General features: G+C 43.5%; 2 protein-coding genes and 1 long non-coding RNA gene across 3 annotated transcripts; 2 read left to right on the forward strand and 1 right to left on the reverse strand.

The window, feature by feature from the left end:
• The first annotated feature begins 31861 nt into the window (after positions 1-31861).
• On the forward strand, positions 31862-67769 carry LOC106612322 (cyclic nucleotide-gated cation channel). The gene is made up of 11 exons (XM_014213371.3): positions 31862-31968; positions 36256-36366; positions 36795-36974; positions 37143-37250; positions 56115-56221; positions 56425-56684; positions 58461-58670; positions 65098-65376; positions 66044-66258; positions 66390-66621; positions 66933-67769. Exons 1-11 carry the CDS (start codon positions 31862-31864, stop codon positions 67152-67154), a joined length of 2031 nt encoding a protein of 676 aa, XP_014068846.1. The 3' UTR covers positions 67155-67769.
• An 8073-nt stretch (positions 67770-75842) lies between these two features.
• LOC106612323 (calnexin) lies at positions 75843-91070 on the forward strand. The gene is made up of 12 exons (XM_014213373.3): positions 75843-75962; positions 76259-76320; positions 76918-76991; positions 79187-79245; positions 86201-86342; positions 86479-86560; positions 86804-86996; positions 89262-89527; positions 89786-89905; positions 90008-90173; positions 90257-90330; positions 90418-91070. Exons 2-12 carry the CDS (start codon positions 76261-76263, stop codon positions 90460-90462), a joined length of 1281 nt encoding a protein of 426 aa, XP_014068848.3. The 5' UTR covers positions 75843-75962; positions 76259-76260; the 3' UTR covers positions 90463-91070.
• Positions 91071-96343: 5273 nt separating this feature from the next.
• On the reverse strand, positions 96344-98316 carry LOC106586861 (uncharacterized). Its single transcript, XR_014378844.1, has 4 exons — positions 97589-98316; positions 97385-97452; positions 97186-97278; positions 96344-97049 (listed from the first exon to the last, which is right to left on the reverse strand). It is a non-coding gene; the product is annotated as an uncharacterized LOC106586861 (long non-coding RNA).
• Between the last annotated feature and the right edge of the window lie 45863 nt (positions 98317-144179).

The following is a 144179-nucleotide window of genomic DNA, read 5'->3' on the forward strand; positions in this document are numbered from 1 at the left end:
TCTGTAGATCTGTATATAGATCTCCTCCTGACTCTCTGTAGATCTGTATATAGATATCCTCTTGACTCTGTAGATCTGTATATATATCTCCTCCTGACTCTCTGAAGATCTGTATATAGATCTCCTCCTGACTCTCTGTAGATCTGTATATAGATCTCCTGATTCTCTGTAGATCTGTATATAGATCTCCTCTTGACTCTCTGTAGATCTGTATATAGATCTCCTCTTGACTCTCTGTAGATCTGTATATAGATCTCCTCTTGACTCTCTGTAGATCTGTATATAGATCTCCTCCTGACTCTCTGTTGATCTGTATATAGATCTCCTCCTGACTCTCTGTTGATCTGTATATAGATCTCCTCCTGACTCTCTGTTGATCTGTATATAGATCTCCTCCTGACTCTCTGTAGATCTGTATATAGATCTCCTCCTGACTCTCTGTAGATCTGTATATAGATCTCCTCCTGACTCTCTGTAGATCTGTATATAGATCTCCTCCTGACTCTCTGTAGATCTGTATATAGATCTCCTCCTGACTCTCTGTAGATCTGTAAATAGATCTCATGACTCTCTATAGATGTGTATATAGATCTCCTCCTGACTCTCTGTTGATCTGTATATAGATCTCCTTCTGTCTCTCTGTTGATATTTATATAGATCTTCTGACTCTCTGTAGATCTGTATATAGATCTATTCCTCACTCTCTGTAGATCTGTATATAGATCTCCTCTTGACTCTCTGTAGATCTGTATATAGATCTCCTCCTGACTCTCTGTTGATCTGTTTAAAGATCTATTCCTCACTCTCTGTAGATCTGTATATAGACCTCCTCCTGACTCTCTGTAGATCTGTATTTAGATCTCCTCTAGACTCTCTGTAGGTCTGTATATAGATCTCCTCTTGACTCTGTAGATCTGTATATAGATCTCCTCCTGACTCTCTGTAGATCTTTATATAGATCTCCTCCTGACTCTCTGTAGATCTGTATATAGATCTCCTCTTGACTCTCTGTAGATCTGTATATAGATCTCCTCCTGACTCTCTGTAGATCTGTAAATAGATCTCATGACTCTCTGTAGATGTGTATATAGATCTCCTCCTGACTCTCTGTAGATCTGTATATAGATATCCTCCTGACTCTCTGTAGATCTGTATATATATCTCCTCCTGACTCTCTGTAGATCTGTATATAGATCTCCTCCTGACTCTCTGTAGATCTGTATATAGATCTCCTCCTGACTCTCTGTAGATCTGTATATAGATCTCCTCCTGACTCTCTGTAGATCTGTATATAGATCTCCTCCTGACTCTCTGTAGATCTGTAAATAGATCTCATGACTCTCTGTAGATGTGTATATAGATCTCCTCCTGACTCTCTGTTGATCTGTATATAGATCTCCTTCTGTCTCTCTGTTGATATTTATATAGATCTCCTGACTCTCTGTAGATCTGTATATAGATCTCCTCCTGACTCTCTGTAGATCTGTATATAGATCTCCTCCTGACTCTCTGTATATAGATCTCCTCCTGACTCTGTATATCCCTATATAGATCTCCTGCTGTCTCTCTGTTCATCTGTATATAGATCTCCTCCTGACTCTCTGTACATCTGTATATAGATCTCCTCCTGTGTCTCTGTAGATCTGTATATAGATATCCTCCTGACTCTGTCGATCTGTAAATCGATCTCATGACTCTCTGTAGATCTGTATATAGATCTCCTCCTGACTCTCTGTAGATCTGTATATAGATCTATTCCTCACTCTCTGTAGATCTGTATATAGATCTCCTCCTGACTCTCTAGATCTGTATTTAGATCTCCTCTAGACTCTCTGTAGATCTGTATATAGATCTCCTCTTGACTCTGTAGATCTGTATATAGATCTCCTCTTGACTCTCTGTAGATCTGTATATAGATCTCCTCCTGACTCTCTGTTGATCTGTTTAAAGATCTATTCCTCACTCTCTGTAGATCTGTATATAGACCTCCTCCTGACTCTCTGTAGATCTGTATTTAGATCTCCTCTAGACTCTCTGTAGGTCTGTATATAGATCTCCTCTTGACTCTGTAGATCTGTATATAGATCTCCTCCTGACTCTCTGTAGATCTGTATATAGATCTCCTCCTGACTCTCTGTAGATCTGTATATAGATCTCCTCTTGACTCTCTGTAGATCTGTATATAGATCTCCTCCTGACTCTCTGTAGATCTGTAAATAGATCTCATGACTCTCTGTAGATGTGTATATAGATCTCCTCCTGACTCTCTGTAGATCTGTATATAGATATCCTCCTGACTCTCTGTAGATCTGTATATATATCTCCTCCTGACTCTCTGTAGATCTGTATATAGATCTCCTCCTGACTCTCTGTAGATCTGTATATAGATCTCCTGATTCTCTGTAGATCTGTATATAGATCTCCTCTTGACTCTCTGTAGATCTGTATATAGATCTCCTCTTGACTCTCTGTAGATCTGTATATAGATCTCCTCCTGACTCTCTGTTGATCTGTATATAGATCTCCTCCTGACTCTCTGTTGATCTGTATATAGATCTCCTCCTGACTCTCTGTTGATCTGTATATAGATCTCCTCCTGACTCTCTGTTGATCTGTATATAGATCTCCTCCTGACTCTCTGTAGATCTGTATATAGATCTCCTCCTGACTCTCTGTATATAGATCTCCTCCTGACTCTCTGTATATCCCTATATAGATCTCCTGCTGTCTCTCTGTTCATCTGTATATAGATCTCCTCCTGACTCTCTGTACATCTGTATATAGATCTCCTCCTGTGTCTCTGTAGATCTGTATATAGATATCCTCCTGACTCTGTCGATCTGTAAATCGATCTCATTACTCTCTGTAGATCTGTATATAGATCTCCTCCTGACTCTCTGTAGATCTGTATATAGATCTATTCCTCACTCTCTGTAGATCTGTATATAGATCTCTTCCTGACTCTCTAGATCTGTATTTAGATCTCCTCTAGACTCTCTGTAGATCTGTATATAGATCTCCTCTTGACTCTGTAGATCTGTATATAGATCTCCTCTTGACTCTCTGTAGATCTGTATATAGATCTCCTCCTGACTCTCTGTTGATCTGTTTAAAGATCTATTCCTCACTCTCTGTAGATCTGTATATAGACCTCCTCCTGACTCTCTGTAGATCTGTATTTAGATCTCCTCTAGACTCTCTGTAGGTCTGTATATAGATCTCCTCTTGACTCTGTAGATCTGTATATAGATCTCCTCCTGACTCTCTGTAGATCTTTATATAGATCTCCTCCTGACTCTCTGTAGATCTGTATATAGATCTCCTCTTGACTCTCTGTAGATCTGTATATAGATCTCCTCTTGACTCTCTGTAGATCTGTATATAGATCTCCTCCTGACTCTCTGTTGATCTGTTTAAAGATCTATTCCTCACTCTCTGTAGATCTGTATATAGACCTCCTCCTGACTCTCTGTAGATCTGTATTTAGATCTCCTCTAGACTCTCTGTAGGTCTGTATATAGATCTCCTCTTGACTCTGTAGATCTGTATATAGATCTCCTCCTGACTCTCTGTAGATCTTTATATAGATCTCCTCCTGACTCTCTGTAGATCTGTATATAGATCTCCTCTTGACTCTCTGTAGATCTGTATATAGATCTCCTCCTGACTCTCTGTAGATCTGTAAATAGATCTCATGACTCTCTGTAGATGTGTATATAGATCTCCTCCTGACTCTCTGTAGATCTGTATATAGATATCCTCCTGACTCTCTGTAGATCTGTATATATATCTCCTCCTGACTCTCTGTAGATCTGTATATAGATCTCCTCCTGACTCTCTGTAGATCTGTATATAGATCTCCTGATTCTCTGTAGATCTGTATATAGATCTCCTCTTGACTCTCTGTAGATCTGTATATAGATCTCCTCTTGACTCTCTGTAGATCTGTATATAGATCTCCTCTTGACTCTCTGTAGATCTGTATATAGATCTCCTCCTGACTCTCTGTTGATCTGTATGTAGCTCTCCTCCTGACTCTCTGTTGATCTGTATATAGATCTCCTCCTGACTCTCTGTAGATCTGTATATAGATCTCCTCCTGACTCTCTGTAGATCTGTATATAGATCTCCTCCTGACTCTCTGTAGATCTGTATATAGATCTCCTCCTGACTCTCTGTAGATCTGTAAATAGATCTCATGACTCTCTGTAGATGTGTATATAGATCTCCTCCTGACTCTCTGTTGATCTGTATATAGATCTCCTTCTGTCTCTCTGTTGATATTTATATAGATCTCCTGACTCTCTGTAGATCTGTATATAGATCTCCTCCTGACTCTCTGTAGATCTGTATATAGATCTCCTCCTGACTCTCTGTATATAGATCTCCTCCTGACTCTCTGTATATCCCTATATAGATCTCCTGCTGTCTCTCTGTTCATCTGTATATAGATCTCCTCCTGACTCTCTAGATCTGTATTTAGATCTCCTCTAGACTCTCTGTAGATCTGTATATAGATCTCCTCTTGACTCTGTAGATCTGTATATAGATCTCCTCTTGACTCTCTGTAGATCTGTATATAGATCTCCTCCTGACTCTCTGTTGATCTGTTTAAAGATCTATTCCTCACTCTCTGTAGATCTGTATATAGACCTCCTCCTGACTCTCTGTAGATCTGTATTTAGATCTCCTCCTGACTCTCTGTATATAGATCTCCTCCTGACTCTCTGTATATCCCTATATAGATCTCCTGCTGTCTCTCTGTTCATCTGTATATAGATCTCCTCCTGACTCTCTGTACATCTGTATATAGATCTCCTCCTGTGTCTCTGTAGATCTGTATATAGATATCCTCCTGACTCTGTCGATCTGTAAATCGATCTCATGACTCTCTGTAGATCTGTATATAGATCTCCTCCTGACTCTCTGTAGATCTGTATATAGATCTATTCCTCACTCTCTGTAGATCTGTATATAGATCTCCTCCTGACTCTCTAGATCTGTATTTAGATCTCCTCTAGACTCTCTGTAGATCTGTATATAGATCTCCTCTTGACTCTGTAGATCTGTATATAGATCTCCTCTTGACTCTCTGTAGATCTGTATATAGATCTCCTCCTGACTCTCTGTTGATCTGTTTAAAGATCTATTCCTCACTCTCTGTAGATCTGTATATAGACCTCCTCCTGACTCTCTGTAGATCTGTATTTAGATCTCCTCTAGACTCTCTGTAGGTCTGTATATAGATCTCCTCTTGACTCTGTAGATCTGTATATAGATCTCCTCCTGACTCTCTGTAGATCTTTATATAGATCTCCTCCTGACTCTCTGTAGATCTGTATATAGATCTCCTCTTGACTCTCTGTAGATCTGTATATAGATCTCCTCCTGACTCGCTGTAGATCTGTAAATAGATCTCATGACTCTCTGTAGATGTGTATATAGATCTCCTCCTGACTCTCTGTAGATCTGTATATAGATATCCTCCTGACTCTCTGTAGATCTGTATATATATCTCCTCCTGACTCTCTGTAGATCTGTATATAGATCTCCTCCTGACTCTCTGTAGATCTGTATATAGATCTCCTGATTCTCTGTAGATCTGTATATAGATCTCCTCTTGACTCTCTGTAGATCTGTATATAGATCTCCTCTTGACTCTCTGTAGATCTGTATATAGATCTCCTCCTGACTCTCTGTTGATCTGTATATAGATCTCCTCCTGACTCTCTGTTGATCTGTATATAGATCTCCTCCTGACTCTCTGTTGATCTGTATATAGATCTCCTCCTGACTCTCTGTAGATCTGTATATAGATCTCCTCCTGACTCTCTGTATATAGATCTCCTCCTGACTCTCTGTATATCCCTATATAGATCTCCTGCTGTCTCTCTGTTCATCTGTATATAGATCTCCTCCTGACTCTCTGTACATCTGTATATAGATCTCTTCCTGTGTCTCTGTAGATCTGTATATAGATATCCTCCTGACTCTGTCGATCTGTAAATCGATCTCATGACTCTCTGTAGATCTGTATATAGATCTCCTCCTGACTCTCTGTAGATCTGTATATAGATCTATTCCTCACTCTCTGTAGATCTGTATATAGATCTCCTCCTGACTCTCTAGATCTGTATTTAGATCTCCTCTAGACTCTCTGTAGATCTGTATATAGATCTCCTCTTGACTCTGTAGATCTGTATATAGATCTCCTCTTGACTCTCTGTAGATCTGTATATAGATCTCCTCCTGACTCTCTGTTGATCTGTTTAAAGATCTATTCCTCACTCTCTGTAGATCTGTATATAGACCTCCTCCTGACTCTCTGTAGATCTGTATTTAGATCTCCTCTAGACTCTCTGTAGGTCTGTATATAGATCTCCTCTTGACTCTGTAGATCTGTATATAGATCTCCTCCTGACTCTCTGTAGATCTTTATATAGATCTCCTCCTGACTCTCTGTAGATCTGTATATAGATCTCCTCTTGACTCTCTGTAGATCTGTATATAGATCTCCTCCTGACTCTCTGTAGATCTGTAAATAGATCTCATGACTCTCTGTAGATGTGTATATAGATCTCCTCCTGACTCTCTGTAGATCTGTATATAGATATCCTCCTGACTCTCTGTAGATCTGTATATATATCTCCTCCTGACTCTCTGTAGATCTGTATATAGATCTCCTCCTGACTCTCTGTAGATCTGTATATAGATCTCCTGATTCTCTGTAGATCTGTATATAGATCTCCTCTTGACTCTCTGTAGATCTGTATATAGATCTCCTCTTGACTCTCTGTAGATCTGTATATAGATCTCCTCTTGACTCTCTGTAGATCTGTATATAGATCTCCTCCTGACTCTCTGTTGATCTGTATGTAGCTCTCCTCCTGACTCTCTGTTGATCTGTATATAGATCTCCTCCTGACTCTCTGTAGATCTGTATATAGATCTCCTCCTGACTCGCTGTAGATCTGTAAATAGATCTCATGACTCTCTGTAGATGTGTATATAGATCTCCTCCTGACTCTCTGTAGATCTGTATATAGATATCCTCCTGACTCTCTGTAGATCTGTATATATATCTCCTCCTGACTCTCTGTAGATCTGTATATAGATCTCCTCCTGACTCTCTGTAGATCTGTATATAGATCTCCTGATTCTCTGTAGATCTGTATATAGATCTCCTCTTGACTCTCTGTAGATCTGTATATAGATCTCCTCTTGACTCTCTGTAGATCTGTATATAGATCTCCTCCTGACTCTCTGTTGATCTGTATATAGATCTCCTCCTGACTCTCTGTTGATCTGTATATAGATCTCCTCCTGACTCTCTGTAGATCTGTATATAGATCTCCTCCTGACTCTCTGTAGATCTGTATATAGATCTCCTCCTGACTCTCTGTATATAGATCTCCTCCTGACTCTCTGTATATCCCTATATAGATCTCCTGCTGTCTCTCTGTTCATCTGTATATAGATCTCCTCCTGACTCTCTGTACATCTGTATATAGATCTCCTCCTGTGTCTCTGTAGATCTGTATATAGATATCCTCCTGACTCTGTCGATCTGTAAATCGATCTCATGACTCTCTGTAGATCTGTATATAGATCTCCTCCTGACTCTCTGTAGATCTGTATATAGATCTATTCCTCACTCTCTGTAGATCTGTATATAGATCTCCTCCTGACTCTCTAGATCTGTATTTAGATCTCCTCTAGACTCTCTGTAGATCTGTATATAGATCTCCTCTTGACTCTGTAGATCTGTATATAGATCTCCTCTTGACTCTCTGTAGATCTGTATATAGATCTCCTCCTGACTCTCTGTTGATCTGTTTAAAGATCTATTCCTCACTCTCTGTAGATCTGTATATAGACCTCCTCCTGACTCTCTGTAGATCTGTATTTAGATCTCCTCTAGACTCTCTGTAGGTCTGTATATAGATCTCCTCTTGACTCTGTAGATCTGTATATAGATCTCCTCCTGACTCTCTGTAGATCTTTATATAGATCTCCTCCTGACTCTCTGTAGATCTGTATATAGATCTCCTCCTGACTCTCTGTATATAGATCTCCTCCTGACTCTCTGTATATCCCTATATAGATCTCCTGCTGTCTCTCTGTTCATCTGTATATAGATCTCCTCCTGACTCTCTGTACATCTGTATATAGATCTCTTCCTGTGTCTCTGTAGATCTGTATATAGATATCCTCCTGACTCTGTCGATCTGTAAATCGATCTCATGACTCTCTGTAGATCTGTATATAGATCTCCTCCTGACTCTCTGTAGATCTGTATATAGATCTATTCCTCACTCTCTGTAGATCTGTATATAGATCTCCTCCTGACTCTCTAGATCTGTATTTAGATCTCCTCTAGACTCTCTGTAGATCTGTATATAGATCTCCTCTTGACTCTGTAGATCTGTATATAGATCTCCTCTTGACTCTCTGTAGATCTGTATATAGATCTCCTCCTGACTCTCTGTTGATCTGTTTAAAGATCTATTCCTCACTCTCTGTAGATCTGTATATAGACCTCCTCCTGACTCTCTGTAGATCTGTATTTAGATCTCCTCTAGACTCTCTGTAGGTCTGTATATAGATCTCCTCTTGACTCTGTAGATCTGTATATAGATCTCCTCCTGACTCTCTGTAGATCTTTATATAGATCTCCTCCTGACTCTCTGTAGATCTGTATATAGATCTCCTCTTGACTCTCTGTAGATCTGTATATAGATCTCCTCCTGACTCTCTGTAGATCTGTAAATAGATCTCATGACTCTCTGTAGATGTGTATATAGATCTCCTCCTGACTCTCTGTAGATCTGTATATAGATATCCTCCTGACTCTCTGTAGATCTGTATATATATCTCCTCCTGACTCTCTGTAGATCTGTATATAGATCTCCTCCTGACTCTCTGTAGATCTGTATATAGATCTCCTGATTCTCTGTAGATCTGTATATAGATCTCCTCTTGACTCTCTGTAGATCTGTATATAGATCTCCTCTTGACTCTCTGTAGATCTGTATATAGATCTCCTCTTGACTCTCTGTAGATCTGTATATAGATCTCCTCCTGACTCTCTGTTGATCTGTATGTAGCTCTCCTCCTGACTCTCTGTTGATCTGTATATAGATCTCCTCCTGACTCTCTGTTGATCTGTATATAGATCTCCTCCTGACTCTCTGTAGATCTGTATATAGATCTCCTCCTGACTCTCTGTAGATCTGTATATAGATCTCCTCCTGACTCTCTGTAGATCTGTAAATAGATTTCATGACTCTCTGTAGATGTGTATATAGATCTCCTCCTGACTCTCTGTTGATCTGTATATAGATCTCCTTCTGTCTCTCTGTTGATATTTATATAGATCTCCTGACTCTCTGTAGATCTGTATATAGATCTCCTCCTGACTCTCTGTAGATCTGTATATAGATCTCCTCCTGACTCTCTGTATATAGATCTCCTCCTGACTCTCTGTATATCCCTATATAGATCTCCTGCTGTCTCTCTGTTCATCTGTATATAGATCTCCTCCTGACTCTCTGTACATCTGTATATAGATCTCCTCCTGTGTCTCTGTAGATCTGTATATAGATATCCTCCTGACTCTCTGTAGATCTGTATATAGATCTCCTCCTGACTCTGTCGATCTGTAAATCGATCTCATGACTCTCTGTAGATCTGTATATAGATCTCCTCCTGACACTCTGTAGATCTGTATATAGATATATTCCTCACTCTCTGTAGATCTGTATATAGATCTCCTCCTGACTCTCTAGATCTGTATTTAGATCTCCTCTAGACTCTCTGTAGATCTGTATATAGATCTCCTCTTGACTCTGTAGATCTGTATATAGATCTCCTCCTGACTCTCTGTAGATCTGTATATAGATCTCCTCCTGACTCTCTGTAGATCGGTATATAGATCTCCTCCTGACTCTCTGTAGATCTGTATATATATCTCCTCCTGACTCTCTGTAGATCTGTATATAGATCTCCTCTTGACTCTCTGTAGATCTGTATATAGATCTCCTCCTGACTCTCTGTTGATCTGTATATAGATCTCCTCCTGACTCTGTAGATCTGTATATAGATCTCCTCCTGACTCTGTAGATCTGTAAATAGATCTCATGACTCGCTGTAGATGTGTATATAGATCTCCTCCTGACTCTCTGTTGATCTGTATATAGATCTCCTTCTGTCTCTCTGTTGATATTTATATAGATCTCCTGACTCTCTGTAGATCTGTATATAGATCTCCTCCTGACTCTCTGTAGATCTGTATATAGATCTCCTCCTGACTCTCTGTAGATCTGTATATAGATCTCCTCCTTGACTCTCTGTATATAGATCTCCTCCTGACTCTCTGTACATCTGTATATAGATCTCCTCCTGTGTCTCTGTAGATCTGTATATAGATATCCTCCTGACTCTCTATAGATCTGTATATAGATCTCCTCCTGACTCTGTCGATCTGTAAATCAATCTCATGAATCTCTGAAAATCTGTATATAGATCTCCTCCTGACTCTCTGTAGATCTGTATATAGATCTCCTTTTGACTCTCTGTACATCTGTATATAGATCTCCTCCTGACTCTCTGTAGATCTGTATATAGATATATTCCTCACTCTCTGTAGATCTGTATATAGATCTCCTCCTGACTCTCTAGATCTGTATTTAGATCTCCTCTAGACTCTCTGTAGATCTGTATATAGATCTCCTCTTGACTCTGTAGATCTGTATATAGATCTCCTCCTGACTCTCTGTAGATCGGTATATAGATCTCCTCCTGACTCTCTGTAGATCGGTATATAGATCTCCTCCTGACTCTCTGTAGATCGGTATATAGATCTCCTCCTGACTCTCTGTAGATCTGTATATAGATATATTCCTCACTCTCTGTAGATCTGTATATAGATCTCCTCCTGACTCTCTAGATCTGTATTTAGATCTCCTCTAGACTCTCTGTAGATCTGTATATAGATCTCCTCTTGACTCTGTAGATCTGTATATAGATCTCCTCCTGACTCTCTGTAGATCGGTATATAGATCTCCTCCTGACTCTCTGTAGATCGGTATATAGATCTCCTCCTGACTCTCTGTAGATCTGTATATAGATCTCCTCCTGACTCTCTGTAGATCTGTAAATAGATCTCATGACTCTCTGTAGATGTGTATATAGATCTCCTCCTGACTCTCTGTATATCTGTATATAGATCTCCTCCTGTCTCTCTGTTCATCTGTATATAGATCTCCTCCTGACTCTCTGTACATCTGTATATAGATCTCCTCCTGTGTCTCTGTAGATCTGTATATAGATATCCTCCTGACTCTCTGTAGATCTGTATATAGATCTCCTCCTGACTCTGTCGATCTGTAAATCAATCTCATGACTCTCTGTAGATCTGTATATAGATCTCCTCCTGACTCTCTGTAGATCTGTATATAGATATATTCCTCACTCTCTGTAGATCTGTATATAGATCTCCTCCTGACTCTCTAGATCTGTATTTAGATCAACTCTAGACTCTCTGTAGATCTGTATATAGATCTCCTCTTGACTCTGTAGATCTGTATATAGATCTCCTCCTGACTCTCTGTAGATCTGTATATAGATCTCCTCCTGACTCTCTGTAGATCTGTATATAGATCTCCTCCTGACTCTCTGTAGATCGGTATATAGATCTCATCCTGACTCTCTGTAGATCTGTATATAGATCTCCTCCTGACTCTCTGTAGATCTGTAAATAGATCTCATGACTCTCTGTAGATGTGTATATAGATCTCCTCCTGACTCTCTGTATATCTGTATATAGATCTCCTCCTGTCTCTCTGTTCATCTGTATATAGATCTCCTCCTGACTCTCTGTACATCTGTACATAGATCTCCTCCTGTGTCTCTATAGATCTGTATATAGATATCCTCCTGACTCTCTGTAGATCTGTATATAGATCTCCTCCTGACTCTCTGTAGATCTGTATATAGATCTCTTCCTGACTCTCTGTATGTAGATCTCCTCCTGACTCTCTGTAGATCTGTATATAGATCTCCTCCTGTCTCTCTGTTCATCTGTATATAGATCTCCTCCTGACTCTCTGTACATCTGTATATAGATCTCCTCCTGTGTCTCTGTAGATCTGTATATAGATATCCTCCTGACTCTCTGTAGATCTGTATATAGATCTCCTCCTGACTCTGTCGATCTGTAAATCAGATCTCATGACTCTCTGTAGATCTGTATATAGATCTCCTCCTGACTCTCTGTAGATCTGTATATAGATCTCCTTTTGACTCTCTGTACATCTGTATATAGATCTCCTCCTGACTCTCTGTAGATCTGTATATAGATCTATTCCTCACTCTCTGTAGATCTGTATATAGATCTCCTCCTGACTCTCTAGATCTGTATTTAGATCTCCTCTAGACTCTCTGTAGATCTGTATATAGATCTCCTCTTGACTCTGTAGATCTGTATATAGATCTCCTCCTGACTCTGTCGATCTGTAAATCAATCTCATGACTCTCTGTAGATCTGTATATAGATCTCCTCCTGACTCTCTGTAGATCTGTATATAGATATATTCCTCACTCTCTGTAGATCTGTATATAGATCTCCTCCTGACTCTCTAGATCTGTATTTAGATCAACTCTAGACTCTCTGTAGATCTGTATATAGATCTCCTCTTGACTCTGTAGATCTGTATATAGATCTCCTCCTGACTCTCTGTAGATCTGTATATAGATCTCCTCCTGACTCTCTGTAGATCTGTATATAGATCTCCTCCTGACTCTCTGTAGATCGGTATATAGATCTCCTCCTGACTCTCTGTAGATCTGTATATATATCTCCTCCTGACTCTCTGTAGATCTGTATATAGATCTCCTCTTGACTCTCTGTTGATCTGTATATAGATCTCCTTCTGTCTCTCTGTTGATATTTTTATAGATCTCCTGACTCTCTGTAGATCTGTATATAGATCTCCTCCTGACTCTCTGTAGATCTGTATATAGATCTCCTCCTGACTCTCTGTAGATCTGTATATAGATCTCTTCCTGACTCTCTGTATATAGATCTCCTCCTGACTCTCTGTAGATCTGTATATAGATCTCCTCCGGTCTCTCTGTTCATCTGTATATAGATCTCCTCCTGACTCTCTGTACATCTGTATATAGATCTCCTCCTGTGTCTCTGTAGATCTGTATATAGATATCCTCCTGACTCTCTGTAGATCTGTATATAGATCTCCTCCTGACTCTCTGTACATCTGTACATAGATCTCCTCCTGTGTCTCTATAGATCTGTATATAGATATCCTCCTGACTCTCTGTAGATCTGTATATAGATCTCCTCCTGACTCTCTGTAGATCTGTATATAGATCTCTTCCTGACTCTCTGTATGTAGATCTCCTCCTGACTCTCTGTAGATCTGTATATAGATCTCCTCCGGTCTCTCTGTTCATCTGTATATAGATCTCCTCCTGACTCTCTGTACATCTGTATATAGATCTCCTCCTGTGTCTCTGTAGATCTGTATATAGATATCCTCCTGACTCTCTGTAGATCTGTATATAGATCTCCTCCTGACTCTGTCGATCTGTAAATCAATCTCATGAATCTCTGAAAATCTGTATATAGATCTCCTCCTGACTCTCTGTAGATCTGTATATAGATCTCCTTTTGACTCTGTACATCTGTATATAGATCTCCTCCTGACTCTCTGTAGATCTGTATATAGATATATTCCTCACTCTCTGTAGATCTGTATATAGATCTCCTCCTGACTCTCTAGATCTGTATTTAGATCTCCTCTAGACTCTCTGTAGATCTGTATATAGATCTCCTCTTGACTCTGTAGATCTGTATATAGATCTCCTCCTGACTCTGTCGATCTGTAAATCAATCTCATGACTCTCTGTAGATCTGTATATAGATCTCCTCCTGACTCTCTGTAGATCTGTATATAGATATATTCCTCACTCTCTGTAGATCTGTATATAGATCTCCTCCTGACTCTCTAGATCTGTATTTAGATCAACTCTAGACTCTCTGTAGATCTGTATATAGATCTCCTCTTGACTCTGTAGATCTGTATATAGATCTCCTCCTGACTCTCTGTAGATCTGTATATAGATCTCCTCCTGACTCTCTGTAGATCGGTATATAGATCTCCTCCTGACTCTCTGTAGATCGGTATATAGATCTCCTCCTGACTCTCTGTAGATCTGTATATATATCTCCTCCTGACTCTCTGTAGATCTGTATATAGATCTCCTCTTGACTCTCTGTTGATCTGTATATAGATCTCCTTCTGTCTCTCTGTTGATATTTTTATAGATCTCCTGACTCTCTGTAGATCTGTATATAGATCTCCTCCTGACTCTCTGTAGATCTGTATATAGATCTCCTCCTGACTCTCTGTAGATCTGTATATAGATCTCTTCCTGACTCTCTGTATATAGATCTCCTCCTGACTCTCTGTAGATCTGTATATAGATCTCCTCCGGTCTCTCTGTTCATCTGTATATAGATCTCCTCCTGACTCTCTGTACATCTGTATATAGATCTCCTCCTGTGTCTCTGTAGATCTGTATATAGATATCCTCCTGACTCTCTGTAGATCTGTATATAGATCTCCTCCTGACTCTGTCGATCTGTAAATCAATCTCATGAATCTCTGAAAATCTGTATATAGATCTCCTCCTGACTCTCTGTAGATCTGTATATAGATCTCCTTTTGACTCTCTGTACATCTGTATATAGATCTCCTCCTGACTCTCTGTAGATCTGTATATAGATATATTCCTCACTCTCTGTAGATCTGTATATAGATCTCCTCCTGACTCTCTAGATCTGTATTTAGATCTCCTCTAGACTCTCTGTAGATCTATATATAGATCTCCTCTTGACTCTGTAGATCTGTATATAGATCTCCTCCTGACTCTCTGTAGATCGGTATATAGATCTCCTCCTGACTCTCTGTAGATCGGTATATAGATCTCCTCCTGACTCTCTGTAGATATGTATATAGATCTCCTCCTGACTCTCTGTAGATCTGTAAATAGATCTCATGACTCTCTGTAGATGTGTATATAGATCTCCTCCTGACTCTCTGTATATCTGTATATAGATCTCCTCCTGACTCTCTGTATATCTGTATATAGATCTCCTCCTGACTCTCTGTAGATCTGTATATAGATCTCCTCTTGACTCTCTGTAGATCTGTATATAGATCTCCTCCTGACTCTCTGTAGATATGTATATAGATCTCCTCCTGACTCTCTGTAGATCTGTATATAGATCTCCTCCTGACTCTCTGTAGATCTGTATATAGATCTCCTCCTGACTCTCTGTAGATCTGTATATAGATCTCCTCCTAACTCTCTGTAGATCTGTAAATAGATCTCCTCCTAACTCTCTGTAGATCTGTAAATAGATCTCATGACTCTCTGTAGATCTGTATATAGATCTCCTCCTGACTCTGTAGATCTGTATATAGATCTCCTCCTGACTCTCTGTAGATCTGTAAATAGACCTCATGACTCGCTGTAGATCTGTAAATAGATCTCCTCCTGACTCTCTGTAGATCTGTATATAGATCTCCTCATGACTCTCTGTAGATCTGTAAATAGATCTCATGACTCTCTGAAAATCTGTATATAGATCTCCTCCTAACTCTCTGTAGATCTGTATATAGATCTCCTCCTGACTCTGTAGATCTGTATATAGATCTCCTCCTGACTCTGTAGATCTGTATATAGATCTCCTCCTGACTCTCTGTAGATCTGTATATAGATCTCGTCATGACTCTCTGTAGATCTGTAAATAGATCTCATGACTCTCTGAAAATCTGTATATAGATCTCCTCCTGACTCTCTGTAGATCTGTATATAGATCTCCTTTTGACTCTCTGTACATCTGTATATAGATCTCCTCCTGACTCTCTCTAGATCTGTAAATAGATCTCATGACTCTCTGTAGATCTGTATATAGATCTCCTCCTGTGTCTCTGTAGATCTTTAAATAGATCTCCTCCTGACTCTCTGTAGATCTGTAAATAGATCTCATGATTCTCTGTAGATCTGTATATAGATCTCCTCCTGACTCTCTGTAGATCTGTATATAGATCTCCTCCTGACTCTCTGTCGGTATCTATATAGATCTCCTCCTGACTCTCTATAGATATGCATATAGATCTCCTCCTGACTCTCTGTAGATCTGTATATAGATCTCCTCCTGTCTCTCTGTAGATCTGTATATAGATCTCCTCCTGACTCTCTGTTAATCTGTATATAGATCTCCTCCTGTCTCTGTAGATCTGTATATAGATCTCCTCCTGACTCTCTGTAGATCTGTATATAGATCTCCTCCTGACTCTCTGTAGATCTGTATATAGATCTCCTCCTGACTCTCTGTAGATCTGTATATAGATCTCCTTCTGACTCTTTGTAGATCTCTATATAGATCTCCTCCCGACTCTCTGTAGATCTCTATATAGATCTCCTCCTGACTCTCTGTAGATCTGTAAATAGATATCATGAGTCTCTGTAGATCTGTATATAGATCTCCTCCTGACTCTGTAGATCTGTATATAGATCTCCTCCTGACTCTGTAGATCTGTATATAGATCTCCTCCTGACTCACCCCCACCTGCTCCTCTATCAGGCCTGGCTAATAGATCACTTCCTCTTGCTCCTCTATCAGGCCTGTCTAATAGATCACCCCCTCCTGCGCCTCTATGAGACCTGACTAATAGATCACTCCCTCTTGCTCCTCTATTAGGTCTGAAAAATCAGATCACCCCCTCCTGCCCCTCTATCAGGCCTGTCTAATAGATTTTCCCTACTGCTCTTCTATCAGGCCTGACTAATAGATCAGCACCTCCTGCTCTTCTATCAGGCCTGACTAATAGATCCCCCCCTTCCTGCTCCTCTATCATGCCTGTCTAATAGATCTCCCCTGCTGCTCTTCTATCAGGCCTGACTAATAGATCACCCCCACCTGCTCCTCTATCAGGCCTGACTAATAGATCACCACCTCCTGCTCTTCTATCAGGCCTAACTAATAGATCCCCCCTTCCTGCTCCTCTATCATGCCTGTCTAATAGATCTCCCCTGCTGCTCTTCTATCAGGCCTGACTAATAGATCACCCCCACCTGCTCCTCTATCAGGCCTGACTAATAGATCACTTCCTCCTGCTCCTCTATCAGGCCTGACCATTAGATTCCTCCTTCCTGCTCCTCTGTCAGACCTGACTAATATATCCCCCTTCCTGCTCCTCTATCATGCCTGTCTAATAGATCTCCCCTACTGCTCTTCTATCAGGCCTGACTAATAGATCACCCCCACCTGCTCCTCTATCAGGCCTGACTAATAGATCACTTCCTCCTGCTCCTCTATCAGGCCTGGATAATAGATCACCTCCTCCTGCTCCTATCAGGCCTGACTAATAGATCACCCCTCCTGCTCCTCTAGCAGGCCTGACTAATAGATCACCTCCTCCTGCTCCTTAGTCAGACCTGACTAATAGATCACCCCCTCCTGCTCCTCTATCAGGCCTGTCTAATAGATCACACCTTCCTGCTCCTCTATCAGGCCTCACTAATGGATCACCCCCTCCTGCTCCTCTATCAGGCCTGACTAATAGATCACCCCCTCCTGCTCCTCTATCAGGCCTGACTAATAGATCACCCCCTCCTGCTCCTCTATCAGGCCTGGATAATAGATCACCTCCTCCTGCTCCTTAGTCAGACCTGACTAATAGATCACCCCTCCTGCTCTTCTGTCAGACCTGACTAATAGATCACCCCCTCCTGCTCCTCTATCAGACCTGACTAATAGATCACTCCCTCCTGCTCCTCTATCAGACCTGACTAATTGATCACCCCCTCCTGCTCCTCTATCAGGCCTGTCTAACAGATCACCCCCTCCTGCTCCTCTGTCAGGCCTGACTAATAGATCACCCCCTCCTGCTCCTCTGTCAGACCTGACTAATAGATCACCCCCTCCTGCTCCTCTATCAGGCCTGACTAATTGATCACCCCCTCCTGCTCCTCTAGTCAGGCCTGTCTAACAGATCACCCCCTCCTGCTCCTCTGTCAGGCCTGACTAATAGGTCACCCCCTCCTGCTCCTCTGTCAGACCTGACTAATAGATCACCCCCTCCTGCTCCTCTATCAGGCCTGACTAATAGATCACCTCCTACTGCTCCTCAGTCAGACCTGACTAATAGATCACCTCCTCCTGCTCCTCTGTCAGACCTGACTAATAGGTCACCCCCTCCTAATCCTCTGTCAGACCTTACTAATAGATCACCCCCTCCTGCTCCTCTATCAGGCCTGACTAATAGATCAGCCACCTCCTGCACCTCTATCAGACCTGACTAATAGATCACCCCCTCCTGCTCCTCTATCAGACCTGACTAATAGATCACCTCAGATACACTCTGAATATTCTGGAGGACCTTGAGATGGAGAGGCTGCTAACGATGACCTCATCATCAACTGGGTCAACAGAACCCTGACTGGAGCCAGGAAGAGCTCCAATATCTCCTGCTTCAAGGTGACAAGACAGATGGAACGGAGTGGCTTTATAGTGTCTGTTCTACTGTGTGATCTGTGATTCACTAGGAACTCTCAGTTAATAAACCGTAAACACAGTGTTTCTCTGTAGCTCCAAAGCCAGTGGTTCTCTATAGCTCCAAAGCCAGTGCTTCTCTGTAGCTCCAAAGCCAGTGGTTCCCTATAGCTCCAAAGCCAGTGTTTCTCTATAGCTCCAAAGCCAGTGCTTCTCTATAGCTCCAAAGCCAGTGCTTCTCTATAGCTCTAAACACAGTGGTTCTCTATAACTCCAAAGCCAGTGGTTCTCTGTTGCTCCAAAGCCAGTGGTTCTCTGTTGCTCCAAAGCCAGTGGTTCTCTGTTGCTCCAAAGCCAGTGGTTCTCTGTTGCTCCAAAGCCAGTGGTTCTCTGTAGCTCCAAAGCCAGTGGTTCTCTATAGCTCCAAAGCCAGTGGTTCTCTGTAGCTCCAAAGCCAGTGGTTCTCTGTAGCTCCAAAGCCAGTGGTTCTCTATAGCTCTAAACACAGTGGTTCTCTATAGCTCCAAAGCCAGTGGTTCTCTGTAGCTCCAAAGCCAGTGGTTCTCTGTAAGCCAGTGGTTCTCTGTAGCTCCAAAGCCAGTGGTTCTCTATAGCTCCAAAGCCAGTGGTTCTCTGTAGCTCTAAAGCCAGTGGTTCCCTATAGCTCCAAAGCCAGTGGTTCCCTATAGCTCCAAAGCCAGTGGTTCTCTGTAGCTCCAAAGCCAGTGGTTCTCTGTAGCTCTAAACACAGGGGTTCTCTGTAGCTACCTAGCCAGTGGTTCTCTGTAGCTCCAAAGCCAGTGGTTCTCTGTAGCTCCAAAGCCAGTGGTTCTCTGTAGCTCCAAAGCCAGTGGTTCCCTATAGCTCCAAAGCCAGTGGTTCTCTGTAGCTCCAAATCCAGTGCTTCTCTATTGCTCTAAACACAGTGGTTCTCTATAGCTCCAAAGCCAGTGGTTCTCTATAGAGTGTGAGTCAGGTACAGAACGGCAGGGAGGCTCAGGTACAGAACGGCAGGCAGGCTCAGGTACAGAACGGCAGGCAGGCTCAGGTACAGAACGGCAGGCAGGGTAAGGGCAGACAGAAAACTCTGGTAGATTTCACAAAACGAACTGGCAACATACAAACAGAACACAGGTATAAATACACTGAGGATAATGGGGTAGATGCGTGACATCTGGAGGGGGGTGGAGACAAGCACAAAGACAGGTGAAACAGATCAGGGTGTGAGATGTCAGGGTGTGAGTCAGGAAAGCAAAGGCTAGCTTCTTCAAGCAGAAATGTGCATCCTGTAGCTCTAACTCCAAAAAGTTTTGGGACACTGTAAAGTCCATGGAGAACAAGAGCACCTCCTCCCACCTGCCCACTGCACTGAAGCTAGGTAACACGGTCACCACCGATAAATCCATGACAATCGAAAATTTCAACAAGCATTTCTCAACGGCTGGCCATGCCTTCCTCCTGGCTACTCCAAACCCGGCCAACAGCCCCCCCCCCCACCCCCCGCAGCTACTCGCGCAAGCCTCCCCAGTGTCTCCTTCACCCAAATCCAGATAGCAGATGTTCTGAAAGAGCTGCAAAACCTGGACCAGTACAAATCAGCTGGGCTAGACAATCTCTAACCTCTCTTTCTAAAACTATCCGGCGCCATTGTTGCAACCCCTATTACCAGCCTGTTCAACCTCTCTTTTGTATTGTCGAGATCCCTAAAGATTGGAAAGCTGCCGCGGTCATCCCCCTCTTCGAAGGGGGTGACACCCTACACCCAAACTGTTACAGACCTATTTCCATCCTGCCCTGCCTATCTAAAGTCTTTGAAAGCCAAGTTAACCTGTTGGGTCTAGGGGGCAGCATTTGCACGTCTGGATAAAAAAAATGTACCCGATTTAATCTGGTTACTAATCCTACCCAGTAACTAGAATATGCATATACTTATTATATATGGATAGAAAACACTCTAAAGTTTCCAAAACTGTTTGAATGGTGTCTGTGAGTATAACAGAACTCATTTGGCAGGCAAAACCCTGAGACATTTTCTGACAGGAAGTGGATACCTGATGTGTTGTATTGACTTTAAACCTATCCCATTGAAAAACACAGGGGTTTAGGAATATTTTGGCACTTCCTATTGCTTCCACTAGATGTCACCAGCCTTTACAAAGTGTTTTGAGTCTTCTGGAGGGAGATCTGACCGAACAAGAGCCATGGAACGGTGATGTCCCATTAGACACCTGGCGCGCTACTTCATGTTGGGTACCCTCGTTCCAATACGTTATAAAAGAGTATGCATTCGTCCACCTTGAATATTATTCATGTTCTGGTTAAAAAAGGCCCTAATGATTTATGCTATACAACGTTTGACATGTTTGAACGAACGGAAATATATTTTTTCCCCTCGTTCATGACGAGAAGTCCGGCTGGCTTACATCATGTGCTAACGAGACGGAGATTTTTGGACATAAATGATGAGCTTTTTTGAACAAAACTACATTCGTTATGGACCTGTGATACCTGGAAGTGACATCTGATGAAGAGAATCAAAGGTAATGGATTATTTACATAGTATTTTCGATTTTAGATCTCCCCAACATGACGTCTAGTCTGTATCGCAACGCGTATTTTTCTGGGCGCAGTGCTCAGATTATTGCAAAGTGTGATTTCCCAGTAAGGTTATTTTTAAATCTGGCAAGTTGATTGCGTTCAAGAGATGTAAATCTATAATTCTTTAAATGACAATATAATATTTTAACAATGTTTTCTAATTTTAATTATTTAATTTGTGACGCTGACTTGACTGCCGGTTATTGGAGGGAAACGATTTCCTCAACATCAATGCCATAGTAAAACGCTGTTTTTGGATATAAAAATGAACTTGATAGAACTAAAAATGCATGCATTGTCTAACATAATGTCCTAGGAGTGTCATCTGATGGAGATTGTAAAAGGTTAGTGCATCATTTTAGCTGGTTTTATGGTTTTGGTGACCCTGTCTTTGACTTGACAAAACATTACACACAACTCTTGTAAATGTACTGTCCTAACATACTCTAAATTTATGCTTTCGCCGTAAAACCTTTTTGAAATCGTAAAACGTGGTTAGATTAAGGAGATGTTTATCTTTCAAATGGTGTAACATAGTTGTATTTTTGAAAAATTTGAATTTTGACATTTATTTGGATTCAAATTTGCCGCTCTTGAAATGCACCTGCTGTTGATGGAGTGCACCACGGGTGGCACGCTAGCGTCCCACCTAGCCCCAAGAGGTTAATAAACAGATCACTGAGCATTTTGAATCCCACAGTTCTCCGCTGTGCAATCCGGTTTCCGAGCCGGTCACGGGTGCACCTCAGCCATGCTCAAGGTACTAAATGATATCATAACCGCCATCAATAAAAGACAGTGCTGTGCAGCCGTCTTCATTGACCTGGCCAAGGCTTTCGACTCTGTCAATCACCGTATTCTTATCGGCAGACTCAATAGCCTTGGTTTTTCTAATGACTGCCTCGCCTGGTTCACCAACTACTTTGCAGACAGAGTTCAGTGTGTCAAATCGGAGGGTATGTTGTCCGGACCTCTGGCCGTCTCTATGGGGGTACCACAGGGTTCAATTCTTGGGCCGACTCTTTTCTCTGTATATATCAATGATGTCGCTCTTGCTGTGGGCGATTCCCTGACTAATACCCTGACTAATACACCTCTACGCAGACAACACCATTCTGTATCCTTCTGGCCCTTCTTTGGACCTCTTACATCTAGACGTTCCGCTAGCGGAACACCTGCTCCAATATCCAATGATAGGCGTGGCGCGAATTACAAATTCCTCAAAAATACAAAAACTTCAATTTTTCAAACATATGACTATTTCACAGCATTTTAAAGATGACTCTCCTTTATCTAACCACACTGTCCGATTTCAAAAAGGCTTTACAACGAAAGCAAAACATTAGATTATGTCAGCAGAGTACCAAGCCAGAAATAATCAGACACCCATTTTTCAAGCTAGCATATAATGTCACAAAAACCCAGAAGACAGCTAAATGCAGCACTAACCTTTGATGATCTTCATCAGATGACAAACCTAGGACATTATGTTATACAATACATGCATGTTTTGTTCAATCAAGTTCATATTTATATCAAAAACCAGCTTTTTACATTAGCATGTGACGTTCAGAACTAGCATACCCCCCGCAAACTTCCGGCGAATTCACTAAGAATTTACTAAATTACACACGATAAACGTTCACAAAAAGCATAACAATTATTTTAAGAATTATAGATACAGAACTCCTCTATGCACTCGATATGTCCGATTTTAAAATAGCTTTTTGGTGAAAGCACATTTTGCAATATTCTAAGTACATAGCCCAGGCATCACGGGCTAGCTATTTAGACACCCGGCAAGTTACGAATTGTGCCATGCTCGTGACCCTTATTTACACTTCGGATAGTGTCTTGAACACACGAACAAAACGCCGCTATTTGGATATAACGATGGATTATTTTGGACCAAACCAACATTTGTTATTGAAGTAGCAGTCCTGGGAGTGCATTCTGACGAAGAACATCAAAGGTAATCAAACTTTTGTAATAGTAAATGGGAGTTTGGTCAGGGCTAAACTTGGTGGGTGTCTAAATAGCTAGCCGTGATGGCTGGGCTATGTACTCAGAATATTGCAAAATGTGCTTTCACCGAAAAGCTATTTTAAAATCGGACACCTCGATTGCACAAAGGAGTTCTATATCTATAATTCTTAAAATAATTGTTATGCTTTTTGTGAACTTTTTCTGTAAACTCTCCTTCCAGACTCATATTAAACATCTCCAATCCAAAATCAAATCTAGAATCGGCTTTCTATTTCGCAACAAAGCCTCCTTCACTCACTCCGCCAAACTTACCCTAGTAAAACTGACTATCCTACCGATCGTCGACTTCGGCGATGTCATCTACAAAATAGCTTCAATTACTCTACTCTGCAAACTGGATGCAGTCTATCACAGTGCCATCCGTTTTGTTACCAAATCACCTTATACCACCCACCACTGCGACCTGTACAGTGGGGAGAACAAGTATTTGATACACTGCCGATTTTGCAGGTTTTCCTACTTACAAAGCATGTAGAGGTCTGTAATTGTTATCATAGGTACACTTCAACTGTGAGAGACAGAATCTAAAACAAAAATCCAGAAAAATCACATTGTATGATTTTTAAGTAATTAATTTGCATTTTATTGCATGACATAAGTATTTGATCACCTACCAACCAGTAAGAATTCCGGCTCTCACAGACCTGTTAGTTTTTCTTTAAGAAGCCCTCCTGTACTCCACTCATTACCTGTATTAACTGCACCTGTTTGAACTCGTTACCTGTATAAAAGACACCTGTCCACACACTCAATCAAACAGACTCCAACCGCTCCACAATGGCCAAGACCAGAGAGCTGTGTAAGGACATCAGGGATAAAATTGTAGACCTGCACAAGGCTGGGATGGGCTACAGGACAATAGGCAAGCAGCTTGGTGAGAAGGCAACAACTGTTGGCGCAATTATTAGAAAATGGAAGAAGTTCAAGATGACGGTCAATCACCCTCGGTCTGGGGCTCCATGCAAGATCTCACCTCGTGGGGCATCATTGATCATGAGGAAGGTGAGGGATCAGCCCAGAACTACACGGCAAGACCTGATTAAAGATAACCTTGTTGTTAATCCCACCAGTGTCCGATTTAAAAAATGCATTACTATGAAAGCACACCAAATGATTATGTTAGGTCAGCAACTAGTCACAGAAAAACACAGCCATTTTTCCAGCCAAAGAGAGGAGTCACAAAAAGCAGAAATAGAGATAAAATGAATCACTAACCTTTGATGATCTTCATCAGATGACACTCATAGGACTTCATGTTACACAATACATGTATGTTTTGTTCGATAAGTTCATATTTATATTCAAAACTCTCAGTTTACAGTGGTGCGTTATGTTCAGTAATGTTTTGCCTCCAAAACATCCAGTGATTTTGCAGAGTGCCACATCAATTTACAGAAATACTCATCATAAATGTGGATGAAAATACAAGTGTTATGCATGGAACTTTAGATAAACTTCTCCTTAATGCAACCGCTGTGTCAGATTTCAAAAAAGCACACCATGCAATAATCTGAGTGCGGCGCTCAGACACAAAAATAAGCCATGTTGGAGTCAACAAAGTCAGAAATACCATTATAAATATTCACTTACCTTTGATCTTCATCAGAATGATCAATCTTTAGGATGTTTTTATCATAAATATTCAATAAGGTTTCAACCGGAGAATTCCTTTGTCTTTAGAAATGCAATGGAACTCAGCTACCTCTCACAGGTGCGCGCATGACTGAAGCTCATGCCCTTCTTAGCAGACCTCTCAATCAGATCTTATTCTCCCCCACTTCACAGAAGAAGCCTCAAACAAGGTTCTAAAGACTGTTGACATCTAGTGGAAGCCTTAGGAAGTGCAATATGACCCCACAGACACTGTATATTGGATAAGCCAATACTTCAAAAACTACAAACCTCAGATTTCCCACTTCCTGGTTGGATTTTTTCTCAGGTTTTTGCCTGCCATTTGAGTTTTGTTATACTCACAGACATCAAACAGTTTTAGAAACTTCAGAGTGTTTTCTATCCAAATCTACTAATAATTTGCATATTGTAGCTTCTGGGCCTGAGTAGCAGGAAGTTTACTCTGGGCACCTTATTCATCCAAGCTACTCAATACTGCCACCCAGCCCAATCCTTCCAGTTCTCTGCTGCCAGTGACTGGAATGAATTGCAAAAATCGCTTAAGTTGGAGACTTTTATTTCCCTCACCAACTTTAAACATCAACTACCTGAGTTGCTAACCGATCGCTGCAGCTGTACATAGTCCATCTGTAAATTGCCTACCCAATCTACCTACCTCATCCCCATACTGTTATTTTATTTACTTTTCTGCTCTTTTGCACACCAGTATTTCTACTTGCACATCATCATATGCTCATTTATCACTCCAGTGTTAATCTGCTAAATTGTAATTATTCGCTCCTATGGCCTATTTATTGCCTACCTCCTCATGCCTTTTGCACACACTGTATATAGACTTTTTTTTTCTTCTACCGTGTCATTGACTTGTTTATTGTTTACTCCATGTGTAACTCTGTGTTGTTGACTGTGTCACACAGAGGAAAAGCAGTGCTCAGCATTTGTTGGAACTCCTTCAAGACAGTTGGAAAATCATTCCAGGTGAAGCTGGTTGAGAGAATGCTAAGAGTGTGCAAAGCTGTCATCAAGGCAAAGGGTGGCTACTTTGAAGAATATCAAAAATAAAATATATTTTGATTTGTTTTTGATATGATTCCATATGTGTTATTTCATAGTTTTGATGTGTTCACTATTATTCTTCAATGTAGAAAAAGTAAAAATAAAGAAAAACCCTGGAATGAATAGGTGTTCTAAAACTTTTGACTGGTACTGTATGTATATAACTACTACTATCTTCATATACACTACATACAGTTGAAGTCGGAAGTTTACATACACCTTAGCCAAGTACATTTAAACTCAGTTTTTCACAATTCCTGACATTTAATCCCAGTAAAAATGCTCTGTTTTAGGTCAGTTAGAATCACCACTTTATTTTAAGAATGTGAAATGTCAGAATAATACTAGAGAGAATTATTTTTTTTCAGCTTTTATTTCTTTCAACACATTCCCAGTGGGTTCAGAAGTTTACATACATTCAATTAGTATTTGGTTGCATTGCCTTTAAATTGTGTCAAATGTTTTGTGTAGCCATCCACAAGCTTCCCACAATAAGTTGGGTGAATTTTGGCCCATTCCTCCTGACAGTGTAACTGAGTCAGGTTTGTCGGCCTCCTTGCTCACACATGCTTTTTCAGTTCTGCCCACAAATATTCTATGGGATTGAGGTCAGGGCTTTGTGATGGCCACTCCAATACCTTTACTGTGTTGTCCTTAAGCCATTTTGCCACAACTTTGGAAGTATGCTTGGGGTCATTGTCCATTTGGAAGACCCATTTGCGACCAAGATTTAACTTTCTGACTGATGTCTTGAGATGTTGCTTTAATATATCCACATCATTTTCCGTCCTCATGATGCCATCTATTTTGTGAAGTGCACCAGTCCCTCCTGCAGCAAAGCACCCCACAACATGATGCTGCCACCACCATGCTTCACGGTTGGAATGGTGTTCTTTGGCTTGCAAGCCTCCCCCTTTTTCCTCCAAACATAACGATGGTCATTATTGCCAAACAGTTCTATTTTTGTTTCATCAGACCAGAGGGCATTTATCCAAAAAAGTACGATCTTTCTCCCCATGTGCAGTTGCGAACCGTAGTCTGGCTTTTTTATGTCGGTTTTGGAGCAGAGGCTTCTTCCTTGCTGAGCGGCCTTTCAGGTTATGTTGATATAGGACTCGTTTTACTGTGGATATAGATACTTTTGTACCTGTTTCCTCCAGCATCTTCACAAGGTCCTCTGCTGTTGTTCTGGGATTGATTTGCACTTTTCACACCAAAGTACATTCATCTCCAGGAGACAGAACGTGTCCCCTTCCTGAGCGGTATGACAGCTGTGTGGTCCCATGGTGTTTATACTTGCATACTATTGTTTGTATAGAGGAACGTGGTACCTTCAGGCATTTGGAAATTGCTCCCAAGGATGAACCAGACTTGTGGAGGTCATGGCTGATTTCTTTTGATTTTCCCATGATGTCAAGCAAAGATGCGCTGAGTTTGAAGGTAGGCCTTGAAATACATCCACAGGTACACCTCCAATTGACTCAAACGATGTCAATTAGCTTATCAGAAGCTTCTAAAGACATGACAACATTTTCTGGAATTTTCCAAGCTGTTTAAAGGCACAGTCAACTTAGTGTATTTAAACTTCTGACCCACTGGAATTGTGATACAATGAATTATAAGTGAAATAATCTGTCTGTAAACAATTGTTGGGAAGATTACTTGTGTCATGCACAAAGTAGATGTCCTATCCGACTTGCCTAAACTATAGTTTGTTAACAAGAAATGTGTGGTATGGTTGAAAAACAAGTTTTAATGACTCCAACCTAAGCGTATGTAAACTTCCAACTTCAACTGTATATAACTACTACTATAGTCATATACACCACATATATACACACTACTACTATATTCATATATACGCTACTACCATATTCATATATATAACAAATATAACAACTACTATATTCATATATACACTACTACTATATTCATATATACAGCATTTATAACTACTACTATATTCATATATACTACATATATAACTACTACTATATTCATATACACTACATATAAACACTACTACTATATTCATATACACTACATATATAACTACAACTATATGCATATACACTACATATCTAACTTCAACTATATTCACATACACTACATATTGTGGCATACAACAGGTCAGCCACCAGGGGGAGACTCGTCGAGGCCTGGTGACAGATGGAGTATACATCACGAGGCGATCTGCTGGACGTGCCAGGTCTCGACAGGCTCTCCGGCCAGGACAAATTGGGGCTGATTGGGAGTTGGTGAGTAATCAAGGGCTGATTGCTCACCAGCTGTGCAAGGCCCATAAAGCTGCCAGAAGGGCAGCACACAAGGGAGGGTGGGGGAAGAATGGACTCCCGTATAGTTGGGGGCAGTTGCAGAGGTATGAGGAGGGAGTTCAGTTTTTGTTCCCGACAGGATACAGCAAGACCCAGAGCCCAGAAGACAGTATCCCGAAGAGGGTCTCATGGGGGAGACCTATTCTTTTCTTTTTGATTTATTATTTAAATAAACACCCTTGAAACCGAACTAATCCTACTCTGTCTGTGTCTGATCTGTGTAAACGTCTTGACCAAACCCCCTGGTCTGCCACAATATATAACTACTACTATATTCATATATACTACATATATAACTACTACTATATTCATATACACTACCATTCAAAAGTTTGGGGTCACTTAGAATAGTCCTTGTTTTTGAACCATGTATTAATCAGTTACCTGTATCTCTAATATAACCATGTAATCATCATCTTCCTGTATCTCTCTTAGAACCATGTATTAATCAGTTACCTGTATCTCTAATATAACCATGTAATAATCAGCTACCTGTATCTCTCTTAGAACCATGTCATAATCAGTTACCTGTATCTCTAATATAACCATGTAATCAGCAACCTGTATCTCTAATATAACCATGTATTAATCAGCTACCTGTATCTCTCTTAGAACCATGTAATAATTAGTTACCTGTATCTCTCGTAGAACCATGTATTACTCAGTTACCTGTATCTCTCTTAGAACCATGTAATAATCAGCTTCCTGTATCTCTCTTAGAACCATGTAATAATCAGTTACCTGTATCTCTAATATAACCATGTAATCAGCTACCTGTATCTCTAATATAACCATGCATTAATCAACTACCTGTATCTCTCTTAGAACAATGTAATAATCAGTTACCTGTATCTCTCTTAGAACCATGTATTAATCAGCTACCTGTATCTCTCTTAGAACCATGTATTTATCAGTTACCTGTATCTCTAATATAACCATGCATTAATCAACTACCTGTATCTCTCTTAGAACAATGTAATAATCAGTTACCTGTATCTCTCTTAGAACCATGTATTAATCAGCTACCTGTATCTCTCTTAGAACCATGTAATAATCAGTTACCTAAATACTCTTGCCCAGAAACGAGAATATGCATATAATTAGTAGATTTGGATAGAAACCATTCAAACAGTTTTAGAAACTTTAGAGTGTTGTCTGTGAGTATAACAGAACTCATATGGAAGGCCAAAACATGAGAAGATTCCATACAGGAAGTGTCCTGTCTGACAATTTGTTGTCCTTCAGTTGCATCTCTATCAAAAATACAGCATCTCTGCTGTAACGTGACATTTTCTAAGGCTTCCATTGGCTCTCAGAATGCGCCAGAAAGTGTAATGGGGTGTCTGCAGTCTCTGGGCGAAGTACAGCAGCTCTGTTTGTGAGTGGTCAGCCTGGGAACAGTGAGACTGAGAAGTGCATTCATGAGAATTCTCAATTTTTATAGTAAATCTGAGTTTGGTGAGGGCCAAACTTGGTGGGTGTCAAATTAGCTAGCCGTGATGGCCGGGCTATCTACTCAGAATATTGCAAAATGTGCTTTCGCCGAAAAGCTATTTTAAAATCTGACACAGCGATTGCATAAAGGAGTTCTGTATCTATAATTCTTAAAGTAATTGTTATGTATTTTGTGAATGTTAATCATGAGTAATTTAGTAAATTCACCGGAAGTTTGCGGTGGGTATGCTAGTTCTGAACATCACATGCTAATGTAAAAAGCTGGTTTTTGATATAAATATGAACTTTATTGAACAAAACATGCATGTATTGTATAGCATAATGTCCTAGGAGTGTCATCTGATGAAGATCATCAAAGGTTAGTGCTGCATTTAGCTGTGGTTTTGTTTTTTGTGACATATATACTTGATTTGAAAATGGCTGTGTGATTATTTTTGGCAGGGTACTCTCCTGACATAATCTAATGTTTTGCTTTCGCTGTAAAGCCTTTTTGAAATCGGACAATGTGGTTATATTAACAAGAGTCTTGTCTTTAAAATGGTGTAAAATAGTAATATGTTTGAGAAATTGAAGTTATAGAATTTGAGGTATTTGTATTTCGCGCCACGCGATTCCACTGGCTGTTGACTAGGTGGGACGCAAGCGTCCCACCTAGCCCAAGGAAGTTAATCAGCTACCTGTATCTCTCTTAGAACCATGTAATAATGAGCTTCCTGTATCTCTCTTAGAACCATGTATTAATCAGCAGATCTGAACATGAAACAGAACACTCACACACATTACCAAACGTTCTGTGCACTTCACACACTTCAAACACGCTTCCTGAATAATGATGAGCTCATGGTACAATAGGAAAGGAGCTGGCAGGGGGTTGAACACACAGACAGAACGTTGGAAGACCACCACTCAAAGGACATGGGGCGATGGAGAGAGAGGGATGAAGAGAGAGGGATGGGGAGAGAGAAAGCATTTGTCTAAGTTGAACTGAGATGAAGGGAGGCGTGTGGTGTGTTTCTGTTTGGAGTGGCATATGATTACCCTCTCATTTGCTCTCAGCTCTTCCCACTCGCTACATCTCTCCGTCTCTCCATCCTTCCATCTCTCCCCTCCTCCCTCTACATCTCTCCATCCTTCCATCTCTCCCCTCCTCCCTCTCATCTCTCCCCTCCTCCCTCCATCTGTCTGTGTTTGGATTTCACAGTAATAACCTGTTGCATTCAGGGGCAGACTGACACATAGGCAGACCTCTATAGCATCTAAACAACTGACACTTTTTCAACACAACACACATTCACACAGCTTTGGAGAGACAGATGATTTAGTCTGTGGTTTACTACTCAATGTTAGTACACAGTGAGTTGGTTTTGAGGTTGTGTGGCTGGTTGACTGGCTGGGATGGGACGATGTAGTGTCTAGCATTCTACACAGACAGAAGGAAGACAACATAAAGGTGAGTGCCTGAAAAATACCAAATTTTAGTTAAGGTATTTGTCTAGGGTTCCTCATTTCATCCCGCTAGTCCTTTCATCTTTACCTCTGTCTCTCTCCATCTCCCTTTCTCTCCCTCACGCTCTCTTTCCTCTCTCATTCTCACCCTCTCATTTTCTCCTCTCTCCCTTTCCCCCTCTCTCTCTCGTTCTCTCCCTCTCCTCTCTCCTTCTCCCCCTCTCTCTCCCTCTTTCCCCCTCTCTCCTTCTCTCCCTTTCCCCCCCTCCTTCTCTCCCTTTCCCCCCCTCCTTCTCTCCCTTTCCCCCCCTCCTTCTCTCCCTTTCCCCCCCCTTCTCTCCCTTTCCCCCCCCCCTCTCCCTCCCACCCTCCTCTCCCCCCCCTCTCACCCTTTCCCCCCCTCTCACCCTTTCCCCCTTCTCACCCTTTCCCCCCTCTCTCCCCTCTCCCTTTCCCCCCCCTCTCTCCTCTCCCTTCCCCCCCCTCTCTCCTCTCTCCCTTCCCCCCCTCTCTCTCCCCCTTCCCCCCCTCTCTCTCCCCCCTCTCCCTTTCGCTCTTTCGTTACTCATCCTATTCTTTGTGTCTGTGACCAGGCGGTTGCTATGGTTTCCAAGGTTGTCTCCATGGTGATGGCAGCTTGTTGGTTACAATTGGTTATGTTTCTGGATAATCCATGTCCTGGCTGACCTTCAACCTGTGTGTCTAGATGACGGGGCAGGTGTTGGGTGAGGGCACTGAGCTGGCGTCTCAGAGGCTGTCAGTGAAGACATGGCTGGACGAGGAATGTGAGAGAGCAGACAGCAACCTGAGTCGGTATGAACACACACACACTTATTTACCAGCAGCACACCACCCTGCATTCCACCGCTGACTTGGCTCAAATAAAATAAAATAAAACCACATTTTATTGGTCACATACACATATTTAGCAGATGTTATTTTGAGTGCAGTGAAATGCTGGTGTTCCTAGCTCCAACAGTGTAATGTTGGTGTTCCTAGCTCCAACAGTGTAATGCTGGTGTTCCTAGCTCCAACAGTGTAATGCTGGTGTTCCTAGCTCCAACAGTGAAATGGCAGTGTTCCTAGCTCCAACAGTGAACTGCTGGTGTTCCTAGCTCCAACAGTGAAATGCTGGTGTTCCTAACTCCAACAGTGAAATGCTGGTGTTCCTAGCTCCAACAGTGAAATGCTGGTGTTCCTAGCTCCAACAGTGAAATGCTGGTGTTCCTAGCTCCAACAGTGAAATGCTGGTGTTCCTACCTCCAACAATACAGTAATATCTAACAATTCACAACAATACTGTGACGTAGAAGTCCGTCACTGGCCGCAGGCAGCATTTGGTACTTTAACCCACGTACACATTCATCACTCCTCCCTGCTCCGTTATCAGATAAGTTAACAATATGGGTCGACACACAAGTTAACTTTTCTATCTTAGTACATACATTTCACACTTACATCAGTAACCGGTTATGGTATAAAGAAATAAACAGACAAGTGTACATATTTAATATAAGAAATATTTATTATACTTAGATGTTATGGATGAGCACGTTGTTTGTTTGTTCTGTTCCTCTCTCTCTCCATCTCTGTAGCTTCCGGGTATGCTGGATAAGGACCCGAGCTAAGGGAATGGGCTGACTTTGTAGTGCCTGTCCCGAATGGCTCATTAATGTAAATTGAGAGTATTGAAAGACACTATGTCAGCAGTGATGTAATTTTGTAAATGTTATATTGGGATATTGTTTCATAAAAAATGTGTTCCAATGTATATACTTTAGTATGTTTAGTTAAATGGAAAATGTAGATTTGAATAAGTAATTGCTTAATTAATTAGTGTTAATTGTTCTGAGGGGAGGGGCTACCCCTACAAAAGGAGCCTCTCTTTCAGTTCATGAGAAGTCATTTTGGATTGAACTGCGGATGGGGCAGCATTGTTTTTAGCTGTCCCATAAGGTATACGGTTGATGGCAGTACTGTTGTTTTTGTTTCTGGAATCACTATGTAAATAAACACCCAGAAGCACAGAAGAACTTTTGCGGCGCCGCCATCTTTTTATTTTCATAGAGGTTAGGTTTTCCAGTTTAGCCTTCTGGCCTACTCTGTTACAAATACACATCTAAAATAATGCCATTAAGAAATCTATAAATATTAGGACGAGCCATGTACACTACTGGTCGAGTTTTAGAACACCTACTCATTCAAGAGTTATTATATGTTTACTATTTTCTACATCAAAGCTATGAAATAACACATAAGCATCATGTAGTAACCAAAAAAGTGTTAAACAAATCAAAATAGATTTGAGATTCTTCAACTAGCCACCCTTTGCCTTGATAACAAATAGACACCCTTTGCACACTCTTGGCATTCTCTCAACCAGCTTCATGAGGTAGTCACCTGGAATGCATTTCAATTAACAGGTGTGCCTTAAGTTAATTTGTGGAATTTCTTTCCTTAATGTGTGTGAGCCAATCAGTTGTGTTGTGACAAGGTATGAGTGGTATACAGACGATAGCCCTATTTGGTAAAATACCAAGTCCATATTATGGCAAGAACAGCTCAAATAATCAAAGAGAAATGACAGTCCATTACTTTAGGACATGAAGGTCAGTCAATATGGAACATTTTAAGAACTTTGAAAGTTAAGTGCAGTTGCAAAAAAACATCAAGCGCTATGATGAAACTGGCTCTGAGGACCACCACAGGAATGGAAGACCCAGAGTTACCTCTGCTGCAGAGGATAAATTCAATAGTTACCAGCCTCAGAAATTGCAAAGTTCAAGTAACAGACACATCTCAACATCAATTGTTCAGATGAGACTGTGTGAATCAGGCCTTCATGGTCAAATTGCTGCAAAGAAACGACTAAAGGACACCAATATGAAGAACACATTTGCTTGGGCCAAGGAACATGAGTAATGGACATTAGACCGGTGGAAATTTGTCCTTTGGTCTGGAGTCCAAATTTGAGATTTTTAGTTCCAACTGCCGTGTCTTTGTGAGATGTGGTGTGGCTGAACGGATGATGTCTGCATGTGTATTTCCCACCGTAAAGCATGGAGGAGGTGTGATTGTGTGGGGGTGCTTTGCTTGCGACACTGTCTGTGATTTTTTTTATTTTTTTTTATAGAATTCAAGGTGCACTTAAGCATGGCTACTACAGCATTCAGCAGCGATACGCCATCCCATCTGGTTTGGGCTTAGTGGTACTATCATTTGTTTTTCAACAGGACAAGAACCTTTGACTTTTACCACATTTTTCTACGTTACAGCCTTATTCTAAAATGGATCACACAGTACCCCATAATGACAAAGCGAAAACAGGTTTTAAGAAATGTTAGAAAATTTATAAAGAATAAAAAACAGATACCTTATTTACATGAATATTCAGACCCTTTGCTATGAGACTCGAAATTGAGCTCAGGTGCATCCTGTTTCCATTGATCATCGGTGAGATGTTTCCACAACTTGATTAGAGTCCACCTGTGGTAAATTCAATTGATTGAAAATTATTTGGAAAAGCACAAACTCTGACAGACCTCCAGAGTTCCTCTGTGGAAATGAAAGAAACTTCCAGAAGGACAACAATCTCTGCAGCACTCCACCAATCAAGCCTTTATGGTAGAGTGGCCAGACGGAAGCCACTCCTAAGTAAAAGGCACATGACAGCCCACTTGGAGTTTGCCAAGACCATGAGAAACAAGATTCTCTGGTCTGATGACACCAAGATTGAACTCTTTGGCAAAACAATTAGCAAAAAAATCCAAAAAACAGTTTTTGCATTGTCATTTTTGGCTATTGTGTGTAGATTGATGAGGGGGGGAAAAAAAACATTTTAATTTTAGGCTCTAACATGACAAAATGTGGCAAAGTGCACTATATCCTGCAGTAGTTGAAGAGGATGGCCTTGGCTAGAGTAATGTTATATGAAATGAGTAAAATAATATGAAACATTATTCAAGTGACCAATGGATGTCTATCAGGTGTTTAACATAGCTACTAACAGGATGTCTATCAGGTGTTTAACATAGCTACTAACAGGATGTCTCTCAGGTCAGGTGTTTAACATAGCTACTAACAGGATGTCTATCAGGTGTTTAACATAGCTACTAACAGGATGTCTATCAGGTGCTTAACATAGCTACTAGCAGGATGTCTAGTAGGGGGGCGGGTTCAATGTACAATTTCCCAGTGGACATTTGATTAATTGTTCAGCAGCCACATGGCTTGGGGGTGGAAGCTGTTCAGCAGTCTGATGGCTTGGGGTTAGAAGCTGTTCAGCAGCCACATGGCTTGGGGATAGAAGCTGTTCAGCAGCCTCATGGCTTGGGGGTAGAAGCTGTTCAGCAGTCTGATGGCTTGGCGGTAGAAGCTGTTCAGCAGTCTGATGGCTTGGGGGTAGAAGCTGTTCAGCAGTCTGATGGCTTGGGGGTAGAAGCTGTTCAGCAGTCTGATGGCTTGGGGGGAGAAGCTGTTCAGCAGTCTGATGGCTTGGGGGGAGAAGCTGTTCAGCAGTCTGATGGCTTGGGGGGAGAAGCTGTTCAGCAGTCTGATGGCTTGGGGGGAGAAGCTGTTCAGCAGTCTGATGGCTTGGGGGTAGAAGTTGTTCAGCAGTATGATGGCTTGGGGGTAGAAGCTGTTCAGCAGTCTCATGGCTTGGGGGTGGAAGCTGTTCAGCAGTCTCATAGCTTGGGAGTAGAAGTTAAGGAGCCTTTTGGACGTAGACTTTGCGCTCCTTTATGGCTTGCCATGTCGTAGCAGAGAGAACAGTCTATGACTTGTGTCTTTGAACATTTTGGGAGCCTTCCTCTGAGTGTGCAAAGCTGTCATCAAGGCAAAAGGTGGCTACTTTGAAGAACCTAAAATCTAAAATATATTTTGATTAACACTTCTTTTGGTTACAACATGATTCCATATGTGTTCTTAGTTTTTATGTCTTCACTATTATTCTATAATATAGAAATTGTAAAAATAAAGAAAAACCCTGGAATGAGTAGGTGTGTCCAAACGTTTGACTGGTACTGTCACACACACACACACACACACACACACACACACACACATACTTATTTCTTTATCCTTCATGTATGCGTGTAGAGCCCAGTCTATGTGTGATGACACGTCGTCAGAACTACAACGGATGGCTGTCATTGACCGGAGAGGACTCACCTCCCAAAACTCCTTCAGAGGGAGAGGAGCCATGTCCAGGTGACACAGAAAACACTGCCATGTTGTCTGTTATATTCATATATAATGTTTATACACTGAACAAAAATAGAGATGCAACATGTAAAGTGTTGGTCCCATGTTTCATGAGCTGAATTAAAAAATCCTGAGGAGTATTTCTGTCTGTAGTAAAGCCCTTTTTGGAGGAAAAACTCATTCTGATTGGCTGAGCCTGGCTCCCCAGTGGGTGAGCCTATGCTCTCCAATGCCCACCAATGGCTGCGCCCCTTCCCAGTCATGAAATCCGTAGAGTCGGGCCTAATGAAATTATTTCAATTGACTGATTTCCTTATATGAACTGCGTTTATATAATTTTTGTTTCAGTATAAATAATATGTCAATATTTTCTAACATAGTAAAATACAATGTTATATCACAATATCCTAATATACACGTGTGTGTGTTTCCAGGTTGGTCAGCATGGTGGTGACTTTGAGAGAGTGGGCTCATAAGAGTTTGGTTGAGGAGCAAGAGAGACCTGATTCGTTCCTGGAAAGGTTCCGAGGCCCCGATCTGCAGGCTCCGCCCAGCAGGATCAGCCAATCACGACCGGATGCTGAGCCCACGGACCACAACGATCACATACACACGTATGACACTCCGTATAATTACCCAATTTCTGATTTACTAGAAATAGTGACATTTCATACCACTGTCAGCTGACAAACACAGCCAAGCAATTCCACTCTTCCCCTCTTGCTCTCTCTCTCTCCCTACACCTCTCTGTCACTCACTTCCTCTCACCCCCCTTCCTGCAGTAAGAGTCCAGGTATGTTGATATTATCTCCAGCTGATGATATCTATTACCACTGGCTCCTCATCATCTCGACTGCTGTGCTCTACAACTGGTGTCTCCTGGTGGCCAGGTATGGCAGCACACTTCTCTCCTTTTATACAACATTATTGTTGTGAACGTTGTAAGACTTCTGAGTCGTTTTACGTAGGTCAGGATTTAATCCAAGGCATTTTTCAGAGCAGCGCGCTAGACAGCTGACAATCAAGGCATTTTTCAGAGCAACGCGCTAGACAGCTAACAATCAAGGCATTTTGCTCCACCTTTAAAAGTCTGTTAGGGACTGTATGTTATTTATACTGAACAAAAATATAAAAGCAACATGCAACAATTTCAAGTACTTTGCTGAGTTACAGTTCATATAAGGAAATCAGTCAATTTATATAAATTCATTAGGCCCTAATCTATGGATTTCACATGACTGGCAGTGGTGTAGCCATGGGTGGGCCTGGGAGGTAGCCAGACCCACCCACTGGGTAGCCAGGCCCAGCCAATCAGAATTAGTTTTTCCCCACAAATGGGATATATTTCAGCATTCATCCCCCCCGACGATCCCGCGGGTGCAGCTGTGTAATGATCATGATGTTTAATCATCTTGATATGCCAAGTGGCTGGGTTATCTTGACAAAGGATAAAATGTTCACTAACAGGAATGTAATCAAATTTGTGCACAACATTTTAGACAAATAATCTTTGTGCATATGGAATATTTCTGGGATTTTTTCATTTCAGCTCATAAAACATGGGACCAGCACTTTACATTGTAGCAAGATCAAGGGTGTGGGGTTTCCACATCACCAAGTTCAATGACAAAACAGGCACCAGTAGCACAAATAGAATGCAAAGGGGAAGTTTATTAGGGATGTTGGTACTGCGCTCACCTGGTTTAGATGTGCCTCCCACTCACTCTCATGGATCACAAAATCACCGTTGTACACCACCGCGTACTTCCGATAGGGTCAGAGAACCCGGTCCATCAACCTCTGGAAGGTGGCCAGGGCCTTTTGCAGTCCAAAGGGCAGCTTCTTATAATGGAACAGACCATCCGGGGTGGCAAAAGCAGTTTTATACCATGCCTTGGGAGCTAAGGGCACCTGTCAATAATCCTTTGTCAGGTCAAGCACGCTGATAAATCGGGCGGTCCCTAGCCGTTCTATTAGTTCATCAAGTCGGGGCATGAGGTAGGTGTCGAACTTTGAGATTTAATTTACCTTCCTAAAATCCTTACAGAATTGAATGGTGCCGTCTGGTTTCGGCACCAACACTATGGGGCTGCCCCACTCACTACTTAGCTCTTCGATTATATCAGCTTCCAACATCGTTTAAACCTCAGTCCTGACAGCCTCTCTCCTTGCTTCCGGTATGTGGTAGGGTCTCAACTCCACCTTTTTCCCGGGTTTGGTGATGATGCGGTGCAGTACCAGATCGGTGTGTCCTGGTTCACTGGAGAACACATCCAGGTTTCGGCCGACCAACTCCCTCAGTTCCTGCTTCTGAGCTTGGCTCAGCTGCTCCCCCATTGGCACCTCCGCCGGCTCGGTCTCTATGGTAGCCTTCTTCTGGGAAATAGAGTAGAGCACGTCACAGGCATTCCATTTCTTTAGCAGATTCACATGCTAAATCTGGGCCAAAAACTGGGCCAAAAACTTACATTCTGAGGTGGGCACCAACACCAACACTTTGTCTCCGGGCTAAAAGTTCCTCTGTTGTACACCCTCGCTTGGGCCTCTTGGGCCTCCAGCATGTGTTCCTGTACCAGGGGCCACAGGGTTGCCATCCTCTCTCTCTCATGTCTACTACCTGTTCCACCAAGTTTATCCCTTCTTCTGGTGTCTCTCCCACCTCTCTGACTTCCTCCTCCCTTCTGGTTACCTCGGTTCCACACATCTCCGGACATACTGGTCCACAGTTGGCGGTACGTCGGGAAATCCCGTCTGATCAGGACCGGCACAGGCAGGTTTGGGACGACTCCCACTGGTCCCGTGTGTTGTCCCTTTGTGGTCTGTAGGTGGAGGAGTATGGTAGGGTAGTCCTTGGTCTCACAGTTTATGCACGTAATGGCCACAGTGTCAGTCAGGTTCAGGGACCGGGCAAAGTCAGGTCGGATCAAGGTCATCATACTCCCGGAGTCCAAAAGTGCCGTGGTGTCCTTTCCGTTGGCTCTTACCCGGGTGACAGGGGAAGAACCACTCTCCTCAGCCCAGCATGCCCTCAGTAGGCCACAGGGATGCCCGGTGGCTACCTCACTGGCTGAGGCCGAAGGCATCGGGACATCGCAGACTGCACAGTTCCAGGCGATGTGTCCCAGCTCACCACACCGTAGCACTTCCTGCTGTCCAGGTTCAGGAAGAGGCGTCGTCTCAGGGAGCTGGCTGTCGGTTGGTTCATCCCCCACCCTGGGGTTCCGGCCTTGTCCGCCTTCCTTTTCCGCTCCTTTGAGCGAGTGGAGGGGTCCGCCTTCCGCTCCTTGGAGCGAGTGGAGGGGTCCGCCTTCCGCTCCTTTGGGCGAGTGGAGGGGTCCGCCTTCCTTTTCCGCTCCTTTGGGCGAGTGGAGGGGTCCGCCTTCCTTTTCCGCTCCTTTGGGCGAGTGGAGGGGTCTGCCTTCCTTTTCTGCTCCTTTGAGCGAGTGTAGGGTTCTACCTTCCTTTTCCGCTCCTTTAGGCGAGTGGAGGGTTCTTGCCTTCCTTTTTCGCTCCTTTGGGCGAGTGGAGGTTTCTGCCTTCTGTGGTTGTCCACTGCGCAGGACCTCCTTCAACCGGTTCCACCAGCTTATCTGCACTCTGCGGGTTAGCTTGGCTGGCTAACTGTTTAGCTTCGAATGGGAGAGAGCATATACATTTATCTATGACCACTTTCTCAATGGTCATGAGTGTCAGGGGTTCAGCAATTAGCCAGCTCTTGGCCAGCCTAATTAGATCATGCATTTGTGATCAGGGGATGTTGTAAGATCATATGGCCAATCATGGAATCTTTGTGTGCTGCTAATCAGGGTGTAGCCATACCTGCACATGATTTCCTTTTTCAGCACCTCGTAATGCATCGACTGGTCAACCGTCAGATTGTGTTGCAAAATCAACCCTCCCTGAACGCTTGGAAATCCCTAAATAATAATTAAATCAAAGTGGATAGCAGAGAACATGCCTAACCTGCTGTTCTTTGGTTTGCAAGCATTACATGCCAAAGTAGGCAGAAGGTTGTAGATTTGCAGATCACCGCTGACAAGGGTTGGGGTGAAAAGATAGCCACTATAAAGCACTGCTTGAATCTTTCAACTTATTTGCGTCCGAGAAAAAAATTGCCTTTTATAAATGTATTTCATGCAATTCTACATGACTGGGGAGAAGCAGAATCTATTTTAATATCACAACAGAGCATGACAATGAGTGAGCACATGCTGCAGCACCGGAAATGTTTTGATTTCTATACATGCTATTGTTAAAAAGAGTCTAAGTTTGGAACAGTGATGAAGTTATCTGATGTCTAAATCCTGGCTTAGGAAGGCCACCAACAATTCTGAAATTTCCATCCCCAACTACAACATTTTCCGTTAAGATAGAACTGCCAAAGGGGGAGGAGTTGCAATCTACTGCAGAGATAGCCAGCAGAGTTCTGTCATACTATCCAGGTCTGTGCCGAGCTTCTACTTTTAAAAATCCTCCTTTCCAGAAATAAGTCTCTCACTGTTGCCAATTGTTATAAACCCCCCTCAGCCCCCAGCTGTGCCATGGACACCATATGTGAATTGATTGCCCCCCCATCTATCTTCAGAGTTTGTACTGTTAGGTGAACTAAACTGGGATATGCTTAGCACCCCGGCCATCCTACAATCTAAGATATATGCCCTCAATCTCACACAAATTATCAAGGAACCTACCAGGTTCAACCCTATCCTGGAAGGATATTGACCTCATCCCATCAGTAGAGGATGGCTGGTTGTTCTTTAAAAGTGCTTTCCTCACCATCTTAAATAAGCATGCCCCATTCAAAAAAATTAGAACTAAGAACAGATACAATTGAAGTCAGAAGTTTACATACACCTTAGCCAAATACATTTAACCTCAGTTTTTCACAATTCCTGACATTTAATCATAGTAACAATTCCCTGTCTTAGGTGAGTTAGGATCACCACTTTATTTTAAGAATGTGAAATGTCAGAATAATAGTACAGAAAATGATTTATTTCAGCTTTTATTTCTTTCATCACATTCCCAGTGAGTCAGAAGTTTACATACACTCAATTAGTATTTGGTAGCATTGCCTTTAAATTGTTTAACTTGGGTCAAACTTTTCAGGTAGGCTTCCACAAGCTTCCCACAATAAGTTGGGTGAATTTTGGCCCATTCCTCCTGACAGAGCTGGTGTAACTGAGTCAGGTTTTTAGGCCTCCTTGCTCGCACACACTTTTTCAGTTCTACCCACACATTTTCTATAGGGTTGATGTCAGGGTTTTCTGATGGCCAATACCAATACCTTTACTTTGTTGTCCTTAAGCCACAACTTTGGAAGTATGCTTGGGGTCATTGTCCATTTGGAAGACCATTTGCGACCAAGCTTTAACTTCCTGTCTGGTGTCTTGAGATGCAGCTTCAATATATCCACATAATTTTCCTGCCTCATGATACCATCTATTTTGTGAAGTGCACCAGTCCCTCCTGCAGCAAAGCACCCCCACAACATGATGCTTCACGGTTGGGATGGTGTTCTTCAGCTTGCAAGTGTCCCCCTTTTCCCTCCAAACATAATGATGGTCATTATGGCCAAACAGTTCTATTTTTGTTTCATCAGACCAGAGGATATTTCTCCAAAAAGTACGATCTTTGTCCCCATGTGCAGTTGCACATCATAGTCTGGCTTTTTTATGGCGGTTTTGGAGCATTGGATCTTCCTTGCTGAGCTGTCTTTCAGGTTATGTCGATATAGGACTCATTTTACTGTGGATATAGATACTTTTGTACCTGTTTCCTCCAGCATCTTCACAAGGTCCTTTGCTGCTGTTCTGGGATTGATTTGCACTTTTCGCACCAAAGTACGTTCATCTCTAGGAGACAGAACGCGTCTCCTTCCTGAGCGATATGACAGCTGTGTGGTCCCATGGTGTTTATACTTGCATATTATTGTTTGTACAGATGAATGTGGTACCTTCAGCCATTTGGAAATTGCTCCCAAGGACAAACCAGACTTGTGGAGGTCTACATTTTTTTTGTCTGAGGTCTTGTCTGATTTCTTTAGATTTTTCATTATGTCAAGCAAAGAGGCACTGAGTTTGAAGGTAGGCCTTAAAATACTACATCCACAGGTGCACACCTCCAATTGACTCAAATTATGTCAATTATCCTATCAGAAGCTTCTAAAGCCATGACATAATTTTCTGGAATTTTCCAAGCTGTTTAACAGCACAGTCAACTTAGTGTATGTAAACTTTTGACCCACTGGAATTGTGATACAGTGAATTATAAGTGAAATAATCTGTCTGTAAACAATTGTTGGGAAAATGACTTGTGTCATGCTCAAAGTAGATGTCCTAACCGACTTGCCAAAACTATAGTTTATTAACAAGACATTTTTGAAGCGGTTGAAAAATGAGTTTTAATGACTCCAACCTAAGTGTATGGAAACTTCTGACTTCAACTGTATAAAGAGCCGTTGTGTTGAACACTGTGCGATGTTTAGCAGTGAGAATGGCAGAATGGTGAGCTTACTAAATGACTGAGAGTTTTACTGTGTGATATTAGGTTGCTTCTTGTGTAAATATTTTCCGTCTGGATTTTAACGATTTGTATATGTAATTTTATATGTAATTTACTCAAATGTGATAATTTACCAGGGTCCTGTTCACCAGGGCACACCATAACTAAATGTTAAATCATTTTGCTACCCAAAAAAAGTAAATGAGCGTTTCTTATTGGACAAGTTAAAGAGTGTTTTCAGCCGTTTTCTTCTGTTATGTGCCTGCTGAACACAATCCCGATTTCTAATGTATTTAAGAAGTCATTTGTAAATCATGTTGAAGAAACTTGATGTTCACCCCAGACCTCACTGCCCTTGACCAGCACAAAAACATAATGTGTTGTATTGCATTAGCATCGAATTACCCCCGCGATATGCAACTTTTCAGGGAAGTCAGGAACCAAAATACAAAGTTAGTTAGGAAAGCAAAGGCTAGCTTTTTACACAAAAGTTTGCATCCTTTAGCACTAATTTCAAAAAGTTTTGGGACAATATAAAGTCCACGGAGGATAAGAGCACCTCCTCCCAGCTGCCCACTGCACTGAGGCTAGGAAACACTGTCACCACCAAAAAATCTACGATAATCGAACATTTCAAAAAGCATTTTTCCACAGCTGGCCATGCTTTCCACCTGGCTACCCCTACCCCGGCCAACAGCTCTGCACGCCCCACAGCAACTTGCCCAAGCCCCCCCCCTGCTTTTCCTTCACCCAAATCCAGATAGCGGATGTTCTGAAAGAGCTACAAAATCTGGATCCCTACAAAATAGCTGGGCTTGACAATCTGGACTCTCTCTTTCTAAAATTATACGCCAACAATTTTGCAACCCCTATTACTAGCCTGTTCAACCTCTCTTTCGTATCGTCTGAGATCCCTAAAGATTGGAAAGCTGCCGCAGTCATCCCCCTCTTGAAAGGGCAAGACACTCTAGACCCAAACTGTTATAGACCTATATCCATCCTGCCCTGCCTTTCTAAAGTCTTCAAAAGCCAAGTTAACAAACAGATCACCGACCATTTTGAATCCCACCGTCCCTTCTCCACTATGCAATCTGGTTTCCGAGCTGGTCATGGGTGCACCTCAGCCACGCTCAAGGTCCTAAACAATATCATAACTGCCATCGATAAAACACAGTACTGTGCAGCCGTCTTCATTGACCTGGCCAAGGCTTTCGACTCTGTCAATCACCACATTCTTATCGGCAGACTCAATAGCCTTGGCTTCTCAAATGACTGCCTCGCCTGGTTCACTAACTACTTCTCAGATAGAGTTCAGTGTGTCAAATCGGAGGGCCTGATGTCCGGACCTCTGGCAGTCTCTATGGGGGTGCCACAGGGTTCAAATCTCGGGCCAACTCTTTTCTCTGTATACATCAATGATATCGCTCTTGCTGCTGCTGACTCTTTGATCCACCTCTACGCAGACGACACCATTCTGTATATGTCTTGCCCTTCTTTGGACACTGTGTTAACCTGTTAGGGCTAGGGGGCAGTATTTGCACGGCTGGATAAAAAGATGTACCCGATTTAATCTGGTTACTAATCCTACCCAGTAACGAGAATATGCATATACTTATTATATATGGATAGAAAACACTCTAAAGTTTCTAAAACTGTTTGAATGGTGTCTGTGAGTATAACAGAACTCATTTGGCAGGCAAAACCCTGAGACATTTTCTGACAGGAAGTGGATACCTGATGTGTTGTATTACCTTTAAACCTATGCCATTGAAAAACACAGGGGCTGAGGAATATTTTGGCACTTCCTATTGCTTCCACTAGATGTCACCAGCCTTTACAAAGTATTTTGAGTCTTCTGGAGGGAGATCTGACCGAACAAGAGCCATGGAACGATGATGGCCCATTAGACACCTGGCGCGCGAGTTCATGTTGGGTACCCTCGTTCCAATACGTTATAAAAGAGAATGCATTCGTCCACCTTGAATATTATTCATGTTCTGGTTAAAAAAGGCCCTAATGATTTATGCTATACAACGTTTGACATGTTTGAACGAACGGAAATATATTTTTTCCCCTCGTTCATGAAGTGAAGTCCGGCGGGCTTAGATCATGTGCTAACAAGACGGAGATTTTTGGACATAAATGATGAGCTTTTTTGAACAAAACTACATTCGTTATGGACCTGTGATACCTGGAAGTGACATCTGATGAAGAGAATCAAAGGTAATGGATTATTTACATAGTATTTTCGATTTTAGATCTCCCCAACATGACGGCTTGTCTGTATCGCAACGCGTATTTTTCTGGGCGCAGTGCTCAGATTATTGCAAAGTGTGATTTCCCAGTAAGGTTATTTTTAAATCTGGCAAGTTGATTGCGTTCAAGAGATGTAAATCTATAATTCTTGCATCCCACCTAGCCCATAGAGGTTAACCTCTATGGGCTAGGTGGGACGCAAGCGTCCCACCCGTGGTGCACTCCATCAACAGCAGGTGCATTTCAAGAGCGGCAAATTTGAATCCAAATAAATGTCCAAATTCAAATTTTTCAAACATACAACTATTTTACACCCTTTGAAAGATAAACATCTCCTTAATCTAACCACGTTTTACGATTTCAAAAAGGTTTTACGGCGAAAGCATACATTTAGAGTATGTTAGGACAGTACATTTACAAGAGTTGTGTGTAATGTTGTGCCATTTCAAAGACAGGCGTCACCAAAACCATAAAATCAGCTAAAATTATGCACTAACCTTTTACAATCTCCAACAGATGACACTCCTAGGACATTGTGTTAGACAATGCATGCATTTTTAGTTCTATCAAGTTCATATTTATATCCAAAAACAGCGTTTTACTGTGGCGTTGATGTTCAGGAAATCGTTTCCCTCCAATAACCGGCATTCAAGTCAGCACCACAAATTAACCTCTATGGGCTAGGTGGGACGCCTGCGTCCCCCCCGTGGTGCACTCCATCAACAGCAGGTGCATTTCAAGAGCGGCAAATTTGAATCCAAATAAATGTCAAAATTCTAATTTTTCAAACATACAACTATTTTACACCCTTTGAAAGATAAACATCTCCTTAATCTAACCACGTTTTACGATTTCAAAAAGGTTTTACGGCGAAAGCATAAATTTAGAGTATGTTAGGACAGTACATTTACAAGAGTTGTGTGTAATGTTTTGTGAATTCAAAGACAGGGTCACCAAAACCATAAAACCAGCTAAAATGATGCACTAACCTTTTACAATCTCCATCAGATGACACTCCTAGGACATTGTGTTAGACAATGCATGCATTTTTAGTTCTATCAAGTTCATATTTATATCCAAAAACAGCGTTTTACTGTGGCGTTGATGTTCAGGAAATCGTTTCCCTCCAATAACCGGCATTCAAGTCAGCACCACAAATTAACCTCTATGGGCTAGGTGGGACGCCTGCGTCCCCCCCGTGGTGCACTCCATCAACAGCAGGTGCATTTCAAGAGCGGCAAATTTGAATCCAAATAAATGTCAAAATTCTAATTTTTCAAACATACAACTATTTTACACCCTTTGAAAGATAAACATCTCCTTAATCTAACCACGTTTTACGATTTCAAAAAGGTTTTACGGCGAAAGCATAAATTTAGAGTATGTTAGGACAGTACATTTACAAGAGTTGTGTGTAATGTTTTGTGAATTCAAAGACAGGGTCACCAAAACCATAAAACCAGCTAAAATGATGCACTAACCTTTTACAATCTCCATCAGATGACACTCCTAGGACATTATGTTAGACAATGCATGCATTTTTAGTTCTATCAAGTTCATATTTATATCCAAAAACAGCGTTTTACTATGGCATTGATGTTGAGGAAATCGTTTCCCTCCAATAACCGGCAGTCAAGTCAGCATCACAAATTAAATAATTAAAATTAGAAAACATTGGTAAAATATTATATTGTCATTTAAAGAATTATAGATTTACATCTCTTGAACGCAATCAACTTGCCAGATTTAAAAATAACCTTACTGGGAAATCACACTTTGCAATAATCTGAGCACTGCGCCCAGAAAAATACGCGTTGCGATACAGACTAGTCGTCATGTTGGGGAGATCTAAAATCGAAAATACTATGTAAATAATCCATTACCTTTGATTCTCTTCATCAGATGTCACTTCCAGGTATCACAGGTCCATAACGAATGTAGTTTTGTTCAAAAAAGCTCATCATTTATGTCCAAAAATCTCCGTCTTGTTAGCACATGATATAAGCCCGCCGGACTTCACTTCATGAACGAGGGGAAAAAATATATTTACGTTCGTTCAAACATGTCAAACGTTGTATAGCATAAATCATTAGGGCCTTTTTTAACCAGAACATGAATAATATTCAAGGTGGACGAATGCATACTCTTTTATAACGTATTGGAACGAGGGTACCCAACATGAACTCGCGCGCCAGGTGTCTAATGGGCCATCATCGTTCCATGGCTCTTGTTCGGTCAGATCTCCCTCCAGAAGACTCAAAACACTTTGTAAAGGCTGGTGACATCTAGTGGAAGCAATAGGAAGTGCCAAAATATTCCTCAGCCCCTGTGTTTTTCAATGGCATAGGTTTAAAGGTAATACAACACATCAGGTATCCACTTCCTGTAAGAAAATGTCTCAAGGTTTTGCCTGCCAAATGAGTTCTGTTATACTCACAGACACCATTCAAACAGTTTTAGAAACTTTAGAGTGTTTTCTATCCATATATAATAAGTATATGCATATTCTAGTTACTGGGTAGGATTAGTAACCAGATTAAATCGGGTACATTTTTTTATCCAGCCGTGCAAATACTGCCCCCTAGCCCTAACAGGTTAACAAACCTCCAAACAAGCTTCAATGACATACAATACTCGTTCTGTGGCCTCCAACTTCTCTTAAATGCTAGTAAAACTAAATGCATACTCTTCAACCGATCGCTGCCCGCACCTGCCCGCCCGTCCAGCATCACTACTCTGGACAGTTTTGACTTAGAATATATGGACAACTACAAATACCTAGGTGTCTGTTTAGACTGTAAACTCTCCTTCCAGAATCACATTAAGCATCTCCACCCAAAATTAAATCTAGAATCGGCTTCCTATTTTGCAACAAAGGCTCCTTCACTCATGTTGCCAAATATACCCTCGTAAAACTGACTATCCTACCGATCCTTGACTTCGGCGATGTCATTTACAAAATAGCCTCCAACACCCTACTCAGCAAATTGGATGTAGTCTATCACAGTGCCATCCGTTTTGTCACCAAAGCCCCATATACTACCCACTGCTGCAACTTGTATGCTCTCGTTGGCTTTCCCTCGCTACATATTTGTCACCAAACCCACTGGCTCCAGGTCATCTATAAGTCTTTGCTAGGTAAAGCCCCGCCTTATCTCAGCTCACAGGTCACCATAGCATCACTCACCCGTAGCATGCGCTCCAGCAGGTATATTTCACTGGTCATCCCCAAAGTCAAAACCTACTTTGGCCGCCTTTCCTTCCAGTTCTCTGCTGCCAATGACTGGAACAAATTGCAAAAACTGCTGAAGCTGGAGACTTACAGTGAGGGAAAAAAGTATTTGATCCCCTGCTGATTTTGTACGTTTGCCCACTGACAAAGAAATGATCAGTCTATAATTTTAATGGTAGGTTTATTTGAACAGTGAGAGACAGAATAACAACAAAAAAATCCATAAAAACGCATTGCAAAAATGTTATAAATTGATTAGCATTTTAATGAGGGAAATAAGTATTTGACCCCCTCTCAATCAGAAAGATTTCTGGCTCCCAGGTGTCTTTTATACAGGTAATGAGCTGAGATTAGGAGCAAACTCTTAAAGGGAGTGCTCCTAATCTCCGTTTGTTAACTGTCCACAGAAGCAATCAATCAATCAGATTCCAAACTCTCCACCATGGCCAAGACCAAAGAGCTCTCCAAGGATGTCAGGGACAAGATTGTAGACCTACACGAGGCTGGAATGGGCTACAAGACAATCGCCAAGCAGCTTGGTGAGAAGGTGACAACAGTTGGTGCGATTATTCACAAATGGAAGAAACACAAAATAACTGTCAATATCCCTCGGCCTGGGGCTCCATGCAAGATCTCACCTCGTGGAGTTGCAATGATCATGAGAACGGTGAGGAATCAGCCCAGAACTACACGGGAGGATCTTGTCAATGATGTCAAGGCAGCTGGGACCATAGTCACCAAGAAAACAATTGGTAACACACTACGCCGTGAAGGACTGAAATCCTGCAGCGCCCGCAAGGTCCCCCTGCTCAAGAAAGCACATATACATGCCCATCTGAAGTTTGCCATGAACATCTGAATGATTCAGAGGACAACTGGGTGAAAGTGTTGTGGTCAGATGAGACCAAAATGGAGCTCTTTGGCATCAAATCAACTCGCCGTGTTTGGAGGAGGAGGAATGCTGCCTATGACCCCAAGAACACCATTCCCATCGTCAAACATGGAGGTGGAAACATTATGCTTTGGGGGTGTTTTTCTGCTAAGGGGACAGGACAACTTCACCGCATCAAAGGCACGATGGACGGGGCCATGTACCGTCAAATCTTGGGTGAGAACCTCCTTCCCTCAGCCAGGGCATTGAAAATGGGGCGTGGATGTGTATTCCAGCATGACAATGACCCAAAACACATGGCCAAAACAACAAAGGAGTGGCTTAAGAAGAAGCACATTAAGGTCCTGGATTGGCCTAGCCAGTCTCCAGACCTTAATCCCATAGAAAATCTGTGGAGGGAGCTGAAGGTTCGAGATGCCAAATGTCAGCCTCGAAACCTTGACTTGGAGAAGATCTGCAAAGAGGAGTGGGACAAAATCCCTCCTGAGATGTGTGCAAACCTGGTGGCCAACTACAAGAAATGTCTGACCTCTGTGATTGCCAACAAGGGTTTTGCCACCAAGTACTTAGTCATGTTTTGCAGAGGGGTCAAATTTCCCTCATTAAAATACAAATAATTTTCTAACATTTTTGACATCCGTTTTTCTGGATTTTTGTTGTTGTTATTCTGTCTCTCACTGTTCAAATAAACCTACCATTAAAATTATAGACTGATCATTTCTTTGTCATTGGGCAACCGTACAAAATCAGCAGGGGATCAAATACTTTTTTCCCTCACTGTATATCTCCCTTACTAATTTGAAGCATCAGCTGTCAAAGCAGCTTACGGATCACTGTACCTGTACACAGCCCATCTGTAAATTCCATACCTCATCCCCATAATGTTATTTATTTTCTTGCTCTTTTGCACCCCAGTATCTCTACTTGCACATCATCTTCTGCACATCTATTCACTCCAGTGTTAATGCTGAATTGTAATTATTTCGCCTATTTATTGCTTTACCTTTCTAATCTTACTACATTTGCACACACTGTATATAGATTTTTCTGTTGTGTTATTAACTGTACATGTGTTTATTTCATGTGAAACTCTGTGTTGTTGTTTTAGTCGCGCTGCTTTGCTTTATCTTGGCCTGGTCACAGTTGTAAATGAGAACTTGTTCTCAACTGGCCTACCTGGTTAAATAAAGGTGAAATACATATATATATTTTTCTAAATCTACCAACTTTAAAAATGTAGCTCAGCAGTTACAACTGAAGTATCTGATGATCAATGAATTAGAGGGAAAGCCATTTGTTTCTTAACACATTAGTTAGGCCTGTATGCACATTTTATATAAGCACATTTTCTAATTCATTCCTCTATATTGTTGTTGCAAAATATATGTCTGGTGACTGATCAGGGCATGGGAATGGAAGAGCATCTGATAGGCTAAATTAACAAGGCATGCACAAATCACCACATGATTCTCTATCCAAAGACTGGCCAAACCTGTGTTCCTAAAAGTTCATTCAAATGCAACTATAGTTAGATCAACCAATACATCACTAGTAGTCTAGTTATAGTTAGATCAACCAATACATCACCACTAGTAGTCTAGTTATAGTTAGATCAACCAATACATCATCACTAGTAGTCTAGTTATAGTTAGATCAACCAATACATCATCACTAGTAGTCTAGTTATAGTTAGATCAACCAATACATCATCACTAGTAGTCTAGTTATAGTTAGATCAACCAATACATCATCACTAGTAGTCTAGTTATAGTTAGAAAAACCAATACATCATCACTAGTAGTCTAGTTATAGTTAGATCAACCAATACATCATGAGTAGTCTGGTTATAGTTACGTTTCTCATGATGATGTATTGCTTGGTTGCTTTTGAAGCGCTTTGAGATTGTTATGAAAAACGCTATAGAATCAAATCAAAGTTTATTTGTCACGTGCGCTGAATACAACAGGTGTAGACCTCACAGTGAAATGCTTACTTACAGGCTCTAACCAGTAGTGTGAAAAAAAGGTGTGTGTGTGTAAGTAAAGAAATAAAACGACAGTAAAAATACATTTGAAAATAAGAGTAGCAAGGCTATATACAGACACCGGTTAGTCAGGCTGATTGAGTTAGTATGTACATGTAGATATGGTTAAAGTCATTATGCATATATGATGAACAGAGAGTAGCAGTAGCATAAATAGGGGGGTTGGTGGGTGGTGGGACACAATGCAGATATTATTATTATTATTATTATTATTATTATGAATATATTATAACATGTCCAACAGGTAGGCCTACCTCTTATTTCTGAATAGGAAGAAATTGTCTCCAACACAAAACCCTTGTGTTGTTAGTAGCCTGAAGTCAATTTAAAAGACTGTTTAATTTAATTAGGCCTTCTCGAATTAGCCTACTTTCAGCACCCAGGCGCTGTCAATCTCTGCAGCTTCCACTTCATAGTAATGTAAATTATAGGAATTTTTTGAATATATGGCTTATTGTGTGGTCAATACTTTTTGTTCAATAGCTTCATTATGGGCAACAAAACGTATTGTTTTTATTCAAAAAAAACTATAGCAGTACCAAGCCTACCTCCAGCCCTCGTTCTCATCTTCGCTTTCTCCCTCATAGTTATTGCATTTTTTAAACAAATGAAGAAGAAAATAATCAGAGGAAGCCTTTGATTCACTTCCTGAGTGCCACTGTACACAGCACAGCCATTGTTTAGGCAACACAAAAGGGTTTACATCAGCAAGAGCAGGGCAGGCCAGGGCTTATGATTGGGATAGCCTATCCATTGCAGTGGGTAATGCAGGGTAGCCTAGTTTTTTATACACCATTCCAGCAGTGCAAATACTCAGGAAGGAAGGTAATTTCTTAGATATATAACTTTGCCCTGTGCTTCTCTGAGCATGCTCTTCATATACAGTGCCTTGCATAAGTATTCATCCCCTTAGTGTTGTCACGCCCTGACCTGAGAGAGACGGTTTATTTCTCTATTTTCTTAGGTCAGGATGTGGGGTGGGCATTCTATGTCATAATATTTCTATGTTTTGGCCAGGTATGGTTTCCAATCAGAGCTGTCTATCGTTGTCTCTGATTGGGAACCATACTTAGGCAGCCTTTTCCCACCTGTGTTTGTGGGTAGTTGTTTTCTGTTTTGTGCTTCAGTACCTGACAGAACTGTACGCTTTCTTTTGCCTTTGTTAGTTTTGTTCGAGTGTTTGTTTGATTCAAATAAATAATCATGAACACGTGCCACGCTGCATCTTGGTCCCCTCTCTACAACGATCGTTACAGATGTTTTTACTATTTTGTTGCATTACAACCTGTAATTTAAATTGATTTTTATTTGGATTTCATGTAATGGACATACACAAAATAGTCCAAATTGGTGAAGTGAAATGAAAAAAATTACTTGTCATAAAATTCAAAAAAATTCAAAAACTGAAAAGTGGTGCGTGCATATGTATTCACCCCCTTTGCTATGAAGCCCCTAAATAAGATGTGGTGCAACCAATTACGTTCAAAAGTCAGAATTAGTTTTAAAAAAGTCACAGGTGGTGTGCAATCCAAGTGTCACATGATCTGTCACATGATCTCAGTATAGAGTGGAAGTCGGACATTAACATACAGTTAGGTTGGAGTCATTAAAACTAGTTTTTCAACCACTCCACAAATTTCTTGTTAACAAACTATAGTTTTGGCAAGTCGGTTAGGATATCTATTTTGTGCATGACACAAGTAATTTTTCCAACAATTGTTTACAGACAGATTATTTCACTTATAATTCACTGTATCACAATTCCAGTGGGTCAGAAGTTTACATACACTAAGTTGACTGTGCTTGACATCATGGGAAAATCAAAAGAAATCAGACAAGACCTCAGAAAAAAATGTAGACCTCCACAAGTCTGGTACATCCTTGGGAGCAATTTCCAAACGCCTGAAGGTGCCACATTCATCTGTACAAACAATAGTAAGCAAGTATAAACATCATGGGACCACGCAGCCATCATACCGCTCAGGAAGGAGACACGTTCTGTCTCCTAGAGATGAACTTACTTTGCTACGAAAAGTGTAAATCAATCCCAGAACAGCAGCAAAGGACCTTGTGAAGATGCTGGAGGAAACAGGTACAAAAGTATCTATATCCACAGTAAAACGAGTCCTATATCGACATAACCTGAAAGGCCGCTCAGCAAGGAAGAAGCCACTGCTCCAAAACCGCCATAAAAAAGCCAGACTACGGTTTGCAAATGCACAAGGGGACAAAGATCGTACTTTTTGGAGAAATGTCCTCTGGTGTGATGAAAGAAAAAGAGAACTGTTTGGCCATAATGACCATCGTTATGTTTGGAGGAAAAAGGGGGAGGCTTGCAAGCCGAAGAACACCATCCCAACCGTGAAGCACGGGGGTGGCAGCATCATGTCGTGGGGCTGCTTTGCTGTAGAAGGGACTGGTTTACCCCAGAAAATAAATGACATCATGAGGTAGGAAAATTATGTGGATTTATCAAAGCAACATCTCAAGGCATCAGTCAGGAAGTTAAAGCTTGGTCGCAAATGGGTCTTCCAAATGGACAATGACCCCAAGCATACTTCCAAAGTTGTGGCAAAATGGCTTAAGGACAACAAAGTCAAGGTATTGGAGTGGCCATCACAAAGCCCTGACCTCAATCCTATAGAAAATGTGTGGGCAGAACTGAAAAAGTGGGTGTGAGCAAAGAGGCCTACCAACTTGACTCACTTACACCAGCTCTGTCAGGAGGAATGGGCCCAAGTTCACCCAGCTTATTTTGGGAAGCTTGTGGAAGGCTACCCGAAATGTTTGACCTAAGTTAAATAATTTAAAGCCAATGCTACCAAATACTAATTGAGTGTATGTAAACTTCTGACCCACTGGGAATGGGATGAAAGAAATAAAAGCTGAAATAAATCATTCTCTCTACTATTATTCTGACATTTCACATTCTTAAAATAAAGTGGTGATCCTTACTGACCTAAAACAGGAATATTTTACTAGGATTAAATGTCAGGATTTGAGAAAACTGAGTTTAAATGTATTTGGCTGAGGTATATTTAAACTTCCGACTTCAATTGTATATATACACCTGATCTGAAAGGCCCCAGAGTCTGCAACACCACTAAGCAAGAGGCACCACCAAGCAAGCGGCACCATGAAGACCAAAGAGCTTTCCAAACAGGTCAGGGACAAAGTTGTGGAGAAGTACAGATCATTGTTGGGTTATAAAAAAACGTTCAACATCCCACGGAGGACCATTAAATCCATTATTAAAAAATTGAAAGAATATGGCATTCCAACAAACCTGCCAAGAGAGTGCCGCCCACCAAAACCCACAGACCAGTCAAGGAAGGCATTAATCAAAGAGGCAACAAAGAGACCAAAGATAACCCTGAAGGAGCTGCAAAGCTCTACAGCGGAGATTAGAGTATATGTCCATAGGATCACTTTCAGCCGTACACTCCACAGAGCTGGGCTTTACGGAAGAGTGGCCAGAAAAAAGTAATTGCTTAAAGAAAAAAATAAGCAAAAACATTTGGTTTTCGCCAAAAGGCATGTGGGAGACACCCCAAACATATGGAAGAAGGTACTCTGGTACTCTGGCGCAAACCCAACACCTCTCATCACCCCGAGAACTCCATCTCCACAGTGAAGCACGGTGGTGGCAGCATCATGCTGGGGACATGTTTTTCATCAGCATGGACTGGGAAACTGGTCAGAATTGAAGGAATGATGGACGGCGCTAAATACAGGGAGTTTCTTGAGGGAAACCTGTTTCAGTCTTCCAGAGATTTGTGACTGGGACGTAGGTTCACCTTCCAGCAGGACAATGACCCTAAGCATACTGCTAAAGCAACACTTGAGTGGTTTAAGGGGAAACATTTAAATGTCTTGGAATGGCCTAGTCAAAGCCCAGACCTCAATCCAATTGAGAATCTGTGGTATGACTTAAAGATTGCTGTACACCAGCGGATCCCATCCAACTTGAAAGAGCTGGAGCAGTTTTGCCTTGAAGAATGGGAAAACATCCCAGTGGCTAGATGTGCCAAGCTTATAGAGACATACCCCACAACACTTGCAGCTGTAATTGTTCGAAAGGTGGCTCTAAAAAGTATTGACTTTGGGGGGGATGACCAGTTATGCACGCTCAAGTCTTATTTCTTGTTTGTTACACAATAAAACATATTTGGCATCTTCAAAGTGGTAGGCATGTTGTGTAAATCAAAGGATATTAACCGCCAAAAAAATCTACGTTAATTCCATGTTGTAAGGCATCAAAATAGGAAAAATGCCAAGGGGGCGGTGAATACTTTCGCAAGCCACTGTAGCCTAGGCCTATGGCCTATAGTAATCAAGACCACACTAACATAACTTGATACTGAGCGCCCAGCAGAGCATCAGGGATGAGGGGCATCATCGGGCACACATGAGATACTATAACAAGCAACTCATTATCAACCCCTGAGCGATAAGACATTTAATACTAGTAACAATTCCCTGTCTTAGGATCACCACTTTATTTCAAGAATGTGAAACCCCTGATGAGATACTATAACAAGCAGCTCATTATCAACCCCTGAGCGATATGACATTTAATCTAAATTCAAATTTTAAACAGATGACCCTCCCCCATTTTCCTCAAGGGAAATTGTGTACATTTCGACCACTCCCTTTTAGTCAACAATGTGTCTTGATTTGAAGCTACCCCACCTAGCATCAGACTGGCTGGTTCATTCTTTGCTCACCTTAAAGATATGTAGTGACAGTAATGTAGTGACAGTAAGGTAGTGACAGTATTGTAGTGACAGTAATGTAGTGACAGAATTGTTGTGTGTTCTGTGCAGGGCATGTTTTGATGAGCTTCAGACGAGTGGTGCCATCGTGTGGCTGGTGTTGGACTACCTGTGTGACGGTCTCTACATCTTGGACACAGCCGTCAGGCTACGCACAGGTCAGAGGTCAATTTCTCACAATGTGTTTCTGTCGTGTTTCTGTTCTCTTTCCTTGAATCCTCACGTCCCCTGTTCTCACCTCCTCAAAGAGCATTGGAGGACAATATCCACCCTGAGTCTGTCTGCCTACCCTGAGTCTGTCTGCCTACCCTGAGCCTGTGCCCTAACACTGATTGTGTAACTCTACCTGTTTGTTTATCAGGTTTCCTGGAGCAGGGTCTGTTGGTGAAGGACCTCTCTAAGCTGAGAGACAGTTATCTGAAGACGGTTCAGTTTAAACTAGACCTGTTGTCTATCCTGCCTACTGACCTGTTCTACCTATCTCTGGGAATACACACTCCTCTCCTCCGCTTCAACAGACTGCTGCGGTTCAACCGCATGTTCGAGTTCTTCGACCGCACAGAGACCAGGACCAGTTACCCCAATGCCTTCCGCATCACTAACCTGGTCCTTTACATACTGGTACGTGCCCCCCCCACACACACACACACACACACACACACACACACACACACACACACACACACACACACACACACACACACACACACACACACACACACACACACACACACCACTGGTGAGAGATATGTGGTACACACACAAACTAACACATTTACACACACAAGCATGCATGTGTAACCAAGTTGAATTAGTTAAACTTACAGCTCAGCTAAAAATGCCACCACCTGCACCATCCAGTGGCGAGTTGTTTGGTGGCGCAGCTGTCTAAAGTGTTTCAAACAGGGTGGTCACATGGGTATGCGAGGCTGAGGATTCAACATCGAATACCAGTTTGGGCTCATCAGCAAGGAAGCTATACTAATAAGCAAACAGAATTAAGCCAGTATATAAACACACACACACTCTAACATTAAAAAAGAGCTGATCGCGAACTACAGGAAACGGAGGAGCGAGCACACCCATATCCACATCAATGGGGTTGTATTAGTTTCTTGGCGTCCACATTACTAAGGAATTATCAAGGTCCACCCACACAGTTGTGAAGAGGGCACAACCTCGTCCCTCTCACGAGGCTGAAAAGATTGGCATGGGCCCTCAGATCTTCAAAAGGTTCTACAGCTGCACCATTGAGAGCATCTTGACTGGCTGCGCGACTGCTTGGTATGGCAACTGCAATGCACTGACTTCAAAGGGTGGTGTGAACGGCCCAGTACATCACTGCTAAGGGTGGTGTGAACGGCCCAGTACATCACTGGGAAGGGTGGTGTGAACGGCCCAGTTCATCACTGGGGCCGAGTTCCCTTCCATCCAGTACCTCTATATCAGGAGGAGAGTCCAGCCACCCAACAGGACCCTGAACAGCTTCTACCCCCAAGCCATAGACTGTTTTCTCTGCTACCGCACAGCAAGCAGTACCAGAGCACCAAGTCTGGAACCAACAGGACCCTGAACAGCTTCTACCCCCAAGCCATAGACTGCTAAATAGCTCATCAAATGGCTACCACGGACTACCTGCATTGACCCTTTTTCCAGCTAACTCTTTTGCACTGAATCTACCCACACACTCACACATACATACACACATACACACATACATATACTGACACCCCACACACACACACACACACACACACTTGAGTAATTTAGCAGACCCTCTTATTCAGAGTGACTTACAGGAGCAATTAGGGTTAAGTGCCTTGCTCATGGGCACATCGGCAGATTTTTTTACCTAGTCAGCTTGGGGATTCAAACGACAAACCTTTCGGTTACTGGCCCAACACTCCTAACCGCTAGGCTACCTATCATTGGATTAAAGGTAAAAGTTGGGTGAAAAAAATACTAAATGCCCTTACGTTGATGACTTTTAGCAAATCCAATGAGTCTGTCTAATACCCTCAGTCTGTCTAATACCCTGAGTCTGTCTACTACCCTGAGTCTGTCTAATACCCTGAGTCTGTCTAATACCCTGAGTCTGTCTAATACCCTGAGTCTGTCTGCTATCCTGAGTCTGTCTGCTATCCTGAGTCTGTCTACTACCCTGAGTCTGTCTACTACCCTGAGTCTGTCTACTACCCTGAGTCTGTCTGCTACTGATTCAACGTTATTGCATAGATTTGAGGGGTTGAAATGACTAGGAAACAATCTTGATTCAACCAGTTTTTGCCCAGTGGGTTGTTGGAAAAGGACCCATAAGTAAGCTTTTCCTGTTAGTCTACACCTGTTGACAAATAAATGTTAATTTGATTTAACCCTAACCTGCTGTTTCTCCTCCAGGTGATCATCCACTGGAATGCCTGTATGTACTACTCCTTCTCCAAGGCCCTGGGACTGGGGTCTGACTCCTGGGTGTATCCCAACCAGACCACTCTGTCGCGGGGTTACATCTACTGCCTCTACTGGTCCACCCTCACCCTCACCACCATAGGAGAGACACCGCCACCCGTACGAGATGAGGAGTTCCTCTTCGTGGTCTTTGACTTCCTGGTGAGTGTATAATGTAACCCTATACCATAAACCCTATTCCCTAGATAGTGGACTACTTTATGTCTGACATAGAACACTATTCCCTAGATAGTGCAGTACCAAGGCTATTGAGTCTGCCAATAAGAATGCAGTGATTGACAGAGTCGAAAGCCTTGGTCGGGTCGATGAAGACAGCTGCACAGTATTGTCTTTTATCGATTTCGGTTATGATATCGTTTAGGACCTTGAGCGTGGCTGAGGTGCACCCATGACCAGCTCGGAAACCAGATTGCATAGTGGAGAAGGTACAGTGGGATTCGAAATGGTCGGTGATCTGTTTGTTAACTTGGCTTTTGAAGATTTTAGAAAGGCAGGGCAGGATGGATATAGGTCTATAAGAGTTTGGGCCTAGAGTGTCTCCCCCTTTGAAGAGGGGGATGACCGCGGCAGCTTTCCAATCTTTGGGGATCTCAGACGATACGAAACAGAGGTTGAACAGGCTAGTAATAGGGGTTGCAACAATTTCGGTGGATAATTTTAGAAAGAGAGGGACCAGATTGTCTAGCCCAGCTGATTGGTAGGGATCCAGATTTTGTAACTCTTTCAGAACATCAGCTGTCTGGATTTGGGTGAAGGAGAAATGGGGAGGCTTGGGCAAGTTGCTGCGGGGGGTGCTGAAATGTTGGCCGGGTTTGGGGTAGCCAGGTGGAAGCATGGCCAGCGGTAGAAAAATGCTTATTGAAATGATCGATTATCGTAGATTTATCGGTGGTGACAATGTTTCCTATCCTCAGTGCAGTGGGCAGCTGGGAGGAGGTGCTCTTATTCTCCATGGACTGTATCGTATCCCAAAGAGGTAGAGACCTCTTATCTTGGTGCTAGGTGCAGTAGAATCCTCTTATCTTGATGTACACAGGAAACTCTGCAGCGCAGCTGAGACCGGTGTTAACCCTAACAAGCTGCTTTTTACTTTCAGTCTGCTACTCTGTGGTGATGTACACCCCTGTCCTGGCCCAAACACCACAAAGCAAGCTAAACAACTATGCCCAAACTGCGGTAAGACCGTAAGGAAGAATTCCAATGCGGTGGCTAATGACATTTGTGATTTGTTTGATCACATAAAGTGTGGAGATATCCAACACTTGTCATATGATGAATCTGTAAAGTCTCAAAGTAACATTTCGCTTGTTTGCAATGTATGCTGTGTAAATGTGGTTCCAAACATTGGGATGCTGGGCACAAGCAGGGATGATGAGTGAAATCTAGATGAGATAGTTGATGTATCAGCAGTGGGCACAGAAGATGACATGTTTGACTGTTTCAATCAGAGAGGTCTTCACTTTATCCATGTGAACGCACGGAGCCTGCTGCCGAAATTAGAGGACTTAAAACTCCTGGCTTCTAACACCCAGGCTTCAGTAGTTGCTGTGACTGAGACATGACTCGATGGGTCTACTGAGGACGATGAGGTTGAGCTACCAGGTTTAAGCATTTATAGAATAATCTGAAACTGAAATGGTGGCAGTGTGTTTTTACTAGGAAGGATGTGCATTTTATCCCTTGTTCAGATCTGAAAATGGATGGTCTTGAGGTTGCATGGGTAGAAACACTTCTTCCTGAATGTCGTCCTGTACTGGTTGGTCTGTGTTATCGGCCTCCTAAGCAGAAGAATGTCTATGATTGAACTGAATTGCTGTGATCACAATGTATTGGCTGATAGAGAATGTATTCTGATTGGTGGTTTTAATACAAATGTACAGTTACCATCCCAGAGAAATACACTAGTAAATGCCCTGGATAACTTTAATCAGTTATTTGGACTGAAACAACTGATTGTTGAGCCAACCCGGGTGTGTATTGACAGTAAATCAACTTTGGATTTGATTATTGTATCAGACCAAGAGAACGTCTGTCAGTCAGGAGTCTTAAATATTGGTTTTAGTGATCATATGGTAACCTGCTGTACCCGTAAGACATCCAAACTGCTACTAGAGACAGGTAATAACTACATGAAGGTACAATCTATAAAACAAAACTCAAAGGAACGTTTTGCAGAAGGACTTGGACATTTGGATTGGTCTCATGTACTAAACTGTGATGTCACTTCACCCCTACCTACATGTACAATTTACCTCAACAAACCTGTACCCCCGCACACTGACTCGGTACCGGTACCCTCTGTATATAGACTCGTTATTGTTATTTTATTGTGTTACTTTCTATTATTTTTTATTTTATTTTATTTGGTAAATATTTTCTTAACTCTTCTTGAACTGCACTGTTGGTTAAGGGCTTGTAAGTAAATATTTCACGGTAATGTCTGCACTTGTTGTATTCGGCGCATGTGACAAATTAAAGTTTGATTTGATCAAGCTTGGTATCTTTTTAACAATCTGTTTCTGTCTGCGCTCAACTCTCTGACTCCAATGAAACAAATTAGAATCAAACTAGCGGTCAGGGAAATGGATCACTTCTGAGATCTTAGAAAAGGAAAAGGGATCGCTACCTGGCCAGATTCAGAAGGACAAATCTACAATACGATTATGATGGTTATATTAACTGTAGAAACCAGGCAAGATACAAAATGGATAAGGCCAAATCCTAACATTACATAGACACTGTTAATGACAACTTACATCAGCCTCGTAAACTGTGGAACATTTTAAAGGACAATGGCTCAAAAGCTCTACATAAGGGAAAATCCTGTAGTATTAACCTGGATATTGATGATGTTTCATGTTATGACCAGGCAAAGGTTGCTAATTATTTTAACCCAGTTTTAACAACTATAGCCTCATATCTGGTTAATAAGTTACCCACCTACTCTGGACACCATGGCCAGTCTTTATTAACAACTTTTACCATAGCAAAGGATCACTAATGATTTGTTTGAGCTGTGCATGGTAACAGAGGACAAAGTTTCCAATCTACTATGCTTAATGAGCACCAACAAAGCAACTGGGCTGGATAACCTTCCAGCAAGATTCATAAAGGATAGTGCTTGTGTCACTGCTAAAATGATAACTCATATTGTAAACCTTTCTATTACTAGTGGTACGTTTCCCAATGATCTCAAAACAGCCCTGGATGGTTCCACTCCACAAGAAGAGCAGTAAAACAAATGTAGGAAACTACAGGCCTGTGTCAATCCTCAGAACCTCATCCAAAGTTGTTGAGAGATTAGTTTCTAATCAACTTGAAGGATACCTTCTGGAGAACAATCCTCTTTCTGAACTCCAGTCTGGCTTTAGAACAGCTCATTCCACTACTTGCCTTATCCACCTTTTTGACCACATTAAGCAGGAAAGTGAGAAGTGGAACTATACAGCTATGGTCATGTTAGACTTGTAGAAAGCTTTTGACACTGTGGACCAATGATATTCTCCTGATGAAACTGAAATGCAGGGGTCTAAATGATGTAGCAGTGGTTTAGGTCTTATCTGACCAACACAACACAAGTATGTAATGTTGGTGATGTCAGAGGCCAAAGAAATATCCTGTGGAGTACCACAGGGATCCATTTTAGGGCCTCTCTAATTTCTAATAATATGTTCATGTATTTATTTATTATTATTTATAATTTATAATTTACATGTAGTGTGTGTATCTATCAGTTACACATTTATTTGTATTTATTTATTTAACCTTTTATTTAACTAGGCAAGTCAGTTAAGAACATGTTCTTATTTACAATGACATCCTACCAAAAGGCAAAAGGCCTCCTGTTGGGACGGAGATGAAAACAATATATATATATATATATATATATATATATATATATATATATATATTGGTCAACACACATCACTACAAGAGAGAGACAACACTACAAGAGAGAGACACCACACCACTACAAGAGAGAGACAACACAACACTACATAAAGAGAGACCTAAGATAACATAGCAAGGCAGCAACACATCACTACAAGAGAGACAACACAACACTACATAAAGAGACAACACAACACTACATAAAGAGCGACCTAAGACAACATAGCAAGGCAGCAACACATCACTACAAGAGAGACAACACAACACTACATAAAGAGAGACCTAAGACAACAGCATGGTAGCAACATGACATGGTAGCAGCACAAAACATGGTACAAACATTATTGGGCAAAGTCAACAGCACAAAGGTCAAGAAGGTAGAGACAACAATACATCACGCAAAGCAGCCACAACTGTCAATAAGCGTGTCCATGATTGAGTCTTTGCATGAAGAGATTGAGATAAAACTGTCCAGTTTGAGTGTTTGTTGCAGCTCGTTCCAGCCGCTACCTGCAGCGAACTGTAAACTGTACCCAGGGATGTGTGAGCTTTGGGGACTTTTAACAGAATGTGACTGGCAGAACGGGTGGAGGATGAGGGCTGCAGTAAATATCTCAGATAGGGGGGAGTGAGGCCTAATGATATGCCAGATACAGTAAAGTGCAAAATCCTGCTTTATGCTGATGACTCAACCATGCTGGTATCAGGGAAGGATACAGATTACATAGAGAAGACCCTGAGTAAGGAATTGCATTTTGTTACAGAGATTGGTTGATGGACAACAAATTGTCACTACATTTGGGAAAAACTGAATTGATTTTGTTTTTAACAAAACGTAGATTGCTTAGGGCTGACAAGATAAAGGTAAACTGTGGAGATTGAATCTAAAACAAGTGTAACGTATCGTAGTTTGTCTCTAGATCAATCCCTTTCTGAAGACTTCGAAAATTCTTTCTAAAATTGCGAACAAATTGACGTTTTGATATCGTAACACTAAATATTTTAACATCAAAGGTAAGAAACTGCTTGTCTCAAACTTGATTCAGTGTCATCTGATTATGCCTGCTCTGCTTGGTATAGTGGGCTATCAAAAACAGCTGAACAAGTTAACTCAGGTCAAGCAAAATAATGTTACCAGGTATATGCTGAATGTCCCCCCCCAGGACCCACATAATTTTCAGGTATATGCTGAATGCCCCCCCCCCAGGACCCACATAATGTTATCAGGTTTGTGCTGAATGTCCCCACCCCCCCCAGGACCCACATAATGTTATCAGGTATATGCTGAATATCCCCCCCCCCCAGGACCCACATAATGTTATCAGGTATATGCTGAATATCCCCCCCCCCCAGGACCCACAATGTTATCAGGTATATGCTGAATGCCCCCTCCCCCCCAGGACCCACATAATGTTACCAGGTATATGCTGAATGCCCCCCCCCCCCCCCAGGACCAACATAATGTTACCAGGTTTATGTTGAAAGTCCCCCCTCCCCCCCTTAGGACCCACATGGGGCTACAGGAGTCCTGGGAGGTTGCCTTTGGTGTCCAGATTGGACCAACTTAATTATATGTATGATTTCTTAAATGATCGTGCCCCAGGTTATATGAAAAACCACATTGATATGGTCTATAACCAACACAGTCACAATACCAGAGCTTGTGTTGTCTTGTAAAATCCCAAGAGTAAACACTACAACGAGGAGCAGGTTTTTCTATACAGGCATTTGTCTATGGAATAGCTTCCCCTTGGAGATCAAGCAGGGAAAAAGTAGAAATAGCTTTAAAAAGCAGGCAAAGGTTTTCATTTGTCAAGGTTGTCTCAGTAAGGGAAACCACTCACTGCCCCTTGTGCCCCCTGCTGTTGGTCAGGTGTATTTATCTGAATGATAGGTATGATGTGCAATTATAGATTGTTTTAATGTAAAATGTTTATTGATATTGAAGGTTAGGGAAAATTGCAGTGAATAGTGCCACTTTTAACTTGTCAATATAAATGAATGTATTTATGTTAATTTGTAATTTAGTCTTGCCTTTTAATCATTATATGTATTGTTTTTACCATCGACGACCACTTTGGAAACAACCGTTTTAATTAATACTTTCAAATATTATCCTCTGGATCCACATTCTATATTTTGTTGTATGTCTGTTTCTCAAAATTAATTATATTAAAATCAATATCCTAGATAGTGCTCCCTATTCCCTAGATAGTGCACCTTATTCCCCAGATCAGATACACTCTTAGGAAAAAGGGTTCTTAAATGGTTCTTCAGCTGTCCCCATAGGAGAACCCTTTTCGGTTCCAGGTAGAACCCTTTTTGGTTCCAGGGAGAACCCTTTTTGGTTTCCATGTAGAACCCTCTGTGGAAACCTTCACATACTGTGTGTCTTAGCAACATTGGCATATTGGGTGTCTTAATCCTAGAATATTAGCATATTGGGTGTCTTAATCCTAGAATATTAACATATTGGGTGTCTTAATCCTAGAATATTAACATATTGGGTGTCTTAATCGTAGAATATTAACATATTGGGTGTCTTAATCCTAGAACAATAGCATATTGGGTGTCTTAATCCTAGAATATTAACATATTGGGTGTCTTAATCCTAGAATATTAACATATTGGGTGTCTTAATCCTAGAATATTAACATATTGGGTATGTTCATTTTAGGTGGGCGTGTTGATCTTCGCCAGCATCGTGGGGAATGTGGGAGCCATGATCTCCAACATGAACGCTACGCGGGCAGAGTTCCAGAGCCGCATCGACCAGGTAAAACACTACATGCAGTTCAGACACGTCAGCCGTGACCTGGAGCACCGTGTCATTCGCTGGTTTGACTACCTCTGGACCAATCAGAAGGCGGTAGACGAACAGGAAGTTCTGAAGAGCCTGCCCAATAAACTGAGGGCTGAGATCGCTATCAATGTGCACCTGGAGACTTTGAAGAAGGTAGAACCCACACCCACAAACACATACTCTCACACACTTGCTGTCCAATCTCTTCACCTCCCTCTCTTTCTCTCTCCCCCTCTCTCGAGGTGTGTAACTTCCAGGACTGTGAGGAAGTAGAGTTGGTATTGAAGTAGAGTTGGTATTGAAGCTGTTTCTACTTCTCCCTCTCGGCCTCTCTCTCGGCCTGCCTTCTCCCTCTCGGCCTCTCTCTCGGCCTGCCCTCTCCCTCTCGGCCTGCCTCTCTCTCTCTCGGCCTGCCTCTCTCTCTCTCGGCCTGCCTCTCTCTCTCTCGGCCTGCCTTCTCCCTCTCGGCCTCTCTCTCGGCCTGCCTTCTCCCTCTCGGCCTGCCTCTCTCTCTCTCGGCCTGCCTCTCTCTCTCTCTCGGCCTGCCTCTCTCTCTCTCTCGGCCTGCCTCTCTCTCTCTCTCGGCCTGCCTCTCTCTCTCTCTCTCTCGGCCTGCCCCTCTCTCTCTCTCTCTCTCTCTCTCTCGGCCTGCCCCTCTCTCTCTCTCTCTCTCTCTCGGCCTGTCTCTCTCGCTCTCTCTCTCTCTCGGCCTGTCTCTCTCGCTCTCTCTCTCGGCCTGCCTCTCTCTCTCCTCCTCTCTCGGCCTGCCTCTCTCTCTCCTCCTCTCTCTTCTCCTCCTCTCTGTCCCCCACTCTTCTAGGTGCGTATCTTCCAGGACTGTGAAGCAGGCCTGCTAGTAGAGTTGGTATTGAAGCTGCGTCCCCAGGTCTTCTCTCCAGGAGACTATATCTGTCGTAAAGGAGACATTGGGAAGGAGATGTACATTATTAAAGATGGCCGCCTGGCGGTGGTGGGAGATGATGGAGCTACTCAGCTGGCCATGCTCACTTCAGGAAGCTGCTTCGGGGAGATCAGGTAGGAGGGGGTGGGGGTGTGTGGGCGTGGGAGTGTGTGTTAGTGTGTGTGTGTGATTGCACGACTGTGCGTGTTTTTGTCTAATTGTTGTTACATAAATACTATAATGTTTGTGTGTTTCCCTCTGTCAGCATCCTGAACATCCGGGGCAGTAAGATGGGAAACAGGAGAACAGCTAACATCCGTAGCCTTGGTTACTCTGACCTGTTCTGTCTGTCTAAGAGAGATCTGACCGAGGCACTCAGCGACTTCCCTCATGCTAGAACCCAGTTGGAGCAGAGGGGGCGGGACATCCTCAGGAAGGAGGGGCTACTGGATGAAGTGGGAGGAGATAGCCTGGGAGTGGAGGAAATGGAGGAGAAGGTGTGTGTTTGTTTGTTTGTAAGGAAGCACAACATGCATAGCAAGATGATTGAGGTGGACACATTAAAGACCTATGTGTTTCCTGAATGGCCCCCATAGAGGACTCTAGCCTCAAGGACTGCCCCCATAGGACTCTAGCCTCAAGGAGTGCCCCCCGTAGGACTCTAGCCTTAAAGACTGCCCCACTAAGAGTATACGGAAGACTCATTTTCCTCATGGGCCTCACATAGGAGACAAACTGGAAGTGTGTGTGAACCGGTTACAGAATTATAATACTCATCATCATCATCTTAACTACTGTCCTCTTATAGGTGGAGAAGTTGGAGGCGTGTGTGGATCGTCTCCAGACGCGGTTGGCACGTTTACAAATGGAGTATGCCACCGCGCAGCAACGTCTAAAGCAGCGAATCACGGCTCTGGAACACAGCGTCGGCACCACGGTTACCGTCGGAAGCGGTTTGCTGTCCGACGCCGACGGCAACGAGAGTGGCGGTGATGACGGAGCACGCAGTGAGATCAACATCAGACTGTGACAACAACGCTGTATCGCCATTGAGACAGCTGGAAGAGCGTTTATCTTATATACTCTCTGTTTTATTTAGTTAGATTTATATTTTTGTGGCAGATTTGTGGCAGATTTGATATCTGTTGTTCTTGTTGTTTATGTCTGTAAGCAGGGTGTCGCTGTATTTAATGATGGTGTAACGCTGAATCTACCTGTAAGCTACTGTATGTTCAACAATGTAAAAACAAAACTGTCTCCTGAAAAACATGTTGAAGAAATTATTTCACTTTAAATTCCTGTTAATGACAACCCAAATAATAACTTCCAATAGTTTTTTTTTTACTTGATGGTTATTTTGGAAATAACAGAGCTCTCTCTACCAGGCGGTTGAGAAGTCAACAGGAAATAACAGAGCTCTCTCTACCAGGCAGTTGAGAAGTCAACAGGAAATAACAGAGCTCTCTCTACCAGGCAGTTGAGAAGTCAAAAGGAAATAACAGAGCTCTCTCTACCAGGCGGTTGAGAAGTCTGAGGGTCATACCAGCAATGCCATATTAGAATGTCAATTTCCATACAATTTTACTAATTTCAACAATATTTAAAAAAAATACTTTAGATCTGCTTCAATGGCAACTATAGGTCAAATAAGGACTAATGTCAAATGTTAATAAAATATGGTAATCTTATATGTCCAAGCATGAATATTCAATTACTTGAAAACACATACATTTTAATGTGGTGTATAGTGCAATGTCTCTCAAAATGGTTTTCTTAAATTTGAAATGATCCAGGTTTCCCAGGTGATTTGATTTATTAGGATCCCCATTAGCCAATGCCAATGGTGACAGCTAGTCTGACACATAATGAAAAAGACAGTACAGACAAAATAATGTATAATTGACATATAGTGTATGCATCTATCAGTTACACATTTATTTGTATTTAACTAGGCAAGTCAGTTGACAGCCTACCCCAGCCAAACCAGGATGACGCTGGGCCAATTGTGCGCTGCCCTATGGGACTCCTAATCACGGCCGGATGTGATACAGCCTGGATTTGAACCAGGGACTGTAGTGATCCAGTGAGATGCAGTGCCTTAGACCGCTGCGCCACTCGGGAGCCACATACATATCAGTACATACACACAACAAGTAGGTCACATGGAGGAGAGGCGTTGTGCCATGAGGGAAAGGGGGATACCTTGTCAGTTGTACAACTGAATGCATTCAACTGAAATTAGGTGTTGCTTTATTCGTTTTTGAAACCAGGTATGCTGTTCACTGTATAAGATGGAAGGGAGTCCCATGCACTCATGGCTCTGTATAATACTGTATGTTTCCTTGAATTTGTTCTGGACCTGGGGTCTGTGAAAAGACCCCTGGTGGCATGTTTGCTGGGGTAAGTGTGTGTGTCAGTGCTGTGTGGAAGTTGACAGTGCAAACAATTATGAATTTCCTACACGTTAATATTTCTTATAAAAACAAGAAGTGACGCAGTCAGTCTTCCTCGACTCTTAGCCAAGAGAGACTGGTGGGCACGGTGTTGATACAGTATAGCCCTCTGATTACGATGAAGAGCAAGACGTGCCACTCTGTTCTGGGCCAGCTGCAGCTTAACTAGGTCTTTCATTGCAGCACTTGACCATATGACTGGACAATAATCAAGATAAGACAAAACTAGAGCCTGCAGGACTTGCTTTGTGGAGTGTGGTGTCAAAAAAGCAAAGCATATCTTTATTACGGACAGACCTCTCCCCATCTTTACAACCATTGAATCTATATGTTTTGACCATGCCGGTTTACAATCTAAGGTATTATCAAGTCATTTAGTCTCCTCAACTTGTTCAACAGCCACACCATTCATTACCAGATTCAGCTGAGGTCTAGAACTTAGGGAGTTATTTGTACCAAATACAATACTCTTAGTTTTAGAGATGTTCAGGACCAGTTTATTACTGGCCACCCATTCCAAAACAGACTAACTCTTTGTTAAGGGTTTCAGTGACTTCATCTGCGGTTGCTGATGTGTATATGGTTGAATCATCAGTATACATGGACACACATGCTTTGTTTAATGCCAGGTCATTGGTAAAAATAGAGAAGAGTAGAGGGCCTAGAGAGCTGCCCTGCGGTACACCCCACTTTACATCAAATCAAATGTATTTATATAGCCCTTCTGTAACAGCTGTCTATGGAAGTAGACCAAGGTGCAGCAGAGGATGTGTTCATCATTAGAATTTTAATAGAACAACGTGAACACTATACAAGAAAACTGACAGCCAAAACAGTCCTGTCAGGTGCAAACACTAACAGAAACAATTACCCACAAAACCGAAAGGAAAAACATGCTCCTTATGTGTGACTCCCAATCAGCAACAACGAGCTTCAGCTGTGCCTGATTGGGAGCCACACACACGGCCCAAAACAAAGAAATACAAAAACATAGACAAAGGAACATAGAACGCCCACCCAATGTAACACCCTGGCCTAACCAAAATAAAGAACAAAAAAACCCTCTCTATGGCCAGGGAGTTACACCTTCTTACATCAGCTGATATCTCAAAGTGCTGTACAGAAACCCAGCCTAAAACCCCAAACAGCAAGCAATGCAGGTGTAGAAGTCATTTACATGTTTGACATTAGAGAAGCTTCCATTAAAGAAAACCCTCTGTTCTATTAGATAGCTCTCAATCCACGATATGGAGGTTGAAAACCCATAACACACGTTTTCTCAACAATAGATTATGGTCAATAATAACAAAGGTTGCAATGAAATCTAACAGTACAGCTCCTACAACCTTCCTATTATCAATTTATTTTAACCACAATGGCTAACCGTTTTGTGGGCTGCATTTAAGCTCTGAAGAAAACCCTGCTAGCTTGATAGGCAGCTAGCTGGCAGCTAGTTTAGCTACTACGCCAAGCAGCTCCTCAGACCTGGCCTTGGTCAGCAGGATCACTGGACAGATAGTAGCTTTCCCAGCAACTGATGCCAACCGCATCACTGGAACCAAAATCAAAAAGGTAGCTAGCTAGTAACCAAACTTTTTCAAAAGACTTTCAAAACTTTCCAAAACAACAAACTTTCCAAAACAACAAACCGAGCTCTCCCTCATTACACATTCCGTGTACAACAGCATTAACTTTTGAGATAATATAAAGTTCCATCTTTTATTACAATTATAGTCATTATTGTATAGGTGACCTTAAGTCATTATTGTATAGGTGACAAGTCATTATTGTATAGGTGACCTTAAGTCATTATTGTATAGGTGACCTTAAGTCATTATTGTGTAGGTGACCTTAAGTCATTATTGTATAAGTGACCTTAAGTCATTATTGTGGAGGTGACCTTAAGTCTGAAAATTTACTCATTTACCCCATTGGTCAGGAAATGTGGTTTAACCAATTCATGTGTTCTAATATAGTATGTTGTCAACAATTCAATAATACTTTTCACCAAAATAAGTATATAAAAAAAATAAAAGTACCTTATTCTTAGTCTACCTTTTATTGACATATCAACCACTTGTTTGAGCACAGATTATTTTTTATCTAGCTTTTTAGCCTTTTAAATTGTAACTATTTATATTAATATTCCTACAGTTCAAGGTCTCTATTAACAGGAATGGTTTTGCTAGCACAGACTGGAATATGTTCCGGGATTCTTCAAATGGCATTGAGGAGTACATCACATCAAACATTTGCTTCATCAATAAGTGCATCGATTACTTTGCAAACACAGTGACTGTACGTACATACCCCAACCAGAAGTCATGGATTACAGGCAACATTCGCACTGAGCTAAAGAGTAGAGCTGCCGCTTTCAAGGAGCGGGACTCTAACCCGGAAGATTATAAGAAATCCCACTATGCCCTCGGACAAACCATCAAACAGACAAAGCATCAATACAGAACAAAGATCGAATCAGCTACACCGGCTCCTACTCTCGTCGGATGTGGCAGGGCTTGCAAAGTATAACCAACTACAAAGGGAAGCACAGACGAGAGCTGCCCAGTGACACGAGCATATCAGATGAGCTAAATAACTTCTATGCTCGCTCCAAGGCAAGTAACACTGAAACATGCATGAGACCATCAGCTGTTCCGGACGACTGTGTGATCCTGCTCACCGCAGCCGATGTGAGTAAAACCTTTAAACGGGTTAACATTCACACAGCCGCAGGGCCAGATGGACTACCAGGACGTGTAGTCCGAGCATGCGTTGACCAAATGGCAAGTGTCTTCACTGACATTTTCAACCTCTCCCTGACTGAGTCTGTAATACCAACATGCTTCAAGTAGACCACCATAGTATTCTTGGGCACAGGGACTAAGGTAACCTGCCTAAATGACTACCGACCCATAGCCATGAAATGCTTTGAAAGGCTGGTCATGGCTCACAACAACACCATTATCCCAGAAACCCTAGACTCGCCCCAACAGATCCACAGATGATGCATTCTCTATTGCACTCCACACTGCCCTTTCACACCTGAGAACGCTATTAATTGACTACAGCTCAGCGTTCAACACCATAGTGCCCTCAAAGCTCATCACTAAGCTAAGGACCCTGGGACTAAACACCTCCCTCTGCAACTGGATCCTGGACTTCCTGACGGGCCGTCCCCCAGGTGGTAAGGGTAGGTAACAACACATCCGCCATGCTGATCCTCAACACAGGGGCCCCTCAGGGGTGCGTGTTCAGTCCCCTCCTGTACTCCCTGTTCACTCATGACTGCACGGCCAGGCACGACTCCAACACCATCATTAAGTTTGCCAATGACACAATAGTGGTAGGACTGATCACTGACAACGATGAGACAGCTGTAGGGAGGAGGTCAGAGACCTGACCGTGTGGTGCCAGGACAACAACTTCTCCCTCAATGTGATCAAGACAAAGGAGATGATTGTGGACTACAGGAAAAGGAGGACCAAGCATGCCACCATTCTCATCGACAGGGCTGTAGTAGAGCAGGTTGAGAGTTTCAAGTTCCTTGGCGTCCACATCACCAACAAACTAACATGGTCCAAGCACACCAAGACAGTCTTGAAGAGGGCACGACAAAACCTATTCCCCCTCAGGAGCCTGAAAAGATTTGAAATGGTCCTCAGATCCTCAAAAGGTTTTATAGCTGCACTATTGAGAGCATCCTGACGGGTTGCATCACTGCCTGGTATGGCAACTGCTCGGCCTCCGACCGCAAGGCATTACTGAGGCTAGTGCGTATGGCCCAGTACATCACCGGGGCCAATCTTCCTGTCATCCAGGACCTCTATACCAGGCGGTGTCAGAGGAAGGCCCTAAACAGCTTCTACCCCAAAGCTATAAGACTCCTGAACATCTAATCAAATGGCTACCCAGACTATTTGCATTGCCCCCCTCTTTTCTACGCTGCTTCTATTCTCTGTTATTATCTATGCAGTCACTTTAATAACTCTACCTACATGTACATATTACCTCAATTACCTCGACACCGGTGCCCCCACACATTGACTCTGTATTGGTACCCCCTGTATATAGCCTCCACATTGACTCTGTACCGTAACCCCCTGTATATAGCCTCCACATTGACTCTGTACCGTAACCCCCTGTATATAGCCTCCACATTGACTCTGTACCGGTACCCCCTGTATATAGCCTCCACATTGACTCTGTACCAGAACCCCCTGTATAGAGCCCCACTATTGTTATTTCCTGCTGCTCTTTAATTATTTGTTATTCTTATCTTTTACTTTTTTTATTCTTCTTAAAACTGCATTGTTTGTTAAGGGCTTGTAAGGACGTGTTTCACTGTAAGGTCTACACCTGTTGTATTCAGCGCATGTGACAAATACAATTTGATTTGATTTGATTAATCCCTCAACAACTGAATTCCTGCCTTTTATGCAATATCTTTGGTGAGTGATTTAGTGTTTTCTTACACCCCTCTGAGTGGGACAGCTTACAGTGCCACAACACTGAACTGCAGCAACCCAAAAGGATACCAATTATGTCAATTGCAGCAGGAGGGTTGGGGGAGTTGACCAATCAGTTCAAGTGAAATTATTTTCATATCCACTTCTTTTGTCAAAACATGCTCTACCAGATGGTTGAGAATGGGGTTAAAGCACTGGTCACCATCACAATCCACTGGTCGATCTCCAAGGCATTCCTAGTCCATCACGATCCACTGGTTGATCTCCAAGGCATTCCTAGTCCATCACGATCCACTGGTCAATATCCAAGGCATTCCTAGTCCATCACGATCCACTGGTCGATCTCCAAGGCATACCTCGTCAATCACGATCCACTGGTCGATCTCCAAGGCATGTACCAAGTCAATCACAATCCACTGGTTGATCTCCAAGGCATACCTAGTCAATCACGATCCACTGGTTGATCTCCAAGGCATACCGAGTCAACCACGATCCACTGGTCGATCTCCAAGGCATACCTAGTCCATCACGATCCACTGGTCGATCTCCAAGGCATTCCTAGTCCATCACGATCCACTGGTCGATCTTCAAGGCATACTTAGTCCATCACGATCCACTGGTCGATCTCCAAGGCATACCTAGTCCATCACGATCCACTGGTCGATCTCCAAGGCATACCTAGTCCATCACGATCCACTGGTCGATCTCCAAGGCATTCCTAGTCAATCACGATCCACTGGTCGATCTCCAAGGCATTCCTAGTCAATCACCAAACATTTCAGTAAAAAACGATAAAGCCTTTTTTATTTGTCTCGGGCTGTTGGCGGTAGATGCACCCGATTCAGCTGCCCTGCTGGCCGGGTAGGCAAACTGTTCCCATTTTGAACCATTTGAAGTGTCTGGAGGTACAAATTATGCCTTTGCTGTGGGCCCGGAGAGCAAATCAAGTGCACTATAGGCCTACCGCTGGCCAATCAGATGGCTCAGATTATTGTGTCTGCTGTAACCTAGCAGGCTTAAAAGAAAGCTACAGCAAATTTGATACTGTGAGATTTGTAAAACAATGACTAGAGACTGTCCACAAATACAGGAAATATTTTACAGTGCATTTGAAAAGTATTCAGACACCTTGACTTTTTCCACATTTTGTTACGTTACAGCCTTATTCTAAAATTGATTTAAAAAATCCTCATCAATCTATATACAATACCCCATAAAGTGAAAACAGGTTTTTAGACATTTTGTTATATTAAAAATAAAAAACAGAAATACCTTATTCGTATAAGTATTCAGAACCTTTGCTATGAGACTCAACATTGAGCACAGGTGCTTCCTGTTTCCATTGATCATCCTTGAGTTGTTTCTGCAACTTGATTGGAGTCACCTGCGGTAAATTCAATTGATTGGAAAGGCACACACCTGTCTATATAAAGTCTCACAGTTGAAAGTGCATGTCAGAGCAAAAACCAAGCCATGAGGTCGAAGGAATTGTCCGTAGAGCTCCGAGTCAGCATTATGTTGTGGCACAGATCTGGGGAAGGGTACCAAAAAATGGTCAGGAAGGTGACCAAGAACCCAATGGTCACTCTGACAGAGCCCCAGAGTTCCTCTGTAGAGATGGGAGAACCTTCCAGAAGGACAACCATCTCGGCAGCACTCCACCAATCAGGCCTTTATGTTAAAGCGGTCAGATGGAAGCCACTCCTCAGTAAAAGGCACATGAAGGACTCTCAGAAACAAGATTCTCTGGTCTGATGAAACCAAGATTGAACACTTTGGCCTGAATGCCAAGCGTCACGTTTAGAGGAACCCTCCATACAGTGAAGCATGGTGGTGGCAGCATCATGCTGTGGGGATGTTTTTCAGCAAAAGGGACTGGGAGACTATTCAAGAAAAAAGAAAAGAGGGTAAATGTGGCACCTCCCTCTGCGGTCCTGGGCATCGCCTCCCCTTCCGGGGACTGTGCCGGGACACGCTTCCACATTGATGGCCCCTGCGTCTTGGTCCCGCGCTGGGACTTTGCCGCTGGCTGGCCAGGTCCCTCTAGCACCGACTAATCTGGTACATGTATACCAATATATTGGAGTGATCCAATATGGTGAAACATAACGAAGGTTACGTATGTAACCACGGTTATGTGAGCTATATGGATCACTCCAATCCTCTACGGTGCTAGAGGTGCCTCAAAACGTATGTAGAGAATGTGTGTCCCGGCCATGGGGTCTGTACACAGGAGCGGACCCTAACCGTGACACAGGTGTACACGGGAGTAAATCTGTAAATCCTCACCTCGGGTGTATCCCTCCGCCGCGGAGTGATACCAATATATTGGAGTGATCCATATAGCTCACATAACCTTGGTTACATACGTATCCTTTGTTTTACATAACTCAATAATGATGACCAATACAGATTAAGATAGTTTTACATCACTTAATAATGATGACCAGTACAGATTAAACTGGTTTTACATCACTCAATAATGATGACCAATACAGATTAAACTGGTTTTTACATCACTCAATAATGATGACCAGTACAGATTAAACTGGTTTTACATCACTCAATAATGATGACCAATACAGATTAAACTGGTTTTACATCACTCAATAATGATGACCAATACAGATTAAACTGGTTTTACATCACTAAATAATGATGACCAATACAGATTAAACTGGTTTTACATCACTCAATAATGATGACCAATACAGATTAAACTGCAGTACCTGATGTCAATCCCACAGTGCATTGCTGCTGTTAATGCCTTCGTGAAGTAATGGTGACAAAGCTCCTTGGTTGCTAAGAGATGGCTGACTGACTGAGGAGGGGTCAGAGTCCAGCTGTAATTACAATGAACACTTTGACGAAGTCTGTTTCCCACCGAGCCACCAGTCTCTGAGAACCTCGTCTGACCAGGTAAACACTCACAACTATTATACATGTATTAACAGGTAAATACCGGTATGTGTTTTTACACACGTGGGGATTACGTACTGTATCTTGTTGGAGTGGCGGTGTTTGTAGGTTATAGGACTCTGTTGTGTTGATACAGTATCTGTTATCTAGTAGCTAGCGACGTAACCCTTGACGAGAGGGAAACATGGTTATGTATTGTGTGTGTGTGTGTGTGTGTGTGTGTGTGTGTGTGTGTGTGTGTGTGTGTGTGTGTGTGTGTGTGTGTGTGTGTGTGTGTGTGTGTGTGTGTGTAACAGACATGATGTTCGGCCGCCTGCTGCTTGCCTGTGTGTGTTTAACCCCGGTGGATCCAGTTCAGGTCAGGCTCTGCTAATATCATTCATACTAGATATATGACATGGATTAATATCATTCATACTAGTAATATGACCTGGATTAATATCATTCATACTAGATATATGACCTGGATTAATATCATTCATACTAGATATATGACCTGGATTAATATCATTCATACTAGATATATGACCTGGATTACTTTAATGTCTACTACATGTGCCATTATATAAGTGTTATTGAGTGATGTTCTATTAACTGATGTGACACTGACCTCTTTAACTACCCTGTTAACCTATAAACTGTTGTTTACCTCTCTCTCTTTTCTCTCGCTCTTCTCTCTCGCTCTTCTCTCTCTCTCTTCTCTCTCTCTCTTCTCTCTCTCTCTCTCCCTTCTCTCTCTCTCCCTTCTCTCTCGCTCCCTTCTCTCTCTCTCTTCTCTCTCTCTCCTCTCTCTCTCCTCTCTTCTCTCTCTCTCTCTCTCTCTCTCTCACTCTCTCTCTCTCACACTCTATTCCCCCCCTCTCTCTCTCTCTCTCTCTCTCTCTCTCTCTCTCTCTCTCTCTCTCTCTCTCTCTCTCTCTCTCTCTCTCTCCATCTCGCTCTCTCTCTCTTTCAGGCTACCTACAGACTTGTTCAGGTTGCAGAAGAAGCACATTTTGCAGAGACGTTTGACTCAGATCCTCTAGACAGGTGACGCGATCTGTTTAAATCTGTATTCTACATTCACCATATAGTAATGTCATGGTAGTAGTAGTTAGTAGTAGTATTGTCTTAGTAATAGTAGTTAGTAATAGTAATATCGTAGTAATAGTAGTTAGTAATGGTAATTCCTTAGTAACAGTAGTTGGTAATAGTAATATCTTGGTAATAGTAGTTAGTAATGGTAGATCCTTAGTAACATTAGTTTGTAATAGTAGTTAGTAATAGTAATATCTTAGTAATAGTAGTTAGTAATAGTAATATCTTGGTAATAGTAGTTAGTAATAGTAATGTCTTGGTAATAGTAGTTAGTAATAGTAATATCGTATTAATAGTAGTTAGTAATGGTCATTCCTTAGTAACATTAGTTTGTAATAGTAGTTAGTAATAGTAATATCTTAGTAATGTCTTAATAATAGTTGTTAGTAACAGTAATATCTTAGTAATAGTAATTAGTAATATCTTGGTAATAGTAGTTAGTAATAGTAATGTATTGGTAATAGTAGTTAGTAAAAGTAAAATCTTACTTATAGTAGTTACTAATAGTAATGTCTTGGTAATAGTAGTTAGTAATAATAATGTCTTGGTAATAGTAGTTAGTAATGGTAATGTCTTAGTAATAGTAGTTAGTAGTAGTAATGTCTTAGTAATAGTAGTTAGTAATAGTAATGTCTTGGTAATAGTAGTTAGTAATGGAATTGTCTTAGTAGTAGTTAGTATAATAATGTCTTAGTAATAGTAGTTAGTAATAGTAATGTCTAAGTAATAGTAGTTAGTAATAGTCAATTCTTGGTAATAGTAGTTAGTAATAATATTGTCTTGATAATAGTAGTTAGTAATGGTAATGTCTTGGTAATAGTAGTTAGTAATCGTCAAATCTTGGAAATAGTAGCTAGTAATGGTAATGTCTTAATAATAGTAATGTCTAAGTAATAGTTCAATCTTGGTAATATTAGTTAGTAATGGAATTGCCTTAATAATAGTAGTTAGTAATAATAATATCTTGGTAATAGTAGTTAGTAATATTAATCTCTTAGTAATAGCAGTTAGTAGTTGTAATGTCTTGGTAATAGTAGTTAGTAATAGTAATGTCTTAGTAATAGTAGTTAGTAATAGTAATGTCTTAGTAATAGTAGTTAGTAATAGTAATGTCTTAGTAATAGTAGTTAGTAATGGAATTGTCTTAATAATAGTAGCTAGTAATAGAATTGTCGTAATAATAGTAGTTAGTAATACTATTGTCTTAGTAATAGTAATATCTTAGTAATAGTAATGTCTTGTTAAAAGTAGTTAGTAATAGTAATGTCTTGGTAATAGTAGTTAGTAATGGAATTGTCTTAATAATAGTAGTTAGTAATAGAATTGTCGTAATAATAGTAGTTAGTAATACTATTGTCTTAGTAATAGTAATATCTTAGTAATAGTAATGTCTTGGTAATAGTAGTTAGTAATAGTAATGTCTTGGTAATAGTAGTTAGTAGTAGTAATGTCTTTGTAATAGTAGTTAGTAACAGTAATATCTTAGTAATAGTAATTAGTAATATCTTGGTAATACTAGTTAGTAATGGAATTGCCTTAATAATAGTAGTTAGTAATAATAATATCTTGGTAATAGTAGTTAGTAATAGTAATGTCTTAGTAATAGTAGTTAGCAATAGTAATGTCTTTGTAATAGCAGTTAGCAATAGTAGTCTTTGTAATAGCAGTTAGCAATAGTAATGTCTTTGTAATAGCAGTTAGTAATGGAATTGTCTTAATAATAGTAGTTAGTAATAATAATGTCCTAGTAATAGTAGTTAGTAATAGTAATGTCGTGGTAATAGTAGTTAGTAATGGAAGAGTCTTAGCAATTGTAGTTAGTAATGGTAACGTCTTAGTAATTGTAGTTAGTAATGGTAACGTCTTAGTAATTGTAGTTAGTAATGGTAACGTCTTAGTCATAGTAGTTAGTAATAGTAATATCTTAGTAATAGTAGTTACTAATAGTAATATCTTAGTAATAGTAGTTACTAATAGTAATATCTTAGTAATAGTAGTTACTAATAGTAATAGCAGTTAGTAATAGTAATGTCTTAATAATAGTAGTTAGTAATAATAATATCTTGGTAATAGTAGTTAGTAATAGTAATGTCTTAGTAATATTAGTAATGTCATATCAGTAAGACAATGTGTCATGTGTTTTACAGGAGATGGGTCCAGTCCAAGGCTGTGAAAGCCACAAATGCTGAGGCTCTCAAATACGATGGTATGTAGACTACACTGTGACAGTTTGATGGTTGGCAGACTGACAGTACTGACAGTGCGATTGTAGGTAGAATGACAGTACTGACAGGACATTTACATTTACATTTAAGTCATTTAGCAGACGCTCTTATCCAGAGCGACTTACAAATTGGTGCATTCACCTTATAATATCCAGTGGAACAACCACTTTACAATAGTGCATCTAAATCTTTTAAGGGGGGGTTAGAAGGATTACTTTATCCTATCCCAGGTATTCCTTAAAGAGGTGGGGTTTCAGGTGTCTCCGGAAGGTGGTGATTGACTCCGCTGTCCTGGCGTCGTGAGGGAGCTTGTTCCACCATTGGGGTGCCAGAGCAGCGAACAGTTTTGACTGGGCTGAGCGGGAACTGTGCTTCCTCAGAGGTAGGGAGGCGAGCAGGCCAGAGGTGGATGAACGCAGTGCCCTTGTTTGGGTGTAGGGCCTGATCAGAGCCTGAAGGTACGGAGGTGCCGTTCCCCTCACAGCTCCGTAGGCAAGCACCATGGTCTTGTAGCGGATGCGAGCTTCGACTGGAAGCCAGTGGAGAGAGCGGAGGAGCGGGGTGACGTGAGAGAACTTGGGAAGGTTGAACACCAGACGGGCTGCGGCGTTCTGGATGAGTTGTAGGGGTTTAATGGCACAGGCAGGGAGCCTGTGGTTGGTAGATTACACTGTGATGGTGCAATGGTAGGTAGACTACACTGTGACAGTATAATGACAGGTAGACAGAGTACTGACAGTATGATGGGAAGTAGACAGAGTATTAACAGTATGATGGGAGGTAGACAGAGTACTGAAAGTATGATGGGAGGTAAACAGACTACTGACAGTATGATGGGAGGTAGACAGAGTACTGACAGTATGATGGGAGGTAGACTGAGAACTGACTGTAAGATGGGAGGTAGATTGATGGTACTGCCAGTACGATGGCAGGTTGACTGCGCTGTGGCATTATGATAGATAGACTACTCTGTCACAGTATGATGGTAGATAGACTAGGGCTCGCGAGTGGCGCAGTGGTCTAAGGCTCTGCATCTCAGTGTAAGAGGTGTCACTACAGTCCCTGGTTCAAATCCAGGCTGTATCACATCCATCCGTGATTGGGAGTCCCATAGGGCAGCACAGAATTGGCCAAGCGTCATCCAGGTTTGGCCGAGGTAGGCCATCATTGTAGATAACAATTTGTTCTTAACTGACTTGCCTAGTTAAATAAATATTAAATATTACACTGTGACAGAACGCTGGTAGGTAGACTGACAGTATGATGGTAGGTAGACTGACAGTATGATGGTAAATGGACTAACAGTATGATGATAGGTAGACTGACAGTATGATGGTAGGTAGACTGACAATATGATGGTAGGTAGACTGACAGTGCTGACAGTATGATGGTAGGTAGACTGACAGTGCTGACAGTATGATGGTAGGTAGACTGACGGTAGGTAGACTGAGAGTGCTGACAGTATGATGGTAGGTAGACTGACAGTGCTGACAGTATGATGGTAGGTAGACTGACAGTGCTGACAGTATGATGGTAGGTAGACTGACAGTACTGACAGTATGATGGTAGGTAGACTGACAGTATGATGGTAGGTACACCGACTGTGCTGACAGTTGATAGACAACAATAATTTTTTCACCTCTTCCACAGTGACTTTACGGAATTTAAAATTACAATCTTGTCTTTCATAATTTGGTCAGATATAGTTGGATGTGTAGTGTAAGCGTTTGTTGCTGGCATGTCATCCCTAGGTTTGCTTCTCTTGCCAATGAAAAAGTAATTAAAGTAGTTTATATCAGTGGGTTTTGTGATGAATGAGCCATCTGATTCAATGAATGATGGAGCTGAGTTTGCCTTTTTCCCCAATATTTAATTGAACCTGTTTAGGATAGGGGGCAGTATTTTCACGGCCGGATAAAAAACATACCTGATTTAATCTGGTTATTACTCCTGCCCAGGAACTAGAATATGCATATAATTATTTGATTTGGATAGAAAACACCCTAAAGTTTCTAAAACTGTTTGAATGGTGTCTGTGAGTATAACAGAACTCATATGGCAGGCCAAAACCTGAGAAGATTCTATATGGGAAGTGCCCTGTCTGACCATTTCTTGGCCTTCTGTAGCCTCTTTATCGAAAATACAGGATCTCTGCTGTAACGTGACATTTTCTAAGGCTCCCATAGGCTCTCAGAAGGCGCCAGAACGTGGAATGATAACTCTGCAGTCCCTGGGCGAAAAACAGTAGGGGTTTTGGAAAGTGGTCGTTCTGAGAACAATGACACAGGTCCGCGCGTGCATGTGACGACTCCATTTTCTACTATCAGTGTTTGAACGGATACAACGTCTCCCGGTTGGAATATTATCGCTATTTTACGAGAAAAATCACATAAAAATTGTTTTTAACCTCTATGGGACCGGGGAGACGAATTCGTCCCACCTACGTAACAGCCACTGCCAGCCTGTGGCGCGATTTTCAAAATCTTAAAAATCCTATTACTTCAATTTCTCAAACATATGACTATTTTACAGCCATTTAAAGATAAGACTCTCGTTAATCTAACCACACTGTCCGATTTCAAAAAGGCTTTACAACGAAAGCAAAACATTAGATTATGTCAGCAGAGTACCAAGCCAGAAATAATCAGACACCCATTTTTCAAGCCAGCATATAATGTCACCAAAACCCAGAAGACAGCTAAATGCAGCACTCACCTTTGATGATCTTCATCAGATGACAACCCTAGGACATTATGTTATACAATACATGCATGTTTTGTTCAATCAAGTTCATATTTATATCAAAAAACAGCTTTTTACATTAGCATGTGACGTTCAGAACTAGCATACCCCCCGCAAACTTCCGGGGAATTCGCTAACATTTTACTAAATTACTCACGATAAACGTTCACAAAAAGCATAACAATTATTTTAAGAATTATAGATACAGACCTCCTCTATGCACTCGATATGTCCGATTTTAAAATAGCTTTTTGGTGAAAGCACATTTTGCAATATTCTAAGTACATAGCCCAGGCATCACGGGCTCGCTATTTAGACACCCGGCAAGTTTAGCACTCACCATAATCATATTTACTATTATAAAAATGTCATTACCTTTTGTTGTCTTCGTCAGAATGCACACCCAGGACAGCTACTTCAATAACAAATGTTGGTTTGGTCCAAAATAATCCATCGTTATATCCGAATAGCGCCGTTTTGTTCGTGCGTTCCAGACACTATCCGAAATAGTAAAGAAGTGTCACGCGCTTGGCGCAATTCCTGACAATAAAATTCAAAGTATTCCATTGCCGTACGTCGAAGCATGTCAACCGCTGTTTAAAATCAATTTTTACGTCATTTTTCTCGTAGAAAAGCGATAATATTCCGACAGGGAATCTCCTTTTTGGCAAACAGAGGAAAAAATCCCAAAGGCGGGGGCGGTCGGGGTCATGCGCATAAGCTAGTGTCTCTTGATGGGCCACTTGAGAAAGGCGATAATGTGTTTCAGCCTGGGGCTGGAATGACGACATTCTGTTTTTTCCCGGGCTCTGAGAGCCTATGGAAGACGTGGGAAGTGTCACGTTAGAGCAGAGATCCTTAGTAAATGATAGAGATGGCAAAGAAGTTCCAGAAATGGTCAGACAGGCCACTTCCTGTAAAGGAATCTCTCAGGTTTTGACCTGCCATTTGAGTTCTGTTATACTCACAGACACCATTCAAACAGTTTTAGAAAATTTAGGGTGTTTTCTATCCATATGTAATAAGTATATGCATATTCTAGTTACTGAGTAGGAGTGGTAACCAGATTAAATCGGGTATGTTTTTTTATCCAGCCGTGTCAATGCTGCCCCCTAGCCCTAACAGGTTAAACAGCGTTTGACATGCTTCGAAGTATGCTAATGGAATATTTTGAAATGTTTTGTCACGATATGCGCCGGCGCATCACCCTTCGGATAGTGTCTTGAACGCAAGAACAAAACGCAGCTATTTGGATATAACTGTGGATTATTTGGAACCAAAACAACATTGGATGTTGAAGTAGAAGTCCTGGGAGTGCATTCTGACGAAGAACAGCAAAGGTAATACAATTTTTCTTATAGTAAATCTGAGTTTGGTGAGTGCCAAACTTGGTGGGTGTCAAAATAGCTAGCCATGATGGCCGGGCTTACTCAGAATATTGCAAAATGTGCTTTCACCGAAAAGCTATTTTAAAATCGGACACCGCGATTGCATAAAGGAGTTCTGTATCTATAATTCTTAAAATAATTGTTATGTTTTTTGTGAACGTTTATCGTGAGTAATTTAGTAAATTCACCGGAAGTTTTCGGTGGGGATGCTAGTTCTGAACAAAACATGCTAATGTAAAAAGCTTGGTGGTCTAAAGCAGCTTCCCACAAGTATGGACTTTAGGTGAGGCAGATGAACCTGTAGTAAGCAAGTTATGGACTTCATGGATCTTGTTTCTCAGGCTGCGTATGTTAGTATGGGCTATTTTTAGCACTTTTCTCAGTAGGTAGACTGACAGTACTTACATTACAATGGACGGTAGACTACACTGTGAAAATACGATGGTTGGTAGATAGACAGTACTTACATTACAATGGAAGGTAGACTGACAGTACTTACATTACAATGGAAGGTAGACTACACTGTGACAGTATGATGGTAGACAGAGTACTTAAATTACAATGTTAGGTAGACTAGAATGTGACAGTATGATGGTAGGTAGACTACACTGTGACAGTATGATGGTAGGTAGACTGACAGTACTTACACTACGATGGAAGGTAGACTACACAGTGACAGTACAATGATAGGTAGACTACACTGTGATAGCATGATGGTAGGAAGACTGACAGTATGATGGTATGTAAAATGAAAATACTGATAGTATGATGGTAGGTAGACTACAATGTGACAGTACGACGGTAGGTAGACTGATATTACTGACAGTATGATTGAAAGGTAGACTACAAATTGACAGGATGATGGTAGGTAGAAAGACAGTACTTACAGTATGATGGTAGGTAGACTGACAGTACTGATGGTACCATGGTAGGTAGACCACATTGTGACAGTATGATGGTAGGTAGACTACACTGTGACAGTATGATGGTAGGTAGACTGACAGTACTGACAGTACAATGGTAGGTAGACTGACAGTACTGACAGTATGATGGTAGGTAGACTACACTGTGACAGTATGATGGTAGGTAGACTGACAGTACTGACAATTTGATGGTAGGTAGACTACACTGTGACAGTATGGCGGTAGGTAGACTGACAGTACTGACAGTATGATGGTAGGTAGACTGACATTATGTAAAGTATGAAGGCAGGTAGAATGACAGTACTGACATGATTGCAGGTAGACTACATTGTGATAGTATGATGGTAGGTAGACTGGCAGTACTGACAGTATGATGGCAGGTAGACTGGCAGTACTGACAGTATGATGGCAGGTAGACTGACAGTACGATGGTAGGTAGACTGACAGTACTGACAATATGATGGTAGGTAGACTGATAGTACTTACAATATGATGGGAGGTATACTGACAGAACTGACAGTATGATGGTAGGCAGATTATACTGTGACAGTACCATGTGGTTGGTAGACTGACAGTATGACAGCATGATGCTAGGTAAACTACATTATGACAGTACAATGGTAGGTACACTGACAGTGCTGAAAGTATCATGGCAGGTAGACTGGAGGTACGATGGTATGTAGACTACACTGTGACAGCATGATGGCAGGTAGACTGACAGTACTGACAGTATGATGGTAGGTAGACTGACATTATGTAAAGTATGAAGGCAGGTAGAATGACAGTACTGACATGATTGCAGGTAGACTACATTGTAATAGTATGATGGTAGGTAGACTGGCAGTACTGACAGTATGATGGCAGGTAGACTGGCAGTACTGACAGTATGATGGCAGGTAGACTGACAGTACGATGGTAGGTAGACTGACAGTACTGACAATATGATGGTAGGTAGACTGATAGTACTTACAATATGATGGGAGGTATACTGACAGAACTGACAGTATGATGGTAGGCAGATTATACTGTGACAGTACCATGTGGTTGGTAGACTGACAGTATGACAGCATGATGCTAGGTAAACTACATTATGACAGTACAATGGTAGGTACACTGACAGTGCTGAAAGTATCATGGCAGGTAGACTGGAGGTACGATGGTATGTAGACTACACTGTGACAGCATGATGGCAGGTAGACTGACAGTACTGACAGTATGATGGCAGGTAGACTGACAGTATGATGGCAGGTAGACTGACAGTACTGACAGTATGATGGTAGGTAGACTGACAGTATGATGGCAGGTAGACTGACAGTACTGACATTATGATGATAGGTAGACTGACAGTATGATTGCAGGTAGACTACATTGTGACAGTATGATGGCAGGTAGACTGACAGTACTGACAGAATGATGGTAGGTAGACTGACAGTACTGACAGTACAATGGTAGCTAGACTACACTGTGACCATATGATGGCAGGTAGACTGACAGTACTGACAGTATGATGGTAGGTAGACTGACAGTACTGACATTATGATGGTAGTTAGACTACACCAGGAGCTGTCACCGACGTTAAGTGTACAATTTCAGGGGTTAAAGGTCATCTGTGTGTTTTCCTACAGGGCAGTAGAGTATCCAGAGGTTAGCATTAGAGCCAGGGGTTAAAGGTCATCGGTGTGTTTTCCTACAGGGCAGTAGAGTAGCCAGAGGTTAGCATTAGAGCCAGGGGTTAAAGGTCATCAGTGTGTTTTCCTACAGGTCAGTAGAGTATCCAGAGGTTAGAGCCAGGGGTTAAAGGTCATCGGTGTGTTTTCCTACAAGGCAGTAGAGTATCCAGAGTTTAGCGTTAGAGCCAGGGGTTAAAGGTGTGTTTCCTCCAGGCCAATGGGTGGTGGAAGAGCCAGCGGCTGCAATGTATCCTGGGAACCGAGCACTGGTGATGAAGTCATCAGGACGACACCATGCCATCGCTGCCTACCTACACACACCCTTCAGCTTCATACACACACCGCTCTGCCTGCAGTGAGTACACACACCCTTCACCATCATACACACACCGCTCTGCCTGCAGTGAGTACACACACACATATGTACGCAAGAAACGCCCATATCAGTTGAGCCTTTATCAAACTACTTACTACAGTGTGAATGTGTACAGGTATGAGGTGAGGTTCGGGAGAGATGTAGAGTGCAGTGGAGCCTACATCAAACTCCTGACTCAGACCCATCTGCTACGACTGGTGAGTCAACTGCTGCTCAACATCTGGTCCGCCTCTAGCTCTAACGATGCTGCTCAACATCTGGTCCTCCTCTAGCTCTAACGATGCTGCTCAACATCTGGTCCTCCTCTAGCTCTAACGATGCTGCTCAACATCTGGTCCTCCTCTAGCTCTAACGATGCTGCTTGTTTTATATGGAGGCAGTTGTATGATGTTGTGTTCGTGCATGTGTCAAAGTGTGTGTGTGTGTGTGTGTGTGTGTAGAGCCAGTTCAGTGAGTCCACTCCGTACTCGGTGATGTTTGGTCCTGATAAGTGCGGCACCAGCCATCGCCTCCATCTCATCGTCAGGGTAACGGACTCTAGCAACGGCCGTAACCAAGAGATACACGCCCCCCAACCCGCCGATGACCTGACGGTGTACTTCACCGACCGACAACCACACCTCTACACACTACGTTAGTATGCATCCTAACCACTAAACCCTACCTCTACACACTATGTTAGTATGCACCCTAACCACTAAACCCTACCTCTACACACTACATTAGTATGCACCCTAACCACTAAACCCTACCTTTGCACACTATGTTAGTATGCACCCTAACCACTAAACCCTACCTCTTCGTTAGTATGCACCCTAACCACTAAACCCTACCTCTGCGTTAGTATGCACCCTAACCACTAAATCCTACCTCTGCGTTAGTATGCACCCTAACCACTACACCCTACCTCTGCGTTAGTATGCAGCCTAACCACTAAACCCTACCTCTGCACACTACATTAGTATGCAGCCTAACCACTAAACCCTACCTCTACACACTACGTAAGTATGCACCCTAACCACTAAACCCTACCTCTGCGTTAGTATGCAGCCTAACCACTAAACCCTACCTCTACACACTATGTTAGTATGCACCCTAACGACTAAACCCTACCTCTGCGTTAGTATGCAGCCTAACCACTAAACCCTACCTTTACACACTATGTTAGTATGCACCCTAACCACTAAATACTACACCGTAAACCTCACATCTGTGTGTGAAACACATGGCTTTCCTATAGAAAGTTCCCTTCAGGATAGCCGCCACTCTATTCCATTTCCTGAATCTCCGGTGGAGAGAAGAGGGTTTTCTCCTGGAGCAGTTTAGTGTCCATGCTTTTTCTGAAGGCTCGCCACGAGTCTGCAATTGTTACCATTCATGTTGCGACAGTCGATGTTCATACCCGAGGAAATCTGTCCAGGTATCCCTGCCCACCTGATGAACTGGGGATGGGTCGTGAACGCTCCGCCCACCAGATGAACTGGGGATGGGTCGTTAACGCTCCGCCCACCAGATGAACTGGGGATGGGTCGTTAACGCTCCGCCCACCAGATGAACTGGGGATGGGTCGTGAACGCTCCGCCCACCAGATGAACTGGGGATGGGTCGTGAACGCTCCGCCCACCAGATGAACTGGGGATGGGTCGTTAACGCTCCGCCCACCAGATGAACTGGGGATGGGTCGTGAACGCTCCGCCCACCAGATGAACTGGGGATGGGTCGTGAACGCTCCGCCCACCAGATGAACTGGGGATGGGTCGTGAACGCTCCGCCCACCAGATGAACTGGGGATGGGTAGTGAACGCTCCGCCCACCAGATGGAACTGGGGATGGGTAGTGAACCATTGGCGAGGACGTTCTCACCTTTACTGTTAAGGCGAGGCTGCAAGTTCTACGCAAAATATATGATCCAGCACTCTGGTACCCTACGGACCATGACCCTTTGTGTTTTCTACATCAGTCAAATGTAATGGAGTCCATTGCCCATGTTGTGAATGGCTGATGGTTCATACAAGGATTTGTACATTGCTAGACATGACTGGCTTGTTGACCTGATAGCCAGCGAGGTAAGACAAGTGGTCTCACCAACAGCACACATGCACGAACATTGTTGTGTAAGGGGAAGCTGGTGTGATGTTGATGATGATGTGTTTTCCTGTGAGCCAAATACACCAGATATTGTTGTTGTGGGGGGAGGCGCTCATTGTGGAAGTGGGCTGCTCATTGGACGGCTACATGGAGAAGGCCTTGGCAGAGAATCTGCTTAAATACCAGCCCCTCATGGCATGATGGGACAGACTCGGGTGGAGGTGCAGGCAGGCTGGAACAGCCTCGGGTGGAGGTACAGGCAGACTGGAACAGCCTCGGGTGGAGGTGCAGGCAGACTGGAACAACCTCGGGTGGAGATGCAGGCAGACTGGAACAGCCTCGGGTGGAGGTGCAGGCAGGCTGGAACATTCTCGGGTGGAGGTGCAGGCAGGCTGGAACAGCATCGGGTGGAGGTACAGGCAGGCTGGAACAGCCTCGGGAGGGGCAGCCTCGGGTTGAGGTGCAGGCAGGCTGGAACAGCCTCGGGTGGAGGGTAGGTACTGCTCTGTTTCAGCTGTCGTGGGACTAGGGCAAAGCAGTTGGCTAGGTACTGCTCTGTTTCAGCTGTCGTGGGACTGGGGCAAAGCAGTTGGCTAGGTACTGCTCTGTTTCAGCTGTCGTGGGTTTAGAGCAAAGCAGTTGGCTAGGTGCTGCTCTGCTTGGAGGAGGTGCTTTCTGGACCCTTGAGGGACATGCATACAGGGACCTTTGATTGGTGGATTCAAATAAAGTATTTAACGGTGTGTGTGTGTGTGTGTGTGTGTGTGTGTGTGTGTGTGTGTGTGTGTGTGTGTGTGTGCGCGCGTGTAGAATTGTATCAAGACAGCAGGTATGAGATTTTCATTGACCAATCGCTGATCAGTCAAGGCCGCCTGCTGACAGACGAAGTCCAGTACACAGAATCCCCTGACAGCCAACCAGAGTCCCCGGTGTCTGGGTTAGGGGCGGGGTCAGTCGCGGCGCTGGGTCTGGAACTGTGGTCATTGTCGGGGGAAGTTATGTTTGACAATTTCCTGTTGACTGATGACCTGAAGCTGGCTGAAAGATGGACACAGGACACCTGGGGACGGAAACAAGTACGTCTCTCTCTCTCTGTTTCACTCATCTCTCTCTCAATTTGTTTGTCTCTCTCTGTTTCACTCATCTTTCTCTCAATCTGTATGTCTCTCTTTGATACTCCACTCGGAAATAACTGTGTGTGTGTGTGTGTGTGTGTGTGTGTGTGTGTGTGTGTGTGTGTGTGTGTGTGTGTGTGTGTGTGTGTGTGTGTGTGTGTGTGTGTGTGTGTGTGTGTGTGTGCGGTGTCCGTATGGTGTGTGTGTGTGTTCTCCCAGCCCGGCCTGTTGGAGCGACTCCTGATAGCAACTAACTCTCGTCCCTGGCTCTGGGGGGTCTACGTCTTCACGGTGGGATTACCCATCATCCTCTTCATCAGCTACATGTGGCCGGACAAGGTACACACACACACACACACACACACACACACACACACACACACACACACACACACACACACACACACACACACACTAATCCAATAGTACTTTATCTGTCAGAGATTCGGCCCCCCTGACCAGGACTACTACTATAAGAAGTATGATGAACCACAGCCAGACAGACAACCAGAAAGAGACCAGCCAGACAGACAACCAGCGAGCGACCAGCCAGACAGACAACCAGAGAGAGACCAGCCAGACAGACCAACCAGCCTCTCAGACTATGGTGAGATACACAAACACACACCCACACACTGTATGTGCAGGAACACTCATTACACGTTTAAGATGTGCTGTATGTGTGTGTAGGTGCGGTGAGCAGAGAGGGGGCCAGGAGGAGAGAAACTCGGAAGGTTCAGAGGAAGTCCGACCTGGAGGTTGAGGTGAAGACATGACCTTTAACTTCTCACCTTTATGTGTTAGATGTCTTTCTACAGACATCACTTATGTGTCTTTGTGTTTGTCTACAGAATGAGAGACATTCCCTAACCAGCCTGAAGACTAACCGACCCTAACCAGCCTGAGGACTAACCAACCCTAACCAGCCTGAGGACTAACCGACCCTAACCAGCCTGAGGACTAACCGACCCTAACCAGCCTGAGGACAACTAGAGCTGTGGCGGGCACGACATTTCATCAGCCAGTGATTGTCAAGTAAATAACTGTCGTTCTCACGGTTATTGCCCCTGATACAGACCTTTGGAACATCTACATTTTAAAAAGTATAATAAATCCATGTAATATAGCCTACACCATCAAAATAAATCCATTATTTATTTTAGACAGGTCTAAAGAAACATGATTTGAAGAAAATGTGGTCTATTTCTGAAGAACAGAATAGCATACTCTGAGCTGTCCTTATGTTAGGTCCTGATGTGGCTAGGCCATATGGCTGTGGGCAACACTAGTTCATTTAGCAGGTCCTGATGTGGCTGTGCCATATGGCTGTGGGCTACACTAGTTCATTTAGCAGGTCCTGATGTGCCTGTGCCATATGGCTGTGGGCTACACTAGTTCATTTAGCAGACAAGATTTGCTTAGAATTCCATGGTAATATTATATATTATTCTATAGTATGAAGAATACAGTGGAACAGAATAAAAAGGATATTTTCTCCAAACGATTTGATGAAGTGCAGCTATTCTGTGTTGAGCGGTTAACAAAGAAATAGGTCCTCCTATATGCTTAATGTAGAGTTATTAATGTAACTTTAGTTGTTCTACAGACGTTGGGTTATGTTTAGATGTTTAATACATTGTAAGGCTGCATGATGAGACTCCAATGATGATTTGAAACAAGTTGCCTGAAAGGCCTGAGCTCTGCTCTGTTTTTTGAGGCTGTACACCAGGGGATCTTAAACTTTTTCAGCCTGGGACCCAAATGAGAAATTCTGTGTTTTCCTGGGACCCAAGCTCAGGAAAATGTGCAACTATACGTAAATATCGGAACATTTCATTGCCCTTATGCCTAAAAAAAAATGCTGCAATTTAGACAAAAACGAATATCAATGAAATACCCATAAATATATTTTCATGTCTATTTTTATTTCGTTTATTCTTACGTACCTGTCTAGGTTGGAACTGGTGCTGTTAAAATACAAGACAATTTAATTCTGAACTGGAATAAACAAATTGATCACATCACACAGATGTATAACAGAACAGACACAGGCTTTTTGGTAGTTCAACACTAAGTAACAGTACAGATGAACAATTCAGGCCTACTGCACATCCTACTGCACATCCTACTGCACATCCTACTGCACATCCTACTGTATAAATTACTGTTGATAGACAGTCTAGGTTGGAACTGTTGCTGTTAAAATACATATTTTTTTATTCTGAACTGGAATAAACTGATCACATCACACAGGTGTAGACCAGGAAACACACAGTCTTAATGAGAGGTGTGTGGCTGGTTGAAGATTTCAACAAGCATGTCTATTCTGGACTCAGTTTGAGCCAGTACAACACTGAGGTCATGCTCAGCAATGAGACTGTTTCTGTACTTCAGAACCCTGACTCACATGGGCATGTGGTGCCAAACTGGATCAGAACATCTACTGCTTTCTTAGTCAGGCAGGAAACCGCTTCCTGTTGTAGATGGACAACCCAGAACTGTGTGAGTGGGTTCTCAGTAAGGCAGGAGAACACTTCCTGTTGTAGATGAACAACCCAGAACTGTGTGTGTGTTCTCAGTCAGGCAGGAGACCACTTCCTGTTGTAGATGAACAACCCAGAACTCTGTGTGTTTGCCTCAAAAAGCATCTTGCTTCAATCAGTTTATTCCAGTACAGAATAAAAATGATTACTTGTAACAGCAACCGTTTCAATCTAGACTTATTTTCAACCATCATTTCTACAGTAAAATGTGCAGTAGGCCTGATAATTTTTCATCTTCATCTGTGTTGTTACTTAGGGTTGCACTTTCAAAAGCTAGTTAGCTTGCTTTGGCTAACGTTAGCTATTAGCTGTGTAACGTTACAAGGCCAGGGGATTGTTTTAAAGAGAACTCACATCTACTACTATGAGTTAGTTAGTACTCCCTTATTTATGCTTCTCATCACCTGTTATAAAATGACAACAATGCCTTGCTAGTTGACTTACTTTCCACTGTCGAAGCCCTGTTTCCTGAAGCCCTGTTTCCTGAAGCCCTGTTTCCTGAAGCCCTGTTTCCTGAAGCCCTGTTTCCTGAAGCCCTGTTTCCTGAAGCATTCTGCCCTGTTCTGAAAGAACAGGGTTTACCGTCATGTTGTGGATGTTTGGTCAGGACGTGTTGTTTTATTAATTTGTTGGTTTTGAGAGACTCATTACTGAGCACTTCCACACACAAAACACATTGTGGGCGCTCCTAGTTTTTTCTCAAAGTTTGTATGAAAGAGAAAAAGTAAATCACTGTATTTGCGTTTCATGCAGATTGAGCTCAGTCAGAACTTGTGGCTAGCATGAGTCCATTTCATGACAGTGGTGAGTGAAGGCTAGTGGGAATAACAAGTCAGTGGCTTGAACAACAGCGCTACAGCGTGTGGGATCGGTTTTCAAGAAAACTGCAGAAAAAAGATCCGGTAAACCGAGATGCACAAGGACATCTCCCTCCACAACCTCTCCCTCTCTGCAGCTGCCAAACTGAGCAGAGACCGCTGATAAGCAGCACTGAACCGAGAGCGCAGTTTTACTTGGCCAAATCAACTCAATACATTTACGTCCTGACCCACCATTAACAGGTCCGCGACCCATACTTTAAGAAATGCTGCTGAACACATTACATCAGTCACAATTTGACAAGCACTTGATTATACCAAGAATTTCAGGGTGGCATCCCCTTTGTGTGGCAGGAACCTTGTATCTAAAATGAGAAAAACATGTCTAGACTGTGGTTTCTCACTCTACTATCTTGGCCTTGAGCCTGTGTGACTATCAGCAGGTGCAGACAGTTCTCAGCCTGAGAAGTAAAGCAGTACATCTCCATTTACCCAGTACTTTTCCACCATTGAACATTGCAAGCATACAAAGGTTTTCAACCACTCCACAAATTTCTAGTTAACAAACTAATTTTGGCAAGTTGGTTAGGACATCTACTTTGTGCATGACACAAGTAATTTTTCCAACAATTGTTTACAGACTTATAATTAACTGTATCACAATTCCAGTGGGTCAGAAGTTACATACACTAAGTTGACTGTGCCTTTAAACAGCTCAGAAAATTCCAGAAAATGATGTCATGGCATTAGAAGCTTCTGATAGGCTAATTTACATAATTTGAGTCAATTGGAGGTGTACCTGTGGATGTATTTCAAGGCCTACCTTCAAACTCAGTGCCTCTTAGCTTGAAAAAAAATTGTAGACCTCCACAAGTCTGGTTCATCCTTGGGAGCAATTTCCAAAAGCCTGAAGGTACCACATTCACCTATACAAACAATAGTACGTAAGTATAAACACCATAGGACCACACAGCCGTCATACCACTCAGGAAGGAGACGCAATCTGTCTCCTCGAGATGAACGTACTTTGGTGCTAAAAGTGCAAATCATTCCCAGAACAACAGCAAAGGACCTTGTGAAGATGCTGGAGGAAACAGGTACAAACGTATCTATATCCACAGTAAAACGAGTCCTATATCGACATAACCTGAAAGGCCGCTCAGCAAGGAAGAAGCCACTGCTCCAAAACCGACATAAAAAAGCCAGACTACGGTTTCCAACTGCACATGGGGACAAAGATCGTACAATTTGGAAAATGTCCTCTGGTCTGACGAAACAAAAATAGAATTGTTTGGCCATAATGACCATCGGTATGCTTGGAGGAAAAAGGGGGAGGCTTGCAAGCCAAAGAACACCATCCCAACCGTGAAGCACGAGGGTGGCAGCATCATGTTGTGGGGGTGCTTTGCTGCAGGAGGGACTGGTGCACTTCACAAAATAGATGGCATCATGAGGAAAGAAAATGATGTGATATATTGAAGCAACATCTCAAGACATCAGTCAGAAAGTTAAATCTTGGTCGCAAATGGGTCTTCCAAATGGACAATGACCCCAAGCATACTTCCAAAGTTGTGGCAAAATGGCTTAAGGACAACAACGTCAAGGTATTGGAGTGGCCATCACAAAGCCCTGACCTCAATCCTATAGAACATTTGTGGGCAGAACTGAAAAACCGTGTGCGAGCAAGGAGGCATAAAAACCTGACTCAGTTACACCAGCTCTGTCAGGAGGAATGGGCCAAAATTCACCCTACTTATTGTGGGAAGCTTGTGGAAGGCTACCTGGAACATTTGACCCAAGTTAACCTGTTAGGGCTAGGGGGCAGTATTGACACGGCTGGATAAAAAACATACCCGATTTAATCCTGCACCCACACTGACACAGTTGAGTTAGAATGAGGAAGCCATATACATAGAATTACTAGTTAATAGAGTTGGTGAAGCTACTCTGAAAGTATAGTTGACCAATTACTTCCTACTGGAAGAAGTTAAGATACACTAAAGCAAGCCTTAACCTGTTTAGGATAGGGGGCAGTATTGACACGGCTGGATAAAAAACATACCCGATTTAATCTGGTTACCACTCCTACCCAGTAACTAGAATATGCATATACTTATTACATATGGATAGAAAACACCCTAAATTTTCTAAAACTGTTTGAATGGTGTCTGTGAGTATAACAGAACTCAAATGGCAGGTCAAAACCTGAGAGATTCCTTTACAGGAAGTGGCCTGTCTGACCATTTCTTGAACTTCTTTTCCATCTCTATCATTTACTAAGGATCTCTGCTCTAACGTGACACTTCCCACGTCGTCCATAGGCGCTCAGAGCCCGGGAAAAAACAGAATGTCGTCATTCCAGCCCCAGGCTGAAACACATTATCGCCTTTCTCAAGTGGCCGATCAAGGGACACTGGGCTTAGGCGCGTGACCCGACCGCCCCCGCCTTTGGGATTTTTTCCTCTGTTTGCCGAAAAGGAGATTCCCTGTCGGAATATTATCGCTTTTCTACGAGAAAAATGTCGTAAAAATGGATTTTAAACAGCGGTTGACATGCTTCGAAGTACGGTAATGGAATATTTAGAATTTTATTGTCACGAATTGCGCCATGCGCGCGACACTTCTTTACTATTTCGGACAGTGTCTGGAACGCACGAACAAAACGCCGCTATTCGGATATAACGATGGATTATTTTGGACCAAACCAACATTTGTTATTGAAGTAGCAGTCCTGGGTGTGCATTCTGACGAAGACAACAAAAGGTAATCAAACTTTTGTAATAGTAAATATGATTATGGTGAGTGCTAAACTTGCCGGGTGTCTAAATAGCGAGCCCGTGATGCCAGGGCTATGTACTTAGAATATTGCAAAATGTGCTTTCACCAAAAAGCTATTTCAGTGGGGTCACTCACTACTCATAAAGTACCCTGGGATCACTCACTACTCATAAAGCACCCTGGGGATCACTCACTACTCATAAAGCACCCTGGGATCACTCACTACTCATAAAGCACCCTGGGATCACTCACTACTCACTGCTCATAAAGCACCCTGGGATCACTCACTACTCACTACTCATAAAGCACCCTGGGATCACTCACTACTCATAAAGCACCCTGGGATCACTCACTGCTCATAAAGCACCCTGGGATCACTCACTACTCACTGCTCATAAAGCACCCTGGGATCACTCACTGCTCATAAAGCACCCTGGGGTCACTCACTATTTATAAAGCACCCTGGGGTCACTCACTATTCATAAAGCACCCTGGGGTCACTCACTACTCATAAAGTACCCTGGGATCACTCACTACTCACTGCTCATAAAGCACCCTGGGATCACTCACTACTCATAAAGCACCCTGGGATCACTCACTACCCATAAAGCACCCTGGGATCACTCACTACTCATAAAGCAAATGTAGAACTTTTATTAATCAAAAACATTAAATACAGTAAAACATGTGAACAATACCATGATATGATATATTGGCCATATTGCCAAGCCCTACGTAGAGTAGGAACACAGAGAGAGAATTATTACAGACAGCTAAATGTCTCTGTCTGGGTACAGATGCATGCTGGTCCAGTGGCTTAATCTGCTGGACTGACTGGGGGGGAGAATCTGGAGCTGGAGGTGGGTAAGGTTGGCGCAAAAGCCTGCACAGCCAGTATCTCTCCAGGAGCTGGGTTGGGTTGGCCATCCCGCCACAGCACGATGAGAGGACCATGGTCTGGACTGGAGAGCCGTATGGACGACTTCCTGAATTCCACTAGCACAATATCTTCAGGCTGCATATCCAACAATCACAAGTCTTTGGACAGATAAACACATTCTCTTGTTTAGGAACAGAAAGCAAGACAATCACAACGTTGTTAAATCTCCACTATCTGGATGCCTTGTTGTGTCACCATTCTGTCCAAAAGAGGATCCTCTCCTCCCTGCTGACTGGAAGACAAGAGGAGAGACAGGAGAGAAGAGTGATTTTTTCCCCCTGTGGGTCCGCTGTCTTGTCTTCTTTCTCTTGCTCCCTCGTCTTCCTCCCCCTCTCTTATTTCCTGATGCAGTTGGGCCAGCTGAGTCCTCGGCAGGCTGCAGACACAACTACATACAGGACCACCTGACGAGAACGGACAACATAGTTCAGACTATTACACACACACACACACACACACACACACACACACACACACACACACACACACACACACACACACACACGCACACAGACGGGTGAACAGACAGACAGTACCTACCAGTGACACCACCACTACGACGACAGTAAGTTTGAGGTTCTTCATACACATAGCTCTGGCCAGGTTACGGCTGGTGGTCTTAAAACTCACAGACTGGAGGAGAGAGGAAGTTAATGATGCTCTGAGCTGGGTTATAGGCGCAGTAGTAGGATAGTTGGTGTATTGTTGAGTAATTGTAGTAGATTAGAATGTGACTCACTGAGCCGACCAGGTTCTCCGTTTTATCAATCAGCAACTCCAACTTCTCTCCCTTCTGAGCCACCAAATCTGTAGGAAACACAGAGTAAACACAAGAAACTAAAATACACTGGATCCTCAGACCCTAGACACTTCTCCCCTAGACCCTAATACAGCGGCAGTGGTGGATGTAGGATTGGAGTCTTATTTCACCGATGTTGCGTACCATGATGCCTTTCAGTTCGTCAACCTGCATCTGAGTCTCAGTCAGACGATCTGATGAACGAGAGGAATGGTGCTTCTAGAGAGACAAAGAGAGACAGAGAAGGAGAGAGAGAGGAGAGAGAGGAGAGAGAGAGGAGAGAGAGACACAGAGAAGGAGAGGGAGAGGAGAGAGGAGAGAGAGACACAGAGAAGGAGAGAGGGAGGAGAGAGAGAGAGACAGGAGAGAGAGAGAGGAGAGCGGGAGAGAGGATCAGTGGTATGGTGTTCATGTGACTGAAGGTAAACAATATACACAGACAGTCCTCACTAACACACAGGCAGTCCGCACTAACACACAGGCAGTCCGCACTAACACACAGGCAGTCCGCACTAACACACAGGCAGCCCTCACTAACACACAAATGGAGTGTGTGTTTTTTCAGTGGTGTGGTCATGTGCTCAGAGTTCCCCCAGAGGCAGACTTGTCATGTTCCCCTTACGAGCCCCTCCTGCCTTATTCAACCTCCACTAAACATCCTTTCAGTCCAATCTTTTATCCACTAACCCTTCCTCCAGCTTCCCCACAGCCATAATCATTTCAGCCCCGTCGCTGTAAGACCCCTGCTCTGGCCCCTTTAAACTGGAGAATGTGTTTTCCTAATCTCCCCTGCCATTAGTGATGGGCATTCTGAGTCTTTTCAGTGAGCTGGCTGATTTGGCTCCTAAACGGCTCTTTGTTCACTAGTGCTTAAAATGTACCTAAAACCATGTAAAAATAGCTCATCTCTAATGTAAAGCCTACAACATTGCCTTGGATTATGTCAGATGACATGCGAGTTCACTTACATTTTTAACAGACCAAATGTTTAGATGAGAGAAATAAGCAGGAAGAAGAAAGCAGAACGTTTGTTGTGGAGATACAGCACTTTAGTGTTTTAGACATTTTATAAACACTTAGCTATATGATATGTCTAAGACACTTACACATTTAAAACCTGTGTTTTAAAGTGTTTGACAGTGCATTCGGGAAGGATTCAGACCCCTTGACTTTTTCCACATTTTGTTACGTTACAGCCTTATTCCACTCAGCCATTGCCTGTCACCAAGGGAGTAGCCCAAGGCTCAATCCTAGGCCCACGCTCTTCTCAAATTTACATCAACAAGAAGTAAGAAGCTCTCTCATCCATTTATATGCAGATGATACAGTCTAATACTCAGCTGGCCCCTCCCCGGCTTTTGTGTTAAACGCTCTACAACAAAGCTTTCTCAGTATCCAACAAGCTTTCTCTGCCCTTAACCTTGTTCTGAACACCTCCAAAACAAAGGTCATGTGGTTACCCTTCTCCAGATCTGTGCCTTGACACAATCCTGTCTCAGAGCTCTACCGACAATTCCTTTTGCTATGACATGCACTGTCAACTGTGGGACCTTATAAAGACAGATGTGTGCCTTTCCAAATCATGTCCAATAAATTTAAATTTACCACAGATGGACTCCAATCAAGTTGTAGAAACATCTCAACGATGATCAGTGGAAACAGGATGCACATGAGCTCAATTTAGAGTATCATAGCAAAAGGTCTGAATATTCATGAAAATAAAGTATTTCTGTTGTTTTTTTTTAAAACCTGTTTTCGCTTCGTCATTATGGGATATTGTGCGTAGATTGATTTTATTTTTTTTGATTTTTATTTATTTAATCAATTTCAGAATAAGGCTGCAATGTAACAAAATGTGGAAAAAGAGGGTGGCAGGGGGGCAGGGAGGGGAGGGGGCAGGGAGGGGGGTCTGGGAGGGGGGCAGGGAGGGTGGTGCAGGGAGGGTGGTGCATGGAGGGAAGGGGGGCAGGGAGGGAAGGGGGGCAGGGAGGGAAGGGGGGCAGCAGTCACCTGAGTCACCTGAGTGAGAGGAGAGCAGCATTATCAAGGTGACTGGACCTTGCGGGCAAGTTTTGATTGATCATTATTCTGGAAATTTCAGCTACAACTGGCAACACTGTCTCACAGCCTGTTCTGACCACTCACTACCATACTACCATACTACTACACTACCACTCACAACCATACTACCACTCACTACCATACTACCACTCACTACCACCATACTACCACACCACCACTCACTACCATACTACCACTCACTACCATATTACCACTGACTACCATACACTACCATACTACCACTCACTACCATACTACCACACTACCACTCACTACCACTCACTACCTGACGAGCATACTACAACTCACTATCATACTACCACTCACTACCATACTACCACTCACTACCATACTACCACTCACTACCATACTACCACTCACTACCACACCACCACTCACAACCATACTACCACTCACTACCATATTACCACTGACTACCATACACTACCATACTACAACTCACTACCATACAACCACTCACTACCACATTACCACTCACTACCATACTACCATACTACCACTGACAACCATACACTACCATACAACCACTCACTACCACTCACTACCATACAACCACTCACTACCACTCACTACCATATTACCACTCACTACCATACTACCATACTAACCCTGACTACCATATACTACCACTCACTACCATAATATCACTCACTACCACTCACTACCATACTACCACTCACTACCACTCACTACCATACTACCACTCACTACCTGACTACCACTCACTACCACTCACTACGACTCCATACCATACAACCACTCACTACCATACTACCACTCACTACCATACTACAACTCACTACCATTCACTACCACTCACTACCACTCACTACCATACTAACATACTGCCACTCACTACCATAGTACCACTCACTACCATTCACTACCACTCACTACCACTCACTACCATACTAACATACTGCCACTCACTACCATACTACCACTCACTACCATACCACAACTCACTACCACACACTACCATACTACCACTCACTACCACACTCACTACCATACTACCACTCACTACAACTCACTATAACTCACTACCATACTACCACTCACTACCACTAACTACCACCATACTACCACACCACCACTCACTACCACTCACTACCATATTACCACTCACTACCACTGACTACCATACACTACCATACTACCACTCACTACCACCCACGACCATACTACCATTCACTACCATACTACCATTAACTACCATAATACAACTCACAACCACTCACTACCATACTACAACTCACTACCATACAACCACTCACTACCACTCACTACCATACTACCACTCACTACCTCACTACCATCACTACCACTCACTACCATACTAACTGACTTCCACTCAACCAGTGACTACCGCTCACTACAACTCACTACCATACAACCACTCTCTACCACTCACTACCATATTACCACTCACTACCATATTACCACTCACTACCATATTACCACTCACTACCATATTACCACTCACTACCATAATACCACTCACTACCATAATACCACTCACTACCTGACTACCACTCACTACCTGACTACCACTCACTACATGACTACCATACTACCACTCACTACCTGACTACCACTCAACTACTGAATACCAATCACTAACACTCCCTACTTCACGACCATACTACCACTCACGACCATACTACCACTCACGAACATACTACCACTCACTACCATACTACCACACTACCACTCACTACCATACTACCACACTACCACTCACTACCATACTACCACTCACTACCATACTACCACTCACTACCATACTACCACTCACTACCATACTACCACTCACTACCATACTACCTGACTACAACTCAACGACTGACAACAACTCAACGACTGAGTACCACTCCCTACCTGACTACCATTATACCACTCACTACCATAAAACCACTCACTACCATAAAACCACTCACTACCATAAAACCACTCACTACCACTCACTACCACACTACCTGACTACCACGCAACCACTGACTACCACGCAACCACTGACTACCACGCAACCACTGACTACCACTCACTACCACTTCCTACCTCACTACCACTCACTACCATACTACCACTCACTACCATGCCACCACTCACTACCATACCACCACTCACTGCCATACCACCACTCACTGCCATACCAACACTCACCGCCTTACCACCACTCACCACCACTCACTACCCCTGACTACCACTCACTACCTGACTACCATACTACAACTCACCACCATCCATTCACTACCATACAACCACTCACTACCATACTACCACTCACTACCATACTACCACTCACTACCATACTACCACTCACTACCATACTACCACTCACTACCATTCTACAACTCACTACCATACTACCACTCACTACCTGACTACCACTCACTACCACTCACTAAATGACTACCACTCACTACCTGACTACCACTCAACCACTCAATACCACTCACTACCACTCCCTACCATACTACCATACAACCACTCACTACCACTCACTACCATACTACCACTCACTACCTGACTACCACTCACTACCTGACTACCACTCACTACCTGACTACCACTCACTACCTGACTACCACTCACTACCACTCAACCACTGAATACCACTCACTACCTCTCCCTACCGCACTACCATACTACTACTCACTACCACTCACTACCATACTACCACTCACTACCATACTACCACTCACTACCATTCACTACCATACTACCACTCACTACCTGACTACCATACTACCACTCACTACCTGACTACCACTCAACCACTGAATACCACTCACTACCACTCCCTACCTCACTACCATACTACCATACAACAACTCACTACCACTCACCACCATACCACCACTCACTACCATACTACCAGTCACTACCTGACTACCACTCAACCACTGAATACAACTCACTACCTCTCCCTACCTCACTACCATACTACTACTAACTACCACTCACTACCATACTACCACTCACTACCATACTACCACTCACTACCACTCACTGCCTCACTACCACTCACTACCATACTACCACTCACTACCATACTACCACTCACTACCATACTACCACTCACTACCATACTACTACTCACTACCATTCTACCACACACTACCATACTACCACTCACTACCACACTACCACTCGCTACCATACTGCTACTCACTACCACTCACTACCATACTAAAATACTACCACTCACTACCATACTACCACTCACTACCACCCACGACCATACTACCACTCACTACCACAATACCACTAACTACCATACTACCACACTACCACTCACTACCATACTACCACTCACTACCACTCACTACCATACTACCACTCACTACCACTCACTACCATACTACCACTCACTACCACACTACCAGACTACCACGCAACCACTGACTACCACGCAACCACTGACTACCACTCACTACCACTTCCTACCTCACTACCACTCACTACCATACTACCACTCACTACCATGCCACCACTCACTACCATGCCACCACTCACTACCATACCAACCATTAACTGCCATACCACCACTCACTGCCATACCACCACTCACTGCCATACCAACACTCACCGCCATACCACCACTCACCACCACTCACTAGACCTGACTACCACTCACTACCTGACCATACCACTACTCATACCTGACTCACTCCACTCACCACTCACTGCCATACCAACACTCACCGCCATACCACCACTCACCACCACTCACTAGACCTGACTACCACTCACTACCTGACTACCACTATATACCTGACTACCACTCACTACCTGACTACCACTCACTACCTGACTACCACTCACTACCTGACTACCACTCCCTACCTCACTACCATACTACCACTCACTACCATACTACCAATCACTACCATACTACCACTCAACCACTGAATACCACTCACTACCACTCCCTACCATACTACCATACTACCATACAACCACTCACTACCACTCACTACCATACTACCACTCACTACCATACTACCACTCACTACCATACTACCACTCACTACCATACTACCACTCACTACCATACTACCACTCACTACCTGACTACCACTCCCTACCTCACTACCATACTACCACTCACTACCATACTACCAATCACTACCATACTACCACTCACTACCATACTACCACTCACTACCATACTACCTGACTACCACTCAACCACTGACTACCACTCCCTACCTCACTACCATACTACCACTCACTACCATAAAACCACTCACTACCATACTACCACTCACTACCATACTACCACTCACTACTTCTCCCTACCTCACTACCATACAACCACTCACTACCATACAACTACTCACTACCATACCACCACTCACTGCCATACCACCACTCACTGCCATACCACCACTCACTGCCATACCACCACTCACTGCCATACCACCACTCACTACCACTCACTACCACTCACTACCACTCACTTCTATACTACCATACTACCACTGACTACCATACACTACAGTACTACCACTCACTACCTTAATACCACTCCCTACCTCACTACAACTCACTAAAATACAACCTCTCACTACCATACTACCATTCACTACCTGACTACCACTCAACCACTGAATACCACTCAGTACCTCTCCCTACCTCACTACCATACCACCACTCAATGCCATACCACCACTCACTGCCATACCACCACTCACTACCATACCACCACTCACTGCCATACCACCACTCACTGCCATACCACCACTCACTACCTGACTACCACTCACTACCTGACTACCATATTACCACTCACTACCACTCACTACCATACTACCACTCACTACCATACTACCACTCAGTACCATACTACCACTCACTACCTGACTACCACTCAACCACTGAATACAACTCACTACCTCTCCCTACCTCACTACCATACTACCACACACTACCATACTACCACTCCACTCACTACCATACTACCACTCACTACCATACTACCACTCACTACCTGACTACCATACTACCACTCACTACCATACTACCTGACTACCACTCAACCACTGAATACCACTCACTACCACTCCCTACCTCACTACCATACTACATCTCACTACCATACAACCACTCACTACCATACTACCACTCACTACCATATTATCACTCACTACCATATTACCAAACTACCACTGACTACCATACACTACCACTCAATAGCATACTACCACTCACTACCACTCACTACCATACAACCACTCACTACTATACTACAACTCACTACCTGACTACCACTCCCCACCATACTACCACTCCCTACCATACTACCACTCACTACCACACTACCACTCACTACCACACTACCACTCACTACCACACTAACACTCACTACCATACTACCACTCACTACCATACTACCACTCCACTCACTACCATACTACCACTCACTACCATACTACCACTCACTACCTGACTACCATACTACCACTCACTACCATACTACCTGACTACCACTCAACCACTGAATACCACTGACTACCACTCCCTACCTCACTACCATACTACAACTCACTACCATACAACCACTCACTACCATACTACCATACTACCATATTACCACTCACAACCATATTACCAAACTACCACTGACTACCATACACTACCACTCAATACCATACTACCACTGACTACCATACACTACCACTCACTACCATACTACAACTCACTACCATACTACCACTCCACTCACTACCATACTACCACTCCACTCACTACCATACTACCACTTACTACCATACTACCATTCACTACAACTCACTCCCACACACTACCACTCACTACCTGACTACCACTCAACCACTGACTACCACTCACTACCACTTCCTACCTCACTACCATACAACCACTCACTAACTACCATACCACCACTCACCGCCATACCACCACTCACTGCCACTCACTACCACTCACTACCACTCACTTCTATACTACCATACTACCACTGACTACCATACACTACCGTACTACCACTCACTACCATACTACCACTCACTACCTGGCTACCATACTACCACTCACTACCTGACTACCACTCCCTACCTCACTACCTCTCACTACCATACTACCACTCACTACCTGACTACCACTCACTACCTGACTACCACTCACTACCTGACTACCACTCACTACCTGACTACCACTCAACCACTGAATACCACTCAGTACCTCTCCATACCTCACTACCATTCCATCACTCACTGCCATACACCCACTCACTGCCATACCACCACTCACTGCCATACCACCACTCACTGCCATACCACCACTCACTGCCATACCACCACTCACTACCATACTACTACTCACTACCTCACTACCACTCACTACCTCACTACCATACTACCACTCACTACCATACTACCACTCACTACCATACTACCACTCACTACCATACTACCACTCGCTACCATACTACCACTCGCTACCATAGTACTACTCACTACCATACTATCACTCACTACCATGCTACCACTCACTACCTTACTACCACTCAACCACTGAATACAACTCACTACCTCACTACCATACTACTACTAACTACCACTCACTACCATACTACCACTCACTACCACTCACTACCTCACTACCACTCACTACCATACTACCACTCGCTACCATACTACCACTCACTACCATACTACCACTCCACTCACTACCATACTACCACTCACTACCATACTACCATACTACCACTCACTACCATACTACCTGACTACCACTCAACCACTGAATACCACTCACTACCACTCCCTACCTCACTACCATACTACATCTCACTACCATACAACCACTCACTACCATATTACCACTCACTACCATATTACCAAACTACCACTGACTACCATACTACCTGACTACCACTCAACCACTGACTACCACTCCCTACCTCACTACCATACTACCACTCACTACCATAAAACCACTAACTACCATACTACCACTCACTACCATACTACCACTCACTACCACTCCCTACCTCACTACCATACAACCACTCACTACCATACAACCACTCACTACCATACAACCACTCACTACCATACAACCACTCACTACCATACCACCACTCACTACCATACCACCACTCACCGCCATACCACCACTCACCGTCATACCACCACTCACCGCCATACCACCACTCACCGCCATACCACCACTCACTGCCATACCACCACTCACTACCACTCACTACCACTCACTTCTATACTACCATACTACCACTGACTACCATACACTACCGTACTACCACTCACTACCATACTACCACTCACTACCTGGCTACCATACTACCACTCACTACCTTACCACCACTCACCACCACTCACTACCCCTGACTACCACTCACTACCTGACTACCATACTACAACTCACCATCATCCATTCACTACCATACAACCACTCACTACCATACTACCACTCACTACCATACTACCACTCACTACCATACCACTCACTACCATACTACCACTCACTACCATTCTACAACTCACTACCATACTACCACTCACTACCTGACTACCACTCACTACCACTCACTAAATGACTACCATTCACTACCTGACTACCACTCAACCACTCAATACCACTCACTACCACTCCCTACCATACTACCATACAACCACTCACTACCACTCACTACCATACTACCACTCACTACCTGACTACCACTCACTACCTGACTACCACTCACTACCTGACTACCACTCACTACCTGACTACCACTCACTACCACTCAACCACTGAATACCACTCACTACCTCTCCCTACCGCACTACCATACTACTACTCACTACCACTCACTACCATACTACCACTCACTACCATACTACCACTCACTACCATTCACTACCATACTACCACTCACTACCTGACTACCATACTACCACTCACTACCTGACTACCACTCAACCACTGAATACCACTCACTACCACTCCCTACCTCACTACCATACTACCATACAACAACTCACTACCACTCACCACCATACCACCACTCACTACCATACTACCAGTCACTACCTGACTACCACTCAACCACTGAATACAACTCACTACCTCTCCCTACCTCACTACCATACTACTACTAACTACCACTCACTACCATACTACCACTCACTACCATACTACCACTCACTACCACTCACTGCCTCACTACCACTCACTACCATACTACCACTCACTACCATACTACCACTCACTACCATACTACCACTCACTACCATACTACCACTCACTACCATTCTACCACACACTACCATACTACCACTCACTACCACACTACCACTCGCTACCATACTGCTACTCACTACCACTCACTACCATACTAAAATACTACCACTCACTACCATACTACCACTCACTACCACCCACGACCATACTACCACTCACTACCACAATACCACTAACTACCATACTACCACACTACCACTCACTACCATACTACCACTCACTACCACTCACTACCATACTACCACTCACTACCACTCACTACCATACTACCACTCACTACCACACTACCAGACTACCACGCAACCACTGACTACCACGCAACCACTGACTACCACTCACTACCACTTCCTACCTCACTACCACTCACTACCATACTACCACTCACTACCATGCCACCACTCACTACCATGCCACCACTCACTACCATGCCACCACTCACTACCATGCCACCACTCACTACCATACCAACCATTAACTGCCATACCACCACTCACTGCCATACCACCACTCACTGCCATACCAACACTCACCGCCATACCACCACTCACCACCACTCACTAGACCTGACTACCACTCACTACCTGACTACCACTATATACCTGACTACCACTCACTACCTGACTACCACTCACTACCTGACTACCACTCACTACCTGACTACCACTCCCTACCTCACTACCATACTACCACTCACTACCATACTACCAATCACTACCATACTACCACTCAACCACTGAATACCACTCACTACCACTCCCTACCATACTACCATACTACCATACAACCACTCACTACCACTCACTACCATACTACCACTCACTACCATACTACCACTCACTACCATACTACCACTCACTACCATACTACCACTCACTACCATACTACCACTCACTACCTGACTACCACTCCCTACCTCACTACCATACTACCACTCACTACCATACTACCAATCACTACCATACTACCACTCACTACCATACTACCACTCACTACCATACTACCTGACTACCACTCAACCACTGACTACCACTCCCTACCTCACTACCATACTACCACTCACTACCATAAAACCACTCACTACCATACTACCACTCACTACCATACTACCACTCACTACTTCTCCCTACCTCACTACCATACAACCACTCACTACCATACAACTACTCACTACCATACCACCACTCACTGCCATACCACCACTCACTGCCATACCACCACTCACTGCCATACCACCACTCACTGCCATACCACCACTCACTACCACTCACTACCACTCACTTCTATACTACCATACTACCACTGACTACCATACACTACAGTACTACCACTCACTACCTTAATACCACTCCCTACCTCACTACAACTCACTAAAATACAACCTCTCACTACCATACTACCATTCACTACCTGACTACCACTCAACCACTGAATACCACTCAGTACCTCTCCCTACCTCACTACCATACCACCACTCAATGCCATACCACCACTCACTACCATACCACCACTCACTGCCATACCACCACTCACTGCCATACCACCACTCACTACCTGACTACCACTCAACCACTGAATACAACTCACTACCTCTCCCTACCTCACTACCATACTACCACACACTACCATACTACCACTCCACTCACTACCATACTACCACTCACTACCATACTACCTGACTACCACTCAACCACTGAATACCACTCACTACCTCACTACCATACTACATCTCACTACCATACAACCACTCACTACCATACTACCACTCACTACCATATTATCACTCACTACCATATTACCAAACTACCACTGACTACCATACACTACCACTCAATACCATACTACCACTCACTACCACTCACTACCATACAACCACTCACTACTATACTACAACTCACTACCTGACTACCACTCCCCACCATACTACCACTCCCTACCATACTACCACTCACTACCACACTACCACTCACTACCACACTACCACTCACTACCACACTACCACTCACTACCATACTACCACTCACTACCATACTACCACTCCACTCACTACCATACTACCACTCACTACCATACTACCACTCACTACCTGACTACCATACTACCACTCACTACCATACTACCTGACTACCACTCAACCACTGAATACCACTGACTACCACTCCCTACCTCACTACCATACTACAACTCACTACCATACAACCACTCACTACCATACTACCACTCACTACCATACTACCATATTACCACTCACAACCATATTACCAAACTACCACTGACTACCATACACTACCACTCAATACCATACTACCACTGACTACCATACACTACCACTCACTACCATACTACAACTCACTACCATACTACCACTCCACTCACTACCATACTACCACTCCACTCACTACCATACTACCACTTACTACCATACTACCATTCACTACAACTCACTCCCACACACTACCACTCACTACCTGACTACCACTCAACCACTGACTACCACTCACTACCACTTCCTACCTCACTACCATACAACCACTCACTAACTACCATACCACCACTCACCGCCATACCACCACTCACTGCCACTCACTACCACTCACTACCACTCACTTCTATACTACCATACTACCACTGACTACCATACACTACCGTACTACCACTCACTACCATACTACCACTCACTACCTGGCTACCATACTACCACTCACTACCTGACTACCACTCCCTACCTGACTACCACTCCCTACCTCACTACCTCTCACTACCATACTACCACTCACTACCTGACTACCACTCACTACCTGACTACCACTCACTACCTGACTACCACTCACTACCTGACTACCACTCAACCACTGAATACCACTCAGTACCTCTCCATACCTCACTACCATTCCATCACTCACTGCCATACACCCACTCACTGCCATACCACCACTCACTGCCATACCACCACTCACTGCCATACCACCACTCACTGCCATACCACCACTCACTACCATACTACCACTCACTACCTCACTACCACTCACTACCACTCACTACCATACTACCACTCACTACCATACTACCACTCACTACCTCACTACCACACTACCACTCACTACCATACTACCACTCACTACCATACTACCACTCACTACCATACTACCACTCAGTACCATACTACCACTCAGTACCATACTACCACTCAGTACCATACTACCACTCACTACCATACTACCACTCACTACCATACTACCACTCGCTACCATACTATCACTCACTACCATACTACCACTCAGTACCATACTACCACTCACTACCATACTACCACTCAGTACCATACTACCACTCACTACCTGACTACCACTCAACCACTGAATACAACTCACTACCTCTCCCTACCTCACTACCATACTACTACTAACTACCACTCACTACCATACTACCACTCACTACCATACTACCACTCACTACCATACTACCACTCACTACCATACTACCACTCACTACCATACTACCACTCACTACCTGACTACCATACTACCACTCACTACCATACTACCTGACTACCACTCAACCACTGAATACCACTCACTACCACTCCCTACCTCACTACCATACTAAATCTCACTACCATCCAACCACTCACTACCATACTACCACTCACTACCATATTACCACTCACTACCATATTACCAAACTACCACTGACTATCATACACTACCACTCAATACCATACTACCACTCAATACCACTCACTACCATACAACCACTCACTACCACTCCCTACCTCACTACCATACTACAACTCACTACCATACAACCACTCACTACCATACTACCACTCACTACCATACTACCATAGTACCACTCACTACCATATTACCAAACTACCACTGACTACCATACACTACCACTCAATACCATACTACCACTCACTACCACTCACTACCATACAACCACTCACTACCATACTACCAATCACTACCATACTACCACTCCATTCACTACCATACTACCACTCACTACCATACTACCACTCACTACCTGACTACCACTCAGTACCTCTCCCTACCTCAGTACCATACCATCACTCACTGCCATACCACCACTCACTGCCATACCACCACTCACTGCCATACCACCACTCACTGCCATACCACCACTCACTGCCATACCACCACTCACTGCCATACCACCACTCACTGCCATACCACCACTCACTACCATACCATCACTCACTACCTGACTACCACTCAACCACTGTATACCACTCAGTACCTCTCCCTACCTCACTACCATACTACAACTCACTACCTGACTACCACTCAACCACTGAATACCACTCACTACCTCTCCCGACCTCACTACCACTCACTACCATACAACCACTCACTACCACTCACTACCATACAACAACTCACTACCATATTACCACTCACTAACATACTACCATACAACCACTGACTACCATACACTACCATACTACCACTCACTACCATACTACCACTCACTACCATACTACCACTCACTACCATACTACCACTCACTACCATACTACCACTCACTACTTGACTACCATACTACCACTCACTGCCTGACTACCACTCAACCACTGAATACCACTCACTACCACTCCCTACCTCACTACCATACTACCACTCACTACCATACTACGAATCACTACCATACTACCACTCACTACCATACTACCACTCACTACCATACTACCTGACTACCACTCAACCACTGACTACCACTCCCTACCACACTACCATACTACCACTCACTACCATAAAACCACTCACTACCATAAAACCACTCACTACCATACTACCACTCACTACCACCCCCTACCTCACTACCATACAACCACTCACTACCATACAACCACTCACTACCATACAACCACTCATTACCATACTACCAATCACTACCATACTACCAATCACTACCATACTACCACTCACTACCACTCACTACCACTAACTACCATACTACCACTCACTACCATACTAAAATACTACCACTCACTACCACTAACTACCACCATACTACCACACCACCACTCACTACCATACTACCACTCACTACCATATTACCACTCACTACCATATTACCGCTCACTACCATACTACCATACTACCACTGACTACCATACACTACCACTCACGACCATACTACCACTGACTACCATACACTACCATACTACCAATCACTACCACTCACTACCATACTACCACTCACTACCACCCCCTACCTCACTACCATACAACCACTGAATACCTCTCCCCACCTCACTACTATACTATCACTCACTACCACTCACTACAACTCACTACCACTCACTACCATACTACCACTCACTACCACACTACAACTCACTACCTGACTACCATACTACCACTCACTACCATACTACAACCCACTACCACTCACTACCATATTACCACTCACTAACATACTACCTGACTACCACTCAACCACTGACTACCACTCCCTACCTCACTACCATACTACCACTCACTACCATAAAACCAATCACTACCACTCACTACCATACTCCCACTCACTACCATACTACCACTCACTACCATACTACCAATCACTACCATACTACAATTCACTACCTGACTACCATACTACCATACTACCACTCACTACCACTCACTACCATACTACCACTCACTACCATACTACCACTCACTACCACTCACTACCATATTACCACTCACTACCATACTACCACTGACTACCATACACTACCATACTACCACTCACTACCACTCACTACCATACTACCACTCACTACCTGACTACCACTCAACCACTGAATACCACTCACTACCTCAATACCATACTACCACTCACTACCATACTACCACTCACTACCATACTACTACTCACTACCACTAACTACCACCATACTACCACACCACCACTCACTACCATACTACCACTCACTATCATACTACCTGACTACCACTCAACCACTGACTACCACTCACTACCACACCACCACTCACTACCATACTACCACTCACTACCATACAACCACTCACTACCACTCACTACCATACAACCACTCACTACCACTTACTACCATAATACCACTCACTACCACTCACTACCATACTACCACTCACTACCATACAACCACTGACTACCATACACTACCATACTACCACTCACTACCTGACTACCATACTACCACTCACTACCTGACTACAACTCAACAACTGAATACCACTCACTACCACTCCCTACCTCATAAAACCACTCACTACAACTCACTGCCATACTACCACTCACTACCATACTACAACTCACTACCATTCACTACCATACTACCACTCACTACCATACTACCAATCACTACCATACTACCTGACTACCATACTACCTGACTACCACTCAACAACTGACTACCACTCACTACCACTCCCTACCTCACTACCATACTACCACTCACTACCATAAACCACTAACTACCACTCACTACCATTCTACCACTCACTACCACTCACTACCAAACTACCACTCACTACCATACTACCACTCACTACCACTCCCTACCTCACTACCATACTACCACTCACTACCATACTACCACTCACTACCATACTACCACTCACAACCTGACTACCATACTACCACTCACTACCTGACTACCACTCAACCACTGACTACCACTCACTACCACTCCCTACCTCACTACCATACTACCACTCACTACCATAAACCACTCACTACCACTCACTACCACTCACTACCACTCACTACCATACTGCCACTCACTACCATATTACCACTCACTATCACTACCACTCACTACCTTACTACCATACTACCACTCACTACCATACTACCACTCACTACCACTCACTACCATACTACCACTCACTACCATACTACCACTCACTACCACTCAATATCATACTACCACTCACTACCATACTACTACTCACTACCATACTACCACTCACTACCATACTACCACTCACTACCATACTACCACTCACTACCATACTACCACTCACTACCATATTACCACTCACTACCACTACCACTCACTACCACTCCCTACCTTACGACCATACTACCACTCACTACCATACTACCACTCACTACCATACTACCACTCACTACCATACTACCACTCACTACCATACTACCACTCACTACCATATTACCACTCACTACCACTACCACTCACTACCACTCCCTACCTTACGACCATACTACCACTCACTGCCATACTACCACTCACTGCCATACTACCACTCACTGCCATACTACCACTCACTGCCATACTACCACTCAACCACTGACTACCACTCACTACCACTCCCTACCTCACTACAACTCACTACCGTACAACAACTCACTACCACTCACTACCATACAACCACTCACTACCACTCACTACCATACAACAACTCACTACCATATTACCACTCACTAACATACTACCATACAACCACTGACTACCATACACTACCATACTACCACTCACTACCATACTACCACTCACTACCATACTACCACTCACTACCATACTACCACTCACTACTTGACTACCATACTACCACTCACTGCCTGACTACCACTCAACCACTGAATACCAATTACTACCACTCCCTACCTCACTACCATACTACCACTCACTACCATACTACCAATCACTACCATACTACCACTCACTACCATACTACCACTCACTACCATACTACCTGACTACCACTCAACCACTGACTACCACTCCCTACCACACTACCATACTACCACTCACTACCATAAAACCACTCACTACCATAAAACCACTCACTACCATAAAACCACTCACTACCATAAAACCACTCACTACCATACTACCACTCACTACCACCCCCTACCTCACTACCATACAACCACTCACTACCATACAACCACTCACTACCATACAACCACTCACTGCCATACCACCACTCACTGCCATACCACCACTCACTACCACTCACTACCACTCACTACCACTCACTACCACTCACTTATATACTACCATACTACCACTGACTACCATACACTACCGTACTACCACTCACTACCATACTACCACTCACTACCTGGCTACCATACTACGACTCACTACCTTACTACCACTCACTACCATACAACCTCTCACTACCATACTACCACTCACTACCACTCACTACCTGACTACCACTCACTACCTGACTACCACTCAACCACTGAATACCACTCAGTACCTCTCCCTACCTCACTACCATACCACCACTCACTGCCATACCACCACTCACTGCCATACCACCACTCACTGCCATACCACCACTCACTACCATACCACCACTCACTACCTGACTACCACTCACTACCTCACTACCATATTACCACTCACTACCACTCACTACCATACTACCACTCACTACCTCACTACCACTCACTACCATACTACCACTCACTACCATACTACCACTCACTACCATACTACCACTCACTACCATACTACCACTCACTACCATACTACCACTCACTACCATACTACCACTCACTGCCATTTCCTACCTCACTACCATACAACCACTCACTACCATACTACCACTCACTACCATACTACCACTCACTACCATTATACCGCTCACTACCACTCACTACCATTCACTACCACACACTACCATACTATCTGACTACCACTCACTATCACTCCCTACCTCACTACAACTCACTACCGTACAACCACTCACTACCACTCACTACCATACAACCACTCACTGCCACTCACTACCATACAACCACTCACTACCACTCACTACCATACAACCACTCACTACCATATTACCACTCACTACCATACTACCATACAACCACTGACTACCATACACTACCATACTACCACTCACTACCATACTACCACTCACTACCATACTACCACTCACTACCATACTACCACTCACTACCATACTACCACTCACTACTTGACTACCATACTACCACTCACTGCCTGACTACCACTCAACCACTGAATACCACTCACTACCACTCCCTACCTCACTACCATACTACCACTCACTACCATACTACCAATCACTACCATACTACCTGACTAACACTCAACCACTGACTACCACTCCCTACCACACTACCATACTACCACTCACTACCATAAAACCACTCACTACCATAAAACCACTCACTACCATACTACCACTCACTACCACTCCCTACCTCACTACCATACAACCACTCACTACCATACAACCACTCACTGCCATACCACCACTCACTGCCATACCACCACTCACTACCACTCACTACCACTCACTACCACTCACTTATATACTACCATACTACCACTGACTACCATACACTACCGTACTACCACTCACTACCATACTACCACTCACTACCTGGCTACCATACTACGACTCACTACCTTACTACCACTCACTACCTGACTACCACTCACTACCTGACTACCACTCACTACCTGACTACCACTCACTACCTGACTACCACTCACTACCTGACTACCACTCACTACCTGACTACCACTCACTACCTGACTACCACTCAACCACTGAATACCATTCAGTACCTCTCCCTACCTCACTACCATACCACCACTCACTGCCATACCACCACTCACTGCCATACCACCACTCACTGCCATACCACCACTCACTACCATACCACCACTCACTACCATATTACCACTCACTACCATATTACCACTCACTACCACTCACTACCATACTACCACTCACTACCTCACTACCACTCACTACCATACTACCACTCACTACCATACTACCACTCACTACCATACTACCACTCACTACCATACTACCGCTCAGTACCATACTACCGCTCAGTACCATACTACCACTCACTACCTGACTACCACTCAACCACTGAATACAACTCACTACCTCTCCCTACCTCACTACCATACTACTACTAACTACCACTCACTACCATACTACCACTCACTACCACTCACTACCTCACTACAACTCACTACCATACTACCACTCACTACCATACTACCACTCACTACCATACTACCACTCCACTCACTACCATACAACCACTCACTACCATACTACCACTCACTACCTGACTACCATACTACCACTCACTACCATACCACCTGACTACCACTCAACCACTGAATACCACTAACTACCACTCCCTACCTCACTACCATACTACATCTCACTACCATACAACCACTCACTACCATACTACCACTCACTACCATATTACCACTCACTACCATACTACAACTCACTACCATACTACCACTCCACTCACTACCATACAACCACTCTCTACCATACTACCACTCACTACCTGACTACCATACTACCACTCACTACCATACCACCTGACTACCACTCAACCACTGAATACCACTAACTACCACTCCCTACCTCACTACCATACTACATCTCACTACCATACTACCACTCACTACCATACAACCACTCACTACCATACAACCACTCACTGCCATACCACCACTCACTGCCATACCACCACTCACTGCCAGACCACCACTCACTACCATACTACCACTCCACTCACTACCATACTACCACTCACTACCATACTACCACTCACTACCATACTACCACTCCACTCACTACCATACTACCACTCCACTCACTACCATACTACCACTCCACTCACTACCATACTACCACTCCACTCACTACCATACTGCCACTGACTACCATACACTACCATACTACCACTCACTACCACTCACTACCTGACTACCACTCAACCACTAAATACCACTCAGTACCTCTCCCTACCTAGCTACCATACTACCACTCACTACCATACTACAACTCACTACCACTCACTACCATACTACAACTCACTACCTCACTACCACTCACTACCATACTACCACTCACTAACATACTACCACTCACTAACATACTACCACTCACAACCATACTACCACTCACAACCATACTACCACTAGCTACCATACTACCTGACTGAAATACTACCTGACTACCACTCAACCACTGACTACATCTCACTACCACTCCCTACCTCACTACCATAATTCCACTCACTACCATTCAACCACTCACTAACATACAACCACCCACTGCCATACCATAACTCAGTACCACTCACTACCATACAACCTGACTACCACTCAACCACTGACTACCACTCACTACCACTCCCTACCTCACTACCATTCACTACCATACTACCACTCACTACCACTCACTGCCATACTACCACTCACTGCCATACTACCACTCACTGCCATACTACCACTCACTGCCATACTACCACTCAACCACTGACTACCACTCACTACCACTCCCTACCTCACTACCATACACTACCATACTACCACTCACTACCATACTACCACTCACTACCATACTACCACTCACAACCTGACTACCACTCAACCACTGAATACCACTCACTACCTCACTACCATACTACCACTCACTACAACTCAACCACTGAATACCACTCACTACCTCACTATCATACTACCACTCACTGCCATACTACCACTCACTACCACTCACTACCATACTACCACTCACAACCATACTACCATACTACCATACTACCACTCACTACCATAAACCACTCACTACCACTCACTACCATACTACCACTCACTACCATACTACCATACTACCATTCACAACAATACTACCACTCACTACCTGACTACCATACTACCTGACTACCATACTGCATGACTACCATACTACCACTCAACCACTGACTACCACTCACTAACACTCCCTAACTCACTACCATACTACCACTCACTACCATAAACCACTCACTACCACTCACTACCATACTACCACTCACTACCATACTACCATACTACCATACTACCACTCACTACCATACTACCACTCACTAGCATACTACCACTCACTACCATACTACCATACTACCACTCACTACCATACTACCACTCACTACCATACTACCACTCACTACCTGACTACCATACTACCAATCACTACCTGACTACCATACTACCAATCACTACCTGACTACCACTCCCTACCATACTACCACTCACAACCATACTACCACTCACAAGCATACTACCACTCACAAGCATACTACCACTCACAACCATACTACCACTCACAACCATACTACCACTCACAACCATACTACCACTCACTACCATACTACAACTCACTACCATACATCAAATCACTACCTCACTACCACTCACTACCTCACTACCACTTACTACCATACTACCTGACTACCATACTACCTGACTACCACTCAACCACTGACTACCACTCACTACCACTCCCTACCTCACTACCATACTACCACTCACTACCATAAAACCACTCACTACCATACTACCACTCACTACCATACTACCACTCATTACCATACTACCACTCACTACCTGACTACCATACAACAACTCACTACCTGACTAACATACTACCTCTCACTACCTGACTACCACTCAACCACTGAATACCACTCAACCACTGAATTCCACTCACTACCTCTCCCTACCTCACTACCATACTACCACTCACTACCTGACTACCACTCAACCACTGAATACGACACACTACCTCACTACCATATTACCACTCACTACCAAACTACCACTCACTACCACACTACCACTCACTACCATACTACCACTCACTACCATACTACCACTCACTACCATACTACCTGACTACCATACTACCTGACTACCATACTACCTGACTACCACTCAACCAGTGAATACCACACACTACCACTCCCTACCTCACTACCATACTACCACTCACAACCATACTACCACTCACTTCCATACTACCATACTACCAAACTACCACTCACAACCATACTACCACTCACAACCATACTACCACTCACTACCATACTACCTGACATCCATACTACCTGACTACCACTCAACCACTGAATACCACACACTACCACTCCCTACCTCACTACCATACTACCACTCACTACCATACTACCACTCACTACCTGACTACCACTCAACCACTGAATACCACTCACTACCACTCACTACCTCACTACCATACTACCATACAACCACTCACTACCAATCACTACCATACTACCACTCACTACCATACTACCACTCACTACCATACTACCACTCACTACCATACTACCACTCACTACCATACTACCACTCACTACCACTCAACCACTGAATACCACTCACTACCTCTCCCTACCTCACTACTCTACTACCACTAACTACCGTACTACCACTAACTACCGTACTACCACTCACTACCTGACTACCACTCAACCACTGAATACCACTCACTACCACTCCCTACCTCACTACCATACAACCACTCACTACCATACTACCACTCACTACCATACTACCACTCACTACCATACTACCACTCACTACCATACTACCACTCACTACCATACTGCCACTCACTACCATACTACCACTCACTACCATACTACCACTCACTACCATACTACCACTCACTACCATAATTCCACCCACTACCATACTACCAAACAACCACTCACTACCACACCACCACTCACTACCATACTACCATACAACCACTAACTACCATACACTACCATACAACCACTCACTACCATACAACCACTCACTACCATACAACCACTCACTACCATACAACCACTCACTACCATACTACCATTCACTAACACTCACTACCATATTACCACTCACTACCATATTACCACTGACTACCATACACTACCATACTAACCCTCACTACCACCCACGACTATACTACCACTCACTACCATACTACCACTCACTACCATACTACCACACTACCACTCACTACCACTCACTACCTGACGACCATCCCTCCACTCACTACCATACTACAACTCACTACCACTCACTACCATACTACCACTCACTACCATACTACCACTCACTACCCAACTACCATACTACCACTCACTACCATACTACCTGACTACCACTCAACCACTGACTACCACTCACTACCACTCCCTACCTCACTACAACTCACTACCATACAACCACTCACTACCATACGACCATATTACCACTCACTACCATATTACTATACTACCTGACTACGACTCCACCACTGACTACCACTCACTACCACTCCCTACCTCCCTACCATACTACAACTCCCTACCTCACTTCCACTCACTACCATACAACCACTCACTACCATACTACCACTCACTACCATACTACCACTCACTACCACTCACTACCTGACTACCACTCAACCACTGTATACCACTCAGTACCTCTCCCTACCTCACTACCATACTACCACTCACTACCTGACTACCACTCAACCACTGAATACCACTCACTACCATACAACCACTCACTACCACTTACTACCATAATACCACTCACTACCACTCACTACCATACTACCACTCACTACCATACAACCACTGACTACCATACACTACCATACTACCACTCACTATCTGACTACCACTCACTACCTGACTACAACTCAACCACTGAATACCACTCACTACCACTCCCTACCTCATAAAACCACTCACTACAACTCACTGCCATACTACCACTCACTACCATACTACAACTCACTACCATTCACTACCACTCACTACCATACTACCACTCACTACCATACTACCTGACTACCATACTACCTGACTACCACTCAACAACTGACTACCACTCACTACCACGCCCTACCTCACTACCATACTACCACTCACTACCATAAACCACTAACTACCACTCACTACCATTCTACCACTCACTACCATACTACCACTCACTACCAAACTACCACTCACTACCATACTACCACTCACTACCACTCCCTACCTCACTACCATACTACCACTCACTACCATACTACCACTCACTACCATACTACCACTCACAACCTGACTACCATACTACCACTCACTACCTGACTACCACTCAACCACTGACTACCACTCACTACCACTCCCTACCTCACTACCATACTACCACTCACTACCATAAACCACTCACTACCACTCACTACCACTCACTACCACTCACTACCATACTACCACTCACTACCATACTGCCACTCACTACCATATTACCACTCACTATCACTACCACTCACTACCACTCCCTACCTTACTACCATACTACCACTCACTACCATACTACCACTCACTACCACTCACTACCATACTACCACTCACTACCATACTACCACTCACTACCATACTACCACTCACTACCATATTACCACTCACTACCACTCACTACCACTCCCTACCTTACTACCTTACTACCACTCACTACTATACTACCACTCACTACCATACTACCACTCACTACCATACTACCACTCACTACCATACTACCACTCACTACCACTCAATATCATACTACCACTCACTACCATACTACTACTCACTACCATACTACCACTCACTACCATACTACCACTCACTACCATACTACCACTCACTACCATACTACCACTCACTACCATACTACCACTCACTACCATACTACCACTCACTACCATATTACCACTCACTACCACTACCACTCACTACCACTCCCTACCTTACTACCATACTACCACTCACTACCATACTACCACTCACTACCATACTACCACTCACTACCATACTACCACTCACTACCATATTACCACTCACTACCACTACCACTCACTACCACTCCCTACCTTACGACCATACTACCACTCACTGCCATACTACCACTCACTGCCATACTACCACTCACTGCCATACTACCACTCACTGCCATACTACCACTCAACCACTGACTACCACTCACTACCACTCCCTACCTCACTACCATACACTACCATACTACCACTCACTACCATACTACCACTCACAACCTGACTACCACTCAACCACTGAATACCACTCAACCACTGAATACCACTCACTACCTCACTACCATACTACCACTCACTACAACTCAACCACTGAATACCACTCACTACCTCACTATCATACTACCACTCACTGCCATACTACCACTCACTACCATACTACAACTCACTACCTGACTACCATACTACCATACTACCTGACTACCATACTGCCTGACTACCATACTACCACTCAACCACTGACTACCACTCACTAACACTCCCTACCTCACTACCATACTACCACTCACTACCATAAACCACTCACTACCACTCACTACCATACTACCACTCACAACCATACTACCATACTACCATACTACCACTCACTACCATAAACCACTCACTACCACTCACTACCATACTACCACTCACTACCATACTACCATACTACCATTCACTACAATACTACCACTCACTACCTGACTACCATACTACCTGACTACCATACTGCATGACTACCATACTACCACTCAACCACTGACTACCACTCACTAACACTCCCTACCTCACTACCATACTACCACTCACTACCATACTAACCACTCACTACCACTCACTACCATACTACCACTCACTACCATACTACCACTCACTACCATACTACCACTCACTACCATACTACCACTCACTACCATACTACCACTCACTACCATACTACCACTCACTACCATACTACCACTCACTACCATTCACTACCATACTACCACTCACTACCATACTACCACTCACTACCTGACTACCATACTACCACTCACTACCTGACTACCAATCACTACCATACTACCACTCACAACCATACTACCACTCACAACCATACTACCACTCACAAGCATACTACCACTCACAACCATACTACCACTCACAACCATACTACCACTCACAACCATACTACCACTCACAACCATACTACCACTCACTACCATACTACCACTCACTACCATACTACAACTCACTACCATACATCAAATCACTACCTCACTACCACTCACTACCTCACTACCACTCACTACCATACTACCTGACTACCATACTACCTGACTACCACTCAACCACTGACTACCACTCACTACCACTCCCTACCTCACTACCATACTACCACTCACTACCATAAAACCACTCACTACCATACTACCACTCACTACCATACTACCACTCATTACCATACTACCACTCACTACCTGACTACCATACAACAACTCACTACGTGACTAACATACTACCTCTCACTACCTGACTACCACTCAACCACTGAATACCACTCAACCACTGAATACCACTCACTACCTCTCCCTACCTCACTACCATACTACCACTCACTACCTGACTACCACTCAACCACTGAATACGACACACTACCTCACTACCATATTACCACTCACTACCATACTACTACTCACTACCATACTACCACTCACTACCATACTACCACTCACTACCATACTATCACTCACTACCATACTACCACTCACTACCATACTACCACTCACTACCATATTACCACTCACTACCACTACCACTCACTACCACTCCCTACCTTACGACCATACTACCACTCACTACCATACTACCACTCACTACCATACTACCACTCACTACCACTCACTATCATACTACCACTCACTACCATACTACTACTCACTACCATACTACCACTCACTACCATACTACCACTCACTACCATACTACCACTCACTACCATACTACCTGACTACCACTCAACCACTGACTACCACTCACTACCACTCCATACCTCACTACCATACTACAACTCACTACCTGACTACCATACTACCACTCACTACCATACTACCACTCACTACCTGACTACAACTCACTACCTGACTACCACTCACTACCTGACTACCACTCACTACCTGACTACCACTCACTACCTGACTACCACTCACTACCTGACTACCACTCAACCACTGAATACCACTCACTACCTCTCCCTACCTCACTACCATACTACCACTGAATACCACACACTACCTCTCCCTGCCTCACTACCACTCACTACCATACTACCACTCACTACCATACTACCACTCACTACCTCACTACCACTCACTACCATACTACCACTCACTACCATACTACCTGACTACCATACTACCTGACTACCACTCAACCACTGAATACCACACATTACCTCTCCCTGCCTCACTACCACTCACTGCCATACTACCACTCACTACCATACTACCACTCACTACCATACTACCACTCACTACCTAACTACCACTCAACCACTGAATACCACTCAATACCTCAATACCATACTACCACTCACTACCATACTACCACTCACTACCATACTACTACTCACTACCACTAACTACCACCATACTACCACACCACCACTCACTACCATACTACCACTCACTACCTGACTACCATACTACCACGCACTACCTGACTACAACTCAACCACTGAATACCACTCACTACCACTCCCTACCTCATAAAACCACTCACTACAACTCACTGCAATACTACCACTCACTACCATACTACAACTCACTACCATTCACTACCATACTACCACTCACTACCATACTACCACTCACTACCATACTACCTGACTACCATACTACCTGACTACCACTCAACAACTGACTACCACTCACTACCACTCCCTACCTCACTACCATACTACCACTCACTACCATAAACCACTCACTACCACTCACTACCACTCACTACCATTCTACCACTCACAACCATACTACGACTCACTACCGAACTACCACTCACTACCATAATACCATACACTACCATACTACCACTCACTACCATACTACCACTCACTACCACTCCCTACCTCACTACCATACTACCACTCACTACCATACTACCACTCACTACCATACTACCACTCACAACCTGACTACCATACTACCACTCACTACCTGACTACCACTCAACCACTGACTACCACTCACTACCTCACTACCATAAACCACTCACTACCACTCACTACCACTCACTACCACTCACTACCATACTACCACTCACTACCATATTACCACTCACTACCACTCCCTACCTTACTACCATACTACCACTCACTACCATACTACCACTCACTACCATACTACCACTCACTACCACTCACTACCATACTACCACTCACTACCATACTACCACTCACTACCATACTACCACTCACTACCATACTACCACTCACTACCCTATTACCACTCACTACCACTACCACTCACTACCACTCCCTACCTTACTACCATACTACCACTCACTACCACTACCACTCACTACCACTCCCTACCTTACTACCATACTACCACTCACTACCATACTACCACTCACTACCATACTACCACTCACTACCACTCACTATCATACTACCACTCACTACCATACTACTACTCACTACCATACTACCACTCACTACCATACTACCACTCACTACCATACTACCACTCACTACCATATTACCACTCACTACCACTACCACTCACTACCACTCCCTACCTTACTACCATACTACCACTCACTACCATACTACCACTCACTACCATACTACCACTCACTACCACTCACTATCATACTACCACTCACTACCATACTACTACACACTACCATACTACCACTCACTACCACACTACCACTCACTACCATACTACCACTCACTACCATACTACCACTCACTACCATACTACCTGACTACCACTCAACCACTGACTACCACTCACTACCACTCCATACCTCACTACCATACTACCACTGACTACCATACTACCAATCACTACCATACTACCACTCACTACCATACTACAACTCACTACCTGACTACCATACTACCACTCACTACCATACTACCACTCACTACCTGACTACCACTCACTACCTGACTACCACTCACCAACTGAATACCACTCACTACCTCTCCCTACCTCACTACCATACTACCACTCAACCACTGAATACCACACACTACCTCTCCCTGCCTCACTACCACTCACTACCATACTACCACTCACTACCATACTACCACTCACTACCATACTACCACTCACTACCATACTACCACTCACTACCATATTACCACTCACTACCACTACCACTCACTACCACTCCCTACCTTACTACCATACTACCACTCACTACCATACTACCACTCACTACCATACTACCACTCACTACCACTCACTATCATACTACTACTCACTACCATACTACCACTCACTACCACACTACCACTCACTACCATACTACCACTCACTACCATACTACCACTCACTACCATACTACCACTCACTACCATACTACCTGACTACCACTCAACCACTGACTACCACTCACTACCACTCCATACCTCACTACCATACTACCACTCACTACCATACTACCAATCACTACCATACTACAACTCACTACCTGACTACCATACTACCACTCACTACCATACTACCACTCACTACCAGACTACCACTCACTACCTGACTACCACTCACTACCTGACTACCACTCACTACCTGACTACCACTCACTACCTGACTACCACTCAACCACTGAATACCACTCACTACCTCTCCCTACCTCACTACCATACTACCACTCAACCACTGAATACCACACACTACCTCTCCCTGCCTCACTACCACTCACTACCATACTACCACTCACTACCATACTACCACTCACTACCATACTACCACTCACTACCATACTACCACTCACTACCATACTACCTGACTACCATACTACCTGACTACCACTCAACCACTGACTCCCACTCCATACCTCACTACCATACTACCACTCACTACCACTCACTACCATACTGCCACTCACTACCATACTACAACTCACTACCATACTACCACTCACTACCATACTACCATAATTCCACTGACTGCCATACACTACCATACTACCACTCACTACCACTCACTACCATACTACCACTCACTACCTGACTACCACTCACTACCTGACTACCATTCTACAACGCACTACCTGACTACCACTCCCTACCATACCACCACTCACTACCATACAACCACTCACTACCATATTACCACTCACTACCTGACTACCACTCACTACCTGACTACCACTCACTACCACTCACTACCTGACTACCACTCAACCACTGAATACCACTCACTACCTCTCCCTACCATACTACCACTAACTACCATAATACCACACTACAACTCACTACCATAGTACCACTCACTACCATACTACCACTCACTACCACTCCCTACCTCACTACCATACTACCACTCACTACCATACAACCACTCACTACCACTCACTACCATACTACCACTCACTACCATTCTCTACCATACTACCACTCACTACCACTCACTACCATACTACCACTGACTACCACTCACTACCATACTACCACTGACTACCATATTACCACTCACTACCACTCCCTACCTTACTACCATACTACCACTCACTACCATACTACCACTCACTACCATACTACCACTCACTACCACTCACTACCATACTACCACTCACTACCATACTACCACTCACTACCATACTACCACTCACTACCATACTACCTACTACCATACTACCACTCACTACCACTACCACTCACTACCACTCCCTACCTTACTACCATACTACCACTCACTACCTACTACCACTCACTACCACTCCCTACCTTACTACCATACTACCACTCACTACCATACTACCACTCACTACCATACTACCACTCACTACCACTCACTACCATACTACCACTCACTACCATACTACCACTCACTACCATACTACCACTCACTACCATACTACCACTCACTACCATATTACCACTCACTACCACTACCACTCACTACCACTCCCTACCTTACTACCATACTACCACTCACTACCATACTACCACTCACTACCATACTACCACTCACTACCACTCACTATCATACTACCACTCACTACCATACTACTACACACTACCATACTACCACTCACTACCACACTACCACTCACTACCATACTACCACTCACTACCATACTACCACTCACTACCATACTACCTGACTACCACTCAACCACTGACTACCACTCACTACCACTCCATACCTCACTACCATACTACCACTCACTACCATACTACCAATCACTACCATACTACAACTCACTACCTGACTACCATACTACCACTCACTACCATACTACCACTCACTACCTGACTACCACTCACTACCTGACTACCACTCACTACCTGACTACCACTCACTACCTGACTACCACTCACTACCTGACTACCACTCACTACCTTACTACCACTCACTACCTGACTACCACTCAACCACTGAATACCACTCACTACCTCTCCCTACCTCACTACCATACTACCACTCAACCACTGAATACCACACACTACCTCTCCCTGCCTCACTACCACTCACTACCATACTACCACTCACTACCATATTACCACTCACTACCACTACCACTCACTACCACTCCCTACCTTACTACCATACTACCACTCACTACCATACTACCACTCACTACCATACTACCACTCACTACCATACTACCACTCACTACCATACTACCACTCACTACCATACTACCTGACTACCACTCAACCACTGACTACCACTCACTACCACTCCATACCTCACTACCATACTACCACTCACTACCATAATACCACACTACAACTCACTACCATAGTACCACTCACTACCATACTACCACTCACTACCACTCCCTACCTCACTACCATACTACCACTCACTACCATACAACCACTCACTACCACTCACTACCATACTACCACTCACTACCATACTACCACTCACTACCTCACTACCACTCAACCACTGACTACCACTCACTACCATACTACCACTCACTACCATTCTCTACCATACTACCACTCACTACCACTCACTACCATACTACCACTGACTACCATATTACCACTCACTACCACTCCCTACCTTACTACCATACTACCACTCACTACCATACTACCACTCACTACCATACTACCACTCACTACCACTCACTACCATACTACCACTCACTACCATACTACCACTCACTACCATACTACCACTCACTACCATACTACCACTCACTACCATATTACCACTCACTACCACTACCACTCACTACCACTCCCTACCTTACTACCATACTACCACTCACTACCACTACCACTCACTACCACTCCCTACCTTACTACCATACTACCACTCACTACCATACTACCACTCACTACCATACTACCACTCACTACCACTCACTATCATACTACCACTCACTACCATACTACTACTCACTACCATACTACCACTCAATTCCATGCTACCACTCACTACCATACTACCACTCACTACCATACTACCACTCACTACCATAATACCACACTACAACTCACTACCATAGTACCACTCACTACCATACTACCACTCACTACCACTCCCTACCTCACTACCATACTACCACTCACTACCATACAACCACTCACTACCACTCACTACCATACTACCACTCACTACCATACTACCACTCACTACCTCACTACCACTCAACCACTGACTACCACTCACTACCATACTACCACTCACTACCATTCTCTACCATACTACCACTCACTACCACTCACTACCATACTACCACTGACTACCATATTACCACTCACTACCACTCCCTACCTTACTACCATACTACCACTCACTACCATACTACCACTCACTACCATACTACCACTCACTACCACTCACTACCATACTACCACTCACTACCACTCACTACTCATACTACCACTCACTACCATACTACCACTCACTACCATACTACCACTCACTACCATACTACCACTCACTACCATACTACCACTCACTACCACTACCACTCACTACCATACTACCACTCACTACCACTACCACTCACTACCACTCCCTACCTTACTACCATACTACCACTCACTACCATACTACCACTCACTACCATACTACCACTCACTACCACTCACTATCATACTACCACTCACTACCATACTACCACTCACTACCATACTACCACTCACTACCATACTACCACTCACTACCATATTACCACTCACTACCACTACCACTCACTACCACTCCCTACCTTACTACCATACTACCACTCACTACCATACTACCACTCACTACCATACTACCACTCACTACCACTCACTATCATACTACCACTCACTACCATACTACTACACACTACCATACTACCACTCACTACCACACTACCACTCACTACCATACTACCACTCACTACCATACTACCACTCACTACCATACTACCTGACTACCACTCAACCACTGACTACCACTCACTACCACTCCATACCTCACTACCATACTACCACTCACTACCATACTACCAATCACTACAACTCACTACCTGACTACCATACTACCACTCACTACCATACTACCACTCACTACCTGACTACCACTCACTACCTGACTACCACTCACTACCTGACTACCACTCACTACCTGACTACCACTCACTACCTTACTACCACTCACTACCTGACTACCACTCAACCACTGAATACCACTCACTACCTCTCCCTACCTCACTACCATACTACCACTCAACCACTGAATACCACACACTACCTCTCCCTGCCTCACTACCACTCACTACCATACTACCACTCACTACCATACTACCACTCACTACCATACTACCACTCACTACCATACTACCACTCACTACCATATTACCACTCACTACCACTACCACTCACTACCATCTACCACTACCTACCTACTACCATACTACCACTCACTACCATACTACCACTCACTACCATACTACCACTCACTACCATACTACCACTCACTACCATACTACCACTCACTACCATACTACCTGACTACCACTCAACCACTGACTACCACTCACTACCACTCCATACCTCACTACCATACTACCACTCACTACCATACTACCAATCACTACCATACTACAACTCACTACCTGACTACCATACTACCACTCACTACCATACTACCACTCACTACCTGACTACCACTCACTACCTGACTACCACTCACTACCTGACTACCACTCAACCACTGAATACCACTCACTACCTCTCCCTACCTCACTACCATACTACCACTCAACCACTGAATACCACACACTACCTCTCCCTGCCTCACTACCACTCACTACCATCACACCACTCACTACCACTCACTACCATACTACCACTCACTACCATACTACCACTCACTACCATACTACCACTCACTACCATACTACCACTCACTACCATACTACCATACGACCACTGACTACCATACACTACCATACTACCACTCACTACCATACTACCACTCACTACCATACTACCACTCAATACCTGACTACCATACTACAACTCACTACCATACTACCACTCACTACCACTCACTACCATACTACCACTCACTACCATACACACTCACTACCATACTACCACTCAACCACTGAATACCACACACTACCTGCACTACCACTCACTACCTACTACCACTCACTACCATACTACCACTCACTACCATACTACCACTCACTACCATACTACCACTCACTACCATACTACCACTCACTACCATACTACCACTCACTACCATACTACCTGACTACCATACTAACTGACTACCACTCAACCACTGACTCCCACTCCATACCTCACTACCATACTACCACTCACTACCACTCACTACCATACTACCACTCACTACCATACTACCACTCACTACCATACTACCACTCACTACCATACTACCATAATTCCACTGACTGCCATACACTACCATACTACCACTCACTACCACTCACTACCATACTACCACTCACTACCTGACTACCACTCACTACCTGACTACCATACTACAACGCACTACCTGACTACCACTCCCTACCATACCACCACTCACTACCATACAACCACTCACTACCATATTACCACTCACTACCTGACTACCACTCACTACCTGACTACCACTCACTACCTGACTACCACTCACTACCACTCACTACCTGACTACCACTCAACCACTGAATACCACTCACTACCTCTCCCTACCATACTACCACTAACTACCATAATACCACACTACAACTCACTACCATAGTACCACTCACTACCATACTACCACTCACTACCACTCCCTACCTCATTACCATACTACCACTCACTACCATACAACCACTCACTACCACTCACTACCATACTACCACTCACTACCTCACTACCACTCAACCACTGACTACCACTCACTACCATACTACCACTCACTACCATTCTCTACCATACTACCACTCACTACCACTCACTACCATACTACCACTGACTACCATACTACCACTCACTACCATACTACCACTCACTACCATACTACCACTCACTACCACTCACTACCATACTACCACTCACTACCATACTACCCCTCACTACCATACTACCACTCACTATCTCACTACCACTCACTACCATACTACCACTCACTACCATACTACCTGACTACCACTCAACCACTGACTACCACTCACTACCTCACTACCATACTACCACTCACTACCATAAAACCACTCACTACCACTCACTACCATACTACCACTCACTACCATACTACCACTCACTACCACACTACCACTCACTACCACACTACCACTCACTACCTGACTACCACTCAACCACTGACTACCACTCACTACCTCATTAACATACTACCACTCACTACCATAAAACCACTCACTACCATACTACAATACTACCACTGACTACCATACACTACCATACTACCACTCACTACCATACTACCACTCACTACCTGACTTCCACTCACTACCTGACTTCCACTCACTACCTGACTTCCACTCACTACCTGACTTCCACTCACTACCTGACTTCCACTCACTACCTGACTTCCACTCACTACCTGACTACCACTCACTACCTGACTACCACTCACTACTAGACTACCACTCACTACTAGACTACCACTCACTACTAGACTACCACTCACTACCTGACTACCCCTCACTACCTGACTACCACTCACTACCTGACTACCACTCACTACCTGACTACCACTCCCTACCTCACTTCCACTACTACCACTCACTACCATACAACCACTCACTACCATACTACCACTCACTACCATATTACCACTCACTACCTGACTACCACTCACTACCTGACTACCATACTACCTACTACCACTCACTACCTGACTACCACTCAACCACTGAATACCACTCACTACCTCTCCCTACCTCACTACCATACTACCACTCACGACCATACTACCACGCAAGACCATACTACCCCTCACTACCATACTACCACTCACTACCAATCAACCACTCACTACCTGACTACCATTCACTACCAGACTACCACTCAAGCACTGAATACCACTCCCTACCACACTACCATACTACCATACAACCACTCACTACCACCCACTACCATACTACCACTCACTACCATACTACCACTCACTACCATACTACCACTCACTACCATACTACCACTCACTACCATGACTACCATGACTACCACTCACTACCTGACTACCACTCAACCACTGAATACCACTCACTACCACTCCCTACCTCATAAAACCACTCACTACCACTCACTACCATACTACCACTCACTACCATACTACCTCTCCCTACCATACAACCACTCACTACCATACTACCACTCACTACCACTCACTACCACTCACTACCTCACTACCACTCACTACCTGACTACCACTCAACCAATGACTACCACTGAATACCACTGACTACCACTCCCTACCTCTCTACCATAAAACTGCTCACTACCACTCACTACCATACTACCACTCACTACCATACTACCACTAACTACCTGACTACCATACTACCACTCACTACCTGACTACCACTCAATACCTGACTACCACTCAATACCTGACTACCACTCACTACCTCACTACCACTCACTACCTCACTACCACTCACTACCATACTACCTGACTACCATACTACCTGACTACCACTCAGCACTGACTACCACTCACTACCACTCCCTACCTCACTACCATACTACCACTCACTACCATAAAACCACTGACTACCACTCCCTACCATACTACCACTCTTTCCATACTACGACTAACTACCTGACTACCATACTACCACTCACTACCTGACTACCACTAACTACCTCACTACCACTCACTACCTCACTACCACTCACAACCTCACTACCACACTACCCGACTACCACTCAACCACTGACTACCAATCCCTATCTCACTACCATACTACCACTCACTACCATAAAACCACTCACTACCACTCACTACCATACTACCACTCACTACCATACTACCACTCACTACCATACTACCACTCACTACCATACTACCATACGACCACTGACTACCAATCCCTACCTCACTACCATACTACCATACTACCACTCAATACCTGACTAGCATACTACAACTCACTACCTGACTACCACTCCCTACCTCACTACCATACTACCACTCACTACCATACAACCACTCACTACCATATTACCACTCACTACCTGACTACTCACTACCTGACTACCACTCACTACCACTCACTACCTGACTACCACTCAACCACTGAATACCACTCACTACCTCTCCCTACCTCACTACCATACTACCACTCACGACCATACTACCACGCAAGACCATACTACCCCTCACTACCATACTACCACTCACTACCATACTACCACTCACTACCATACTACCACTCACTACCATACTAACTGACTACCATACTACCTGACTACCATACTACCTGACTACCATACTACCTGACTACCACTCAATCACTGACTACCACTCACTACCACTCCCTACCTCACTACCATACTACCTCTCCCTACCATACAACCACTCACTACCATACTACCACTCACTACCACTCACTACCATACTACCACTCACTGCCATACTACCACTCACTACCACACTACCACTCATTACCTCACTACCACTCACTACCATACTACCATACTACCACTCAATACCTGACTAGCATACTACAACTCACTACCTGACTACCACTCCCTACCTCACTACCATACTACCACTCACTACCATACAACCACTCACTACCATATTACCACTCACTACCTGACTACTCACTACCTGACTACCACTCACTACCACTCACTACCTGACTACCACTCAACCACTGAATACCACTCACTACCTCTCCCTACCTCACTACCATACTACCACTCACGACCATACTACCACGCAAGACCATACTACCCCTCACTACCATACTACCCCTCACTACCATACTACCACTCACTACCATACTACCACTCACTACCATACTACAACTCACTACCATACTACCACTCACTACCATACTAACTGACTACCATACTACCTGACTACCATACTACCTGACTACCATACTACCACTCAATCACTGACTACCACTCACTACCACTCCCTACCTCACTACCATACTACCTCTCCCTACCATACAACCACTCACTACCATACTACCACTCACTACCACTCACTACCATACTACCACTCACTGCCACACTACCACTCACTACCTCACTACCACTCACTACCTCACTACCACTCACTACCATACTACCTGACTACCACTCAGCACTGACTACCACTCACTACCACTCCCTACCTCACTACCATACTACCACTCACTACAATACTACCCGACTACCACTCAACCACTGACTACCAATCCCTACCTCACTACCATACTACCACTCACTACCATAAAACCACTCACTACCACTCACTACCATACTACCACTGACTACCATACACTACCATACTACCACTCACTACCATACTACCACTCACTACATGACTACCACTCACTACCTGACTACCACTCACTACCTGACTACCACTCACTACCTGAATACCCCTCACTACCTAACTACCCCTCACTACCTGACTACCACTACCTACCTCACTACCATACTACCACTCACTACCATACAACCACTCACTACCATACAACCACTCACTACCATACTACCACTCACTACCTGACTACCACTCACTACCTGACTACCACTCACTACCTGATTACCACTCACTACCTGACTACCACTCACTACCTGACTACCATTCACTACCATACTACCACTCACTACCATACAACCACTCACTACCTGACTACCATTCACTACCAGACTACCACTCAAGCACTGAATACAACTCCCTACCTCACTACCATACTAGCATACAACCACTCACTACCACCCACTACCATACTACCACTCACTACCTGACTACCATACTCCCACTCACTACCTGACTACAACTCAACCACTGAATACCACTCATTACCACTCCCTACCTCATAAAACCACTCACTACCACTCACTACCATACTACCACTCACTACCACACTACCACTCACTACCACTCACTACCTCACTACCACTCACTACCTCACTACCACTCACTACCTGACTACCACTCAACCAATGACTACCACTGACTACCACTCCCTACCTCTCTACCATAAAACCACTCACTACCACTCACTACAATACTACCACTCACTACCATACTACCACTCACTACCTGACTACCATACTAACACTCACTACCTGACTACCCCTCACTACCTGACTACCCCTCACTACCTGACTACCACTCACTACCTGACTACCACTCCCTTCCTCACCACCACTCACTACCTCACTACCACTCACTACCATACTACCTGACTACCATACTACCTGACTACCACTCAGCACTGACTACCACTCACTACCACTCCCTACCTCACTACCATACTACCACTCACTACCATAAAACCACTGACTACCACTCACTACCATACTACCACTCACTACCATACTACGACTAACTACCTGACTACCATACTACCACTCACTACCTGACTACCACTCACTACCTCACTACCACTCACTACCTCACTACCACTCACTACCATACTACCCGACTACCACTAAACCACTGACTACCAATCCCTATCTCACTACCATACTACCACTCACTACCACTCACTACCATACTACCACTCACTACCATACTACCACTCACTACCATACTACCACTCACTACCATACTACCATACTACCATACTACCATACGACCACTGACTACCATACACTAACATACTACCACTCACTACCATACTACCACTCACTACCATACTACCACTCAATACCAGACTACCACTCAATACCAGACTACCACGCCCTACCTCACTACCATACTACCACTCACTACCATACAACCACTAACTACCATATTACCACTCACTACCTGACTACTCACTACCTGACTACCACTCACTAACACTCAACCACTGAATACAACTCACTACCTCTCCCTACCTCACTACCATACTACCACTCACGACCATACTACCACGCAAGACCATACTACCCCTCACTACCATACTACCACTCACTACCATACTACCACTCACTACCATACTACAACTCACTACCATACTACCACTCACTACCATACTACCACTCACTACCATACTAACTGACTACCATACTACCTGACTACCATACTACCACTCAACCACTGACTACCACTCAACCACTGACTACCACTCAACCACTGACTACCAGTCACTACCACTCCCTACCACACTACCATACTACCACTCACTACCATAAAACCACTCACTACCATACTACCACTCACTACCATACTACCTGACTACCATACTACCTGACTACCACTCAACCAATGACTACCACTGACTACCACTCCCTACCTCTCTACCATAAAACCACTCACTACCACTCACTACAATACTACCACTCACTACCATACTACCACTAACTACCATACTACCATACAACCACTCACTACCACCCACTACCATACTACCACTCACTACCATATTACCACTCACTACCATACTACCACTGACTACCATACACTACCATACTACCACTCACTACCATACTACCACTCACTACCATTCACTACATGACTACCACTCAACCACTGAATACCACTCACTACCGCACTACCATACTACCACTCACTACCATACTACCACTCACTACCATACTACTACTCACTACCACTAACTACCACCATACTACCACACCACCACTCACTACCATACTACCACTCACTAACACTCACTACCATACTACCTGACTACCACTCAACCACTGACTACCACTCACTACCACACCACCACTCACTACCATACTACAACTCACTACCATACAACCACTCACTACCACTCACTACCATACAACCACTCACTACCACTCACTACCATACTACCACTCACTACCACTCACTACCATACTACTACTCACTACCATACAACCACTGACTACCATACTACCACTCACTACCATACTACCCCTCACTACCTGACTACAACTCAACCACTGAATACCACTCACTACCACTCCCTACCTCATAAAACCACTCACTACCACTCACTGCCATACTACCACTCACTACCACTCACTACCATACTACAACTCACTACCATTCACTACCATACTACCACTCACTACCATACTACCACTCACTACCATACTACCTGACTACCATACTACCTGACTACCACTCAACAACTGACTACCAATCAACAACTGACTACCACTCACTACCACTCCCTACCTCACTACCATACAACCACTCACTACCATACAACCACTCACTACCACTCACTACCATACAACCACTCACTACCACACATCCACTCACTACCAAACTACCACTCACTACCATACTACCACTCACCACCATTCACTACCACTCACTATCATACTACCATACTACCACTCACTACCACACCACCACTCACTACCACACTACCATACTACCACTCACTACCATACTACCACTCACTACCACACTACCACTCACTACCACACTACCATACTACAACTCACTACCATACTACAACTCACTACCACTCACTACCATACTACAACTCACTACCACTCACTACCATACTACCACTAACTACCACCATACTACCACACCACCACTCACTACAACTCACTACCATACTACCACTCACTACCATACTACTACTCACTACCACTCACTACCATACTACCACTATGCTACCACACCACCACAACTCACTACCATACTACCACTCACTACCATATTACCACTCACTAACACTCACTAACACTCACTACCATACTACCACTGACTTCCATACCCTACCATACTACCACTCACTACCACCCACAACCATACTACCATTCACTACCATACTACCATTCACTACCATACTACAACTCACTACCACACTACCACTCACTACCATACTACCTGACTACCACTCAACCACTGACTACCACTCCCTTCCTCACTACCATACTACAACTCACTACCACTCACTACCATACTACCATTCACTACCATACTACCACTCACTACCATTCACTACCATACTAACACTCACTACCATTCACTACCATACTACCACTCAACCACTGACTACCATACTACCACTCACTACCTGACTACCATACTACCACTCACTACCTGTCTACAACTCAACCACTGAATACCACTCACTACCTCACTACCATACTACCACACACTACCATACAACCACTCACTCCCACTCACGACCATACTCCCACTCACGACCATATTCCCACTCACGACCATACTCCCACTCACGACCATACTACCACTCACTACCTCACTACCACTCACTACCTCACTACCACTCACTACCATACTACCTGACTACCTGACTACCACTCAACCACTGACTACCACTCACTACCACTCACTACCTCACTACCATACTACCACTCACTACCATAAAACCACTCACTACCATACTACCACTAACGACCACTCACTACCATACTACCACTATGCTACCACACCACCACTCACTACAACTCACTACCATACTACCACTCACTACCATACTACAACTCACTACCACTCACTACCATACTACCACTATGCTACCACACCACCACTCACTACAACTCACTACCATACTACCACTCACTACCACTCACTACCATATTACCACTCACTAACACTCACTAACACTCACTACCATACTACCACTGACTACCATACCCTACCATTCTACCACTCACTACCACCCACAACCATACTACCATTCACTACCATTCACTACCATACTACAACTCACTACCACTCACTACCATACTACCATACTACCATTGACTACCATACACTACCATACTACCATTCACTACCACTCACAACCATACTACCACTCACGACCATACTACCACTCACGACAATTCTACCACTCACTACCATACTACCACTCACTACCATACTACCTGACTACCACTCAACCACTGACTACCACTCCCTACCTCACTACCACTCACTATCATAAAACCACTCACTACCACTCACTACCATACTACCACTCCCTACCTGACTACCACTGAACCACTCACTACATCACTACCATACTACCACTCACTACCACTCACTACCATATTACCACTCACTACCATACTACCATACAACCACTGACTACCATACACTACCATTCTACCACTCACTACCATACTACCACCATACTACCACACCACCACTCACTACCATACTACCACTCACTAACACTCACTACCATACTACCTGACTACCACTCAACCACTGACTACCACTCACTACCACACCACCACTCACTACCATACTACAACTCACTACCATACAACCACTCACTACCACTCACTACCATACAACCACTCACTACCACTCACTACCATACTACCACTCACTACCACTCACTACCATACTACTACTCACTACCATACAACCACTGACTACCATACTACCACTCACTACCATACTACCCCTCACTACCTGACTACAACTCAACCACTGAATACCACTCACTACCACTCCCTACCTCATAAAACCACTCACTACCACTCACTGCCATACTACCACTCACTACCACTCACTACCATACTACAACTCACTACCATTCACTACCATACTACCACTCACTACCATACTACCACTCACTACCATACTACCTGACTACCATACTACCTGACTACCACTCAACAACTGACTACCAATCAACAACTGACTACCACTCACTACCACTCCCTACCTCACTACCATACAACCACTCACTACCATACAACCACTCACTACCACTCACTACCATACAACCACTCACTACCACACATCCACTCACTACCAAACTACCACTCACTACCATACTACCACTCACCACCATTCACTACCACTCACTATCATACTACCATACTACCACTCACTACCACACCACCACTCACTACCACACTACCATACTACCTCTCACTACCATACTACCACTCACTACCACACTACCACTCACTACCACACTACCATACTACAACTCACTACCATACTACAACTCACTACCACTCACTACCATACTACCACTAACTACCACCATACTACCACACCACCACTCACTACAACTCACTACCATACTACCACTCACTACCATACTACTACTCACTACCACTCACTACCATACTACCACTATGCTACCACACCACCACAACTCACTACCATACTACCACTCACTACCATATTACCACTCACTAACACTCACTAACACTCACTACCATACTACCACTGACTACCATACCCTACCATACTACCACTCACTACCACCCACAACCATACTACCATTCACTACCATACTACCATTCACTACCATACTACAACTCACTACCACACTACCACTCACTACCATACTACCTGACTACCACTCAACCACTGACTACCACTCCCTTCCTCACTACCATACTACAACTCACTACCACTCACTACCATACTACCATTCACTACCATACTACCACTCACTACCATTCACTACCATACTAACACTCACTACCATTCACTACCATACTACCACTCAACCACTGACTACCATACTACCACTCACTACCTGACTACCATACTACCACTCACTACCTGTCTACAACTCAACCACTGAATACCACTCACTACCTCACTACCATACTACCACACACTACCATACAACCACTCACTCCCACTCACGACCATACTCCCACTCACGACCATATTCCCACTCACGACCATACTCCCACTCACGACCATACTACCACTCACTACCTCACTACCACTCACTACCTCACTACCACTCACTACCATACTACCTGACTACCTGACTACCACTCAACCACTGACTACCACTCACTACCACTCACTACCTCACTACCATACTACCACTCACTACCATAAAACCACTCACTACCATACTACCACTAACGACCACTCACTACCATACTACCACTATGCTACCACACCACCACTCACTACAACTCACTACCATACTACCACTCACTACCATACTACAACTCACTACCACTCACTACCATACTACCACTATGCTACCACACCACCACT

Source organism: Salmo salar, chromosome 09 (assembly GCF_965601325.2).
Source record: "Salmo salar chromosome 09, fSalSal1, whole genome shotgun sequence".
Taxonomy (NCBI): Eukaryota; Metazoa; Chordata; class Actinopteri; order Salmoniformes; family Salmonidae; genus Salmo; species Salmo salar.

What these genes read in the sequence shown, in the direction of transcription:
- LOC106612322 (XM_014213371.3), top strand. Translation starts at nt 31,862, where the DNA reads ATGACGGGGCAGGTGTTGGGTGAGGGCACTGAGCTGGCGTCTCAGAGG. An exon ending in TCGTGGTCTTTGACTTCCTG is followed by an intron (nt 58,671 to 65,097) that starts GTGAGTGTATAA and finishes TGTTCATTTTAG; the next exon opens with GTGGGCGTGTTGATCTTCGC. An exon ending in ACCTGGAGACTTTGAAGAAG is followed by an intron (nt 65,377 to 66,043) that starts GTAGAACCCACA and finishes CCACTCTTCTAG; the next exon opens with GTGCGTATCTTCCAGGACTG.
- LOC106612323 (XM_014213373.3), top strand. Translation starts at nt 76,261, where the DNA reads ATGATGTTCGGCCGCCTGCTGCTTGCCTGTGTGTGTTTAACCCCGGTG. An exon ending in GACTCAGATCCTCTAGACAG is followed by an intron (nt 76,992 to 79,186) that starts GTGACGCGATCT and finishes TGTGTTTTACAG; the next exon opens with GAGATGGGTCCAGTCCAAGG. An exon ending in ACACCTGGGGACGGAAACAA is followed by an intron (nt 89,528 to 89,785) that starts GTACGTCTCTCT and finishes GTGTTCTCCCAG; the next exon opens with CCCGGCCTGTTGGAGCGACT.